This window comes from Theropithecus gelada, chromosome 2 (assembly GCF_003255815.1).
Source record: "Theropithecus gelada isolate Dixy chromosome 2, Tgel_1.0, whole genome shotgun sequence".
NCBI classification, from domain to species: Eukaryota; Metazoa; Chordata; class Mammalia; order Primates; family Cercopithecidae; genus Theropithecus; species Theropithecus gelada.
Window position 1 is genome coordinate 6,997,656 of NC_037669.1, and position 144,179 is coordinate 7,141,834.

Here is a 144,179-nt window from a genome sequence, read left to right on the forward strand (position 1 = left end):
CAAAGGACACAAACTCATCCTTTTTTATGGCTGCATAGTATTCCACGGTGTGTATGTGCCACATTTTCTTAATCCAGTCTGTCACTGATGGACATTTGGGTTGATTCCAAGTCTTTGCTATTGTGAATAGTGCCGCAATGAACATACGTGTGCATGTGTCTTTATAGCAGCATGATTTATAATCCTTTGGGTATATACCCAGTAATGGGATGGCTGGGTCATATGGTACTTCTAGTTCTAGATCTTTGAGGAATCGCCATACTGTCTTCCTTAACGGTTGAACTAGTTTACAATCCCACCAACAGTGTAAAAGTGTTCCTATTTCTCCACATCCTCTCCAGCACCTGTTGTTTCCTGACTTTTTAATGATCGCCATTCTAACTGGTGTGAGATGGTATCTCATTGTGGTTTTGATTTGCATTTCTCTGATGGCCAGTGATGACGAGCATTTTTTCATGTGTCTGTTGGCTGTATGCATGTCTTCTTTTGAGAAATGTCTGTTCATATCCCTTGCCCACTTTTTGATGGCATTATTTGTTTTTTTCTTGTAAATTTGTTTGAGTTCTTTGCAGGTTCTGGATATTAGCCCTTTGTCAGATGAGTAGATTGCAAATATTTTCTCCCATTCTGTAGGTTGCTTGTTCACTCTGATGGTAGTTTCTTTTCCTGTGCAGAAGCTCTTTAGTTTAATTAGATCCCATTTGTCAATTTTGGCTTTTGTTGCTGTTGCTTTTGGTGTTTTAGACACGAAGTCCTTGACCATGCTTATGTCCTGAATGTATTACCTAGGTTTTCCTCTAGGGTTCTTATGATATTAGGTCTAACATTTAAGTCTCTAATCCATCTTGAATTAATTTTCGTATAAGGAGTAAGGAAAGGATCCAGTTTCAGCTTTCTATTTATGGCTAGCCAATTTTCCCAGCACCATTTATTAAATGGTGAATCTTTATTAAATAGGGAATCTTTATTAAATAGGGAATCTTTTTCCCATTTCTTGTTTTTGTCAGGTTTGTCAAAGATCAGATGGCTGTAGATGTGTGGTATTATTTCTGAGGACTCTGTTCTGTTCCATTGGTCTATATCTCTATTTTGGTACCAGTACTATGCTGTTTTGGTTACTGTAGCCTTGTAGTATAGTTTGAAGTCAGGTAGTGTGGTGCCTCCAGCTTTGTTCTTTTGACTTAGGATTGTCTTGGCGATGCGGACTCTTTTTTGATTCCATATGAACTCTAAAGCAGTTTTTTCCAACTCTGTGAAGAAAGTCATTGGTAGCATGATGGGTATGGCATTGAATCTATAAATTACTTTGGGCAGTATGGCCATTTTCACGATATTGATTCTTCCTATCCATGAGCATGGTATGTTCTTCCATTTGTTTGTGTCCTCTTTTATTTCACTGAGCGGTGGTTTGTAGTTCTCCTTGAAGAGGTCCTTTATATCCCTTGTAAGTTGGATTCCTAGGTATTTTATTCTCTTTGAAGCAATTGTGAATGGAAGTTCTTTCATGATTTGGCTCTCTGTTTTTTTGTTACTGGTATATAAGAAGCCTTGTGATTTTTGCACATTGATTTTGTATCCTGAGACTTTGCTGAAGTTGCTTATCAGCTTAAGGAGATTTTGGGCTGAGATGATGGGATTTTCTAAATATGCAATCATGTCATCTGCAAACAGGGATAATTTGACTTCTTCTTTTCCTAACTGAATACCCTTGATTTCTTTCTCTTGCTTGATTGCCCTAGCCAGAACTTCCAACACTATGTTGAATAGGAGTGGTGAGAGAGGGCATCCCTGTCTTGTGCATTGTAATAATCTTAAACAGCTTAAGTCCAGTTTTCCTAGGGGAAGTTTCTTAAAGTATTTACCTAAAATAATTTGGATACAATTATATATTATATTTTAATAAAATTTTAATCGTTAGTTGCTATTAGCATATAAAAGTGCGTATAATTGTTTTACATGAATCTTATGTCCTGCATAGTATTTGCATATAATTTATGCAAATTTTTCCATGTACTTTAAATTATCTATGGATTACTTAAAATATCTAACACAATGTAAATGCTATGTAAATAGCTGTTATACTGTATTATTTTTATTGATGTATTATTTTTTATTGTTTCTTCTGAAAACTTTTGATCCTCAACTTGGTGAATCTACAGATACAGATTCTGGGAATACAGATCACCAACTGTATGATATTTTGGTTGTTTTGTTACTCTGTTGTGTATCTGTTCATTTTGTTTTGTTTTGCTTATTTTGGGCTTAAGTTACACATCTCTTTTAGTGCCTTAAGTTAGAAGCTGATGTTTTTCATTTCAGATCTTTATTTTTTTCTAAAACAGATGTTTAATGATATACTTTTTCTCATAATTACTGATTCAGCAGCATCACACAAATTTTAATATGCTGATTTTTAAAAAATTTCCATTTGGTTTAAAATTTGATTTAAATTACTAGATACTTAATAATTTATCATTTTGACCATAAGATATATAGAATTTAATTAATTTAATATTTAATTACTAAATATTTGAGGATTAAAACAATAATAGATTTCTATTTTAATTTCATTTTGATCAGAGAGCATAAATTGACTTTATAATTATATTACATAAACTTGTTTTATGGCCCAAATATTGGTTATCCTGATAAATATTGTATATGGATTTGAAAATAATATCTATCCTTGTGCTATTGGTTAGATAGTTGGTTGATAACATTGTTTAAATCTATATCCTTACTGATTTTTTGTCTACTTATTCTATCAATCTTTGAAAGAGAGGTATTGAAATCTTCCATAATAATTTTAGATTTGTCAATTTGGTTTTGTACTTCTATCAGGTTTTGTTTTATGCATTTTGTAGCTCTATTTTTAACTACATGATTGTTTATCATTGTTGTGGTTTCTTGATTAATTGAACCCTCTATCATTATGAAATGGCCTTCTTTATTGATGGGAATATTCATCGCTCTGAAACCTATATTTCAGGTGTTCTTTCTTTTACAAAATAGTGTTTTCTTGGCATATTTTTAAAATTCTCTTACTTTTAAACAAATGTATTATCTTATTTTAAGTGGTTTTTACAGGTGGTATATAGTTGGTTTTTGCTTCTCTATACTATCTGATCATCTGTGCCTTGTAATTTCCATATTTATACCATTTATATTTAGTATTATCAAGGATATGTTTAATTTTAAATCTATCATTTCAGCGTTTGTTTTGTATTTGTCCAACACGTACTTTGTTTCCTTTTTCTCCTTCTCTTGTACTTTTTTTTCCATTTGGTATTTTTATGGTTTCATTTTTAATTATTAGTACTTTATTAGCTGTTAGGTATAATTCTACATTTTAATAATTGCCTTAGTATTTCTAAAAGTGACTTTTGATCAGAGGTAATTTTGTACCACCACGGATATATGGCTGTCTGGAGACATGGTTGTCACATATGATAGGACATGCTAATAGTGTTAAGTTGGTAGAATTCAGGGATTCTTCTAAGTGTCATGCAATACACAAAGCTAGCTCCTCACAATGAAGAATCATTCAGTCCAGTAATGCTAAGGCTGAGAAACTCTAGTTTATTGTATGTGTCTTTAATTTATCATAGTTTTCCTTAGAGTATTATCTTACAACTTTAAGAACACTTAAATAGCGTAATTCCATTTCTCCACTCCATGTCTCTATGGTATTGTTCTCATATATTTTAGTCCTATATGTGTTATTAACTCTAACTAAACTTTTATTATTTTGCTTTAATGGGTTATATTTAAAGATATATAAATAATAACAAAAGATTATACATTTTTCATTACAGTTGCCATTTATGGTGCTCTTCATTGCTCGTTTATGTCTACATACCTATCCAATATACTATACGTTTCACACTGAAGCACTTCTTTAGCATTTCTTGTAGTGTGGTTTTGTTATTAATATATTTTTTTAGATTTTTATGCCTTATAAAGTCCTCACTTACCCTTCACTTTGAAAGATAGTTTCTCTGGGTAGGCAATCTTAGATTCATAGTTATTTTCATTTACTTTCTGGACCTTAAATACACTTCCCCCCTTTGTTGCCACATTGTTTCTGATGAAATATATCTGCTGTAATCCTTATCTTCGTTTCTTTTTGTGTTCTGAGTCTTTTTTTCTCAGAATACTTTTAGGATTTTCCCTTCCTCACTGCTTTTAAGCAATTTGGTTATGTGATAGTTGGATGTCGTTTTCTGCAGATTTTTTGTGCTTTGAAGTTGTTTAGCTTCTTAAAACTTGGTATTGTTTTTAATCAAATCTAGAGATATTCACTCACTTTTTCTTCTGATCTCACTCTTTGAAGGCTCAAATTTCATGTGTCTAAGTCACTCGATGCCATCTCACAGCTTATTTAGGTTCATTCTATTGCTATTTCTTTAAGTTCATTTCAGAAAATATTTTCTTCTGTAATGTCCTATTTCGTGTTAATGCCATCCATAGATTGCCATCTTAGAAACTGTAGTTTTCATTTTAAGAAGTTCAATTTATCCTTGATTTTTTTTTCATGTCTTGACTTGATTTTTGAACATATAGATACAGATTATATAACTTTGTTATTGATTGTGAATGCTAACATATTTGTCAGTTCTGGGCTAATTTTGAATGATTATTCTCTGAACTGTGGGCTTATATTTTTATTTTTATTTTTTGTCTTTTTGGTAATATTTCACTGCATGGTAGCCATTTTAAATTTTACCTTTTTGGGTGCTGGATATTTTGCATTTTTACATATATTATTGAGCTTTAATCTGGGATGTAGTTAAATTAATTGAACTTATTAATTATTTTGCTTCTTGCTTTTAATATTTGTTATGCAGGAACAGAGTAAAGCTTAGTCTGAGGTTTATTATTTCCTACTACTGAGGTAAGATCATTCTGAGTACTTTTCCGATGTCCTACGACATACTGCATACTTATGAAGCCTTCCTTTGTCAGTATGAGAAAATGTTCCCTTTAATCCTTGGAAGTAGTTCCTTCCATGTTTTCAGATAGCTTCTTCATATGCAGTGTGTTTATCAACATTCTGCTGAATACTTTAGGGGAACATTCTGAAGATCTTTGGAGTTCTTTTCCTGTGTGGCTTTTTAGTGTTTGATACTATTAATATATCCAGCAACTGCATCTACCTTAGTTTGCTACGCTCTTAATTTTCTCTCTTCATGTTATTTAATCCCTGAACTCTGCCTAGGTTCCTTCTTCTGATGCCATTCCTGAAACTCTCCAAAGACAGAAATCAGTATTAGGTTTCACTTCATTTTTTTCTTATATCTAAGCATTCAATGTATTTTGTTGCTTGATGTGCAATGTCCTGAGAATCACTGTATTACATATTTTGTCTGTTTTTTAATTATTTGTTTGTTTTAGGCAGAGATAGAAATCTGACCCCTGTTACTTCATCTTCACTGAAAGCAGAAGCCTCTTTAATAGTATTTTTAATTTTTTGATTATTATAGCAAATAATGAGGAAAAAAGAAGAAAACATTTGCCAAAGCCATATATCTTCTTATAAATTGGTAGATGGAGCATCATATTCCTAAGATAAAAAACATTTTGACTGCCATTAAAATTAAGAAAGACAAAGACATCACTTGAACTAATTCAAAGAAAAGCCAACAGTGTTATAAGATTAAATTTCTCAACTTTAAAGATAGTATACTGTGTCAAAGGGTGAAATCCCAAACAGTGCAAAGCACTGGCTTTAGCCACCTAAGCAGCATGGTATCCTGAAGACTGTCTTGTCATGCTGGAAGGTCAGGTTCAACAGGCTCACTGGAGAGGCTTCTCCCCACAGAGAGAGGAGGAAAGAGTAGCACAAGTTTTCTGCATACTGAGAAGATGACTTTGTTCTCCGTGTGAGAGCAGGGTGGTCACAGCTCTCAGGCTGAACTTTCTGTAAGCCTATCTATAATGCTTATGCAGGGAGCAGAAAGGAGAGTTTGTCTGGAACCTTTTCTCTTTTTTAGGACCTGATAGCATGTATCTAGTGCTGACAAAAAAAAAAAAAATAGAAAAGAAAAGAAAAGGCAAGGGGGTAGTACCGAAAAAAAAAAACCATCTAGCATTGTAGGTAATTTTCACATAAGGAAAAGAAAACCATGACACAATTCTAAGCAGTCATGAAATGGGAGGGGAAAAGAAAAATGAAATAGAATGAAAGCACAACAGAGTTGTCCAAAAAAGCCATATTTTAAAGAGTTTATGATGCTGAAGCCAATTTCTCTGGGTTATTGCCTCTAAACTGTTAAAGGCTAGGTCTGTGACTTTTTTGGTCAATTTTATAGTTCAGACATTGTAACTATAATATATTACCAAGTGATGTTAGTATACCAATCAATGTTTATACAGTTCATGTTTTTGTTGAATGTCATTTATTGGCTTTCATTTAAAAGGATTCCCGGGTATTATCAATTTTTGAAAGAGGTTTTGATAATTAACTTTCCCTCTATTCTAAAGATTACATGTAAATATATAATATGTCTATACACACAAAATATATATACACATAGAAATCTAGTTGAAAAATCTTAACAACTTTCACTTTCTCAAATTCCACTTAACTATTCTGCTTAAAATTGGTGGCATGTTTTATTGTTTAAAAACTTCCTACAAGGCCGGGCGCGGTGGCTCACGCCTGTAATCCCAGCACTCTCGGAGGCCGAGACAGGCGGATCACGAAGTCAGGAGATCGAGACCATCTTGGCTAACACAGTGAAACCCCGTCTCTACTAAAAATACAAAAAATTAGCCAGGCGTGGTGGCGGCGCCTGTAGTCCCAGCTACTTGGGAGGCTGAGGCAGGAGAATGGTATGAACCCAGGAGGTGGAGCTTTCACTGAGCCGAGACCATGCCACTGCACTCCAGCCTGGGCGGCAGAGCGAGACTCTGTCTAGGAAAAAAAAAAAAAAACCAACTTCTACAATAACCTGGCTAACTTTCTTCCTTTTCCTAAACTTGTTTTATGTATTTTAACATCTCACCAATTGTTCAAATTTAAATTCTCTGCTGATAAAAATCACATGTACTTTCAGTGTTACATGGTGACATTTATGTTTTAGCCATCTTAGAACCATATGGAAATAGCTGTTTTGGGATCATGTTCTTCAGTTCTTTAATACAACTAACCAAGGCATCTTGAATTTTTTATACTAGTCTTTCATTGTCTCCCTCTTATTGATTAGGATATACTTGTATCCTAGATGACTGATAATTATACTCACAGATTTTCCATTTGAAATATATTTACTTTCTCATATAAAGTAATTTTTTGATAACATGTTTCAACCAGTGACTTTCATCTAGTCACTGAAGTTATATATCCATACATCATGAGACATGATCCACAATTTATATAATGTGATAGTTAATACTGAGTGACAACTGTATTGGATTAAAGATGCAAAGATGAACTACATCGTATTGAAAGATGCAAAGTGTTGTTTTTGGGTGTGTCTTTGAGGGTATTGCCAGAGGAGATTAACATTTGAGTCAGTGGACTGGGAGAGACAGGCCCACCCTTAATCTGGGTGGGCACGATCTAATTGGCTGCCAGCAGGGCCGGAATAAAGCAGGTAGAAGAACCTGGAAAGAGCAGAGTTGCTGAGTCTTGGGGCCTTTATCTTTCTTCTTTGCTGGATGTTTCCTGCCCTTGAACATCAGACTCCAAGTTCTTCAGCTTCGAACTCTTGGACTTACACAAGTGATTTGACGGGGCTTTCAAGCCCTCAGCCACAGACTAAAGGCTGCAGTGTCAGCTTCTCTACTTTTAATGTTTTGGGACTTGAACTGGTTTCGTTGCTTCTCAGCTTGCAGATGGCCTATTGAGGGACTTCACCTTGTGATCGTGTAAGTCAATTTTTCTAATAAACTCCTCTTGATATATACATATATCCTATTAGTTCTGTCCCTTTGAGAACCCTGACTAACATAGATTCTGGTACTGGGAATGGTTCTAGAGGAACATAATTTTAAGAGTCTTACCTCCTGTAGCAAAGGGGTGAAATTATGGAAAATCAGACACAAGCTCTTACCATGCGAGTGGCTGATCTGCAATGAAAGGTGCATGCTCAGTCTCACCAGGTGTCTACTGTTGAAGTGAGGACACAGAATGAAAAAGAATGGGACACTGCAATTAGGAATGGGGATGTTTAGGAAGACCTTCACGGAGTTGGGGACACTGAGCTTGTAAACTCTGATGAGCCTTTTTGCCAGAGAAAACATCCTGCTCACCCACAACATCCCCTCCCCCACCCACACTACAATCAGCCTTTCCATCTTTGTCTGAGGAGGTTAACCATGCGCTGCCTGAGGCAACAGTGATGGCCTCCCCTGAGGCAGTTGCCAGTCAAGACAACGCTGCTTTTCCTCAAGGCCCACCCTCTACACCCCTGTTTTCTTCTAGACCTATAACTAGACTCAAGTCTTGGCAGGACCCTAGAGGGGAGATTCATATTGTGGCCCACAAAGATACACTACACTTCAGAAGAATTGCTTGAGTTTTAAATAAGCAGAAATCTGAACAACAGGCATGGGAATGGATATCAAGTTTGTGAGATAATAGTGGAAGGAACGTAATATTGGATCAGTCTGAATTTATTGATACGGGCTCACTAAGCAGGGACTCTGCATTGAGTGCTGCAGCTCAGGAAGTTAAAAAGGTTCTAGTAGTTTGGTTAGCTGAAATGTGAAAAGGTCTAGTAGTTTGGTTAGCTGAAATGTGGATCAAAAGATGGCCCACTGTGAGTGAGCTGAAAATATCTTATCTCCCTTGGTTTAATGTAGAGGACGGGATGCAAAGACATAGGGAGATTTGAATACTAGAGTGGATTAGTCACTTTAGACCTACTCATCCCAGCTGGGAGGATCGAAAAACATACCCTTTACCAATACTTTGTGAAACAGATTTGGGAGGAGAGCACCTGCATGCTTGAAGAGCTCTGTGATTGCTCTTCTCTGTATTCCAGATCTTACCGTGGGAACTGCAGTTACTCAATGAGAAAATTTAAATGCAATGGGAATAATTGGATCTCAAGGTGTCAGGGACCAAGTGGTGACACTCAAACATCAAAGGCAAGGTGGGCATCGTTACCTTAATGGACAGCAGAGGCAAAGCAGCAATCAGAATCGTCTGACTCACGTAGAGCTCTGGCATTGGCTACTTTATCACGATATTCCTAGAAGTGAAATTGATAGGAAGCTCACTGCATTCCTACTTAGTTTGTATAAGCAGAAAACTTCCAGGTCGAGTGAACCAAATTCTACTTTGATTTATAAAAATAAAAAAAAAAAAACCAGTCCCATCAATCAATTTCCATACTTGAACCAGTTTATAGACCCAGAACCCCTTGACTGATGGGGAGGCCAGGTCCCCTTGAGGAAGGACCCCACTACGTTACCGACAGTTTATACTGTTAATCTTTCTCCCATCCTTCCCCAGGGAGACCTCCGGTCTTTTACCAGGGCACCTGTGCACTGGGGAAAAGGAAAATGATCAGACATTTTGGGGAATACTGGACACTGGCTCTGAGCTGACATTGATTCCAGGGGACCAGAATGTCACTGTAGTCCTCCCATTAAAGTAGGGGCTTATGGAGGTCAGGTAATTAATTAATTGAGTTTCAGCTTAAGCCCGACTTGCAGTGGGTCCAGTGGGTCCCGGACTCATCCTGTGGTCATTTCTCCAGTCCCAGAATGTAAAATTGGCATAGACATACTTAGCAGCTGGCAGAACCCCACACTGGCTCCTTGACTGGTAGGGTGAGAGTTGTTACGGCAGAAAAGGTCAAATGGAAGCCATTAGAGCTGTCTCTACCTTAAAAAAAACAGTAAATCAAAAACAGTATTGCATCCCTGAAGGAACTGTGGAGATTACTACCACCATCAAGGACTTGAAAGACGCAGAGGTGGTGATTCCCACCACATCCCCATTCAACTCTCCTATTTGGCCTAGTCTTACCATGTTCCCCATCATCCTGAAACGGCTGGATTGATAGAACGGTGGAATGGCCTTATGAAGTCATCATTACAATGCCAATCTAGCTGACAATACTTTGCAAGGCTGGGGCCAACTTCTCCTGAAGGCTGTGTATGCTCTGGATCAGTGTCCAATATATGGTACTGTGTCCCCCATAGCCAGGATTGATGGGTCCAGGAATCAAGGGGTGGAAGTGGAACCACTCACCATTACCTCTAGTGACCCTGTATTAGTCAAGGTTCTCTAGTGAGACAGAACTAACGAAACAGACATATACAAAAAAGGGAGTTTCTTGAGAATTAACTCACATGATCACAAGGTACCACAATAGGCTGTCTGCAGGCTTAGGAGAAAGGAGAGCCAGTCTGAGTTACAAAACTGGAGAACTTGGAATCCAATGTTCAAGGGCAGGAATCATCCAGCACTGGAGAAAGATATAGGCTGGGAGGCTAGGCCAGTGTCTCTTTTCACATTCTCCTGCCTGCTTTATATTCTAACTTCACTGGCAGCCGATTAGATTGTGTCCATCCAGGTTAAGGGTGGGTCTGCCTTTCCTAGCCCACTGACCCAAATGTTAATTTCCTTTGGCAGTACCCTCACAGACACACCCAGGATCAATATTTTGTCTCCTTCAATCCAATCAAGTTGACACTCAGTATTAACTATCACAGACCCACTAGCAAAATTCTTGCCTCCTGTTCCTGTGACATTGTGTTCTGCTGCCCTAGACATCTTCTTTCCACTTCTTCCTGTGTGCTGCCACCACAGGACACAACAATACTTCCATTAAACTGGAAGTTAAAATTGCCACCTGTTCACTTTGGCCTCCTCCTATCTCTAAGTCAACAGGTGAGGAAGGGAGTTACAGTGTTGGCTGGGGGGATTGACCTGGACTATCAAGGTGAAATCAGTCTACTGCTCCACAATGGAGGTGAGGAAGAGTATGTGTGGAAAACAGGAGACGTCTTAGGGCATCTCATAGTATACCATGCTCTGTGGCTAAGCTCAATGGGAAACTACAACAGCCCAATTCAGGCAGGACTACAAATGGTCCAACTCCTTCAGGAATGAAGGTCGGGGTCACTCCACCAGGTAAAAAACCATGACCTTCTGTGGTGCTTGCCCAAGACAAAAGGAATACAGAATGGGTAGTAGAAGAAAGTAGTCATCAATACCAGCTACAACCATGTGACCGGTTGCAGAAATGGGGACTGTAATTGTCAGGAGTATTTTCTCCTCATTGTGTTAAGAACACTTTTGTGCATGTGTACATTTGTACACATATCTTCATTTCATTTTCTTTCTTTTTCCTTTATCATGTGACATAAGATTTACTGACTTCGTATCAGCATTTAATTGTTGTTAACTTCATGTAATCACATTTAGGTTAAAGATTAGTGTGCTTCTGGTTGTACGAAGGATAGTAGCTTTGTGTTCTGTGAAATTAAGACCTTCTTATTTGCTTTATTTGAAAATTATATATGATTTCAGGAGATGTTTATGGATTCAAGTTGACAACGAGTGTACTTGTGATGATTAATATTGAGTGTCACATTGATTGGATTGAAGGACGCACAGCATTGTTCCAGGGTGTGTCTCTGAGGATGTTGCCAAAGGAGATTAACATTTGAGTCAGTGGACTGGGAGAGGCAGACCCACCCTCCATCTGAGTGGACACAACTAATCAGCTGCCAGTGCAGCTAGGATAAAAGCAGGCAGAAAAATAGTGGAAAGAACAGACTTGCTGAGGCTTCCGGCCTTCATCTTTCTCTTGTACTGGATGCCTCCTGCCTTCAAACATCAGACTCCAAGTTCTTCAGCTTTTGGACTCTCGGACTTACACCAGTGATTTACCAGGGGCTCTAGGGCCTTCAGCCACAGACTGAAGGCTGCACTGTCGGCTTCCCTACTTTTAAGGTTTTGGGGCTCAGACCGGCTTCCTTGTTCCTAAGTTACTCGCAGACAGCCTACGTGGAACTTCACCTCGTGATCGTGTGAGTCAATACTCACAATAAACTCCCCTTTATGTGTACATATATCACTTCAGTGCTGTCCCTTTAGAGAACCCTGACAAATACATACAACAACCAGAAATCTTAGTCTAAATGTGTTTCACTATTGAACTTAAAATAAGAGTATGCTGCATTTAAGAAGATCACAAAAGAAGCTTTCAGAATTAATAATCTCATGTGTAAAGTGCTTTTCTGGTTGTGTCAGAAGTGATTTTAATTATGTGTATATACATAGTAGCTGTTAGGTCAATTAATAGAGATTTTATTTTACCTCTTTTCCGTCAAGTAATAGTAATAAAAAAACAAGGATTCATAGAATGAGACTAGGAAGAAAACAGTGTGATATAAAGGTGAGAGCCAGCACTGTCAAATCACCTGGGTTTATTTCCTTCTCTGAAAATTACCTGTGTGACTGCAGATAAGTTCTTTAACATTTCTGAATTTTGACATAATTGTGCTCAAAGTGCCTAGCACAAAATCATAAGGCAATGGAATTTTTATTATTCTTTTATGAAAATTTATAACATAATATAAACGTTTCTCTCTCTCTCTCTCCATTTGATATGCTGTCTTCCAGATCAAAATAGATTGGAAAGGTTTGGGTTTTCCTTGAGAAATGACATAAATAATTTAGGTTACCAACCCAAACTGAATTCCAGTGATGCCCAAAATGTCATGAAAGCCTAATCCAAAGGACTTAAGCATATAGCTGATTTCGACAGGGTTAGATCAATATTAAAATGAACTTCTTGGTCATTTGGTATGTTTAAGCAACTGCATAGGGAAGCCTTTCTTTCTGTCCTGTATTACTAGCCTAGTCCTTGTTAAATCAAATTCTTGATGAGTTTATTCTGATTACTCGACAGACGTAAAATAGTTGGTTAACAAATAGTAGTTTTAATTTCGACCTTGTGAACTTAAAATTTATCGATGACATAAAAAATGTGTTGCCGTAATAATAACTCATTATATGGTTCTTAGGTTAAACCATATGAAATTGCTGCTACTTGATCATTTGCAGTAATAATAAAAATAATTTCATGTTCATTTAATCAAATATAATAGATTATTGAAAAAAGAATTAAAAAATTTCAAAAGGGGTGTTGCTTTCAGAATCATGGAAAACAATCATTTTATTCTAGCTGCATTCGAAAAAATAATATTCTGACACATCAGACATAATATACAATATTTGGCTTTGTTACCTTGCTGCTCAAATTGGCATTATTTAAATATACTTTTTTTTTTTAAAGCACCTTTTCCTGGAAAGATCTTGACACTCAATGGCATAACATCTCCAAGTTTCAGGCTGTCAGACAGTCACTTTGGCACTGTCAAGCAAAAGGCTAATGAGTCTGAGATGGTCCTAAAATAAGGACTAAAACATTTGGAAGGCCTGGCAGATAGCATTAAATAAATGGGAAATAATCAGCTTTAGAACAGTTGATTAGGAAAGAGGGCAAATTTTACTTGCAAATTGGACATAGTTGGCAGGTTAACCTGAGCAGGTCTCAGTGCTATTGAAATCTCATAATGGCACTTTGTGAATCCTTGCTCTTAAGCTTTGACATTTTATAATTAAGTTACTTAGCGTATTGTTTCTTTTGTGGGTGATGGGCTGTTTAATAGAGAAAAATCTTTAAAAACTGCTGAAATGCATTTAGTCTATTAATTTAAATAAGTATCATTTGCCTAAAAGGAAATCAGCAAATTATCTTTTGATTTACTCTTTTCCGGCCAGCACCACTTTTATCAAGTTGCCTTTTATCTTTTTCTAAATTCAGCAGTTTGGGAAATGATTCCCATTGGACATCCTATTTAATTCCTCCAAAATATGAGCGCTTGAATGGATTTGTAGTGGGTTGCACTAAACTATTTTTGTTATGATGTTTTATTTTGAAATTTAACTGACAGACAAAATGCTGAATATACTTGTGAAAAAATACATGTATCCAAATTACTAGAAGAAAAGCTCTTATCTTTATGTCTTATATAAAACCAATGCATTAAAACTAGAGGAAAATTATTTAATACATATTTTCATTTATGTAATATTAGTTATCCAATTTATTGCCTATCAGAAAAATTATATAATGATTAAGAAAAAAGATATAATAATTAAGAAAAATTAAAAATGAAAATTTTCTTATAATATTGTATATAATTAAATGGAGATATGACATTATTTTAGGATTTTCTTTGATATGTTATGAGTAAGGTAACTCAGAAATAACTTGTGTCAGTTCTACACCTGTAATTATGTGGAATTATGTTAATTAGACTAACTAAAATGTGTTAAACATTAATGATTAATGATAAGAAAGAAAATTATAAAAAGTCTAATAAAATTCTAAACTGATCTTGATTGAATATTTTTACACCAAATGAAAGGAGTCATGCCAATAAATGGAACAATTACATGCTAATAAAAATGGCAATAATGTTACATATAACGATCAAAATTTAGATTTTACTAAAAATTTCAAGCCATTGATATCTCCACATCAGAGATTATAAAGTAATACTATATAACACATTGTCCTTTAATTAACCAATGCAGTTTTCAAGGTATTTATATTTATTGTCTTATTTATTCCTCATAGGAACCCTATGGCAACGTTGACCATGCTGGAAACCAAATCTAAGAGATGGAACATCAAAATTCTGTGTTTTGCAATAATGGAATAGGTTATTCTTCTTAATTATTAAGGAAAACTCTATTAGCACACTTGATACTGTTGTGGTTTGAATACATCCACCAAAAAAACAGGTGTTGGAAACTTAATCTCTTATTCCACAATGTTGAGAGGCGGAGCCTAATGAGGTGATCAGGCCATGAGGATGGAATGAACAGGATTAATGCTGTTATAATAGGAGTGGATTTCTTATAAAATGACAAGTTTGACTCTCTCTTGCTCTTTTGCTCTTTCTCACCCTCCCCTTCCATCTTCTGGCATGGTTCATGAAGAACCTCGACAGATGCTGTTCCCTTGTTCTTGCACTATTTTCCCCCAGTCTCAGGTATTCTGTTATAATAGCACAAAATGGACAAACACAAATATCAATATCATATTTATAAACTAATGATGTCAACAAGGAAGTATTCTATATTTGATTATAGAGTAAGATGTAAGCCAGATAATTATTGACTCTCTCCCCTCTAAAAGGTCAAATTCTTTTCTCTACGAAAATCTGGTCATTCTAGGCTGCAGTTTCTTCTCTCTGAGACTCTCCATTGCTTTGAAGAGCCATTCACTTTGCCAGCCCTCCTCTCAGTCACTTCACTTGCTTAAATGCCACAAGTTGATTATTTTATAAATGTGCCTAAGATGGGATGGGAAAATTAGACTTTCCACTAGCTACCAGATTGTTTGAAAATTGAAATGCAGTCTTACAAATCTTAAAAACTTAGGAAAATTTTTGGAGTAAAAAAATAATGCTTAGCTTTCTTGCCCAGATGAAAATATTTGCTTTTACAAAAAAGTTATTTTGTGTATCTCAACCTTTATTATCATTTATTTGTGCCAGTTGATAATTTATTGTATGATTTTTATGTTCTCCAAACAAGAGAACTAAATGATTGAAAATGTTTGTTCATATAAAACAACTACTTGAAATCGTAAGGACATATAATCTCTGCAATCTTGAGTCAAGAAGGAAAAATCTCAAACACATCAAATTCATATATTCTGTTGTTTATCAGCTACTCTTATTGTAAGTTCCTTTGTCATCTCTCATATAAAAATTTTTGAAGCAGTAAATACAAAATTGCTTTCCTTCTGACTTTAAGTACTTTGGTAACACTTTTCAGGTTGGTCATCTTTATTACTGATAGGCCAACAACATTTAATAACTTTATGCTAAAGACAATATAAAATGAGAAAACTTTTATGCTAAAGACAATATAAAATAAGAAAAATTATTGAACAAACTTATTCATAGTTTTATTAATAAGCATATTTTTATATGTCATGCAACAATGAAAATGGTACAGAATTGTTTTAAAAATAATGACTAAATTAAGATTATTTTTGCTAGAATATTATTTAAATATGTAATAGAAAAATATTGTATTTCTACAAAAATTATTATATTAAATTGATATGTAAGTGTATAAGTTCATTTATTTCCCGATGAGAAGATAGACCAAATAAGTACACAAAATATAAAAATATATGAGATAATAATGGATATTAAGAGATTTGCCAAATTAAATACAAATCATCCAATCAACAACGTTGATTTAGCCTCAATTTTATGTAAGTTATTGAGGTCAGGGCTATATTAGGAAAAACAAAATTAGAAAAGCCTTGATTATTTTTTCTTACAAAGATAGCAAACCAGTTTTGTTCTACCTATGTGACTCAAAAATACTTGGAAAGAATTACACACAATGCTCTCTGAGTGATACTACTACAGTGGCAAAAAGTAGTGTAATTTCAGAGGGTGCATAGACTCAATTTCCAATCAGAACATACTGGAAGAATACGGTATTTTATTAAAATGTACAACTTTTAGATTTTTTTGTATTTGAAGTTGATTTTTTCAAAGAAGGGTCTGCCAAACCAGATCATTTAAATTTGCATATAGTTTCATATGAGTAAAATTCTAAGACACTAATGAGATTATTGCTGAAGAATGTACTTCTCATAATCTGATACATAGATCTGAAGGTTACAATAGTTGTATAAATGTACACTGTATCTTGGATATTTTAACCTGGTTTAAAAGTTATTTCTAGGCATCTACATGGTTTCTACCATCTATCATCTTTTCAAAATCAATTATATGACATGATGCATTAAAATAAGATCTCTGAAATAAACGTAGAATAAAATCAAACAGCAATTTTTGCTAGAACTCAGTGTTTCTAAGTGGAAACAAGTCAAAGCCTGTTGAAGCACATGGCACCCAAGTATGTGATATCTAAAATACAAACATAAGCTGAATATGAACAAAGAGGAACACAGGGAATACTCTACGTAATGCTATGAAATACTCAATGGCTTCTGGAAAGTGAGACTTATTTAGTCTGCAAACATTTTCACTGGAGTAATTTAGAAAAAAATGGACAATGTACTCTGGGAGACTGCCTACATATATAACCATAAGCGATAGAACAGCCACTCATAACCGAGATGGTTAAGAAGGCAGAGGCACATTTTTATCATATTAATGTGCACAAGTTAAATAAATGGCCATTTTTACCATGTGTGAATATTAAAAGCATTTATATTCTATTGGTTATTCTCATTATAAGATTGGATAACATGTAAAATAGGCATTGATTCATGCTACTGTGAAAAATAGTCTTGGGAAAAACCATTTTCCAGAATGACTTTCATTTTCCAAATATGAAATATAAAGATATCTAATTTCTCAGAAATACTAAATAGTAATATAATTGTAACTGATAAGATAGTTCAATATTTTAATATTATAAAATCATTTCATTGGAATATCAAAAAAGTTAAAAAATATCAGCTCTTTTACATCAGATAGAAAATTTAAAAAGCAACAAACTTCTGCCTCCAAATATGCTTTTTACAACATCTTTCAAGGTCTAATTATGACAATTGTGCATAATATGAGGTAAACTTCACTCTGCTCCACATTTCCATATCAAATGGCTTTAATATCTATAAGACATTACATAGGTCAATGCCACATAAACATTTTAATATAAAGGCAGCTTTCATTTCAGAGGACCCTCTAACGTACTTCAGGAAAAATAAAACAAAAATCATATAGTGAATTGCCAAATTTCTCTTTACATCACCATCAACACAATGCATACCTTTAGAAGATATGAAATAAAACCATTAAAAAATCAGTAGAATCTGACATCCATTAATGTCATCCACAATGTTATCTAGTTGAACACAAGACCTTAGATGTTGCATTTCTATTACCACAAATTTGAACAATAGGTTTTGTACATAATTGGTTAGCCAAAAGCGTTAGGTGATATAACTCTGCAAATGGCAGAAGATCTTGTAATTTTAATCAACTTGAGTACTTTCTTAGAATCTTCTTTGGTTTGTCACACATGTTGAAACACAGAGAAGTAAAGTGCCTTGCAAAAGTTCCAACCATATGTACTGCTTATGTTTTCCCACGTGCTTCATCTTTGAGTCACAAGCAAATCAATTTACGTAAAGGCTGTAGGGTAAACAGCAATTTGTCCAAGATGCTAGAGATATATATGTTTGTTATTCTTTTCTAACTTTTTAACTCTTTCATTCATTACATATTTATTGCATACTTTTTTTTTGAGGGCTAATGTCTTAATTAGGATAACAGAGAGAATATAACTTATATGTGCTCTCTGTGAATAAAGTGGCAATTACAGTGCAATATAAATTGTATGGTAATAGAAGTGTTCTGAAAGCTCTAAGGAATTCTATCTGATCCACACTAAACGGTGAAATGAAGGAAAATGTTTTATGACATGGATCTGTGTGTGTTTTCCCCAAGATGTTTATTTTTTATAGTTCACATCTCCAATCGTAACACGTGGTAGCTCTGTTTGTTAGGAGATAGATACAATGGGATGGGAACTACTCCTTCCTCTTACCATTAAGTCACTGACTTCTCTGCTTCTGCACCCACTTAGTTTGCATCTCCTACTATCATAGTAGTAGTTCTCTGTCTTTCACTGAAAGTATACCCACCACCTAATCTCCGGATTTCACCCTAACTCAGTTACTCAAGTATTTCCCTTCTTCAAATATCATCCAAACATCTCCAATCATATACTGCACCTTCTATTACTAACAAAAAATTACCATTAACATGGACATGTGTTAATCCTACTCAGCCTGGAAACAAAACAATAAAAAATATTTTATTGATCCTACTATCCCCTATATTCCACTCAAACCCAATTTTCCTGCTCTCTGTTCAAGAATCAGGGTACTATTCCACAAAACAGTTCATATACTGCATTTTTCTCTAACTCCTCCTCCTTCCCTCCTAAATCTACTTTAGTTGGGGTTCTCACTTAAATACCCGCAGCATCTTTGTGAAATCCAACAGTCAGTTTTTTGTTTTCACCTCGCTGGACCCTCCTTCAGCATTTGGCTGTTGACCAGTTTCCTTAGGTTTCTGTGGAATCTCACCCTTGCGTTTATCTCTTTTCTCTGGCTTTTCTTGCTACTTTCTCCATCCTTTCCTTGTATTTTCGTAACGCTAAATAGCATATGTATGCAGACGTCTGCTACATTTTCATTTCCAGCCCTCTTTTCCCTCCTGTGCATTTCTCAACATCTTCATTCGGTCATCTAATGAGTTGCTCAAACTGATCATCAGCATAGAATTATTGGAATCTTCCTTTTCTTAGATACTGAGAATAAGAATGTTAAGAATCTGAAGTTTGCCAGATAAAATTCAGGGAACGCAGGAACATTTGAATTTCACATAACAAATATATATTAGCATATGTGTATCCCATATTTCTAGTATAGATATGTTCCATTGAAAACTTTTATTTCACACTAGAAAAAAATCGTATTTGATGCCCTCTCTTCGTATTTGCTAAATCTGCCCTCCATAGCTGAAGGGATATTTGTCTCTACATCAACCCTAATATCTCTCTTAACTTGGTCTGGAATCTCATATCTTCTCATGAGCTGCACTGTGAAATAAATGAAGTACAAACCATCTAAATCTCTGCTTAAAGCCCTGGCCTTCTCTCGGGATTATAACAAATGCAAACAACTGATATTCAAATTGCCAGTGCCCCACCTGATCTGATTTCTGACTGCCTCTCCCATGTCAGCTCTTATCACTCTTTTCCCTGTTCATGAAACTCTAGCCAACATTTCTTGTTTCTGTGCTTTAAACACACAACCCATATCTTTCTCTTAGGACTTTTGAACTTGCAATTCTTTCTGCTAGAAAGATTTGCATTTTTCATCTGACTTTTTAAGTTTCAGTGCTATGCAGAGAGTTTTGTTACCATGCTGAAAATTAGCTCTCATGCTACGGCTCCTAAACTCTATCCTATGGACTTGTTTTTATATTAATAGTTATTTAAAATGGCCACATTTCCTTCTTTTCTTACATATTCTTTTATTCTCTATATTATTGTATTAGAATATTAGCTCGATGTGGCCAGTGCTTTATTTACTTCATTTACCTCTGTATTTCCAGAGTCTGGATGGTCACTGGTAAATATAGGGCATGTGATCAGCATTGGTTAAAGAAATAGATGGTTTCTAAAAGGAAATCATTAAGTTAGATTTATTTAGTGTCAGATATAAATATATTTAGACATCGATAACAGAATCTTAAACAAGGAATACTAGGGTTATAATTAAAATGTCTTTTGTTAGAATTTATCAAATAATAATTTTGTTTACATTATATAGATTATTCAATTGATAATGTATGTGTTCTCTCTAGACACAGTGATATACAAACAATAACTTTTAAGAAAACAGAAGTAACTATTCTTGCATAGTAAATCTATTTAATTGGCCATAAATCTTAGAAATACTGCATGTGTTCTCTTGAATATTAACAAGAAAAGAGTTGTTTTCTCTTTTCACACTCTATTGTATTGTAACAGAAAAGTACGTATTAAAATTGTATTATAATTTAAAACAGTAAAGAATATGTAAAAATAAAGAAAATAAACTGCATTTCACATTAATGAACCAGCTTAAAATGTTTATAAAGCTTTAAAGTTTTATTTTAATCAAGTAGTATTTTAACTGATAACCACACTGATATAATTAATTTAATACTTTTTTATAAAATTAAAAAGATTTGATAGTTCCATGTGAAAGATTTTTCAGGATTTGAATAGTAGTATACAAATTTTAACTGACAGCTCTAGTCCAAAGACTTGAAATATTGGGTGGAAAGGCTGAATGTTCTTTCATAATCATCCCTTTCTCTGTCTTTCACATCACCCTATAACAAGAGGCCATATTTAAAACTTTGAAAGAAAAAAAAAGTACAAAATTGTCTCCTCACATTGTTTTATTCCTTAATTAGAAAGTTGACTGACAGTATCAATCTTTTGTCAAACTTTTATACATACACATATTCCCTGACTAGTGGATTATAAAATTTTTCTGGCTTTCTTCAAGTTTTGAGTTGGTCCAAGGCAAATTCTATTTCAGTTTGAGCAAATGAACCAGTGTAAAGGTTGAAACTGGTAGGAAAACATTACTTCAGTAAAAATTTACATAGGAGTCATTTGTGGAAGACCTATAATTGGGAAATCTTTATACATATGTTTAGCAGGTTTGTTAGGTCATTTTTATTTTTGCATAGTATACTTTAAGAAAAGTTATCAGCATTGTTGAAAAATAACATTTCATCATGGGAAAAAGTTTTCAGTATAAAAATCTATGATTTTATGGGTAGCCTGTTGCCAGAACAACCAGTTAGATAGGAACACAATATTTGCAACATATTCCTTTAAAAGCTTAATGCTTCCAAAGTTCTGTATGTAGAGATTTGAGACCAATAGCAGAAAATATGAATACATATGTGAAGCCTCACTATGTATGAAATCTAGATGCAAAATTTCTGAAAGCAATCTAAAAAATCAACTTTCTTCAAATGTCTCTAAAACCTTAGGCTTTGATTGAAGATACTTTATGATTTAATATCTTGTTGGTACCTATGATTCAATTCTTTTTGCCAAAAACTAAGTTATGAATACTTTTACTGTGTATAGAACATAAATATTGCTGAGAAAACCTTATAATTTAAAATTCCCAGGGAGTATTTGTAAAAATATATTTAATTAGAAAGATTTTAAAATGGTATGATTTGGTGAAAATGCATAGAACCACATATACAGTAGTTGAATAATAATTGAAAAAGTGAAACCTTACATTTTTATTACCTCTAGAATAGTGAAATAGCTTGTTTGAATTAAGATCTTTTTCACAAAGTTTAATTTGTTTTATAATATAAATACTACGGTTTTAATGTCCCCCTCCAAAATTCATGCTGTAATTTAATTGCCATTGTGACAGTGTTAAGAGATGGAACTTTTAAAAGGTGAATAGGTCAAGAGGGAGCTACTTCATAAATGGATTAATGCTGTTATTGTGGAGTGTCTTAGTTATCACAGAAAAGGTCTCCTGATAAAGGGATAAATTTTGCTCACATTTCTTCTCTGTTTCAAGTGCTCTTATCTTCCCTGTCCCTCTTGCCATGTGAAACTGTCAGCCATTCTGATGACTGAGCAAAAAGGCCCTCACCAGATGCTGAGCAGATGGTGGTGCCATGCACTTGCACTTCCCAGACTCTAGAACTATATGCTACATAGATTTATTTTCTTTGCAAATTACCAAGTATGTGGTATTCTGTTATAGAAACAAAGAAACTCAGACATTAAGAATGGCACAATTTAAAATATTTTGCTTACAAAAATATATATTTTGGGCCGGGCACAGTGGCTCAAGCCTGTAATCCCAGCACTTTGGGAGGCCGAGACGAGGGGATCACGAGGTCAAGAGATCGAGACCTTCCTGGCTAACACAGTGAAACCCCATCTCTACTAAAAAAATACAAAAAACTAGCCGGGCGAGGTGGCGGGTGCCTGTAGTCCCAGCTACTCGGGAGGCTGAGGCAGGAGAATGGTGTAAACCTGGGAGGCGGAGCTTGCAGTGAGCTGAGATCCAGTCACTGCGCTCCAGCCTCGGCGACAGAGTGAGACTCTGTCTCAAAAAAAAAAAAAAATATATATATATATATATATATATATATAGAGAGAGAGAGAGAGAGAGAGAAATTATTGAATAGATTTGATTGTCTAAATAGGCTCTTAGAATGAAGAGATTTTAAAAGTATAAAGAATATTTGTATTCTCTTGTATGCCTATTTTACTTATCTTGATATGCAAAAATACAATTTAACACACTTAAAATTACCAACAGGTATGGGATAATAATCTAACTCTCATTATTTAAACCACAAAACAAAAAACAAATATTTTATTTTAAGTGAACTGACTGTCCTTCAAGTATACTGTCACATAATTATTGAGATATAAATGTTTACTTTATATTATTTTTTATTATTTAACATTTATCACAGTACATGTGTAAAATTAAATATAGGTAAAATTTTTAATATTCTGTGTTTACAATTAGGGAATGTTTCAGTACATTATAATACACCTGTAACATTTAACAATATGTACCTATTAAGATAATTTTTCTTTTAGGAGAGAGAGACTTTGAGCAGTTCACCTGGTTTTGTGCACTTTGCATGGGATGAGCAACAGCTACTACTGTCCCTCTAGAGAACCCTGATTAATACAGAGTCTCGCTCTGTCACCCAGGCTGGAGTGCAGTGGTATGATCTCAGCTCACTGCAACCTCTTCATTCCTGGGTTCAAGTGATTCTCCTTCCTCAGCCTCCTGAAGTAGCTGGGATTACAAGTGTGCACCACCACACCTGGCTAATTTTTATATTTTTAGTAGAGATGCGGTTTCACTATATTGGTCAGGATGGTCTCTAACTCCTGGCCTCAAATGATCTGCCCATCTTGCCATCCCAAAGTGCTGGGAATATAGGCATAAGCCACCAGGCCCAGCCCCCATTAAGATAATATTAAAATAATAAATCATATAATACCTTATCAAATAAAAAGAATAGGCTAAATTGCAACTACAATAATATATGTGTACAAATGTATCATTTATAAAATTATATTTAATATTATTAAACATGATAGAAAAATAGACCTATCTGTACAAACACACACACACATACCCACACATAAACACAAGTGCATGTGTATATATGTACATATAATGTTTAGAAAAAATATTTTAAAATTATATCAGGAGAAAAGAATTGGCTCACTCAGACACTCTTTCAAGGCCTGAGGACAGTCTACCCTACCTGCTGCCCCAAGTACCAGTATACACTTCCCAGAGGTCCAGGGACTAGCCCATTCAACCTGCCACCACTGGCACTCACTTGCATATGCCACCCAGGAACATGGAAATAAGCCCACATTCACCAATTGAAAAATGCAATTGAAACATTCAACAATCGACTAAATCAAGCAGAATAAATAATTTCTGAGGTTGACAACAAATCTTTTGAAATGACCAAGTCAGACAAAAATTAATAAATGAAGAAAGCCTACATAACACATTAGACACCATAAAGTGACCAAATATTCTATTCTAGGAAGTTCCAGAAAGAAACGGGATGAGCAAATACATAGAAAACGGATTTGCCAAAATAATACCTGAAAAACTGCCAAGTCTTCCAAGACACATAGACATCCAGATAAAGAAAGAAGAAAGAGTCGCAAATAGATTCAGTCCAAATAGGTCTTCTCCAAAGCGGTTTAGAGTCAAGCTGTCAAAAATCAGAGAAGATTCTAGAAAACAAGAGAAGTGCATCAAGTCACTTATAAGAGAATCCTCATTAGAACAACAACAAATTTCTTGGCAGAAACATTCTAGGCCAGAAGAGAAGGGGATGACATATTCCAAGTACTAAAAGAAAAATATCTGTGCCAAGCATACTATATCCAGCAAAGCTATTTTTAAAAATAAAGAAGAAACAAAGTATTTCCCAGATAAGAAAAATCTAGTGGAAATCATCACCACTACATTGGCTCCATGAGAAATGATGAAGGAAGTCTTACTTCTGGAAGCAAAAGGACAATATCTACCATCAAGAAAACACACAAAGGTGTAAAACAAGTAGAACAGATACACAAATGAGAAAAAGAATGGTGTCAAATGTTATCACTATAGAAACCACCAAATTGAAAGGTAAACTTTAAAGAGAAAGAAAGCAACAAATGACATATAAAACAATCAGACATCAATTAACGAAATGACAGAAGTCCTCCCCTCTCAATAACTTTTAATGTAAATGGTTTAATTTCCCTAATTAAAACATATAGATTGGCTGAACTTATAAAGAAACAAGATCTCACTACATGTTCCCTACAAGAAATTTACTTCACTCATAAACGCACAGATAGACTGAAAGTGAAGAGATGAAAAAAGATATTCCACACACAAAAAACCAAAAGCATAGAGGGGTTGCTACACCTGTATCAAGCAGACTCTAAGTCAAAACAAAAAAAGAGAAAGAATGTCATTACATATTGGTAAAAGGATCAATAAATCAAGAGGATATAAAAATTGTAAGTAAATATGCACCCAACACTCCATAAATATATGAAGCACATATTACTAGTTCTAAAAAGAAAGACCACAATACAATAGTTGGGAGACTTTAACAGCTCCCTTTCAGCAATACATGTATCATCTAGGCAGAAAACCAACAAAGAAACAACAGAGTTATCACACTACCTGACTTCAAATATGCTACAAAGCCAGAGTAACTGAAGCAGTATAATGTTAATATTAAAATGGACACACAGGCTAATAAAACAGAATAAAGAACCAAGAAATAAATGCCAGAATATACACTGGGGAAAGTAGTCTCTTCAAAAAATGTTGTTGGGAAAACAGGATTTCCATATGCATAAGAATGAAACTAGAACCCTACCTCTCACCATACACAAAAATAGACTCAAAATAGATCAATGACTTAAACATAAGTTCCCAAATTCTGAAACTACTAGAAGAAAACAGACGAAACAGTTAGGGATATTGATCTAAGCAAATATTTTATGGCTAAGTGTTCAAAATCACAGGCGACCAAAAGAAAAATAGACAAATGAAGTATATTAAACCAAAAATCTTCTACACAGTAAAGGAAATAATCAACAGACTGAAAAAAAAGAAAAAAAAAAAAAACCTTGCAAAATGGGAGCAAATGTTCACAAACAAATTACCCAACAAACAACTAATATTCAGAATATGAAATTAATGCAAACGGCTCAACAGCAAGAAATTAGTAACAATCTCATTAAAAACTAGGGAAAGGATTTTAATAGATATCTTTCAAATGCAGATATACAAGTGGCCAACATACATATTAAATTAGCTCACCAATACTAATCATCAGGGAAATGTTAATCAAAACCACAATGAGATATTCTCTTACCTCAGTGTGAATGGTTATAATTAAAAAGACAAAAAGTTACATATTCTGGCAAGAATGTAGTGAAAAGTGAACTCTGGTGGGAGTGTAATTAGTATAGCCATTACGAAAACATTTTGGGGGTTTCTTAAAAAGTAAAAGTAAAACTACTAGAGGATCCTGCAATCCCATTACTGGGTGTTTATCCAAAGGAAAAGAAATTAGTATATCAAAATAACACCTGTACTCTCATGTTTATTGTATCACTATTTGTAATAGGAAGATATAGAGTCAACCTGTGAGTCTATTAATGGATAAATGGGTAAAGAAAATGCAGAATATATACTCAATGGATCACAATTCAGCCATAAAATAGTGAAATTCTGGCATTTGCAGCAACATGGATAAAACTGGAGGTCATTATGTTAAGTGAAATACACCAGGCACAAAAAGACAAATATCACATATTCTCACTCATATATGGGAGCTAAATGAGTTTGATATCGTGGAGGTAGAGAGTAGAATGATGGTGACCAGAGTGATGGCGTAGGGATATGAAGAGGAATTAGTTAATTTGTATAAATATAGTCACATAAAAGGAATAATTTCTAGTGTTCAATAGCAGAGTAGGGTGACTTAGTTAAGGAGAATTTGCCGCATATTTCAAAATAGCTAAAAGAGAAGGTGTGAAATGTTCCCAACACAAAAAAATTATGAATGTTTGAAGTAATTATATATTCAAATTACCCAGATTTGATCATTACAGATTGTATGTATGTATTAAAATATTATGTGTATCATGATATTTTACAACTATCACATAACAATTCAAAAGCAACTATTACATAACAATTCAAAAATCATACCAAAATGTTTTTTAAGAAGAAAAAAATAGTATCCAGTAATGCCATACTTTATTCTTTAAAATATTTTCACCATGTGTATCAAATTATTTGAGAATAAAGGAGTTATCTATGAAAAATTATTGCATTTTTTCCCTAAAACGTGTTGCAGCGTTCTCTGTGTTTAAACACTAGATAGTATCTCTGCCTAAGCTTGACATAGAAGTAAAAAATAAAAACGCCAAATGAAATAAATCCTTCCGAAGTAAAAAGTAACTCATGGAATTCAAAAATAAATCTTTTGAACAATTTTGAACAGGGAAGGAGTTTTTTGAACAGGGAAGGAGTCTACTAGTAGAAAATGTCTCCAGGAATTGCCATCTGAATAAAGGAAGTCTATTATTTCCAGCTTTAGTCACCTTAGCTCAAGATCCAAATTCCCAGGATCAAGGGACACTAATTGTTCTTGCCTGTGTCTTGTACCCATCACTTTACCAGAGTGGGATAAGTACCTTGACTGGTAGTCTAGACAGACTGGTAAGGCATAGGGCATAGAGCAGTGCCTCAAGGAAAACTGTGGTGCAGTTAGCAAAAACATAGTAAAGGTATGATAATAGGGCTGTCAAAATGACACAGGTTTTCTACATGTAGAACTAGCATACCCACTCTAAGAAATGAGCTCTCTGATTTCTCAGTTTTACTTTCTAGCTTATCTGCAAACATGGGTTTCTTTGCTCAATAAGTTACACTGCAATCTTAATTCTGGAAGGTGAAATGCTCACATTTCAGGCACAGAGTAGCAATTCAATCTCCTAATGAACTCATTCAGAATATAAACAGACACAAAACTTCAATGGTGATCAATGCTATGTAAAATGGAGGAAGTTTAATATTATGTACATCATGTGACTTTATATTCAGAAAATTTATGATAAGCAAACGATACATGAATATTTTAAATACAATAAATTTAATAATAATTAAACACAAAGTAAAATAATTTTTACATACACTCAATTACCAGTGAGAATATATTATGTTAAACATTGTTTTCAAAATAGCGATAGATACATAATTCAGTGAAAGGAAAAAAACAAAATGTATGTAATATATTTTAACTCAAATTGTATTGGCAGTGTGCAGCTAAATACAATTCACATATATTTAATACTTAAATATTTTAAAATAAAATTACGATAAAACTAAGATTATAATTGAAGGGAGTGAAACTTCTAGAGATAAATATAACAGAAATGTATTAGTCTATTCTCACTCCGCTAATAAAGCCATACCCAAGACTTGGTAATTTTTAAAGAAAACAGATTTAATTGACTCAAAGTTCAGCATGACTGGGGAGGTCTCAGAAAATTTACCATCCTGGCAGAAGGGGAAGCAAACACGTCCTTCACATGGTGGCAGCAAGGAGAAGTGCAGAGTGAAGGGGAGGGGAACATAAGCCCCTTATGAAACAATCATCTCTTGGGAACTAACTTACTGTCGCAGAACAGGATGGGGGAAGCTGCTCCCATGATTCAGTTATCTCCACCTGCCTTCCATGACATGTGGGGATTATGGAAACTACAATTCAAACTGAGATTTGGGTAACCACATAAGAAAATATTAGAAAAAAATTACAGTTTTGATTCCACAAAGTGGACGAATTTCTGTATATCAAATAATACTAAAAATATTTTTAACATGTAAAAAACAATGCTATGAATTTTTTTGTTGTTTTTTTGTTTTTTTGTTTTTTTGTTTTTTTGAGACGGAGTCTCGCTCTATGGCCCAGGCTGGAGTGAGCGGCGCCATCTTGGCTCCCTGCAAGCTCCGCCCCCTGGGTTCCCGCCATTCTCCTGCCTCAGCCTCCCGAGGAGCTGGGACCACAGGCGCCGCCACCACGCCCGGCTAGTTTTTTGTATTTTTTAGTAGAGACGGGGTTTCACCATGTTAGTCAGGATGGTCTCCATCTCCTGACCTCGTGATCCGCCCCTCTCGGCCTCTCAAAGTGTTGGGATTACAGGCGTGAGCCACTGAGCCCGGCCGGAAACATTTTTAAACAGGCATTTTGAAGATATGCAATATCATGGAAAAAAAATTAATACATTTAATTTGAGATTTTAAAAAATCCTATACATATGGACAAATAGGTAGAGGAAAATGTGGAAAATTCATAATTTTCTTACTACTTTTATGCATTATTCTCATATTTTATAATGAATAAATATTTTGTAATAAAACCGAACAACATCAAATCACATAAAAAATCAGTCAACTCCTTTATAAAGCAATATTTTCTTTCTCTGTGAAGCAATTGATATGCTTTGAAAAATATTTCTCACATTATTCAGAGAAAAGCTTCTTGAGAAGGAACTGTTGTTGAAAGATTAGAAATGTCAGTACTGAAATCAAGGGTGAACAAATAGTAAACCAATGCTGACGAAAGGAAATGAGACTCTTTCTATTACACATGTCTACAGAAATGGTCACCAATGACATGGATTTGTCCTATGTATTTGTTACAGTAAAACTGCAAATTCCAAGGAACTGGAAATGTATAGGTGTTCTGAGGTGAATTTATATTTTCCTAGTCAGCTTTTCTGAAAAGTTATGATTCATCCGCCATCTCGGTGTATTATGAAGTGGTGGAGTTTTGGATTGGTATTTCTCATGCAAATAAAGTGACTGCTCCAGTATTTTGTAAGTAAAACTCGCAGCCGAGTGCATCATGAAGCATTTAGAGCCATGCACAGGGAATCAGTTGTCCAATGAGCACATCTGGTGACCGGCTACAAATATAACAGAAGAATGATCTGAAACGGTCAGAAAAACTCTTCCAACAGGTGTTGGCTCATAATTTTGTCTCCCAGGTAATAGGGAAATAAATGATTCAATTAAAGGCTAAGATGCAAATGCCTTTACCGCCAGAGAGCTAGAAAAACTGTACTATTACCAGGTTTTCCTTGCCTTCTGTTAGTGTTTTTATATGGGTCCCCTGAAGACTGATTTCAATAACTCAACATACATTTAAAAGATAAGTTCCAAGTGATTATGCTTGTTTGTGTGATTCTTTGTTCTCAGGAATTCTTAAGAGTAGATTAGCTGATGAATTGTTATTGGAGCAGTAATTTTTAACTTTATGTTAAGAATATCAGTAATAAAACAACTATTTAAAGAGTACACATTTTCTTGCTATTGAAAGATTCAATTGAAGTAATAAACGATTTTTTCTTAGATTTCACTGCAAAGCACCCCTGAAAATTGAAAATATAAAGATACAATTAAAAACTTAGCCTGAGCAGTGGCTGGTATGGATCTTCAAAAAGTGTAGCTCCTGGGCATGTATTCATTTGTTTCTTTACTCAGCAGTTGTTAATTAAGTACTTACTATATGGTAGCAATGTCTGCCCTAGACACTCAAGACTGACTGTAAAGCAAAACATTGGATTCTAACTTTCATGCATGGGTAAACAGACTCCATTATGTCACTTTTTAATTCCTACCTCTTATATTTATTAATGTTTTTTCACATATTTTTTTCTTTTGATTTATCTCTACCAAATCCACATTGTGATATGAAGTATTTATTTGAGACTTTGAATAACTTTTGATTCTAGAGTATACGGTCTAGATTTACAAGTGTCAGATAAACATCCTGCAAGAATCAACACCTCTATGAAAACTTTCCTAAGTGGAGAACTATTCTCACACACGTAACAAATACAAGTAGCCTCCATCTGTGTGGTAGAAAACCCATTTATCCACTCCAGTTATCATACCGATGTGAGTTACCTGGAAGATATTTAGAAGTAAGTGGAAGAACTTGCAAATGGAGACATGTTAGCTTTTGAGGACCATTTGCATAAGCTTAGTCATGGAAAGAACGAGCTTAAAGAGGTTGAATTGTAAGACGTAGCATCTGATAGGCATTTATATTATTTATTCCACTTATGTTCAGAACTACTAGGCTGTCCAGGAGTAGAGTAGGGTTGCTTTTGGTTTGACATGTACTCAGTGATCATAGCTACATAGTTTATTTCTAACATAGAATGATGAATTCCATGAGCATATTGCTCTGTGTTAGTTCTCAAAAATAATAGTTACCCATACTAAATATATATATGTTTTAATATAGAGAAAATACATATTTTCAAGTACCATTTTACAAAAACTTTATCAGATTTTTATGTCTAAACTTGTAGGAAAAAAATTAGCTGATAAATTTTAATTGTTTAACAAATGCAGACATTTTAATTGAAGCTCTTTTTCTCATTTAACTGATGGATGAAGGAGAGTTTGACAGTCATTTTAGATGTGGTCTTTCTTAAGTAAATTATACTACAGGTTTTCTTCCTGATTCTTGTTTGTAAATTGTCTTGTTTGATTATTTTACTTACATTACTCATAAATTATAATCTCTCCATGCATTTCAGGAAAAGACAAATAGAGCATATGCCAATCCACTTCTTTCCATGATACAGGAAGATGATAGACATTTTTTCTGTGTACCTTGAATAACCAGAAATAATAATAAGAAAGGGAGAAGGGATGGCTATTCACCATTATTTGAATTACTGTCACTGCATGTAAAAAAATGTTATTTTCAGTAAGCCTTCTAAGGCCATGAAAATAAAAGAGGTGGGAAGACAATATTGATATGACAAATTGCCCTTTATTCAAAGATGCTTTTTAATATGAATATGGCTTTATAATCTGTCAAATAAAGATGGCACACAGAGATAAAAATAAAACGTCAGAACAAAAATGTTCTTTTCTTTCCTGTGAATAAATTTACACGTCAGTCAAGTATCTGTCACTGCATCTGCTGAATGAATGGCATGTCTTAAGTAAGTAAAAGCAAAAGGAGAGTAGCTAACAAGAACAACTAAAAGGAGAGGTGGTGAAATTGACAGCCTTGATGAGGGAGGATTCCTCTTTACCCACACAATGTACTCAGTTAGAATAATGCCTCCAAGCAAGTAAAGAAATAGTCACAAACTACCAATTACGATGGAGGGAAATGTAAACAGGAACGTAAATTTGGATGTTTGGGTGGTTCTGATGAAGGATTCAAGAATATGTGGTAGGCGCATGTTCTCACTCATAGGCGGGAATTGAACAATGAGATCACTTGGACACAGGAAGGGGAACATCACACACGGGGCCTATTGTAAGGTAGGGGGAGGGGGGAGGGATAGCATTAGGAGATATACCTGATGTAAATGATGAGTTAATGGGTGCAGTACACCAACATGGCACATGTATACATATGTAACAAACCTGCACGTTGTGCACATGTACCCTAGAACATAAAGTATAATAATAATAATAATAAAAGAATATGTGGTAGGATTACCTTTCTACCTATGGGCTAGGGATTCATTAACATTTCATTAATATTCATTAATATTACTATTTTTATGATACTACTTTTCTTTGAGTAGGATGAGAGAGTGCCTTAATTTTATTTGCTCAAGAAAGATTTTGTGAAACTATTTTAGAGAAGGTTAACATGATTCTCATGTAAAAAGAAGGGCTATTTGGGAGTAACCATAGATGCAATGGGTTCTCTTTTAAGAGTATATTGAGAGTTCTATAATTTGCAAATTCCCAGAATTTCTGTAGTAACATAATAATTTCACTGTAATTTAAGAGGTTGCACATTTTTATTACTGTGTTTAAGTTTAAAGTAGTTGTTTTTCTCTACATGTAGTTCAAGGTGACAATTTTTTTCTTTTAAAAGAAATGTTTAATTTGAAATTTACCGGTGAAATACAGGTTTACAACATTATATATTTAATTGTTAAATTTTAAAATGATTCCTTATAGCAATTCAGAATACATTATTATATCACAAAGCTTTATTCTAGTAATATTTGTATTTGAAATATTACTATTTTTAGTTAACTCATTAGTGCTTAGCATGTATCAAGATCTGTCTAGAATGTTGCAGAACTGTCTTATTTAACTTAACCTAAAACACTAGTTACGAAAACATGAAGTTAATGTTATTTCCTTTATTGAAATGTTTTATAAAAATTAATGCCTGCTTCATATTTTAATTTTAATATTTTGTCTTAATTTTTAATTTTCATAAAAATCAATCGATGGTTGGAGAGATGTTTTAATTCATTGCATCCTTGGCAGTCAGCACAGTAATTTGCAGACTACAGTGGGTAGTCAGAAAAATGCTTTGAATAAATAATGTTATCTACCTCTTTACTTTCCCGTTAAAGCACCTGAAATGGATAATGTGCTTTTGGCCACAGTTAACACAAATATGAATCATAAGTAAAACAATGAGACAATTTCATTTTCTCACATAACAAAAAGTTTGCAATTTCAGAATCGGTTAACTGAGCAGTTTTCCAATGTTATCAAATCCCTCAATTTTCATTTTTTTCCAAAATTTTGTCTTCTGCTATCCTCAATGTGTAGGTTTCGTATTCCAGCTTGTTCTCTTGTGATCACAAAAATTTTGACAGCCTAAGTAGGGTCAAATCAAACCTCATATCTTCTATATCTTTTCCAGGACTTAGAAGATGTCCCTTTATAATTCTTTTACCAGAAATGTACCACATCCTCATTTTAATGTGGTATTCATAATTTACCTATTTTGGCTTAATCAAAATTTATTCCTGGAGGTCAGGAGTTTTCTTGAAGTCCATAGACACTTGGCATATAAAATGAATTTTTTGCTAGCATGGAAGAAAATAGAATAGAAAGCTGCTTGGAAGGTAACCAACATTGTATGATAAAAAGTATTACCAAATAAGCATTGGCAAAAGCATGTTACATTCTGTTATTTTTTTTCTTCTGAAGTTAACTCTACTAAGAGATGAGGTTTTGCTTCAGTGTTAATCTAGAGAAAATACTTCTATAATAATTTTATGCCTCATTTTTCAATAAAACATGTAATCAAAACCAAAATGAATTTTACTGTAAATTAAATGCAATGAAATAAAAACATTTAATTATCTAAACTGTTATAAATACACATTTTGAATTTCCTAATCTTAGTTGAGATGACAAAAGTGATTTCTTGAGAGCTTAACATATTTTTCATATTGGTAATCATCTGCCAATGTACATGTTCTTTATATTTTGCTTTGAAATCTAAATTAGAGCCCGACTGTATGTTTTTTCATTTCATTACTTTGAGTTGCTGTTCTATTACTTTTGAAATAATGTTTATATATTTTTTATAATGGACAATGAAGGTACCTTAAAATTGTGCACCATTTCTCTTTTTCTAAAGTGTCAAAATGAAAATTAAAGAAAGGAAAGATATTAAATATTACTATCTCTCATGAATGAAAGATATCTACTATGAATTTTTTGACACTGTATTAACATTAAGAATGGAAAGAGCTGTATATTTTGGTATATTTCAACAGGTTAGATGCAACAGAAGTAACAACCTTTTTTTTTTTTAAGTAACAACCAGCAGACCTTTTTCAACACATGTACATTTTTCAGCTTAAAGTGTCAGAGCAAAGATGCAACAACAAATGTGAATTTCAACAAGTAATACGAATCAACCAGATACTAATACTAACAGGTCTCTTTGCTTCATTTAGTTTGTAATGTAAATTCACGCTACTTTCTCATGATTACTGTTGGTAAGTAAGCATATCTCACAATATTTATGATTGGTAACCTATGACACTGAGTACTGAGTACTTGCTGTTTCCATGCCCTAGATATAACTGATTTTTAATCTACAAAATACCATTACAGGTAGAAAATTTGCATCCTCTTACGTCAGAATTGAAAACAAAACTCAGAAAATAAATAGCACAACAAAATTTGAAAGTGGATCTACCTGAAGCCTGAGTTTTTCTCCCTTCTTTCTTTTCTCCCTGCCTTTCCTTCCTTCTTTCTCTCTTTTTTGGTACTTCATCACACTGTTATTCCCAGAAATATGTTTGCCCTGCCTTATTTTACATGCCTTTTGGGTAAAACCAGGGATGATTGTAGCTTGGGTGATAAAAGAGGAATATCAAATCTTATACGCAAACTGTCAATGTTCAAAGATGTTTGCGTTTAACTTGTCAGTTGGGAAACCTCGCACTGCCTTAACCAAGTGATCTGTGGTAACATCCCTGGGAAAGAAACAATCAGCCTCATGTGCCTACTGAGATGATGCACTGAGAAGGACATAATATTATTTCTTACTACTTCTGCCAACATTGTATACCCTGAATCCAACAATGATGAATCATCAGACAAACTCAAATTGACTGACATTCTACAAACTGTGCACTTTGAAAATGTCAATGTTATAAAACATAATTAAAAACTAAGAGACAATTCCAGATTAAAACACTAAAGAGATGTGATGATTGAATAAAATACATAATTCTGCATTTTTTTGTTCCAAAGGACATTATTGGGATAATTGGTAAAATCTGAATAATGTGTGCATATTAGATAATAATACTATATTGAGATTAATTTCCTAAAATTATAGTTTATAATGTGATAATGTAAAAGAACACGTGGGCTATTAGGTAATACATGCTGAATTCTTTAATATGAAGGAATGTCATATCTTCAACTTATTATGAAACATAGTAAAATGTAAACATTTGGGGAAGAAATTAAGAAAATATTTTGTACTAGTCTTACAGCTTTTCTATAAATCTAATTTTACGTCAAATATAAGAGTTATAAAAAAAATGTATGGTGGTCACTTTTTTTCATCCTTTAAAAGATAGATACTTCTTTCTGACCTCAAAATTTTCAATATCAAATATAAAGGGAAATGCAGTTACCAACCAAAAGCTTTCGAGTTAATTTATAATATGCATTATTATTTTATATCCTACAAATTTTTTCTCTCCTACCTATTTTGTACACATGCTTCTGACATCTGTAGGCATATTTTAACCTCACTGGAAAAGCTCAAGAGGCTGAAGAGATGACTGTCCTATCCAAAGCAACATGGCAACTGATTTTACACAGAACTGCATTGCTTTGTTCCAAGTAATCAAATTCCATTGCTCTGAAAGGAAACCAAGGGTATAATGAAATGCCACGGACTTATTTTGGAAAATGTGAGCCCAAGTGTAACCTAAACATATGCACATCCATAAATTGTCCTTGCACAGATGTATTTTTTAAATTGCATTTTAAACCTAGAAAGGCTGACAGACATTAAAACCATTACAAGACAAAACATTTATTGTAAATGTTTGAAAAAAGAAAATAAAATTATGTCATGCATGATTTAAGAAGGCACCATCCACTCTACTGAGGCAAGTAATTCATGTGAAAAATTAGATTTTAAGCTAACATATCTTTCTTACATATTCAGTATCTCCATGTAGTTATACATATGCCTACTGAGTCATACTTCCATGAAAATAAAATACACTTACCAAAGGAATAGACCGTTACATAAATTAAGGAGGAGGAGACCAAGCTTAACGAATTCTTGCCTTACAGGGGGTGTTTCAAGACTCACATTGTACTTGGTAGCCTTTGATCTCCTATGAAATTTATATTCATGGCAGTCTAACACAGAGAAAAGTGAATAAAGTGAAAACATAAAGGACAATGGCCCAGGGGAAGCATAAAGATACAGTTGTATTTTAATATCATTTTTCTACATAACAACAGTAATAATGTCTTGGATTTCAATTTCTTTTTCCATTCAAGTGCCTCAAATAACTTACTAAAGTCAAAGATGCCTGCCAGCCATGCAAGTTAGTCAAGTATTATTACCTATTTTGTAGGAAGGTAAATAAATATACAGTAAAATATAAATATAATTCCAAAGCAAAATAAGTTGCACATATTTTATTCACATCAAGTTAAGTCCAAAGGGAAGATGTCTAGAGAAACGATACAGTGAGAATCTGCTGGAGGAGGAAAAAAGTCTCTTAGGTTGGATAAACGATGCAACAGATATGCTTTGTTATTAAGTAACAGAGAAGAAAATATCACATACCATAGACAACTGTTTCTAGAATATTTAAATAATTGAAGCAGCCTGGTGATACTACTGAAGCTATTACAGAGTTGACTATAGAGAAATTGTGTTTGCTTTGTTTCTTTAAACAAGAAATAGAGAGATGGTAGCTGAGATGGTGAAGAAAAGAAATATGTTGACACGACTTCGTGCTACATGTCAAAAAAATTGTACTTAAAATCCAAGTAAAATGCCAAAAATAGACATAAATATTCATTAAAAAATTGAATGCTGGAACAAGAGTGAAATGTTCAGAATAAATATAATATTACAGACCAGGACTTTGAATCGGTAGGTTAACAACTGAAAGAAAATGACAATAATTAAAATGAGACTTACAGCTAAAAATTAATCTGATTAAATTCAAGAAATTCTGCATTGTGATTTGTATTCCATGTAAAGTTCACTTGCACAGACATCTTCTCAACTCACTGAAAACTTCAGTCATGCCCACAAAAAATACTGTAGTTAGAAAATACCAAAACAATAACAATCACAAGTTTGTAAAGAAGAACATAGAAGTATATGATTTATGAAATTTCATATGTAAAATATTTAAAGAGTGATTTGGTATTATAAACTAGTAGGAGGAATGAAGATGTTGTGCCAGGTCTTGATTTTTTTAAAAAAAATTTATTAGGAAGGTTATGTTCCACTATTAGCACTTGGATTTCAAAAACAAAATTTTCATAAAATCAAAAATACTATTTAGTACATATCAGTAATGAGTAAATTTTTTAAAAATGACTACAACAAGTCTTCTATTTAGAGTATAAATTATCCATAATATGTTTTTCTTGATATCATTTATGAACATGATTTCCTGAAGATATGTAATGATTAAGAAGAAAAGCTTCCATTTGTACTTATTGCTTATTTTATCAGAAACCCTGCTTTCTCACAAGATATGGTAACTTTGACATTTGGCTACTTTTGTCATCTTGTGTTTTATGTTTTCCAAGTTTATGCTTCCTTTAAAAATAAATAAAACCAGACATACTATATGTATTATAAGATTTTTTATAATTGTAATATATTAATGTAACTAGAAAGGTAATACTTGCTTGGCACATTTACCTTAATAATCCAAAGAGGAAAAGTATTAATAATGCAAGATCATTTTAATCTAATCACACAATTAATTTTAGTCGTGATTACATCCCAGGATGCTGTTAAAAGAATTTGAAACTTCCTTCAAATCTGTTACAATTTGTCTCACCGTCCTGAAGTTTCTGTTTGCATTGCCATTGACTCTAATGTTAGAGAAGGCAACCCTTTTTATGTGTCATTTCTGTGACTGAAATACCAACCCTGGAATTCCTTCCTTTCTTTTATGTCAAGAAAAGTCACCCAGACCCCATCAAAGACAGTCCCCCATTTCTGCTTCAAACAATATTTGGAATAAGTATTTAATGAATGAACTAACAAGTAGATTCTTACATACCATGGCCAGTGGCCAGGTGATCTGTAATGTTCACTTAGATCTGGGTATTTTTCACCTAAACTTTGTCTCCTGGATGCTTTATTTATTGTGGTTCAGAGTTACAGAAAAAGCACCGACTTTAGAGTAAGACAAATACCCATAAGAGCTGTGATATTGTTGTAGAATTTGGGGTGTTATTTAACTCTGCACTCCCATATTTATCTTGTGGGTACTTAAAGATACTGTATATTCCATTTTACGTGTTTGGAAATATTTCGAGGTGGAACGTGACCTCCTCAGGGTCACACAGTGAGTGTGCAATGAAGCAGGAATTTATACTCAGAGCTGGTTTCAAAACCTGTGTTCTTTCTACATCTGTCTCAATATTGTTTCTCTGACTATTTTCTTTCTGTCTTCTGCTGATATAGACATGGTTCATCAACACCCTTATATTTATTTAACGTCTATTCACTATAATTTCTAATAGAAACTGTAACAACGTCTTAGGTTTTTATTTTTTTATTTTTATTTTTTCCCACAGTCTCTCTCTGCCACCCAGGCTGGAGTATAGTGACATGACCTCAGCTCACTGCAACCTCCACCTCCTGGGTTCAAGTAGTTCTCCTCCCTCAGCCTGCTGAGTGGCTGAGACTACAGGTGTGCACCACCACGCCTGACTGATATATATATATATATATATATATATATTTTTTTTTTTTTTAGTAGAGATGGGGTTTCACCATGTTGGACAGTCTGGTCTTGACCTCAAGTGACCCTCCCACCTCAGCTTCCCAAAGTGCTGGGATTACAGATGTGAGCCACCATGCCAGGCCTCCTAGATATTTCTTATCTCTCTCTCAATTATTTTTTAATGCACCGCATTTCCTGAACGCATTCATTTTTTCAGGCAGACTCTCTGGCATTTTACTATCCTACATTTTCTTAGATGGACAATAGTTAAGAAATAATGTGGCGAGATTCTTTCCAAATTATATTGCATTTAGTTCCTTACTTTTTTGGTGGTGATTGTTTATTGTTTTTGTTCGTTTTGTTCGTGAGGTTCCTGTACTTTGCATTTGTTCTCTCTTTAATGTTTTACTGTTCTTTCCATACTTCCCCACCCTGGTCTTCCAAGACAAGAAAGCAACTAGATTTACGTTAATGAGTCTATCCTCTAAGAATGCAACTGATAATAGCAAGTAAAACTTATCTATACATTTGAGTTCCTTAGCCATGTTTTTGGTCAACAGTCACAACTTTGTTATTGTTGTTTTCTACAGGAAGAAAAGACTAAATAACTCCTTCATTAATATTGATGGCAGTGGCGGCCTGTCTGGCGCAGGAAGTGGGAACAGGCGGCATCCCCGCCCCCTTCCAAGTTGGAGGGCTGGGAGCCTCACCCTCCCTAGTGCAGCTGCAGCCACCCAGCTGCTACTGCAGATATGGGCATCTCTGCACTCTTAGCGGCCCAGATAGCCCCCTGCCCCTGCAGGCTTCGAAGTGCCAGCACCCACTGTGATGTTGGAACAAAGTTGTCGCCAAGCCAGGGTGCTGTCATGACCTGGCTGGGTGTATACACGTATGGGGCAGTGCTAACACACCAGCCCCCTGCTGCCTCGGCCCCATCTTGACTTTGGGTGCCAATGAGCATGGGAGGCAGGTTGACGGGGAGCTAAGTTTGGCTCTGTGTAGGCCTGCAGGCATCCCTTGGCTTCAACAGCCTAGGGCCGTGGACATGGATGGCACGTTAATGGTGGCAGGAGGCATCCAGGTTCCTGGGAGGAAACGGGCAGGTCCCCAGTGAAACTCCACCTCTGGCCAGCGATGGCCTGAGGCCTGAGGGCCAGACCACCAGTTCTGTGGACCTGAGTGAGAAGTAATGATGCTTTTTCCTGGCCTGCTCATGGCCATTCATGAACCAATCAGCACGCACTTTCTCCCCCTGAAGCCTATAGAAACCCCTGGGCTCAGCCAGACTCCAGCATTCAATGGGAAGACCTGCCTGCGGAGAGGACTTATCTACTGTGGGTCTCCTTTCTTCTGAGAGTTGAGCCGACGTTGGGACGACCTGCCTGTGGAGGGGAGATACCCATTGTGGGCTCCTCTGAGCTGTTCCGTTGCTCAATAAAGCCCCTCTTTACCTACCTCACCCACTGCTTGTGCATGTACCTTATTCTTTCTGAACGTGAAAGGAGAACTCAGGCTCCACCGAATAGTGAGACTGAAAGAGCAGTAACAAAAACAGGGCTGAAAGACACCCCTTGCTCACTACACTGTGGGCAATGAGAAGGAGAGAAGAGAGAAAGAAAGAAGAGCTACGGCCCTTCTGGGAGCCCAAACCTAGAAGCTCCCGGAGCCAGGGCTATTGCACCCTCTTTGGGGCTGTGCGGTTCCTGGCATCCCCAAGCTTCTGGGTGCCACCACATTCCCTGGTGCCAGCTGTGGAAGCTGCTCGTGGAACACCTGATCCAGCCGTAGCTTCACAGGGAGCCAGCACCAATGCTAGCGGCTGGAGACGCCCACCCCACCACAGGCAGTGTGCGTGAATGTGCACAGTGGCCAGAACCCAGGCTCGTTCACTCACACACCCCTCACCACCCCTTGCCCGGCTCACCCTTGGCAGGTATGGAATCCAGGCAGGTAAGTGCAAGCCTAGCACAGCCTCCCAGGCCAGTGGGAAGAACCAGCCCAGCAGGCCGGAGCAAAACTTGGGCAAAGGCACCACCGGCCACAGAGGTTTCCGGCCAGAAAAGTGGCACCCCAAGTATCCTGTGACGATGGTATTCTTTTTATTGATACTACTACTGCTATCACTATTATTCCCTTAGGTGAAATGAATAGACCAAACAATGAATCTTCCCTTTCGTTGTGTTACCTCCTATTTACAACACACGTTATAAAGAATGCACTAGCTAAATTTTGCAAATCTTTATAAAATATTGCTCTGGGAACCAAATGCAGAATAAATTAGATTAAGGGAATTTTCAAATAAAAGTTTAAAACTACGTTCCATAATTTAAGCAAAAAGTTATAAACATGTACATTTGGTCATAGGATTGATAATGGAAGAGAAAAATTTTAGATATAGTTTAAAGAAAATATTCATCAAAAATGGTTCTCAGAAAATAAAATACTATAGAAGAAAATAACAGATTATTTTCATTTGAATTTGGTATTAAAAGAATGACAGCAACATTATTCAAAAGAGTAAAAACATATTCAGGGGTCAATGTTGTGAGAGTATCACTCATATATCCACAATAGTCTATTGAAACAGAATATTAATTTTCTTATAACCTTCACAACTATGGGTATTATTTATTGAAGATAATTATTTATAGGTCTTACATATGGAAATGTATTGTTTTGCATTGCATATTTGTTACTAGGGAACTTGAAGATTTTTTTGGCTATTATTCATGTGTATTTTATTTTTGCAAACTACATTATAACCTTTTCCCTAATTTTATATTTGTATTTTTCCAATTGACTAAAAATATTATGAATTTCATAACAATCTTTGTGTATAACAAATGTATTTAACACTTTGCTGCAGTTAGTTGGCCTCTCACTTTTATTAATGTGTATTGTAATGCAAATATTATGAACATGGGCAGTAAAGGATTAAAATAGTGCTTGTATATCATATTGCAGGTTGAAATTTAAATATTGTTCTTATGTGTTTTAGGGGGAGATTTATGCTCAGGTCTCTCATTATATTTACAACTACCTTCTGGACAGTTACACATCCTATGAACAATTGAAGCTTTAAAAGTTACATATAAGGTCATCCCTTACCCCATCATTATGATTAATGATGTCCTTTTTGTGATCATGAAACTGCCTTTTCACTCACAGTCATCCAGGCTTGAAATCTGAGAGTAATTATTTTACTTGCAATTCTTTCACCACTCAAATTCATTAGACTTCCAAGTCTTGCTTATTTCTACTTCACACTTTCTATATTGAATTCATATTTTGATTTTTATTTCAGCTGATTAAAACCTTTGTTCAAGTTTCTCAATAATTCTATCTTGAAAAATTGCATTTATTTCCAAATTGTTTGTCTTATGTATTTGCTTTCTCTTTATTCCCCTTAGTAAGAATAACAGCTAATATTTATCTAAGCATAATTTTAAGTTCTAATGTGTAGACTCTCATTTAATTCTTACAACTTCACCAGAGAGGTTTTGTATTTTATCATCCTTTGTCTGCATTTCAGTGTTGAACTACTTATAGAGAGATAAAAAGCTTTCCCAAGTTCAAAAAGCAAGGGAATATTTTGCTAGAATTGAAATCATTATCTCGTTTAATAGAATGTCGGCTCTTCCAGGCAGATAAAGTATCGTTTATCTTTGAATCTTCAGCATCTGGTACAGCCTCTTTTGGAGAGAAATCAATTGATAATTATTTATTGATTCAAATGACTAAATAATTTTTAAAATAAAAAATAGGATATATTGCTATAAAGTAAATATCACCAGCAAAAACTAAATCATGTTTTGTGTAGTTTGTTTCTAATATTGTTAGTTATTAATCTAAAATAGCAAGTGGTAAATCTTCAAATTCTTAGAGGCAAAAGTGCTATGCAGTTCAAGGTTTTTGTATTTTCTTTGAAATCAAAATGATTATTTAAATTAACAGTATTTGCTAATTAAAAAATGAAAGAATCTGACCTAAATTTACTTTACAATGTTCCCCTAAACCCATGGCTTTTTTATATTACCCTTAACCTACTGTGATTTAACTTTAAAACAACCATGCAGATTTAATTACACATCAGCTCCTAAGGGATGCACTCATATATCCGTTTTCATCTCTCATGGACAGATTATTTGCAGTTAACTTACAAGCCGCTGAAAATCAATTTTAATGGAAATACACAACCTTAACTACAAAAGAGCAAAACTGCAGGTATAATACCAAGTGGCAGGTTATTAAGTATAACTTCAGCTTTATGTTCTTTTGACACAAGACTGTGTCAGCCATAAATAAGTGAGTATTTGCCACACAAGTCACACTTACCAGAAGATGATTTGTGAAAAAAAAGTTTTAGTGGGTCCAGCATTGAGCCCATTAGGGACCCTGGAGGAAATTCTGAGGTGCTTAGCAAGAAGGCACTGAACCAAAAAAAAAAAAAAAAAAAATTGTGCTGAAATGAAGTTAAAGGTTTAGGTGAGAACAAGAGAAGCAAGGAAAGGCAGTTAAGTTTAAAACTCCATCATTAACCATACCAGCCAACTTAGAAAGGGTTTCAAGCATAATGGATAAGTTATGTAAAAAATCTGCAATAACACTAGGACAATATTTCCACACCTTGCCATAGTTATTCATTCTTATGCCTGTGTTTCAATAGTTCATACATTTATACAAGTATAGACATGTATTTTTAAAATATGCATTTGATTCTGCTTTTAATAAACTAAAATTCAAATAAATATGACCTAGTATTAGTCAGAACTTAATAATGACAGTTGCAAATAATATGATTTTCCCTCTCATGAATTAAATGGTTCAAATTCCTTAACTACGGTTCTTCAAAGTCCAGCTTCTAAACTCAAAAATTACAGAGTTGCCTCAAATGGGAAATTATACTAAGTTCTATAAATAAACATAATTATAACTGTGAGTCTTAGTAATTTTAAAAAATCTGTGCTGTGATAAATAAAATACTTTAATCATTAATTTCACTATTATTCTTTTAAAATCTGATGTGTCAATGGAGTCTTTACACGTTGCTCATTTTTATTAATAATTTACATGACTTGTGAAATATAGCTTTTGATTATTCAGACAAATCAAGTGTGTAACTTGAGAAATAAATAAAAATAAACTATCTCAAAATATTCACTAGGTGATACAGGGATTTTGAACTATATACTATCCTTATTGAATTCCTTTTTAGTTTTACATTTTATAGCAATTTTTTAAAACACGAAGCTGAATACTCAGCTTGTTTGTTTTAAAACAAGCTGCAATTTAGTGAATCACACACACAAATGATGAAACATTTCCTAGGGAATTTTACTTTGTATTGAGTGGTATCTAATAAATGCTTTAAGGTTAGCAATGTTACCTCATTACCTTGTTTATTAGGTTTAGAAATAAGTCTTTGGTTTACTAACAACAACAACAAAATAAACGAGTTATATTTTCCCCCAAGACCTTTGGAATGTCTTTTAAATTTATCTAAATTTAAAATTTATTTCAAAGACAGTATATGAAGTGTCATACACTGGAAATTTTTATGTCTCAATTCAACTAACTACCTGGAAGTTTACTCACTACAAGTTTTACAATGGTAGGACGTTTTTGGTTTCATTTACTGCCTATAACCTAGAACATTTCCTGGCACATAATAATAGCTTATTAATGTTTGTTAAATGAAAGCTACTTTCCAATATTCACTCCCATTTTTTAACAATAAACCGTGATTGAAAATTCAGTCTTCTCCACACTACCCAGAGGAAAGCTTGAACTATTTAATCTTACTGACACATTTCTAACTAGAACGTCTAGTTGCTTGAGGCTCAAGTTGAAATCCCCTGCCTTTCTAGTATAATGTGAGTTTAATCTTTACTGCCAATTTTGTTCTAGCATGAGCAAGAATTATTTTTGCAGCATTTATCATCAGGGAAGCTGCTTTACAAAAAGCAATATACTGTGTTTGACTGTAAAATGAAAACCAATATTTATTAACTACTTTAGAACATATTTTTGTACTTAAAGTAATGTAAGTATAGACACGTATTTTTTTCAGTAACTTTTTGTAGTATAGAAAGGTATGTTTTCAGCCAAAAGTAAGTCATTAATGGGAATATACGAAGTTGATTTTTATGAAACAAAAATAATCTTCATAGCAATATTTTTTTCAACATTTTCAAATTTACTCTTGGCAATGTAAAGTGCAAAAAGGGCCACTACTAAGCAAACTAGTGATGCATTTTTTTGGTGTTGATAAGAGTGTATTGTTGTTGTCTCACTTCTAAACTCTTCTATCCATCTTATTTAAGTTCCCTCTTGTTCAGTAAATACTGCTCTTTTGCTCTCTCCAGCTTTCTGGTTTGTACTAAGGTGTAAATCTTTGCGATGAATTAAGGTGCTTTGGCTTCCAGTTTAATTCTTTTGTAAGGAAAAATGAGCCTTAAACAAAAATAATAAAACCTTAAAACTCATATGTCTATATGGAATAGCAAACAATAATGTTAAATGAATGGCTTCTCAAAATTATAAAATGATAATACTAAATCAATTGCTTATATAACATCTACATATATAACCTAATTTGGACTTGGTTTTCAGTGAATATTTCTTCAATGATTCATTATATATTATAATAGGAACAAATGACACAGGAAAAAAAGCAAGACAAAGTGGACTAACTTTTAAAATCCAAGTGAGAAAAAGAAAATAAAACGAAAACATGGTTTAATCATTTAAACTTAAAAGTCACAAAATAGTTTCAGGTATTAATTGTTACACTAAAAGTGGAATTTATTTACTCAGGCTCTCCTTTCACGGAAGGGAACGCCTTAACGGAACGATTCTCAACTAGTGAGTGTGTCGAGAGAAGAGGACTGTCTCCAAGTGTGTTGGAGAAAAGGGTAGGGATCTACCAGCATCTGAGATGTTGTGACTATGGGACATGCACTGCTTTAAAGAAGCAAACTCAATACTGTATTTGTATGTTTATATAAAAATATTAAATACACTATGGAAAGCATTTCTACACATTAATTTTCTGGTCAGATATATGAGCCAGCATAAAAAAAACCTCATTTTGCTGTCTTTTTCTTGGGCCACTCTTATTCATCAACCACGTCAGTTTCGGTCTTCCAAGAAGTACACACCAAGATGAAATCTGATGTGCAAAAAATTTCCTGAGAAAATATCTCAAAAGAATAAAAGGTGAGGGAGAAGCTACAGGCAGAATGGGAAAACAGAATCTCAGAATGCAGCTCAGTTAATAACATGTGGTCAGGTCAGTGTGGAGACTGGTAGACGAGTCCCACACGCTGCAGGAGGGGATCAGCATGAGGACCTCTGTAGTGCTTAGTCACTTGATCAGAGAAGCCTGCTGGAAGCATGATCTTGTCATGAATGCGTTTTTGGATCTATAGAGGGGGCAGCCAGGGATGTCACCCAACCTCATCCCCCGTAACATGTTCTATTGAAGGAGGTGAGCAGCAGATTTTTATGTCACGATACAGAAACGGAGAAGAGATGCACAGAAATTTTGGGTTGATGGAAAAGTTCCAGGTCTTTATTTTCTGATAGTTACAAACAGTTATATATTTGTCAAAATTCATCAAAAAGTAGATGTATTTTTGTATGCAAACTTTATTTAAATAATGTTAATTTTTTAAAGTGGGCATTCACATGTTGATTTCTTTAATGTTTAATATTTTACTGTGAATATTTCTTAACCTCATCATATTACTAATATGTTCTCTCATTTTTTAAACACCATCCTTTCGGTTTTAATATTATTCTTTCTGAAGTATATGTTTTAATGGTCTCTTTAGTAAAGGTCTATGAGAAGTAAATTTATAATTTTGGCCTAAAAAATTTGTTCAATCCCTCTTATTCTTGAATGGCTGTTAAAATGGGAATTGAATTCTAGATTGACAGTAATTTAGAAAGTATTATTTTGAAGGCATTGTTCCACTGTCTTCTGGCATCTATTGTTACAAATGAGAAATCTGTCAGTCTGTCAGACTTTTTAGAGCAGACTTTACATTAGTTTTTCTTTGTCTTTGAAGTTCTGTAATTTCACTCTGATGAGTCTCAGTGTGAAATTGTTTTTGTATTTCCTACTCAAAACTGGATGTGATCTTTCTTCAACTCTGGAAAATGTTCAGACTTTATTTCTATGAATGTTTTCTCCTCTCCATTCTCTGTGTCATATTTCTGAGACTCCTAACAGTCAGTGTTCTTAATTGCAAGCAAAACAAATAAACTGCTTGATTTAAGGAGAAAATAAACCACGAGGGAGGCTGGAGAATGAAAATCAGAAAGTGAGCAGAATTAAAGCAATCAGCAAAAGCATACCACAAACAACGCTGGAGAGAATACTGCCGTGACTGCAGACCATTAGACCTGGTGGATTTCATGGGCAGCACTCCTAGTGCTGGACACTGGACCCTGGTTTTACAGCCACTTCCACTGGGCTCCAGGAGACTAGATGTTGTCCTCACATGCAAATTTTCTGCACTGTTCCTTCTTTACACATTAGTTCCCCATTATTGTCCAAAGTGGGTGTGTTTGGTTGGCCTTGACTAAGGGGTATATTCCTGCCATTACTGCCAAGTCAGGTTAAGAAAATAGGTAACTGTCCTTTTCAGTGTCTATCATGGAATACAGGATCTGCCTTCCATCAGTTCTCAAAATGTGAAATATTATTTTTTTTTTTTTTGAGACCAAGTCTTGCTTTGTCACCCAGGCTGGAGTACAGTGGTGCAATCTTGGCTCACTGCAACTTCTGCCTCCCGGGTTCAAAGATTGAGCGTTTCTTGTGCCTCAGCCTCCAGAGTAACTGGGATTATAGGTACCCACCACCACGCCCAGCTATTTATTTTTATTTTTATTTTTCATAGAGACAGGATTTCACTGTGTTGGCCAGGCTGGTCTAAAACTCCCAACCTCAAGTGATTCACCCACCTTGGACTCCCAAGGTGCTATGCTGGGATCACAGGCATGAGCCACTGCACCTGGCCAAAATGTGGAATAGTTCAGAAATATTAAGAAAATAAATGTAATAGTTTCAGCACTATTAGACTATTTAGAATATAATATAAACTTAATAGTTTATATTCAGAATATAATATAAACTTAATAGTTTATATTCAGAATATAATATAAACTTAATAGTTTCAAAACTTCAGCTTTCTGAGTGATAAGAGTCACCATGATTCAACATCTTGAATATCTGTCTTCCAAAAAAAAGTTCAAATCTAATATACCTTTTCTTCAAATAAATGAAAATGCACTCTCTCTTTTCCAATGCTAATCTTTATCAGCTATGCCTAATGCAAATTTCCATTCCCCTTTATGATCTCACCTCAATATATGGTAATCTATGAGCTACTGTGCCAACTTATCCATAACATAAAATGTAAAAGTGGAGACAAGGGTATTTTAGCATAAATACTAAATGTGTTAAAATACAGTTATATTGCTAACACATCATAGATAAAAGATATGGATAACTATCATTGTTGTTCTTACTACTCCTATTTTCCAGACAACATTGGATATAATGACTTCAATTTACTTTATCTCATTTTTCAATGATTTTAACTACTGCTTTATGTTACTCTTTCCTACTTTATTTCAATGTCAATTCTTAGTAATTTTAATATACACATAGATTATCAGTACAAGGTCTTAGCTTCTCAGTTATTTGGCACTGCTTAATGATTTTGTTCTACAATCTCTCCACCAGCTGTTAGTCTCACAATCTCATGACCACACTCTAGACCTTCTCATTACCAATATCTGCATACCTTCCACAAACTCAGTAATGTCTGTCCTACTCCTTAAACACCACCTATTATTGTTCCAGGTCACTTCCTCTTGTACGTAGTCATCTCTACCATTCACCTAGAAAGGTAGCTACCAACAGGGTTCCAGATAACAATTTCTTTGTCAACTTCAGTTTTAGAGTGTTGCAGGAAGTCAGGGACCCCGAACAGAGAGACCGGTTCGAGCTGAGGCAGAAGAACATAAATTGTGAAGATTTCATTGACATTTATCAGTTCCCAAAATTAATACTTTTATAATTTCTTATGCCAGTCTTTACTGCAATCTCTGAACATAAATTGTGAAGATTTCATGGACATTTATCACTTCCGCAATCAATACTCTTATAATTTCTTATTCCTGTCTTTAATCTCTTAATCCTGTTATCTTCATAAGCTGAGAATGTATGTCACCTCAGGACCACTATTGTACAAACTGATTGTAAAATATGTGTGTTTGAACAATATGAAATCAGTGCACCCTGAATAAAAACAGAATAAGAGTGATTTTCAGGGAACAAGGAAAGACAACCATAAGGTCTGACTGCCTGTGGGGTAGGGCAGAATAGAGCCATATTTTTCTTCATGCAGAAAGCCTCTAGAGGGATGTGTGAGTAGGAGAAATATCACTGAATTCTTTTCCCAGCAAGGAATACTAATAATTGATACCCTGGGGAAAGAATGCATTCCTTGGGGGAGGTCTATGAATGACCACTCTGGGAGTGTCTGTCTTATGCTGTTGAGATAAGGACTGAAATACACCCTGGTCTCCTACAGTACCCTCAGGCTTTCTAGGATTGGGAAATTCCAGCCTGGTAAATTCTAGTCAGACTGGTTCTCTGCTCTTGAATCCTGTTTCCTGTTAAGATGTTTAACAAGACAATGCGTGCACAGCGGGACATAGACCCTCATCAGTAATTCTAATCTCGCCTTGCCTTGTGATCTTTATTGCCCTTTGAAGCATGTGATCTTTGTGACCTACTCCCTGTTCATATACCCCCTCCCCTTCTAAAATCCCTAATCAAAACTTGCTGGTTTTGTGGCTTGGGGTTGCCATCACGGTCCTACTAATATGTGATGACAACCCCCGGAGGCCCTGCTGTAAAGTTTCCCTCTTTGTACTCTTTCTCTTTATTTCTCAGACCAACTGACACTTAGGGAAAATAGAAATGAACCTACGCTGAAATACTAGGGGCTGGTTCCCCTGATATTAGAGTAAGTACAAATAGTAAGGACTCCAGCCAATTCATGATGTAGGAACACATAGCTTCCTTGTTGTCTTGATGTCTTCTAGGCAAATCCCTACTCTGAGGCCATTGTACTGATCACATGCAGTGTTCATAAGACATACATATTTGCTGTTTAAAAAAATGGCTATGTTGGGATTTATTTATTACAGTGCATAATTTAGACTATGCTGATGGAAAAATAAATTGTCTTCTAGAAGTGCAATGTTGTTATAACAAGATCTTAACATGTCTGGCTGTAGCATAGAAGCCTGGGGGCAAATAGTGAAGATGCAACTGGCAACCATCTCCAGGATGGTTCCCCATGTTAGGCAGTGGGAATATATTTGACTTAATAAAATGCAGCTCTAGATACAGGTGTTGGAAAGCAGAATGCTAATAGTGTGTATTGGTTACTGGCACTGACAGGAGACTGAGGACTTAAGAAGATAAATAATTTGTTCATCAATAAGTATAAAGGGGATGAGAATGATAGGAGGTGACAATTTTCCCTTCCCGCCCTTCCACCCAGCACACAACTAGAAAAAGGTAAAATGGAAAAGTCCTGTTTGTGAAGGTCAAATTAAGGTGTGGACTTCATGATTATATTTTTCCAAATGTATTTAGGTTATAAAAATGAAGGCTGAGTATTTTAAAAGTATACTTTAAAATCAGGTTTGACATAAGTATACAATCCAAGAAACCATCGCCACAAATAAGATTAGCAATATTGTCTCTCATTACCCTCAAATGTTTTCTTGTGATTTTTGTAATCCATCCCTCCTCTACCCTTCCCCTCCACCGCCAGTCAACCACTGACCTGCTTTCTGTCAATTTTAAAGCCAATGAATGGATTTAAGTATCTCAGAGCAAAGATCAAGTTAAGAATGTGGAGCCTACTTGAATTTATATTCTTTCAAATATACAAAATGCCTCAGGGAGAAGAGAATAGATATGTGGCTTTCCAACTAAAGCATAGAAGGTTCAAGGAAGCTGGAAATAAATAGAGGGAAAGACACATGGGTTAGCAATCAAAAAATATAGAGTTGTGAGATTTATATCTCAAAAATAACTGTATATAGTGTTTCTGGCACAACAAATGTCTTGGAATTAAAGGAGTACAATATCTGTTGACTTTTGGAAAAAATAAATAAAAACTGTACTTTTAAAAGAACCAGAAGCCTGGATTGTTTGAAACTAAAAATATCCACTCATGCCCCTTACTTTCCTTGTCTAGAAAGAAAGCTGTCATCTGCTCAGCTGCCAAGGAGTAATTTCCAGCCGCAGAATTAGAGATTGTTGAAGGATCATTTCACACTCCTAGCATTAAGAACCCTCCTAACATCTGTCCTGAAAATTTTTAGAAACAACTGTTGTGTACCTTAGTGGTTTATTGACAAATGTTCGACCAGCTCCCTGGCAAAAATAATCCTGATTTGTAGTGTTTACCCATTTCTCTGGTGTAAATATTTCCACCCTGGCCAATTTCAGACTATTACTGTGATGTTAACTTACACAAGATATTTTTTTAAATTAACAATTGGGCTTTGTGAACCAGTATAATCTGACTTGAGCACGTCACCACCTATGTCCTTTATCCCCCTCTTTACAAATGGGACTGAATATTATGGCTCTGTTGTCATTGTTCCACTGCGGTATTTGGAATAGGTAACTTTCCCTTTCCATTCATATCTGGAATGCATAAGGTGTCCTTTTAGTTCATATTTGAACTGACATAACTTGTCCTTTCAATTCATAGTCATCAGATCAAACAGAGATGCATCTAGAAGCAACAACAAAACTACTACACACCACACAGAGGTCCTGGACTTGGGGACAGATGTTACAACTAGCTTTAGGTTTTAGGATTTTTCCCTTGTGAAGGGGTAAAGTGGAGGAAGACAGTGCATCTAATATTTGAAGAACAGAGGGACACACTGTGATAGTCACTACCATAGCTTACTGAATATGTTTGACACCCCAAATTTCAGGCACATAGGAGTACAAGTCCTTGATATTTCCTTCTTTTACCTCCTTGACTTATTTTCCTAGTTTTGTTCCTCTTGTCTTGTCATCTTCACTCCCCCGACACTGGCCTTCTAATTGTCTTGATACTTGCTATGCATATTCCCACTTTAACGCCATTGCATTGGCTAAGTGCAAAGTTTCCCCTGCTTGAACCAATATTTTCCTAGTTACCCATTGAACTACTATCCATTTCCTTCAAATCTTCATTCAAATATGATGTCAATGAGGCATAGAAACTGTACTATTTCCCTAACCCTGACATTCTGGATTCTTTTTCAATTTTCCTTTTTTTCTCCATCACATCCATCAACCTACAACATACTATTTAACATAGTTTCCTGTGGTAGTTACTGCTTATATTTGCCTTGCTCCCGATGAAAATGTAAGTTCAAGAAGGCAATATTTTTCATTTGTTGTTTTATTCTTTCATTTTCCACTAATGTATCCCAATTATTCTTTACAACTAGTAACATTTAATGAATAGATAAGTGAATCACATGGTGATTTTTAAAAAGAGTCAAGTGTAATGGTCCCATTTTAGGGACTTCAAGATGAGGCAAACTGCATTTAACACTGAGGGTCATCAGAGAAGTCTTAGTGAGGTGAAGTTTCTTTTGATAAGCTGACAAATAGCCTTCATTTTTGTCACCATGGACATTTTGTGTCCATAAACTCCACAGATATCACTGAGGTTTTAGGGGATATTAGATAACTGATATCCTCAGAGCAAGTCATTCTGTCCTCATGAATATTAAGAATCTCCTTCACACCGCAGGATTTTTATTTCAAAAAGAATAAAGCTATTCTTCTTTTGTTTTGTCATTCAAATTGCAAAATTGCTGCAGGTATGTCTCCAGACATGTTAGGTTGAAAATTTATCATAGATACCAGTGTTATCATTATAGATTTCTTTTTCAATACTTGCTTTCCTTTCCATTTGAATCATCCTGAGACTGTGAAATGACTCAGATCTGGAATTTGGTTAAAGGCATTTGAAAACCTGTGTGGCTCAAACCTGGTCTTTTAATAAGAAGACTCAAGAATTTTCTTCGGTTATAAAATGAAAGTAGGCACTTAATGGGATACCAGTATATTTTGGTACTAGGGACACTTGCCAATTTCCTCATTCCAAACATTCTCATGCAGTAAATAATTTGATTATTAATTTGATCTTACTGTCCAACAGCTTAACTCCGTTAGTTAAATGGGCTGTCATGTCTTTGCCATTTAGGATTGTACCATATCTATTGAAGCATCACCCATCTGTACCATCACAACTATCGACGACTTTAGCCTATATGAAACTGCCCTAAAACCACTTTTAATTTCTCAATACTTTGGTGAAAAGACAATCTCTCAGTCTCTAAGGAGAAATACATAGTAATAGAATAACTGTATCACATATTATAATCCACTTTAACAGTCTCTGAATTTATGTTAACCACATCATTCTAAAGATTTTCCAATAACTCAACGTTGTTTCACTTCCTCACAGTAAACCAACCAAAAAAACAAAGAACTAGATGCTCAATGTATCATATTAAATCTAGACTCCCTGGAAATGCATTTACATTAAGGTTCTCTGATCTGAGCACTATTGACGTTTAGTGCTGAAAAATTCTTTGCTTTAAGAGATTACCTTGTGCATTATAGGATATTTATCGAAATCGGTGGTATCTACCCATTAGAATCCAATTTTACCCTCTACCAATTTTGACAATTAAAAATGTCTGTAGATATTGGCAAATCTCCTTTGGAGAACAACATTTCCCCTTATTCAGAACCATTGATTAAATCAATACATTCAGCCAAAGTCAAATTACTTTTGCCTTTGTGGTCAAGCAATTTCAGAATGTGTATCTACTTAAATTCTCTAGATATTTTCTAATACAGAGTAGTCATATCTGACAACTTTTGTGGTCTACGTCTCCACTGACTTCACTGGCCTCCTGAAGCATGCTAGATTGTGATCCTGGCTGTAGGCCTGAATGCTGAGAGCCAGTGGAATCGGATTTTAAGTTCAGCTTTTTCTTGAAATGTAACTTTAAGTGAGGCCACCCAGCATTATGAATCAAGGCACAGGCTGTCTCATAGTTTTCATTAGCAAGAGAAGTACAGTATTTATTCACTTTTAAAAAAACTTCTTCAATGGCTTTTTAATATCGATGAATATATTTTTTAATTTCTGTAATTTTGTTCTGATACAAGTATACTTAAAAAGTAGAGATAATTTTTCATAGTCAGGCCGGGCGCGGTGGCTCAAGCCTGTAATCCCAGCACTTTGGGAGGTCGAGACGGGTGGATCACGAGGTCAGGAGATCGATATCATCCTGGCTAACACGGTGAAACCCCGTCTCTACTAAAAAATACAAAAAACTAGCCGGGCGAGGTGGCGGCGCCTGTGGTCCCAGCTACTAGGGAGGCTGAGGCCGGAGAATGGCGGGAACCCGGGAGGCGGAGCTTGCAGTGAGCAGAGATCCGGCCACTGCACTCCAGCCCAGGCGACAGAGCGAGACTCCGTCTCAAAAAAAAAAAAAAAAAAAAATTTCATAGTCTATGCTTGGCTTGTGAGTAGTATTATATCTGTGAATATTTTGAACATACTTATTTCAATAACTTTAAAATTTACATTATTGCCAACTCTTGTGATGAGATACATTTTTATTTCTGGAATAATTGACTTTATTTGCTTTTATTTATTATTTATTTATTTTACTTTGAGTTCAAGTTTATTGTGATGTATTTTCTATTTTTTTAAGTGGTCCATGTTTACATTTGCACTTCTAAGAATAAGAATTTTAAAAGTTTATGACATTTTGTTATGTAAATTTACCTGAAATTCCTGCATCCTTTAGGAAATGTGATTTAGAACCCATTCCCAGGCATGTTGCAGACTTAGGGCTTTGATTTCTCAGAGTGTCTTTTCTTCCTTATGAGCCTGAATGATTAGCAGGCTTACAGAATAGAACAAGGAGTTCTGAATCTTGGCCAGCCTTTTAAAGCTCCTTGCTTATGGGATCATACAGATCTAGATTCCACAGCAAAATATAAAGTCCTTGTTTTCCATCCCTATGCAGACATTAACATCCCAACTCCCGTTGTTCAGGTCTTTCTCTAGTTCTGACTTACCTGTGATCTCTCTTGCTTGAAGTCTTCTCACAAATCTTAACTATGATTTCCATTTTTTTTTTTCTTTCTGGTTTTGGAATAGTTTCCTCCTTGGTTTGAGCTAAACTTGTTCTGAAAATTGTTTTAGATATATATTTTCTTATCCTTGGAATGGCAAAATGAGATGTAAGAGTTCCTACCACAAACCTGAATCTGTCATATTAAATAGAAGTCAGCACAAGATACACTTCAATTAGAATATATATCATATTATGTTTATTTTCTGAGATACCAAAAGTCAAGATTTGGCTCACCTCTCAGAGATAAATTAATGTACATGTAAATAATAATTCAGAATATCAGTCTCCCAATTCTACTACTTCAATAACCTTGCATATTTTCTCTTTGGAACTTTTTTTTTTACTCAAAGGGATTAAACAGTACAATATAGATAAATAGATGGTAGTCTATATATATTCTTTAAAAGTATATTTCTTTATTCATTAACTATGGAGTACATACCATGTAGCAAGCACTATTTCAGTTAACATGGGTATTCATTGAAAATATAGAACTACTTCTCACTTTCAATGGGTTTTTATTCTAATTTGGAACTCAGAAAGTACACAGATAGATACACACACACACACACAGTATAGTATAATAAATACAATGTAATCATAGAGACACTGATAGATACATGTTATACAAAAAATAAAAAAAGTTTACTGAATCAAATGGCAGTACTATTTTTAGTTATTTGAGAATCTCCATAGAGGTCTTACTAATTTATAGTACCACTAGCAGTGTATAAGTGTTCTTTTCTGTGTGTAGTAACCAACCTAGGTGTCTGTCAACAAATGATTAGATAAAGAAAATGTAATATATATATGTGTGTATATATATGATGTATATATGTATATCCCATATATAATATATAAAGTATATGTAACATATATTATGTAACATATAGCATATGTAATATACAAAATATATGTAACATATATTTCATACACACACACACACACCTTGGAATACTACTCAGTTATAAAAATATTAAATCATTTTCTTTACAGTCACATGGATGAAACTGGAGGCCATTATCCTAAATGAAATAACTCACAAGTAGAAAGCCAAAAACTGCATGTTTTCACTTATAAGTGGGAGCTAAACAATTGGTACACGTGAACATACATAATGGAATAATCAATATTAAAGACTCCAAAAGAGGAGGATGAGATGGTCAGAGGGGGATGAGGGCTGACAAATTATCTACTGGGTACAATGTTTACTATTTAGGTGATAGTTTCACTAAAATCATAGATATCACCTCTACACAATATATCCATATAACAAAACTGCACTTATACTTCCTAAATGTATTAAAATAAAAATAGAGGTTAATTGGGAAAAGACTGAAGTCAGGAGGATTATTACAAATAGAATGATCAAAAACACCTCTCAAGATAGAAAATTTGGACAGCATCTAAAAGAAAATTGTGAAAATACATAATTGGAAAGTCTGTGAGAAGAATGTTCCAAGCAGGAAGAACAGAAATTCATATGCCCTGACATGGGAACAAACTTGTCATGTAGGAAGAAAATTGAGGTCACTAGTGTGAATGCATGGAATAAAAGGGAGAGAGTGTTAGAATTGGGCATTGGAATTCATCAGTAACCAAGGGCATTAAAAGATGTTCACATGCTAATCCCTGGAACTTTTGAATATGTTATGTTACACAGCAAATGGGAATTAAAATTTCAGATAGAAATAAATTTATCAGCTTATTTTGAGATAGGGGAATATATAGCAGATTATCTGGGTGGGACCAGTATAATCACAGATTTCCTTATAAGTAAAAGAGGGAGTCAGAAAAGTCAATGACAGAGGACTACAGTAGGAAAGACTCAATAGTCATTGCTGACTTTAGAGACAGAAGAGAACCATAAACCAGAGATTATATAGGCAGCGTCTTGAGAACTGCACAAAGAAAAGAAATGGATTTCCCCTAGAACCTCAGGAAGGAATGCAGACCTGAAGGCATCTTCATTTTAGCCCAGTGAAATCCATGTTGCATTTCTAATCTCCAGGACTGTAAGATAATACATTTGTGTTGATTTAAGCAATTAAGTTTCTGTTTCTTTTTTACTCCAGTGATAGCAAACAAATACAGTCCATCTCATCTAGGTCTTTTAGGAGGCCTTCAGTAGCACTTTGGATGTTGTTCTAACTTTATAGGAACCCACCACAACATAGTTAGCAGGAAAATAATACAGTATGCTTTATTGATTTACAACAATATTCTAGCTAACCCATAGAATTTGCAATTCCAGAAGGGATTGTCAATTTAAGCAACAAGATTTGTTAGGAAGATATTGTAATAGTTCAGATGAAAGGATATTAGGGCCTTACGTATATCTTAAATATAAAACAACTGTAGGACTGGTAAGAGCTGTAGTTCATAGGTGGTGATATAGATGTGTCCAAAAGTGATAACTGACGGCTGAGGAAAAAAACAAAAGGGAATTAGTGAATACATGCCATCTAAAGTCGGGGGACTGGAAGTGAATACTTTGGTAGACTATAGATGAAGAAGAAAAGCGGTAGAGGGACTAAGCCATGGAAATATTCATAATCAGAGGCTGGGATAAAGAAGATCTGGAAAATTAGACCCATAAGAAATGACTTAAGAAGTAAACTGAAGTCTAGTAAAGTGTATATGTCGTGAAATAAAATTTTAAAAACTATTTCTAAAAAGTAGGAATGATTCATTGTGTCCAATGCCACTGAAAAACAAGATGATAATTTGAGGCCAGGCGCAGTGGCTCATGACTGAAATCCCAGAACTTTGGAGGCCGAGGCGGGCAGATCACGAGGTCAGGAGATCGAGACTATCCTGGCTAACACAGTGAAACCCCATCTCTACTAAAACAAAAAATTAGCCGAGCGTAGTGGCGGTGCCTGTGGCCCCAGCTACTTCGGAGGCTGAGGCAGGAGAATGACGTGAACCTGGGAGGCAGAGCTTGGAGTGAGCCGAGATGGCGCCACTGCACTCCAGCCTTCGTGACAGAGCGACACTCCATCTCCAAAACAAACACGAAAACAAAAACAAATAAAAGATGATAATTTGAGAATCAAGAATTAACCTTTGTCACATAGGATTACTTTGTAACATTAAAATATATAGATTTAATAAAATTATGAGGAAAATGCCTTCTTAATCTGAATTTAAGAGAGAAAACGAGGTGAAGAAATAAATTATGTCAGCTGTTTTTAATATTTAATACTTGCGTATGTATTGAAAATGTTCACTCCCTGAAAATTCCAGGAACAAAAATAGGAGGAAGTGCAAGAAAACATGAAAATAATAGTGGCAACTTACAATTATTGAATAATTATAATATTTTAAGTTACTGAACTTAATTTGTCCAAGAAACATAATTTTAATATAATAATCCTGGGACATCCTATAATAGGTTAAATTGATAGGGATAGATAATATGTGTGAATTTATCTACCTGTCTATCAGCTTAAATAATTAATTTCAGAGTCACAATGTTACTAAGCAAAAGAGAAACTTAACATTTTAAAAATTGCTTTAACTATTTGTACCTAACATCTTTTTTTTTCATTTGAAAACAGGAACTTTAAAGAAACTGTAAATTGATCAGGCATTGGGACTTACACCTGTAATCCCAGTGCTTTGGGAGGCTGAGATAGGAGGATTGCTTGAGGCTAGGGGTTTGAGAGCAGCCAGGGCAACATAATGAGACCCCATCTGTACAAAAAAATAAAATAAAATTAACCAAGTGTGGTGTCATATGCCTGTAATCCTACTTACTCAGGAGGCTGAAGAAGGAGGATCACTTGAGCCTAGGAGTTCCAGGTGACAGTGAGCTGTGATCACTCCAGCCTGGGTGACAGACCAAGATTTTGTTTCAGAAAAGAAAAAAAAAAAAAAAGGAAATGATACTTGCTATTAATTGAAAATGTTTTAAACAGTTGCTGAAAAACAAATTATGGCAAGATGTCCTTAGTTAAACATGTGGTATCAGAAATCAAATTTCCAGAGGGATGTCTGCAAAACTGTAAACTAGAAAGCCCCAGGCTCTCATTCGTCATAGAAACATTTTAAAAAAATAAAACCACAACAACTCCCAAAAAACTAAACTTGATGCTGGCTAAAGAAACTTTAAGAGAACTCTTAAAAACACTTAAAGGGTTGCAGAAAGCAAGAAAACATCCATCCGAAGAAAGTCACATTCAAAACAGTCAGAAATTAAATGGCATTTTTATTTTCCCTTGCTCTGCTATCTTCCCAGCCTGGTACAATCTTGCTCTGAAGGAGGCAGTATCCTAGTTCTTAATACCCTCATTTTAATGGAAAGGAGCAGAAAATACCTTATTTGCAATGTACCAATCTGCCTGGAGGCAGCCAGAAGGACTGGTCTCTGTTTCAACCGACTCAGAGTTCAGGTGAGAGAGTAGAATATAGTGTTCTAACCTGGATCTCAGGCAGCACTTGAATCCAAATGCTGCTTGAAAAAACTGCAGGGAGACAAAGACTCACAGACTAGGACAAGAAATTAGAGGAGAAGACACAATAGACCGTGTAAGGCCCCACAAAATCTATAAAACAATCTCTTCAGAAAATTAGGGAATTTGAAAGCATCTGTGTATACAGGATAGTCAAAAAAGCCATACTCAGGCCCAGAGAAAAGATGAATACTCAGAAAAGACATAAAAATATGTAAAGGTTTTACCTGAGGCTGATCACAAAGACTAAAGCATACCCAACTAATAAGCAAAGGATGTCTCAACACAGTTTGCTAAAACTGGAAGAGATTGCCGATTTATTTTAATGCCCAATATTTCAAAACAAAAAAAAAGTACAAGGCACAAAAGAAACAGGGAAACATGGCCCCTTCAAAGAAAAAAATAATTCCAGATTGCATTCCTGAGGATAGATAGACATTGGGTTTGCCAGACCAAGACTTTTAACAAAATTGTCTTAAATATGCTCAGATATCTAAAGAAAAACTTGGACAAAGAACTAATTAAATCAGGAAAATGGTAGATAAAAAATGTGAATTTCAATAAGGAGATGTAAAATTATTAAAAAGAAGAACCAAACAAAAATTCTGAAGCTAAAAATTACAATAAGTGTATTGAAAAATTTACTAGAGCATCTCAACAGCAGATTTGAACATGCAAAAAAAATCCATGAACTTGAAGATAATAGACTTGAAATTATTGATTGTGAAGAGCAGAGAGCAAAAAAGAACAAAGAAAATTGAACAGAGCCTAAGGGACATATATCATAACATCAAGCAGACCAATGTACACATTATAGAAGTCTTAGAAAGAGAAGAGAGAGGTGGAGAGTCTTCAAAGAAATGATAGCTGATTTTTTTTCTAATTTAAAGAAAGACATAAATATGCATATATAAGAAACTCAACAAGCTACAATAGGATAAATCCAAAGAGACTAACACCAAGACAAATTATAATTAAACTTTTGAAAGACAAAGATGAGAGGAGAATTCAGAAAAAGCAAGAGAAGAGAAGTGCAACTCACTGCATCCAAGGGATTCTCAATAAGAATAGCAGCCAACTTCTATTTTGTTTTCTAGGGCGCTAAAGTAATATACAATCTCACCACAGTGTATGCACATACCCCTTTCTCTGCACATTGCCAACATCTGTTATTTTTTGCCTTTTTGATAGAAACCATTCTGACTCATGTGAGATGGTATTTCATGGTGTTTTTGATTTGCATTTCTCTGATGCTTAGTGATGCTGAAATTTTTTCATACATTCATTGCCTAATCATATGTTTCTTTTCAGAAGTGTCTGTTCATGTCTTTTGCCCACTTTTTACTAGAATTGCTTGTTTTACCCTTGTTGATTCGATTAAGTTCCTTATAGATTCTGGATTTTATTGCTTTGTTGAAGGCATAGTTTGCAAATATTTTCTCACATTCTGTAGGTTGCTGTATATTCTGTTGATAGTCAGTTCATATGCAGAAGCTTTTTAGTCTCAGCTGAATCTTTGAAGGCCATAAGCAGTTGGATAATACACAACCATATGTCACATCAAAATTAGACACATTCTGAGAATTATGTCATTAGGTGATTTTCATCAATGTGTGAACATCATAGAGTATACTTACACAAACCTCGATGGCATAGCCTAACACATCTAGTCTCTATCGAATAGTTTCTTGCTCCTAGGCTACAAACCTATACAGCATGTTGCTGAACTGAATAATGTAGGCAGTTGTAACACAATGGTATTTGTGTATCTAAACATATATAAACATAGAAAAGGTTCAGTAAAAATGCAATATAATAATAAAAAGATGGTACATATGTATAGGGTACTTGCCATGAATGGAACTTGCAGGACTGGAAATTGCTCTAGGTGAGTCAGGGAGTGAGTAGTGAGTAAATATGAAGGCCTAGGATATTACTGTACACTACTCTAGACTTTATAAACACTACAATAGGGCTAAACTCAATTTATTAAAAATTCCTTTTTAATAATAAATTAATCTTAGTATACTTTAAATTTTTACTTTGTCATCATTAATTTTTAAATTGTTTCACTCCTGTAGTAACAGTTAAAACACAAACACATTATACAACTGTGCCAAAACGTATTTTATATCTTTATGCTATAAAGTTTTCTATTTTAATTTCATTTTACTTTTAAGCTTTTTGGCTAAAAAGTAAGACACAAACACACACATTAGCCTAGGCCTACAGAGGGTTAGGATCATCAATATCACTGTCTTCCACCTTCAAATCTTGTCCCAATGGAAGGTCTTCAGGAGAAATAATGCGCATGGAGCTGTCATCTCCTATAATAAGAATGCCTTCTTCTGGGATACCTCCTGAAGGACTTGCCTGAGGCTGTTTCAAAGTTAACCTTTAAAAAAAATAAGTAGGAGGAATAATCTCTAAAATAATGATAAAAGTATAGTTCAGTACATACATAAACCAGTATCATAGGCATTTATTATCATTATTAATTTATCTGTATGGCACGTAAATGTTTAATACTTTCATACAACTGGCAATGTAGCGGGTTTGTTTACAACAGCATCACCAGAAACACGTGAGCAATGCATTGTGCTATGATGTTACAATGGTTACAGTTTCACTAGATGATAGGAAACTTTTTGCTCCATTAAAATGGAAAGTAACCACTGTCCTATGTGTGGTTTGTCACTGATAAAATTGTCATTATGCAGCGTATGACTGTATTTGAAGGGCCAGGGATGAGGGGAACAGTCACCTGCGAATTCTATAAGGATTTTTACATACATATAAAAGAAATATGTACAATTGGAGTTAAAAAAGGCTTCAAAGATTTTTATTTGAGTTTTATTGAATTTATAACCATTGTTATGGGATCTTTGGGGTGTCTCTTTTCTGGCTGGAAACCTCTGTGGTCAGTGGGGTCTTTGCCAGAGTTTTACTCAGGCCTGCGGGGGCCAATTAGCCTGGCAGGACATTCTTAGCTCATGCTACTGGCCTGGATCCCATACCTGGCAAGGGAGACTACATGGAGTGGTGAGGGGTGCGTGAGCAAGGGTGGAGTCTGGCCACTGTGCAGTCAGGCATGCTGGCTGCTTCAGTGGGGCAGGCAGCTCCAGGTACCAGCATGGGTGCTGGCTCTCTGCGAAGCTGTGGCCAGACCAGGCACACTGCAAGTAGCTTCCACAGCTGCCACTGGAGAACATGATGGTTCCTGGAAGCTGGGAGATGCCAGGAACCACACGGCCCCAAATAGGAAATCACAGCCCAGACCTCCCAGGCCTGGGCTTCCCGAAGGGGCTGTTGCTCTTATTTGCCTCTCTTCACCCACAGCGTGTTGAGCAAGGGGCATGTCTCAGACCTGTTCATGTTATAACTCTTTCAACCTCATTCAGTAGGTCCCGAGTTCTTGTCCTGCACCCAGGGAGAATGAAGTACATAGACAAGTGGAGGGTGAGCAAGACGAAGAGGAGCTTTATTGAGCAACAATATCTCAGAGGAGGCCCTGGAGTGGGTAGCTCCTCTTTGAAGCTTGTTCGGACATCTGCTCAGCTCTGGCTCAGCCTGGGACTTTTACGGGCTTCAGAAGGGAGAAAATGCATGCTGACTAGTCCACGAGCAGCCATGGACAGGCCTGGCAAAGGCACCACAAGTTCCCACTCTGGTCTGTGAGAGCGGGACTGGAAGTCCAGCGCCCAGCCTTCCGGCATACCTACACTGAAAGTTGGGCCTCGCCAGGCACCCACCCCCATTCTGCTCAGGAACCTGTATGCTTCCTGCTGCCACTGATGGCATCAACGCTTGGCCCCAACTTTGTTCCGAGATTGCGTGGGTGCCAACAGCAGGGAGTAGCTAGACAGCAGGAGCAGGCACTTCTGAGCCTACAAGGGCGGAGGGCTTCCTGGCGCCTCAAAGTGTAGGGATGCCACAGTTTGAGGGGCTCCAGCTGCTCCTGGGGTTGGTCGGGGGGAAGCTGAGCTCCTGTTTGCCCTGTGGAATGGGAGGCCTGGGTCGGAGGTACCATTTAGGTGGCTGCAGCTGTTACCGGGTGGGAAGGGCTCCTCACTGCTCCTGAGCTCTATGGAGTGTGCAGCCCAGGACATGACTCCCTGCTGCAGTCGGTATGACGGTAGTGGCAGGCCATTTGGAGCAGCCACTGCCATCATAATGATAACAATATTACTTTGATATGCTATTTCTTAATTGTTTAGTTGTTCTTCACTTTCAACCATATTTTATAGTTTCAATATATTTATATATCTAACATCTTTTTAATTAATTATTAAGTATATTAGTTTTCCAGAGCTGCCAAAACAAATTATCACATACTCGGTGGGTTAAAGTAACAGAAATTCTTTTCCTTCTTCTCTCTAGAGGCCAGAGCCCAAAATCAAGACGTCAGCAGGCCTAGACTCATTCTGGAAGCTCTAGGAGAGATACCTTCCTTTTTCTTGCAGTTTCAGTAGGCTTTCATCATTCTTTAGTTCATGGCACTATCACTCCAAACTCTACCTCCATTTTTACATGGCCTTCTTATCTGTGTTTCTAAGGACATTTGTCATTAGGTTTAGGGAATATTTAAATAATCCAGTATATTCCCAACTTAAGATCCTTAATTTATTTACAACTGTAAACACTTTTTTTTTTTTTTAAAGAAAGCATTCACAGGGTCTGGGGATTAGGGTATGGACATATCTTTCGGAGGCTAAAATCTGTTTCATTAGATATTTTATATTGTTTAATAATATTGTGGATTTTTTATTTTTAATTCTATCAAAATATAATTATAAAAAGAAAGAAAATGAATACAATGGAATTTTATATATTGACCTTTTATCTTAAGACTTGATAAATTTACTTGTTAGTTATACTTGTTTTGCATTCCCCAGGATAATCTATGTAGATAATTTTAACTGTTGTGAATAAAAATAGCTTTTCTTCTTGCTTTTTAACTTTTATTTATTTATTTATGTTTTGCCTTATTACACTGGTTCTGTACTTCAGTAAAATTTTGAATAGAAGTGGTAAAAGTGGACAGAATCTTATTTTGTTTAGTCTTCATGGGAAAGTGTTCAGTATTTCCCAACAGGTATGTAATTAGTTACAATTTATTTTGGATGTCCTTATTTAGTTGAGAGACTACCATTCTGTTAGAAGAAAAGCAATGAAAATGAGATACCAATTTGTAACACTAAATTATGAAATGTTTTTAAAAATGTTCATGAATGTTTTCCTTGTGTGCTTATAATAAATATGCAAATATATGCAGTTTTATGTAAAATTACATAAAATAATTTGACAAATATATTTATATACTTTAACACTATAATTTAAATGCAGTAGATGTAATGATAGAGACAAAATATTTTCATGGACTGGTTAAAGTCAGATTAAAACATTTGAGGAGTATTTAAAAGGAGAGAGAATGGAGGGAGCAGATAAAAAGCACCCCTTTGAGATTTCTAAAAATAAATAACAATACAGTTTCTCAAGCTGGTAATTAAGACCATTAAGTGTTGTCAATGTCTGGAATACTCTGTCTCCTCCAATTTTATACCTGGTGAAATTCTAACTTCAATTCAAATGTCACTTTCCAAGTCTAAATAAATAATTATCTTTTGAATGTTAGTTGCAATCCTGTTGTTTCACATTCTATTTTTGCTAGAGTTAGTTTTACCACTTTTATGGGTCGGTAGGGAAAGTGCCCAAAGTTATGTATTTGTTCTGCAGCTTAACCCCTGAGTTTCAAATCCTAGCCCCACAATTACTAAATAGTTATGTAATCTTGGCATCTTGCCCAAGTTCTTGGAGCTCTCTGGACCTTATTATCCTCATCTGCAAAATGAGCTTTGAAAAAATACCAGTGTAATTATGGATATGAGAATTATTGAGTTAATGCTTATGAACTCTTGGACAAGGACTGCTAAGTAAGTACTCTTATTATTGTTGTTTAAATGTATTTCTGCCTCCTACATTGAATTGTGACATCCTTGAGGACAACATTGGCTTTTAATTTTTCATAAGATTAGAATAGTTTAAATTGAAATTGATAACTATATATTTGTTTGGGGAGTCATGCCTCCAAATTCAAATATAATCAAGACTCAGACATTCTTAATGTAGAAATAGTTGTATCTTTTTGATAAATTAATGGCCGTTGTTATTGGTAGTTTTAGATATTTCTTCGGAAATTTGTCATTTTCAGATAAATTCATTATTTATGAATGATCAGATGGACTTAATTCAAGTTTAGGGTATAATCTGAAACTATTCAGAGCCATTACAGTAATTAACTCTGACTTGACATAAGCATAATTCTAGAAATTTTAAGCTATAAATCCTTTGGGCTCATATATGCCTTTTCAAAATATGAAGTCACATTTCTAATCTCTGTATGATTACAGGTATCTTTAGCAGAACTTCTCAGAGGAGCTGCACTTTTTCTATTGCATTATCCACCTTTGAAAGTGGTTTAATGCTTCAGCAGGTTTTGAAGGATTCTAAATGATTCCCCAAATTTGGCAAGACCTGCTTGCCCATCTACAGATTGATTTCTATGTGAAAGTGTGCATTGCTCATATGTGGGACATAGCGTGCACCCAAATATTCAACTTAGAACTCTCAGAATCTTTGAAATTAGAAAAAAAGCTCTGGGAATGAATTAATTAGAGTATTAGGAGATTGAGACTATTTACTGTTAATTAGTTCAAACTATGTCTGATGTGGCTAGCATACATGGTGTACTAAGTTAGTTAACTTGTAACGTCTGAGTCGAACGTGACTGGGAAGTTTTGTACTGATTCCTAGGCCTCACCCTCAGAAATGATAACTTATTTGTTCTCGGGTAGGGTTCCAGCCTGAGTTATATTTAAAGCCCCACAAATGATTCTAATGTTTACTCTAGGTTAACCCTTCTGGTGTACATGTAGTGATGCCAAGTCTAATTCCTTTTTTCCTCAAAGACCTTATGTTAGGCAGAATTTGTAAAATGGCCACCAAAATATCCCACTTTGATCCCCAGAAACAGAATATTGTGCTATATCACTTTGGTGATTGTGTTATTTTATACAACATAGTTGATCTTAAGGCAAGGAGCATATCTGGTAGTTTTGGCATCATTGCACAAGCTCTTAAAAGCATAGAACTATATCCACATGGTGGTAGAAAGAAATGTCAAACAGATTCAATGCACAAAGATGATTTAATGTGTTATTGTTGGCTTTGAGGATGGACTTGGCTCCATGAAAAGTAACTAGAATATACCCTCTAGAAGCTGAAGTCAGCCTCTTATTAAGAACTGTTAAGGAACTGATGTCCTCAATTATACAATCTCAATGAACTAGATTCCACCAACACTTTCAATGAATTTGGAAGCAGATTTTTCTTCAGACACTCCGGATAAGAACATAGTTTGGATGACACTCCAACTTTGATCCTCAAAGATCCTAAGCAGAGAACACAGTCAAGCTTGCCTGGACTTTTTACCTAACAAACTGTAAGCTAATGGGTATTCTTTTAGGCCACTAAATTAGCAGTATTTTTAATCCAACAATAGAGAACTAAAATATTCTTCAAAGAAACTCTTTAAACCATATATCTAGACCTTTTATTCCTGTTTTTGTAAACCACTGCCCAAAACCTAAGTTTTTGTGTTAAATATTCTCTACTATGCTATATGACAATATGACCTCTGCTAATTAACTATCTCCCAAATTCTTCTTTTCTGCCTACAGAAACTACACTCCATAGTCAGTGAGTTTATTACTCCTTGTGAAATAATTTCCTGCTGCTTCTTTCATGGCTGAAACCTATTTCTTCCCCAAGGATGTAACTTTCTCTTTAGCCTTCCAAGTGATGCTCTTCATTTCTGCTGCTAGCACAATTCTCCCACCTTCCAGGAAAGCTGATAAAACAACCACCATAATAAAAGCTACAGAAAGCTCTATTATCCCTATTATTCTTTAAATACCCTATTCCCACCAATCTTTTGCTTACTCCTAATAATTGGCATCTGTGGAATTCCTAGTAACTGCTTCTCTTTCACATAATAACGCGAGTTATTTTGTGTTATTTTGAATAGCATATCCATACACTGTGTGGATAAATTTCATTCTGATAACGTTGTCTTGCAGTTTCTAAACCTCCTGATTTACAGTGACCTATTTTTTTAATGCCTCCTCAGCATACAGGAACTTTTGATCCCCTCTGTCATTCTAATCTCTAAAATCACCAATTCAAACATAAGGAAAATCATAAAATGAATTTCTTTCTCATCAGAACATCTAGTTCATAGATCCTCCTTTCTGTCAGTCCTTTCTTCACTTCTTTTCTTATTTAGCATAAAGTTCTTAGCACACTCATCCATTAACAATCTGAATTCCCTTGAATTTTCATTGTCATTGAATGGCAAAAGTACTAGTGAATAATTTTTGGGTGCTTTTATAGATATAGTCATAAAAAAGGTGATATGTGATAAATTTAGGATCAATAACCTTAAATATGACCTCAACAGAGTTTGACATTTTATTCCTACTGGGATAATACTATGTTCAAATGTGTTTTCTTCTTACAACTACAATTCTGTGTTCAAATTCAATACCTCAATTTGCAAAACCAAGCACTTAAACTTTTCCACTTTTATAAATATTTGACCTTATCCCACGGAGTCCCCTTCAGTAGAGGGTTTAAGATGAGACTTTTGCCAAACGTGTGCGTCTACCTATGTCTACAACTTCTCTTCTGGTACAGTGTAAAAGGTGACTCTTCCACTATTTTAGGGGATTCTCCAAACTATAATTTGAGTTACAATTCTTACTGCCACCTTAAGAATGTAAATTTTGGGCCAGGCATGGTGGCTCATGCCTGCAATCCCAGCACTTTGGGAGGCCGAGGCAGGTGGATCAACTGAGGTCAGGAGTTCGAGACCAGCCTCGCCAACATGGTGAAACCTCATCTCTACTAAAAATACAAAAATTAGCCGGGAGCAGTGGTGAGTGCCTGTAATCCCAGCTACTTGGGAGACTGAAGCAGGAGAATCATTATAACCTTGGAGGCGGAGGTTGCAGTGAGCCGAGATCGCGCCACTGCTGTCCAGCCTGGGGGACAATAGTGAAATTGTCTAAAAACAAAAAACAAAAAAAAAAGGAACACAAATTTTGGTTGTTCTGCCTATGTAGTAGTAACCACCCTTTTATTTCTTTACTTTCTCTAATAAACTTGCTTTCATTTTACTCTGTAATAAGTAAATAAATGAATAAATAAATTGAAAAGATTTTACATTTCAACTACTTGCTCTTGTTCATTCAATACCTCCACTTCACCCAGAGTATCTGTTACTTTAAAGAAACATACTAAACACACAATATTGATCACACAACATTTTCCTGTTTTCTGACCTAGTTATCTTTCTTTCATAGCTGATTTTTTTTTCTTCAACTTCTTTGTCAGATTCTAATCTGATTCCAGCATAATTTATGCCTCAAGTCTCATTAAGGTTACCAGTGACTTCTATGTCTTTACATTTACTGGATATTTTAAAAATATTACCTTGATGGACTTTTCAGGAATACTGAAAATCATTCATACATTGGATTTCCTGACAAAATTGCTGGTTTTCTTCCTGTTACTCTATATTTCCTTTGCTATCATATCTTTATTTACTCAGCCATTAATGTTGGGATTCGTTGAGACTTTGGGACCTTCCTCTTCTCAATATTTATAAATTTTAGGTGGATTTATTTACTAACAAGACATACCTAAGTGGTTCCCAAATTAATGTCTCTAGTCCTGGTATCTTTTCTGAATCATAAACATGTATCAATAATCCTTTTGCACCTCTGTCACTTAAAGTGGTCCTCCTCTATCCTTCTAGGGTTTCTTATCCTAGTGAAAGGTACCGTTTCTCAAATAGCTCCACAGGGACCACAGACTTAAGAGCCAAAATTTTACCTTTTTTTTTTTTTTCTCAGCCTCTTATCCAATATATTACTTAGACTATTGATTTTCCCTCTAATAAATTCCATTTACCCACCTCCTTAATTTCCCAACTTTGCCTGCCCTAATTTTATCTGCCAGCATCTGCTTCTACTTGAGCCCTTTTTTTTTTTTTTTGGATTTAATGAATGTCACATTTCTTAATCTAAAAATTGAGTTTGGTCGTATACTAATTTGTTCCTTATTTCAAATATATTATTTTTTTCCTTTGGATATTTATTGTTTTTTACATATCAGTGGTCTATTTTGTTGTGAGATTTTATTAAAATGTTAGATTAACTTTTGGTACATAGTTATAAAATAAGAATTAATTAACATGATTAATTTTAAGGGTTTATTAAAAACAAATCTAGAACTTAGTGTTTTTTAAGCATTTAAATTCAGCTTATAAATATTGTTATATTTGTAAATGTAATAGCATAAGAAAATTACTTACGGTTTTTCGTCTGTTTGTTCAAAATAATAGGTAAAATTCCCTGAACCGGGTCTCACAATGTTGCCCAGGCTGGATTCCTGACCTAACGTGTTCCTCCTGCCCCTGGCTTCCAAAGTGCTGGGATTACAGGCTTGAGCCACCGTACCTGACCTCATTTTTGTTTTTGACAATGTAAAACAAAGCCTTTGTATTACTTGAGGAGCTCTTAAATATAATAAGATAAATTTATAAATCGAGTCAATTTGAAGTTTCCAAAAATAATTTACTACTTTTTATAGAGCAAACCACATTATCCTAACTTTTCTAAATTCAAATCTTAAAGCAAAAATTACTTAATTTCACATTTTACATTAAGATGTGAAACAATATCTAGGATCTTATAATTTAATAAGTTACTAATATGCTGTATGACAAATTTAAAGAGATTATTCTCAAATTTAATATGAAATGGCTAACACCATGGGCTTGATTTATTTTATTATCTTACTATTTAATAAAGCTCCCTGAATTAAAAGTATATTTAAAAAAAGAGCTCAATCATTTTAAGGGAGTAGAGATTGTCCTATATAAACAAGGGTTTGTCAGTCAGCCTACTGGGAAGACAGCTAAGAAGTATGTTTTGTCCTGCAAGATACATATTTACACAATTTTTCTAACTTTCTAGGTTAACATGGGTATTTCAAACAAATATCTTCAAACAAAACTGCTTTCAAAACCTACTTTCTGAGTTCAATTTGCATCAACTGTTTATCCCAACAGATTTATTTCAAACCTCACTCACTCTCAAATCATAACTTCTTTCTTCATTTAACTCTTAATTAGCAGCACATATTTTAAAATCTAAAATCTGAATATTTTTTAAATGTATATAAATCATCCAATTTCAATAGTAATCAATATTCTGTTAATGTTTTACCTGTTTTCCACTACCGCTCCCCAGTTTTTTTGTCTTGAGTTATTGTTATTTTTCAATTCATTTAAAACAAAATATTTCTGAATTGAATTTCGATTATTTTCTCATTTACCCTTTCTAGCCAGGGCTCTTATCTTAAAAATACTTAATTGATATACAAATACATGCTGAACTTCTCTTACATATTATTTTCATCTTGGGATGAAATCAGCAATGTCATGTTAATGATGCACTGCATTGTTCCAACCCAAAGTGCTAAATTTAAGCCAGGCTTGAACCTGTAACTCCAGCTACTTGGGAGGCTGAGGTGGTAGAATAGCTTGAGGCAGGAGTTGTAGACTAACCTGGACAAAATGCTGAGAGACCACTGTCCAAATATATATATATATATATATATATATATATATAAATTCTTTTTTAAAGTGCTAAATTTAACTTAATTCTGACTTCAAACTCTAAACTTAAGTTAAATAAAAATTGTGTGCCTACTATATTTTTATTTGTTTAAAACAAAAAACATGAGTACTAAGCACAAAAATTCAATGTAATTATAACAGGATAAATCACAAAATTCAAAAGAAACATGCTTCGTTGCATTTACTTACTTTTGACATGTGATTAAAAATTTTTCGTTTTGATTATCATTATCACAACTTTTTACAGATTTCATTTGTATTGAGTAACTATTAGTTTCTTGTCGATGCTCAAATACAGTCTAGTCAGTGGAAATGTAAGATTCTGCAGTCCTCTATATTTATAAGCATTCTTTCTCTCTGGCAACGAAAAGTCTCAAGTTATGCTTTCCTTGCCCTAGATATAAAATAAAACTTATTGTTTTCAACAGACTCTGGTTCTGCTCATTGAAAAACAGTAACTGAAAACCAAAAATCTAGGAACTAAAGAACACTTGTCAAAATTATGAGCTAGAAAAAATATGTTTTTTAATAGTCATGAGTTTATATTATATTTCCTAACATTGAATAATGTACAGTATAACTTTAATAACTATAAAAATTAATATAATTAATTTAACTCATATAGATTTGTAACTAATATTTTGTGATTCAATAAAACACACAATTATCTCTTTAAAATTTGTAATTTATAAAAAAGTTAGCATATATGCTTATTTGTTATGTCTATCAACACTAAAAATGAATCTAAATAGGCTATTTTTCTCTTTTAGAAAGCTGACTAATTTAGGAGCTTAGCTCAGTCTCCTATTTTGCAGTTACTAAGTCTCCTTAAGTCCTCAGCTTTGTTTTATATTGTTGTTTATTTGGATTACAGCTGGCCAATTATTTTTGTGGTTATATAAGTCTTGAAAGCCATGGAAACATTGGCAATGCCCAGCATAGTGAAAACTATTTCTGTCTTTGTATGGTAGTGATTGAAAAGGAAGCAAAATCTAACCCTAGGCTGATTCATGAGAAGCAGCTTCCAACCAAACTGAAACATAAGTTTTACTTTTCTTAAATTTTATATAAATGGAATAAAAGTATTTAGTCTTTTGCCTAGCATCTCTATGAACAAAATTATTTTGAGCTGTTTCCATCTTGTAGCACGTATTCATAGTTCATTGCTTTTTTTATGAGTAGCAATACAGTCTATGGAATCACTGCATTTAGATTAGCCATTAAATTGATGAAGGAAATCTGAATTATTTTCCAGATTATTTTTGTTTACAAATAAAGATACTATAAGCATTCATACTAAAATCTTTGTGTGGAAATATTTTCTCATTTCCATTGGGTGAAAGAGAGGAACGGACTGGATCATATGATATGTGAATATTTAACTTTTAAGACACTAATAAGCAATTTTCCAAAGTGGTTACACTATGTTACATTTCTACCAACTGGGTATGAGAATTCCATTTTCTGACATCCTGCCTGATGATAGGTGGAGTAAATATTTTTTTAATTATTATTTAATTTTAGACATATTGCTGTGTCTGTAGTATTATTAATATAAATTAGTTTTATATTTTCCTAATAACTAATGATGTTGAGCTTTTCTTCCATCTACTCACCTTCTTTGGAGAAATTACTTTTCAGATTTTTAAAACAAATTCTTATTGTTTTCCTATTATTAACTTTGAAGTATAATTTATATATCTTGGATAGAAGTTCTTCAACAGATACATGCTTTACTAATATTTTCTCCCAACATATAGATTATCTTTTTATAAACCTCACAGTGTGTTTCGATGAACAGAAGATTTTAATTTGATAAAACCCAATTTTATAGATTGTTATTTTATGAATAATGCTTGTGGGACCATAATATTAAAAAACCTGTTTATATCAAATGGTCTTCTGTGTTTTCTCCTGTAAGTTTCAAACTTTTAGTTTTCTATTTAGACCTCTGACATTTAGAGTTAGTCTGTGTATACACTGTGAGGCATGAATCCAAATGTAATTTTGCACATGGATATCCAGCATGTTTATTGAAGACTGACACTTCACCATGTAATTGTCTTTGTACCTATTGTGAAAATCAGTTTTCCATATGTGTTCTATTTCTGTACTCTTGTCTGTTTTATTGTTTTATTTGCTTATCTTCATACTGATATATTGAATATTTTAGCTTTACAGTCAATTCTGAATTTAGACAGCACTACAAATTTGTTCTATTCGAAAGTTGCTTTAGTTATTCTAAGTTCTTTAACTTTTCTTATTAATTTTATAATAATTTTGTTAATTCCTTAGAATCCTTAGAAAGTATTCCTACTGTGATTTTAAACAATAGTGCGTTGAATCTAATGGCAAATTTGAAAGATTCATATTGAGAGTATTTAGTGTTTTGACACATGATTATGTATTTCTCTTCGTTTATATAGGTTCTTCTTTAATTTCTCTCAGCAGTATTTTATAGTTTATGGTGTACAGATTTTTCATTTTTCAAAAAAAATTTATTTTGCATTTTGATGCTATTGTAAATGGTATTTAAAAATATTTTCCAATTACTTGTTGCCAGTATGAAGAAATAAACTAATTTTGCATATTAATCTTATTTGTTAAATGTACTGCCTTTAGTTGCTTATTTAAAATTTCGATGGATTATTTCCCTTAATTATGCCATCTACAGATAAGAGCAGTTTTACTTTCTGTTTTATCTGGAAGGATTTTATTTCCTTATCTTCCCTTATTGCTCTGTCAAGAACATCTAGCATAATGCTAAATATAACAGAGGAACTTAAACATGCTAGTCATGTTCCTGAACTTAGAGGGAAAGCATTCAGTTTTCCACAATTAAATATCACGTTAGCTCTAGGTTTTAATAGATTAAAGAACTGACTTCTACCTCAGTGTGCTGAGAGGTTTTGTGAGGACCGGAAGTTAGATTCAGTCATCATTGTTTTTCTGTGTCTATTGATACGGTTATGTGGTGCTTCTAAAATTGTTAGCATGGTTAGAGAGGGTTTCCATAGAAACAGAAACAATAGGGTATAAGAGAGATATGTGAGAGGGGATTTATTAGGAGAATTAGCTCACAAAACTACGAGGGCTGAGAAGTCCCACCATATGGTGCCTGCAAGCTGGAAAACCAGGAAAGCTGGTGACATAGCTCAGTCCAACTCTGCAGGCCTGAGAAGTGGGAGAGCTGGTGGCGTGATTCTCATTCCAAGGCTGAAGAGCTGAGAGCAGGGAAGCCACGGGTGCAAGTGCTAGTTCAAAGGTCAGAGAGCCTGGAATTCTGGTAATCAAGGGCACTGGAATATGGGTGTCCTGGGTCCAGAAGTGAGAGAGAGGGTGTGAATTTGCCTTCCCTCTACCTCTTTGTTCTATTTGGGTCCTTAACCAGACAGTGCCCACCTAGGTTGACTGAGAATGAATTTTTCTTATGCAGTCCACTGAGTAAGACTTACTTAATTATTTAAACGACAATCTATTCCAGAAAGAGCCCCTCACAGCCATATCCCTAAAATAATGATCTAAATCAACTTTTTTGTTGTTTTTGAATTTATTGTTTTCATTCATTATCTTCTTGCTTTAACTTTTTTTCCAATAAGGAATGGTCCATCATTTTTATCTTTCTTCCTTTGCAGATACCTTTTTTTTTTTTTTTTTCCCCTGTTGGTGCTTTTAAGGTTGCATCCTTATCACTGGTTTTGAACAATTTGATTCTAATATGTCTTGTTGCAATTTTCTTCTTGAGTACTGTGCTTTAAGTTTGAGTTTCTGTCATGTTTGGGTTTATATTTTTACCTGATTTGGAAAACAAAATGATAGTTATGATTTCTTCAATATTTTTTTTTCTTCCACCTCTCTTTCCATAGCTCACTATACTTTGATCATTGTTTTTTGATTTTCTTTTGTTTCTGTGTTTTGATTTAAAACATTTGTATTGCTCTATGTATGAATTTAGTAGTCTTTTCTGGATGTTCAGACATTTTAGGTAGCACTACCTCAGTTCTATTTCTAGGCCTACTTGTTCCCTATTACAGAGGCAAGCCCCTTTGTGTACTCGAACCCATGCCTGACGAATCATGATGCTTTCCAGTCTGACTGGTGGAAAAGCGGATTACCTCAAGCCCGTGTGAGTGACACTGTTATCTCAACACGTCTGGATGAATCTTTTTTTGGTAGTTTCTTCACACACTTATTAGTACTCAGATGAATCTGTGAATGTGACTATATGCCAGTCTTCGGTGTTCTGTTTCTATGCAGCTCTTTCTTCTCTGCTACTCTGTTATTTCAATCCTGTCTTGTTTTCCATGTACTTTATCACTGTCTCCTCAACTCAAGGAGTCTGCTAGATTGTATTAAATATGTTAAATATATGGATTCTTCCTAACTGCATTGAAGTCTGGAGTCTCTCTCTAAGCAGGAATCTGGTGTCATAGTGCTTATATGATTTTTATTTCCTCCATCTCTCAAGATTATTCTCCTTCATTACCTGATACCCTTTGTCTTTCGAAATGTTGTTTTATATATTTTGTCCTTCTGTTTTGGCAACTTCAGGCCAGAGTATAAATACTTCCATGTTTCTTTATCTTGGTTTAAAGTGACAGCATTGTTTCATATATTTCTTTATTTCTTTTAGCTGTAAATTGTATTAATTCATAATACTAATCTTTAATAAATGTACATTAAAATGTCAAAATTCAAGCATTCATGAACAAGCCTGAAAAAGTTAATGAAAATCTCAAATTATTTAAAATAATAACTAATATTTATATAAAAAGAAATGTCAAAGAGCACATAATGATATAGTGAGCACACTATATCAAGAATACCAGTGGTGAAATAATTCTCAGTTTGAATAAGTACTTTGAATAAATGCACTGAAGTGACTCTTGATGGGAGTTTTTTCTGACCATGAATTTCTTTTGTATAAGGCAAAATTATGAAGTGATTAAGTGTCTTTTAAGGCAGTTTTGAAGAACCAGAATGAGTCCCATAAGGTAGGGAAAGAAATTGTTTAGTGATGCGTAAATAAAACAATGCCATTATATTTATTTTATACTGCGCTCACTTGTTAACCAAAATTCTCACAGTTTACATACCTTATATTTTGAAATATATTTTAATTGTAGGAAGCTTTTAAGTAGTACAACAGTGACATTTCGCCCCAGATTAATGACTCTTAGAGTGAGAGTGAATATAATTTTGTCCAACTTTTTACCCAATGTACCAATATTTACTACTTTATCTCTGATATGTGGCCAATGAACTTTTGCTTAAATATTTGCAATGGCTAGAAGCTTATTATTGCACAAGGCAGATCATTCCATTTTGCAAAACTCCTTTTAATAAGTACAAATATGTCCACTTATGTCCACTTCTAACTTAGGCTCACAGTATCACTTCTAACATTTGCAGTACACTGAAGTCTAACCTTTTCCACCTAAACAAATATTCTAATGTTTAAAAATAATTACTCCTGAGGTCAATGGTAAAAATGTATTTGAGGGGTAGTTAAGAAAAAATTAATGTAGTATGTTATATTTAAATATTCTTTTAAAAATTTTGTGAATATTAAACATATTTTTTTAAAAATGTCTCTTTTTTAAAGATGCATAGTAAACTACTTAGTGATGAATGTCATGATATCTGATATTTGCTTTAAAATGATTTGTAAGGATTACTTATATGGCAATTAAATAATATGGCAATTGTATAAGATGGCATTTAAAACTTGCTTTTGTCAAAGGCTTTTACTTCTACTGTTGAACAGAAGTGTCTCTTTTTTTAAAGAATAACTTTTTAAATCTCTAAACACGTTGACTAACTAGAAAAATAAGTTATATTTCAATACTTCATAAGTGGCAAAAGACACACTCAGGTTCTAATTTAGTTAACATAGCAGTTTCTTGTCAGAGAATATCACATCAAACATTTAATTTAATTGTGCGCTACGTTAGCGTGAACTCAAAATGTTCCACTTTGCCTACATTCACCAGTTGAAAGATATGAACAAATGGCATATTATATGAATTTCTAATACATTTTCTATTCATACCATTTCCATGCATTAGAAAATATTCTTAACATGAAGAGTTGTTGAATTTTATCAAGTACCTTTTCTGTGTCTGTTGGGATCATCATGTGGTTTTTGTCTTTAGTTCTGTTTATATAATGAATCACATTTCTTATTCGTGTATGTTGAACCAACTTTGCATCTGAGGATGAAGCCAACTTGATGGTGGTGTATAAGCTCTTTGATTTGCTGCCAGATTCAGTTTGCCAGTATTTTATTGAGGATTTTTTGTATCAATGTTCATCAAGGATATTGGCCTGAAATTTTCTTTTTTGTTGTTGTTATATCTCTGCCAGGTTTTGGTATCAGGCTGATGCTGGCCTCACAGAATAAGTTAGAGAGGAGTCCCTCCTTTTCAATTTATTAGAGCAGTTCATTAGAATTGGTGCCAGCTCTTAGTATCTCTGGTAGAATTCAGCTATGAATTTGTCTGGTCCTCTCAATAAACTAGGTATTGAAGGAACATACATAGAAATAATAAGAGCCATATATGATAAACCCACAGCCACTAACATTCTGAATGGGCAAAAGCTGGAAGTATTCCGCTAGAAAACTGGCATAAGACAAGGATGCCATCACTCACCACTAATATTTAAGATAGTATTGGAAGTTCTGGACAGGGCAATCAGGCAAGAGAAAGACATATGGGAAAAGAGGAAGTCAAACTATTTTTGTTTGCAAATGACATGATCTTATGTCTAGAAAACCCCAGTCTATCAGCTCCAAAGTTTCTTAAGCTATTAAGCAACTTTGGCCAAGTCTCAGGATATGAAAGAAATGTCTAAAAATTGCTAGCATTCCTGTGCACTAACAATGGGCAAGCAGAAAGCCAAATCATGAATGAACTCCCATTTATTATTACTACAAAGAGAATAAAATACCTAGAAATACAGATAGCAAGGCAAGTGAAGGAACTCTTCAAGGAGACCTACAAACTACTACCTAAAGAAATCACAGAGGACACAAACAAATGGAGAAACATTCTATGCTCATAAATAGGAAGAACCAACGTTGTGAAAATGATCATACTGCTCAAAGTAATTTATAGACTCAATGCTATTCCCATTAAACTAGGATTGATATTATTCACAAAAGTAGGAAAAAAAATTAAAAATCATATGAAAGCAAAAATGAGTCTGAAGAGCCGTGATAGTTCTATGCAAAAAAAAAAAAAAAAAAAAAAAACAAAGCTGGAGGCATCATGTTACCTGACTTCAAATTATACTACAAGGCTGCAGGAACCAAAACAGCATGGTACTGATATAAGAACAGACACATAGCCTAATGGAACAGAATAGAAAATTCAAAAATAAGACAGCACACCTACAACCATCCGATCATCGACAAACCTGAAAACAACAAGCAATGGAGAAAGGACTCCCTATTTAATAAATGGTGCTGGGAGTGCTGGCTAGCCATATGCAGAAAATTGAAACTGGACCCCTTCCTTATACGATACACAAAAATTAACTCAAGATGGATTAAAGACTTAAATGTACAACCCCAAACTATACAAACTCTAGAAGAAAATTTAGGCAATGCCACCCAGGACATAGGCACAAGCAACGACTTCATGAAGAAAACACCAAAATCAATTGCAACAAAAGCAAAAATTGACAAATGAGATTTCATTAAACTCAAGAGCTTCTGCACAGCAAAAGAAGCTATCATCAGAGTAAACTGACAGCCTACATAATGAGAGAAGATTTTTGCAATCTACCCATCTGACAAAGGTCTAATATCTAGAGTCTACAAGGAACTTAAATTTACGAGGAAAGAAACTAACAACCCTATTAAAAAGTGGGCAAAGGACATGAACAGACACTTCTCAAAAGAAGACTTACATGTGACCAACAAACATATGAAGAAAAAGCTCAAGATCACTAATTATTAGAGAAATGCAAATCAAAACCACGATGAGTTACTATCTAATGCCAGTCAGAATGGCTATTATTAAAAAGTCAAAAAACAACAGATGCTAGTGAGGTTGCAGAGAAAAAGGAATGCTTTTACATTATCGGTGGTGGAAATGTAAATTAGTTCAACCATTACGGAAGACGCTGCAGTGATTCCTCAAAATCTAGAGGCAGAAATAACATTTGACCCAGCAATCCCATTACTGGGTATATACCCAAAGAAATATAAATCATTCTATTATATAGATACATGCATGCGTATGATCACTGAAGCACTATTCACAATAGCAAAGCCTTGGGGCCAACCTAAATGCCCATCAGTGACAGACTGGATAAAGAAAATGTGGTACATATATACCATGGAATACTGTGCAGCCATACAAAGGAGTGAGATCATGTCCTTTGCAGGAACATGGGTGGAATTGGAAGTCATTATCCTCACAGAGTAGCACAGAAACAAAACAAAACAAACAAAAAAAACCAAATGCCAGATGTTCTTACTTGTAAGTGGCAGATGATTGATGAGAACACATAGATACATGGTGGGGAACAACACACACTGGGGTCTGACAGCAGGGATAGGGGAGGAAGAGCAGCAAGAATAGCTAATGGATACTGGGCTTTATACATAGGTGATGGAATGAAGTGTGCAGCAAACCATTAAGGCACACATTTACCTATGCAACAAACCTGCATAAACTGCACATGTACTGCTGAACTTAAAATGAAAGTTGAATAAAAAAATTAAAATTAAAAAAATTAAAAAATAAACAAGAAATTATTCTTGTTCTGTAGTCTTTACTTTGCCCTAAAGGGAGTTTTTCTGTGTCAAACTTTATTCTTAAATTCAGTTTAAGTGCAAAATATTTAGAAGTCCACTTTTAGCTAAAAAAAATCGATGTAGAAGATGTGTACAATAAAATAATGCATATTTTAAATAGTAGAACCCTCTTCTACTTACTATCACCTATTATCTACTCTTCTCTTCTTTTGCTGAGTAAGATGAGCCTTTACTGAATTATGTCTTATCTTCAATGTTTTGCTTTCCAATTGTTATTCCTCATTTATTTAGGTAAAGTACATTGTCTAATTGTTATACTTTAAAATTTGTGATAGCATTTGGATATCATAAGGGGTATGTAGTATATCATAGTGGGATATGTCATAGTGGGATAGTAGTCATCATAATTTTACAATTAAAGTGAATAAATATTTTTCTACTTGTCAGCTTTTCATTTATCTTCAGGGGTTTTCCAAAAAAAATTAAAATTGTGAAATGATGTACATGTATAATTGTTAAATCTAGACATTAAATATCAAGGGAGCTTATTGTTTTTCTTTTCTCTTTACTGTTATATTTTGTCAAAATATTTAAAAAAATAGTTGTCACTGTTTTTCTAATCTTCCAAATGTAAGGCTGGTAATTTTTGCCTATTTATTAGCACATACATTAACTTTGTTTTACTGCTGTTGTTATTGCTATTATGAAGAAAATTGTTTTTCTTAATGACTCCTAACAGGTTATTGCTAACACGAGGAAACCATAAAAATTTTAGACGTTCTTCAAATCCTGTGATAAATCAGTTATAAAAATAATATAACCAAGTATAGAAATTAGCAAACAATACTTCTAGAAGAAATTTAAAAAGCTAACAATTTTTTTTAATGCTCAAAGAAGTGTTACGTGTTAAATTGCATGCACCCATCAATGTTCCTCTGGTATAGTAAAATAGATACTAACTTTTACCTTTGTAAATTGCATTCATGGGCAATTTAGTTGGCACAGCTTTTATGAGAAGCAATTTTGTAACACAGATCAAGTATTTTAAAAAGTTTATATCCCTTGACACAGTAATTATCCCATTGATAGGAATCACTCCTACAGGAGAAAAATGGAAAATGAAAAAATGTTTTATTTCTACCATTATTTATAATGATATTGTTTACATTACATTTTATTAAATCAATTATAATGAGGAATTCTAATTCATTCATAAAATTCATCTTTACTAGTAATATTTAATAAGCTAATTATTGCAGGACAAGTCCCCAGATGGCTTTGGTGACCCAGCTCTTTCTCCCTTTTTCACTTGTAGTTCTCAAGAATAACTGCAGAATGTGCTAGTAATGCAACATTCTGTGGTAAGGAGGGACCGACCAAAACAGCCTGGGTTCTGTTTTCATCTTTTTCTAGAACAATCTGTCATGAAATGCTTTAGCCCAGAGTGTCAGGAGTTCATAGGTATAAAACCCAGGGTGGAGCGCACTTTTGGGATTCTTCAGCTGCAGTGTGGCATGGGACACACACAGAAGAGACTCTGCACCACCCTGGGCAGCTTTCCTGAGCCTTGGCAGGCGGCTCCATGGTGAATCCTAAGCTTATGTTGTTCCCTGCTGCCTATTTGTGAGTAATAAACTTGCTTCATTTAACATGGTGTGTGAGTGTTCTGTCTTACTGGACTCGTGTAAGTGGATTGATACTTGTTTATAACATTACCCTGGTTTCAAGTCCTACCTTTGATACCAGTACACAGTGAACCTACTTCACAATTTTATGTTCAAGATTTGCCTGCGGTGATGTCATGTGAACGCACAGTGACACATGCAAGTTTATATACCAAAATAGCACTCTTCAAGAGAATAATGACGATGATGAGTGTGCTATTTAGTTGTCTTCTTATTGAAGATATCTCACCACCAATATCATACCAGCATTGGCCTTTCAACGGTGTAAATAGTAAAAATATTCAATTATTTTAATGTGTTTTGCCATATGTCAGGTGGACTTGATGCATACAAATAAATCTTACTGCATGCCCGTATTACAGATCAATTTTATTCAGATCTGTTCGTTAATTAGGTACTGATGCAAATCTTTCTTTCTAGGAATATACCAATTTTGAATTTTATAAAATAAGGCATTGATATTTAGATATTGCTAGGGTTGAGATATTATTTGATTTTTATAGTCAAACCAGTGTCTTATTAATTTCCTGCTTTATATGGATTTAAAATTCTATAACAATATTCAGTATCTGGAGATGACTATTTTCCTATTGTAAAATTTAATCTGTCTGAACAGGTTTTGTGTTTCTCCTCTCTCTGATTTCCTATTCTTTCCTTAAGAAGGTTACCAACCATGTATTAAAGAACATATTTCCAATGGAATTAAAATCTCTGCCATAGAAAGTGACCTTTCTTCACTCAGTCATTCAGCAGAGTAGCCCTCCTCAGTATTCCTTAGGAGCTATCTAATAGATTTTTCCATTTTAGTATAATAATGATTTTAAGAACTTGTCATTTTTAGGGTTAAGGTATTCTTAAATATTGAGAACATTTCTAGCTTTAACAAACACATGTAAATGTCTTGAGCAACTTAGATTGTTATACATGTTTTTGTCATATTAATGACTGAAATGAAGTTTGGAAAACAGCACAAAACTACTAGTGATATAGAACCAAGATAGAAAAAGTTTGTGTGGTCTAATTTTTTATCTTTCTAAGAAATAGAACTTCATTCATTTTTCTATTTCCTAGGACACTAAGTAACTCAACCTTGTATGAAAACAACCATGTGCTCTTTTATGGCACAATGTCTATTTCAATTTGGTAAAACTTATTTTCACCCTTGCAATGACAGGTCAAAGTAAAACAACTGCCCTTTCCAGGAAACTCTTTACCTGAAAATGATTCCCTTAAATATCTTTAGCATAAAACAATGTGTATTTTAATTATACAAGGAAAAAATAACTATTAATTAGTAAATATTATATGCTAGGCACATAACTCAAACGTTTAAAAAAAACTGTTATGGAAAACACTATTTTAGTTACAGTTTCACCTGGGACCCTAAGACAGAGAGGGAAACTATTATCATATTAACATATAAAAGTGAGGTAAGAGATTTGTCAAACTAAAAATATAAAATTATATGGAGTCTCACTGTACCCTAAAACTTTCTCCTCTAAAGTCACATTTCTTAATCTTTTGGACTTTAATTTTGATAAAAGGAAAGGGTGACCAAATTCACATACAGGCACCTCTTAGCAAATTCTTAGTGTGGTGGGAAACCTTTTCCCTTATCTTGAGCCTAGGGAAATGGCTTCAACACAGCTACTCAGTGAGTTTGATGTGTATTTTTTGAAGGTTGAGGAACTTAGGCGCTGATGTCTGACATGTCTAAGAAATCTAAAAGGTAGACATGTGGCTGTTATACCTTATTTGAGAGAAAGTATTTAGGGTGGCATGTTCTCCCAGAGCTTGTTTGAATAAGGACATATTATTGTTTTCATGTACCAAAATTGGGTCATATGTTTGAAAGAGAACTGGCCTGGCATTGTCTTACATTCTTTTTATAAGGTTGTCTTATACTGCTGCCAAAAATATGTACCCAGTAGGGATGTTGTCTGATTTGTAAGTGTGAACACCTAGGTAACCTGCCAGAGGAAATCCATCCTACTGATTTGAAAGGACAGCTTGTGGAAGACCACTAGTGAGGGCAGGAAAAGGCTTATGAATGTACCTTACAAGAAAAAGAATCCTCTTGAACCAACTACTGAGTGGCAGAAGTGTTAATGTTGTCTCACAAAATTGCTAATGCAATACAAACTTTCTTGCCCCTTAAGTTACAATGTGTTCTCCACTTCTCTACTAAAGGCACTAAAAATCAGCCCAGCATTTAGGAGAGGTACGAGGTAAAAAAATAGAAAAAAACTCCCATGCGCTCTTTCCCTATAACAGGCAATTTATTTGGAATAAGCTAGGTAGGAGGAGGAGAGAAATTTTACTTGGAATGAAGATTGATTTTTAACTTATTTACTGGATAAATATATTAAATACTGAACTAATGCACGTTTTAATACTGGAATAACCAAATAAATTTTAATTACCCAAGAGTTATTAGAAGTCATGTCACACGTTCTATTTTTCATCCAAAGGAGCAATTGGAATGACAATTGAATAAACAGCAGGGAAAATGTCATTTTCTGTATATATTCAATAAGCCTCGCTTTTTACATAACATTTATGTTTTCTACATCTATTAACCAGGCATTGTCCCTAAATAGGTAAGTATAAATATCCCCCTTTTAATAAATTAATAAATTGAGACTCAAAGTAATTAAATAGTTAAACCATGGATACACAATTGGCAAAGACCAAAGCAAAGATTCTGATCCATGAGTGACTGATTTTAAATTCATTAAGTTATTTCCACTGTCTAATGCAAATATACACAGTTTTGGATTTTTTGTGATAGATTTGCATATGTGCTTTGCATTAGAAATTTCTTCTTTATTACGAAGAAGAATGAAATTGAAAGGAAAGGCAATAAATAAACACTAAAATATCCTGAAATGTGACATAGTAAGTATTATGAAACATAGGTAGATAAAAAGTAGGCATGTCCATTTGTCTATATCTATCTATCTATCTATCTATCTATCTATCTATCTATCATCTATGTTTTGATATATCTTCTATTAACTCCCTTATGGCAGAAGTGGCTTAGATGAATAAACATAGAGTATTCTATTAAAAATATTACTCTACAAATTAAAAAAAGTTACTAAACCTTTTTTATTATCAGACGAAGTTTATTTAAAATATGAGATTTCTTATAAAATTAGGTTATTATCGGGGTATCTAATATTTTGGCTTCCCTGGGCCATGTTGGATGAAGAATTGTCTTGGGCCATACATAAAATACACTAACACTAACACTAACACTAAGTTACTAAAAAAAAACTCAAAAAAATCTCATAATGTTTTAAGACAGTTTACGAATTTGTGTAAACCGCTGGCCGCAGGTTGGACAAGCTTGTTGTAAGGTAAAATAAATTCTTAAAAGCGATTCTGCTTTAGATGAAAATATTTAGTCCAGTTCCTCAGGAAAAAGAATATTTTTCTCTTTTGTGGGGGGAGCAACAATCCTTCAATACAGTCATTTGTTTTTCAGTTTACTCATCCTTGGCAACATTCAGTGTTATTTGTATTGTCTTAGTTATATCAAAATTGTGTGCAGCCTTCTGAGGTTTCAAATTCAAAATGGGGAGGTTTTTTTTTTTAATAGAGAATTTTTACTACAATTTGACTTGTAAGACAGATCACCTGAGACGACAGGAATGTTTAACATTAAAACTTATTAACTGCTAGTGGTATACTTTTCAGATTCATTAAGGGGTTAAGATTTGTGTCCTTCTGGCTGTTTCAAATTAGAGATACCTGCATTAAGTTAAAAGTCCACATTCCTGCATAAATGAGAGAGGCAAGTTCTGTGTTGCAACTGCTATATCAAGGAGCTGCCACTCCAATGTCAGTTCTGGAAGCACCGATTTAGTTGCCTGTTATGAACTTTACAGGTGATATCTGGTAGGAAAAACAATTTTTAAAATTTTTTCTTCACTTGGGTCGCAGTTAAATAAATGAGTGTTTCTTGTATAAATACATTTTTTCATCTATGTGTTTCTTTTAGGCTGAGCGCGGTGGCTCATGCCTGTAATCCCAGAACTTTGGGAGGCTGAGGCAGGTGGATCACCTGAGGTCAGGAATTCACGACCAGCCTGGCCAACACGGTGAAACCCCGTCTCTACTAAAAATACATAAATTAGCTGGGGGTGGTGGCAGGTGCCTATAATCTCAGCTACTTGGGAGGCTGAGGCAGGAGAATCGCTTGAATCCAGGAGGTAGAGGTTGCACTGAGCCGAGATCATGCCATTTCACTCCAGCCTGAGTGAAAAGAGCGAAACTCTGTCTCAACAACCAAAAACAAACAAACAATATATATATTTCTTTTATACTTTTTTAAAACATGGATGTTATGTTTCACAATAAAAATATATGTATATTGTAAATGGAAGTGAACCACAAGTATATTAGGAAAAAAATTAAAGAAGTACCTAACCAAGCAAACTGAGATGTGGTGGAGTATGGTGAACAAAGAAAAAGATTTAAATCAATAAAAGCAATTAAATAATGTTAATTCAGCCTAAAAGTACCATGCCCTTTCAATCTTTTAAACAGAGTAGAGTGAACTTATTGAAGGTTTATTATACAAGTCATGTATTTATTACCATCAGAAATGTCATATATAAAGTATCAAAATGTGTAATTAATAAGATTGATCTGTACAATGTCATTTTACATGTAAAATTTTACTATTTGCTGGTACAATGAACTACTTATGTCTGTAAGGTGCGCCAACATTTTGTCATTAAAATATGTTTGTGTTTTGGAAATATACCTAAATACAAATTAAATGTATTGAATAATAAATACAATCCAAAAGTCATGGTTAATTTGTGTGCCCATTTCTTATAAAAATCTCTATTTTTAAAGACTATTACTTATTGTAATTTTAGATACACAATTTAAAATTATGTAAATAATGGTACAATATTGGCAGATAGTTGAGCTTAAAAAGCTCTTACTCATTTATCTAATTTAGATTTTTAGAGCTTTACTTTCAATTAAAAAATTTGTGAATGAATTCACATGTCACATATTCTATTATTAAGGATCACCATATTCTGTGTGATTTTTTGAACACAGAAAACTATAATATTAAATTACTTTTTTGTAATATTTGTAAACAAATATATCTGCATATGTAAGAAATGCATTGCTGGTTATATTGGAAAAATAATTAGTTGAAAATATTCATGGCTAATGATAGTATAAAACAGAATAACCAGCCTGATTGTACAGAAATTACTTGGTCAATAATTATGTACACCAATCAGAAGTAAAGAAGGGTTAAAACTAATAGAGGATGAATGTCTTAATATTACATAGATAATAAAGACAACAATAACAGTGTTGTGAATCATAATATCAAATGCTTATTCCGGGCAGCAATAATGCCAATTTTATTTCAACTATTTCTGAAAAAGTTTCAGAAATAGAAGTAGCTGTTGCAACAAAGCATGAGACATACAGCTGTCAGGTGGTTTACTTCAGGTGATAGTTATTGTCAAGTTATCACTGTCCAAATTACTGTCAGCCAAAATGAGCTCTTAACTATGATGATGAGTCAGTCTCCCGTGGAAAGAGATGCATAGTTTAATTCACAAAAATTTATATAAAATGTAAAAGCTAATAAGTTAACATGTAACAAAAAATACTATTTGAAACCCGATAATATGACTAGGACTTTCTGTATCTATAAACTAATGAGAAGTTAAATCAAAATAAGAAATGTGAACAAGAAATTTGGGTTATGGGAATCGATTTCACATTTTTTGAGCTCCTGCCTCAGAGTAGTAGATAAAGAATACCGTTTTCAAATACATTTTTTTGTATCTTTTCCTATATTTTTTATTTTCCTTCATATTTGTTTAGTGTGAGCAGCATGATTGATATTTTCCTGCATATACACATGGTGAGATGATTACTACAGTCACGCAAATTAACATATTCATCTTCTCCCAAAGTGACCTTTTTTGTGTGTATGGTAGTAGGATCTGAAATCTACTCTTATAGCAAATTTCCAATGTAAAATACAATATTATTAACTATAGTCATCATGCTGCACATTAGAGCTTTAGACTTATTCATCCTAACTACAACTTTGTACTCTTATAGCAATATCTCTCCATTTCCTCTCTCACTGTCCCTGGTAAGGACTGATCTAGTCTCTATGTATTAATTATTTTTAGATTCTACATGCAAGTGAGATTACGCAGCATTTTTCTTTTGTGTATGGCTTATTTCAATGATCACAATGTCCTCCAGGTTCATCCATGTTACCTCAAATGGCAAGATCTCCTTTTTTAATGATGAATAATTCCTTTTCCACTCATCTGTTGATGGACACTTAGGTTGTTTCCATATATTGGCTATTGTGATGATAATGTAATGAACGTAGGAGTGAAAGTTACCTCCATGAGGCATTGATTTTAATTTTTTCCAATGAAACAAAAAAACCCTGGGTATATTTCCAGAAGAGATGATGCTGGAGCAATAACAATCTATCCAAAAAAGAAGTCAAGAAAATTATTTCATTTATGATTGCATTCAAAAGAATTAAACACTTAGAAAGAAATTTAATCAGGGAGATGAAAAATCTGAACACAGAAGAGCTAATAAACACTAATGAAAATAATTGAAAATTATACAGATAAATGGAAAGACACTTTGTTTATGGACTTGAAGAATTCAAATTGTTAAAATGTCCGCACTACCCAAAGCAATATATAGTTTCAGCACAACCCTATCAAAGTTCCAGTAGCAGTTTTCATACAAAGAGAAAAATTCAAAAATCTCTTAGATATATATTTAACTAGGGAGATAAAATCTGTACATTGAAAGCTAACAGACATTAATGAAAATAATTGAAAATGATAGAAATAAATATAAAAATACTCTGTTTATGGATTGAAAAAGAGTTACGACTTAATATAAGAGGTGAAATCCTAAAGCACCCAGAGGGAAGCATAGGGGAGAAGCTTCTTGACTTTGGCCTTGGTAATCATATTCCTTTGCACATCACACCAAAAATTAACATAACAAAATAAAAAATAAACAAGTAGCACTACTTTAAAAAACTTACACATAGTAATGAAAATAATTGGCTGGGTGTGGTAATTCATGCCTGTAATTCCAGCACTTTGGAAAGAGGATGACACAGGGAGGAATTGTCCAGGAGTTGGAGACAAGCAAGAGCAATATAGTAAGACCTCTGCTCTACAGAAATTTTTAAAATTAGCTGAGTGTTGCGGCTCATGCCTGTAGTCCCAGCTACTCAGGAAGCTGAGGTGGGAAGATCACTTGAGCCCATGAGCCAGAGATTATAGTGAGCCAAGATTGTACCTCTAAACTCCAGTCTGGATGAGAACAAGACAGAAAAGAAGAAAGAAAGACGGGGGGAGAGAGAGAGAGAGAGAGAGAAGGAAAAAGGAAGGAAGGAAGGAAGGAAGAAAGGAAGGAAGGAAGGAAAGAAGGGAGACAGAGAGGAAAAGGAAGAAAAAGAGAAGGAAAAGAAATAAAGAAGATAAAAAAAGGAAGGAAAGAAGAAAGAAAAGAGAAGAGAAAGAAGAAAGAAAGAAGAAAAGAAAATAGAAAGAAAAGACAAGACAAAACAATACAAGACAACTTACAGATTGGGAGAAAATATTTGCTAACTGTATATCTGATAAGAGGCTAATATCCAAATAGGTAAATAACTCAAACAACTCAATAAACAAATGAATTGAAAAATAGGAAAAGGATCTGAATAGATATTTTTTCAAAGAAGACACAAAAATGGCCAATAGGATTAAGGTCTCCCACTATTATTGTGTGGGAGTCTAAGTCTCTGTAGGTATCTAGGAACTCGCTTTATAAATCTGGGTGCTCCTGTGTTGGGTTCATATATAGTTAGGATAGTTAGCTCTTCTTGCTGCATTGATCCCTTTACCGTTACGAAACGCCCTTCTTTGTCTCTTGATCTTTGTTGGTTTAAAGTCTGTTTTATCAGCGATTAGGATTGCAACCCCTGCTTTTTTTTCTTTCTTTTTTTTTTTCTTTCCATTTGCTTGATAGATATTCCTCCATCCCCACTGTCAATAATAGACAAATCAACAAGACAGAAAATTAACAAGGATATTCAGGACTTGAACTCAGCTCTGGACCAAGCAAATCTAATAGACATCCACAGAACTCTCCACCCCAAAGCAACAGAATGTACATTCTTCTCAGCACCACATTACAATTATTCTAAAATTGACCACATAATTGGAAGTAAAACACTCCTCAGCAAATACAAAATAACAGAAATCATAACAAACAGTCTCTCAGACCAATGCAATTAAATTAGAACTCAAGATTAAGAAGCTCACTCAAAACCACACAAATACATGAAAACTGAACAACCTGCTCCTGGGTGACTACTGGGTAAATAACAAAATGAAGGCAGAAATAAAGATGCTTTTTGAAACCAATGAGAATGAAGACACAACGTACCAGAAACTCTGAGACACATTTAGAGCCTTGTGTAGAGGGAAGTTTGTAGAACTAACTGCCCACAAGACAAAGCAGGAAAGATCTAAAACTGACATGCTAACATCAGAATTAAAAGAACTAGAGAAGCAAAGCCAACATATTCAAAAGCTAGCAGAAAACAAGAAACAACTAAGATCAGAGCGGAAGTGAAGGAGAATGAGACATGAAAAATCCTTCAAAAAATCAATTAGTCCAGGAGCTGGTTTTTTGGAAAGATCAACAAAATAGATAGACTGCTAGCCAGACTAATAAAGAAGAAAAGAGAGAAGAATCAAATAGACACAATAAAAAAAAAAAAATGATATAGGGGATATCACCACCGATCCCACAGAAATACAATCTACCATCAGAAATTACCATAAACACCTCTAGACAAATAAACTAGAAAACCTAGGAGAAACTGATAAATTCCCAGACACATACAACCTCCCAAGTCTAAACCAAGAAGAAGTCAAATCTCTGAATAGACCAATATCAGGTTCTGAAATTGAGGCAGTAATTAATAGCCTACCAACCAAAAAAAGTCCAGGACCAGACAGATTCACAGCTGAATTCTACCAGAAGTACAAAGAGAAGCTGGTACCATTCCTTCTGAAACTAGTCCAAACAATAGAAAAAGATGGAATCCTCCCTAACTCATTTTATGAGACCGGCATCATCCTGATACCAAAACTTGGTAGAGACACAACAAAAAAAGAAAACTTCAGGCCAATATCCCTGATGAACATGAATGTGAAAATCCTAAATAAAATACTGGTAAACTGAATTCAGCAGCAAATCAAAAAGCTTATCCACCATGATCAAGTTGGCTTCATACCTGGAATGCAAGGCTGGTTCAACATACACAAATCAATAAACATAATCCACCGCATAAACAGAACCAATGACAAAAACCATGAGGATTATCTCAATAGATGCAATAAAGGCCTTTGACAAAATTCAACACAACTTCATGCTAAAAACTCTCATTAGACTAGATATTGTTGGAACATATCTCAAAAGCATAAGAACTATTTATGACAAACTCACAGCCAATATCATACTGAATGGGCAAAAACTGGAAGCATTACTTTTGAAAACTGGCACAAGACAAGGATGCCCTCTCTCACCACTCCTATTCAACATACTATTGGAAGTTTTGGCCAGGGCAATCAGACAAGAGAAAGAAATAAGGGGTATTCAAATAGAAAGAGAGGAAGTAAAATTGTCTTTGTTTGCAAATGACATGATTGTTTATTTAGAACACCCCATCATCTCAGTCCAAAATCCCCTTAAGCTGATAAGCAACTTCAGCAAAATCTCAGGATACAAAATCAATGTGCAAAAATCACAAGCATTCGTATACACCAATAGCAGATAAACAGACAGTCAAATCATGAGTGAACTCCCATTCACAATTACTCCTAACAGAATAAAATACCTTGGAATATAACGTATAAGGGATGTGAAGGACCTCTTCAAGGAGTACTAGACACCACTGCTCAAGGAAATAAGAGAGGACACAAACAAATGGAAAAACATTCCATGCTCATGGATAAGAAGAATCAATATTGTAAATATGGCCATACTGCACAAAGTAATTTATGGATTCAATGATATCCCTATCAAACTACCACTGACTTTCTTCACAGAATTAGAAAAAAAATACTTTAAACTTCATATGCAACCAAAAAAGAGCCCACATAGCCAAGACAATCCTAAGCAAAAAGAACAAAGCTGAAAGCACCACCCTACATGATTTCAAACTACACTACAAGGCTACAGTAACCAAAACAGCATGGTACTGGTACCAAAACAGATATATAGACCAATGAAACAGAACAGAAGTCTCAGAACTAACACTACACATCTACAACCATCTTTTCTTTGACAAACCTGACACAAGCAAGCAATGGGGAATAGATTTCCTATTTAATAAATTGTGTTGAGAAAACTGGCTGGCCATATGCAGAAAACTGAAACTGGACTCCTTCCTTACACCTTACACAAAAATCAATTCAAGATGGATTAAAGACTTAAATGTGAGACCTAAAACCATAAAATTCTAGAGGAAAACCTGGGCAATACCATTTAGGACATAGGCATTGGTAAAGACTTTATGTCTAAAACATCAAAAGCAATGGCAACAGAAACCAGGATTGACAAATGAGATCTAATTAAACTAAAAAGCTTCTGCACAGCAAAAGAAACCATCATCACGGTGAACAGGAAAAGTACAGAATGGGAGAAAAATTTTGCAATCTATCCATCTGACAAAGCACTAATATGCAGAATCTACAAAGAACTTAAACAAATTTACCAGAAAAAAACAAACAACCTCATCAAAAAGTGGGCAAAGGATATGAACAGACATTTCTCAAAAGAAGACATTTATGCAGCCAACAAACATGAAAAAATGCTCATCAGTGATGCTCATTAGAGAAATGCAAATCAAAACCACAATGAGATACCATCTCACACCAGTTAGAATGGTGATCATTAAAAAGTCATGAAACAACAGATACTGGAGAAGATATGGAGAAATAGGATCACTTTTACACTGTTGGTGGGAGTGTAAATTAATTCAACCATTTTGGAAGACAGTGTGGAGATTCCTCAAGGATCTAGAACTAGAAATACCATTTGACCCAGCAATCCCATTACTGGGTATATACCCAAATGATTATAAATCATTCTACTACAAAGACACATGCACATGTATGTTTACTGTGGCACTATTCACAATAGCAAAGACTTGGAAATGATCCAGATGTCCATCAATGATAGACTGCATAAAGAAAATGTGGCACATATAAACCCTGGAATACTATGCCGCCACAAAAAAGGATGAGTTCATGTCCTTTGCAGGGAAATGGATGAAACTGGAAACAATCATTCTCAGCAACCTATCACAACAACATAAAAACAAACACTGCGTGTTCTCACTCATAAGTAGGAGGTGAAGAAGGGGAACACATGGACACAGGGAGGGGAACATCACACACCGGGTCCTGTTGGGGGATGGGAGGCTAGGGGAGGGATAGCATTAGGAGAAATACCTAATGTAGGTGATGGGTTGATGGGTGCAGCAAACCACCTTAGCACGTGTATACCTATGTAACAAAACTGCACGTTCTGCACATGTATCCCAGAACTTAACGTATAATAATAAAAATAAAAATAAATAATTAAATACAATGTGAAATATTTCCCCCCTTTAAAAAATGACCAATAGGTACATGTAAAATACTCGACATAACTAATCATCAGGGAAATGGAAGGAAAAACACAATGAGATATCGTTTAACACATGTTAGATTGGCTATTATCAAAAAAGTACAAGAAATTACAGATGCTGGCAAGCATATGGAGGTTTCTCAAAATATTAAAAATAAAATATAGTGTATTAATAGAAAATTTGAAGTGTAGCAAGATCAACAGATCAGGTGATGATTGCCACTAAAAAATGGTTTATTATTACTTTAAATAATAAAACTAAACAATTTGTCATATTCACTAATTAATTGATGTTCATTGACTATGGACATGTCAGCATTATTTATTTAGTTGAACATAATATTCTCTATAAATTTCCATTTATTTATGCAGAATTAATTTCATTTCTAAATACAAGATAATTAGGAGATAAACTCTCAACAATTTAGTTGTAAAGATAATTACAAAACCTTTTTAGGTTTAAATAGTAGCACTGTTTTATAAATAAATGAATTATGACTACAAGAATTTACTGGTATATTATAACTGGGATTTATTTCTTGAAGTCAAAGCATTAAAGAAAATTCAATCGGACTATCATCAGGCCAATAATTAAATCCCGTAACAATTTAGGTTAATTGATTTCAAGGTAAGTTAGAAGTAGGCAATACTTTAAAAGTAGTATTGTTTCGTTATTATTTTCAAAGAACAACAACAAACTAAAACAAACTAACTGCTAACAGCTTCTTGTCAGAATGATATTCTGCCAGATATCTAACTTTAGTGAACACTAAATATGTATGGAAAATTAACACATTATTTTATGCAAAAGTAAAACATTAATCTATACATCACACTATGAACTAGACAATTACGTCCTTTTCCCAGTTTAAACATTTATCCTGCTGTATCACATACATATATTTATATACGTGTGTGTGTGTGTATGTATACACATTTAAATTTTAAGTGCTTTTTTTTTTTTTTTTTTTTTTTGAGACGTAGTCTCACCCTGTCACCCAGGCTGGAGTGCAATGGCGCAATCTCGGCTCACTGCAACCTCGCCTCCCAGGTTCAAGCTATTCTCTGCCTCCGACTCCTGGGTAGCTGGTATTACAAGCGCTCACCACCGTTACCGGATAATTTTTTGTATCGTTAGTAGAGACGGGGTTTCACTATGTTAGCCAAGCTGCTCTTGATCTCTTGACCTCGGGATCCACCCGCCTCAGCCTCTCAAAGTGCTGGGATTACAGGAGTGAGCCACTGCACCCGGCCAAATTTTAAGCACTTCTTATTTTTAACTGTGCATATTAAATCTGTATTTGTATTATCACATATCTTTAATTTATGGAATCAAAATCAATTAGAGATTAATCCCAAGTCTATGATTTTTAATTCAATGTAATTTTTAATGAAATCTCCCTTCTCATCACATTATACAAATTTATCCAGAGATTGATAGGTGGATGAAAAGAAATCTAAATAATTATTCAACAAGATTAAATAATTTCTAACTCGTAATTAGTGTTATCATGATATGTGGGAAATATATTTTACTAAAATGTTCAGCTTCCATTTAAGCCAGTAAATATTTGATTTCTTTATTTTTAGTGATTTAGAAGTATATCTATTTCTCTATATAAGTTTATGTCTACTCATACATGCTATCACAGAGTGATTATCTGCTAGCTATGAAAATATTTAATTCTCAATGCGAGGCGGTAAATATGCTTTTAAAGTAAAAAAAATTCATAAGTGGGATGTATTAGATCAATCTAATATTTTATATATTTAATATTTTGTTATAAAATTATTCTATATAAAGTATACTTCTTTTTCTTGTTATTTCTTGTTTTCTCCTTCCTTCCTTCCTTCCTTCCATCCATCCTTTCTTTCTTTCTTTCTTTCTTTCCTCTTTCTTTTTCTTTCTTTCCCTGTTATGTTTTAAGGTTAATGTACAATGTTACTTTTTATCTCCACTGACAAAAGAAAATAGATGGCATCAGATCTGAAAGTCTGCCCTGTAGCCCTAATTCCATTCTTTGGATGCCTTTTAATTTTTTCCTATGTTCCATTTAGAATTGGTTGAACTTCTGAGTGTTTTGTATGTAGAAATGTGTAAGATATTCCATTGGTCTATATATCTGTTTTGGTACCAGTACCATGTTGTTTTGGTTACTTTAGCCTTGTAGCGTAGTTTGAAGTCAGGTAGCATGATGCCTCCAGCTTTGTTCTTTTTGCTTAGGATTGTCTATGTGGGCTCCCACCTATGTAAAAAACTCGCATGCTGTGCACATGTACCCTAGAAATTAAAGTATAATAAAAAAAAAAAGAGAAATGTGTAAGATATAATTCAGCTTGCCTACTGGAAGCAGATGTATTTCTAACACCTGTCACGTCCTCTAGGGGGAATGGTATTTATATGGTTCTCTCTGTGTCTGCAATCTGACACCCTCTCTCAGGGAAGTGATCAGACAGCATCCCAGGAGATGGATGTGGCCAGTCCCTCACAAGAAGATGTTTCTACCAAGTGTTAGCATATCTGCAGAATTTATCCTCACTGATAAGTGCCTAATCATCTTACCGTTTAGCTTTTAATAAGTAATTTCAAAAAACTAGTAAATCAGTCCAGGATTAATCAGTCTTAAACAGAGAAGTTTAATATAAAAAATTACTAAGTCACAATAGCAGAATAACTACAAAAATGAAAGAAGACTCTCAAGGATATCCTATGTCTAAAGAAAGAGCAGTCAAAGAGGAACAAAGTTGGAAGAGATTTCAGATCTTATTGAAGAAGGCGTGGTTGCACCCCTCTGCATGGTGGAACTTTGGGGAACTGCTTTATAGTTGTTCGGCCAATAGAAATAACCTTCTGGGGCACAGGTGAGTTGAGGCTGGTAGTTGGTATGCAGAGGGAATGAAAATGCCACTGTGAGTTCCAGGTCTAGATCACAGGAATCTAATACACTTCTGTGTAAAGCTTGGGATGGGCTGGGTCAGGCCAATCTGGAGAATGAAACTCTAGAGGAGATCCTTCTAATTCATCAGTGTCTGCAGGGCCCTGCAGTGGAAATACTTGGAGCTAAGGAGAGTCTAACGGGCAAGGACCTGGACTCTCCTGGACTCTCCTTGTTTCTCTGTATCTTTTTCTCTCCCTCTCTTTCTTCTTTTTCCACCCCTCTTTCTCTTTCCCTCTCCCAATCACAATCTCTTCTCCTTCACATCTTCTGCCTCCTCCTCTTCTTCTCTTCCTCTCCTTCTTCTTCCCCTTCTTCTCTGTCTTCCTTTTCTTCCCCTCTCCTCATCCTTCTCTTCTTCTTTCTCCTCCTCCTTATTCTTCCTTTCTTCTTTGTTTGAACCCGTTTTCCTCTTCTTCTTCTTCTTCCCCTTCTCCTTACTCTTTCCCTTATCCTCCTCCTTCCTCTCTTCCTCCTTCTTCTCCTCCTTCTTGTTTTTTCCTTCTTTTCCTTTCAATCATTTTCCTCTTCTTCCCCTTCACCTTCCCCTTTTCCCTTCACTTCTCCCCCTCCTTCTCCTCCTTGTCATTCTCCTTCTTCTTCTTTTATCTTCCTTCTCCTTCTCCTTCCTTCCCCTTATCCCTCCTGCTCTTCCTCACCCTCCTCCTACTCCTCCTCTTACACTTATTATTTGCTTTTCCTCCCTCATTCAAACAGTTAACAGCTCTTTTCAGGATTATGGAGAAGTTTACAGGATATGTTTATGTAATTTTGAGCCCACACATAAGATTTAAACAGGCATCAGGGATTTCACTGGTCTGAGGCTGAGATATAAAGCAGCAAACTTCAGAGGGAAGGGCTGTGTAAAACAGGGGCATCCAATCCCATAAACACGAAGAAGTCCAAAGACACCATGGAAATAGGAAGTTACCAGACTTCATGGAGAGATTAGACAATGAGGTTGTTAGTAGAAATCTTGGCACACAGGACATCAGAGTTTTTTTTAACCCAGTTTTCATGATATTAGTTCAACCTGTAGCCTTATGATGTGGTCTGGAGACAGTGAAAGTGGGCTCATCAACGACGACGAAGATAAACATTTTCAAAACCCTGGGAGAAAAGGAACATTGAGTCATAAACATTTTGATCTAGATGAAATTATGTTATTTTTAAGCCTGAATTTGTGGATTGAGTTTGACGTATGCTGATCTTTATAGGTGTCCCTACTCTGTGATACCAGAGGTAAGCATGCTTAAGACTTGGGAAAACACATGTATTTATTCATTCATGCCATAAGCTCCTTTTCTTGGAACACTATAAAAACCAGTGATAAAAATCCAAGGAATATAAGGCTCTTAAACTAATTCCAATATAGGTGGGAAAATACTCCCAGAAAACAGGTATTTTATATTTAATATTACTACATGTATATATGTAGGTTTGCGTGTGTGCATATATATACACAAATATACATATATTTTATATATATATATATGTTATATGTCACAGACACACACACATGCAACACAAGGCCATTGGGTCAAAGACACAGATGGTATATTTCTCACAACAAAATCAGCAGGCAGAGCAGCATCTTCTGTCTGCTCTGAACTTTGAATCTCCATAAGGTAATTATATGAGGCCACATAATTTTTGTATATGCAATGGGAGGCACTATAGGCGAAGAATCTTGAATTTTAGGAGAATATAAGTGTTTAGAAGATGTTTGGTACATATACCCATCTTTGGAAGGAAGGAAGGAAGGAAGGAAGGAAGGAAGGAAGGAAGGAAGGAAGGAAGGAAGGAAGGAAAGAAAATTACCTCTATGGGAGAGACAGGAGTCATCTCCAAGTTTATTAACCTAGAATATAAGGCAACTGTCTCTCAAGAAGGGAAGACATGATTTTATCTTTAGTGTCATGGGAAATCTCTGGGTATGTATATTTCTAGTTCTTTCTGGAGAAATACGGTATTTGTAGCTTCCAGAGCTGTTTGCTTTTGAAAAATGTTCTTTGCTTAGAAAGCCTGAACAATCCAGTAACGTAAGAAACTCATAAAAATTTGTCTCCCAACAGGAAGTCAACAGGTAAGTCTCGTTAGAAGCTCAATAATGGAGATAGATGAAAAGCTGGAGTTCTTAAACCACATATATATGGATGGTTGTTGGGGAGGTGCAAAAGTTTAGAGGTTTTCTTGAGAAGGTTTGGAGGCATGGTTATTCGAGTTACTGAAAGCAACTAGGTGTTGTATGGTAAGACGTAAGTTAGAGGCATTGATTTGCACCAAATATTATAGGACATTGTATCCTTCAAAAAATTTTGGACTTACTGTAAAAACAAAACAAAACAAAACAAACAAACAAAAAAAAACCGTAGGGCAGGGCAATAATTAAATGGTTTAAGGAAAAAGATATCTTTAATAGTTGAGTTATTAAAAGAGAATATTAGGTGGCTCAAGCCTGTAATCCCAGCACTTTGGGAGGCCGAGATGGGCAGATCACGAGGTCAGGAGATCGAGACCATCCTGGCTAACATGGTGAAACCCCGTCTCTACTAAAAATCAAAAAATTAGCCGGGTGTGGTGGCCGCGCCTGTAGTCCCAGCACTTTGGGAGGCTGAGGCAGGAGAATGGCGGGAACCCGGGGGGCGGAGCTTGCAGTGAGCTGAGATGGGCCACTGCACTCCAGCCTGGGCCACAGAGCGAGACTCCGCCTCAAAAAAAAAAAAAAAAAAAAAAAGAATTGAATATTAAAAGACCAGTTAAATCCAGTTAAAACATAATTGGAATATTCTAGATAAAGATAGAGATCACTTGGACTAGTCTGGTAACAGTGGAGATGGAATTACTTTGCTCTAACACAGGCACAGAAATCATGTATACTCTAGTCTAATGTTAATTTTCCCATATATACATTAACATTTCTGGAAACTACTATGATTTGTTTTTATTTTGATGGTGAAAGTTATATGGGATACCAAACACCACACCTCATCCATTGGACATTTGGAAATGCTGGAGGAACAGAAGCAGAGGACATAAAGAGCTGGTGAGAAGAGCCACATGGGACACAAATAACAACCCACTGTAATTGAGTGGGCTCTCTCTGGACCCAGGAAACCTGTTGTATCCAACATGTCTGATCGGCTGGCTAGGAGATGCTCTCAGGTGTTTAGAAATTGAAGATTTAGTTAGTAGGTGGTGTGATGGTTAAGTTTATGTGTCAATTTGTCAGACTAGGAGATGCCCAGATAGTTTGTAAGACATTATTTCTGGAAGAGATTAGCATTTGTGGCCTGAGTTACAAAGAGCACACTGACCAATGTGGGCAGGATTCATCCAATTCACTGAGGGCCTGAACAAAGCAGAAAGGCAGGGGAAGGGTAAATTTGCTCTCTCTGCTTCAGTTGGACCTTCTATCTTATCCTGACCTTGGATTTTAGTACTCCCCTCTGACTTCCCTGGTTCTCAGCCCTTTGAGTTTGGAATAGAACTGAAACATTGATTTTCATGGGTCTCCAGTTTATAGATGACAAATTGTGGGTCTTCTCAACTTACATAACCTCGTGAGCCAATCCCTCTGAATAAATCTCTTTCTAAATATTTTATTGGTTCTGTTTCTCTGGAGAACCCTGAATAATATACTTGAGAAAGTTATGGTTCCATTATGTTTGATTTGAATTAGGGAGTCAACAAACCTTTGGAGAGTGCAGGAGCAATCAGGGCCTCCAGGAAGAAGAGGGTGAAAGTGTGATGCAGTATTGAGGTTGATATCCCTGCTAAAGTGCTAGGATTTGCACAGAGCATTTTGCCTTGGTAGAATAGCAGTGCACACTGGAAACCAAAGTGGCGGGGGAAACTAGCCACGGGACAAAGCTACCATGTCATCGATCAGCCAGAAACACTGCAAAATTAAATATCATTGTAAAATTCATTATAGTCTCGAAGGAGGATTTAATGTTCAGAGATATTATTTAGAGTTTGGTTTGGCTTTAAAAATTAATATTCAATTTATTAAAGTTACAAATCCCCAAACTAGTTCTTCTTTAAGCGTTTAAGCTCAGCATATGAATTATATTTCTAAGTTCAGTAAACTCTTATTAGCTATTTTAATAGGCTTTGGAATAATGTTTGGTCCTATTTAAAAACTTAGTTAATTAAACACCTTCAACATTTTAAACTGCTTTCATAAATTTAATATATTCAATTTCTTTTTTAAGTATTCCAATTATTTAATTAACAAATAAAACTCTCTTGAATACTTAAATAGCACATATAAATTTAACATGGTAAGCTAAACCTTAAATTCTCTTAAATGTTACAATACTGAATATAAAATTAGTAAATCTATATTAATTTCTCAATTACACTTATTAAAATTGGAATTATGGGATTAATCAGTTGTACTGCTAAAATGTCAGAAATGTAAAAATGAGCTACAAGTGCTTAAGTAGAAAGTACATGTGAGTTTTAAACTTAAAAATACAACACTATAGGTTTTTTTAAAAATATGTGTCTATACTAACTTTTAAATTTCCCAGGAGTTAATGAAGCTATCATTAAAAAATTTCATCCTAAAAATTATCCTAAAGCAAAATTTTGGGGCTCCATGAGATTGTTTATTGCTCAGGGATCTAATCAGGACTATAATTTATAATTATGGGCTTCAACACATTTTTTCTCATGCCCCTAGCTCTCCCGCTGAGCCAATTAATGTCATCACATCATAGATTAAAAACTTAAAGAAGTCGTTGGTTACATCCCCACATTAGAGTCATCATTGCCCAATTTTCAAATCAAATTAGATTCTAGATATTCAACCCAATTATCCATAATACTTAATTGGATTTAAATAATTCCATTTATAAATTGTGAATATATGATGATTTACTCACTATTTTGTCTTTTTACCTACCTATTAAACTCTTTTGAATGTTAGGATGGCATCTAGTCGAAGTCTATATGTTTCCCGAACCTTGGTCTAGCTTTACAATCATAACCCCTAAGGTTATTTTCCTGAGAAAAAAACCTACTCAGAACTTATGCTATAGACTGGATAATCTATTATTTGCGCAACGCCTTGAGCTCCAAAGCTTTACTTCCGCTGGGGGTGAGCAGCCTACTGCATTGCCAGACTTCATCAGCACCACCCTGGAGCCAGAAAACTGAAGTTGCGGGTTGAAAATATCCAATGCCTGTTTCTCTCTTGGCCAGGGGGAGAATTGACAATATCCATCACTCAGGGATGTATTACTAAATATGTAAATTTCCTAGGTCTTAAGTTTTAGTGAGTAATGAATCAAAAGAACAAATAGTTTTGAGATAAATATTTCTGATCACAAGTGTGTAGTGGTCAAGGTTTCAGGTCTGGAGCCAGGTTGCCTGGGATCAGATCCTAACTCTGATACTTGCTAGTTTCTATAACCTGGGAGATATTGATTAACTTGTTATGTTTTCATTGTCACATGTTGAAAAAGGAATAATAACAATAGAACCCACTGAAAAGGATGTCATAAGGACTAATTTAGATGACTACATGTTACAATCATCTGGATCTATTTAACACAGTCTCCCAGACCCATTTCACAACTAAATTGGAATGTTTGAAGGCGGGCCTTAAGTAACGCTTATAAGGATATGACAATTGGCCAGGAGAGGTGCCTCATGCCTATAATACCAGCACTTTGGGAGGCCGAGGTGGGTCCTGCACTTGAGGTCAGCAGTTCAAGGCCAGCCTGGCCAAAATTGCAAAATCCTGTCTGTACTAAAAATAAAAAAATAAAAATAAATTAATTAATAAAAAAAATAGCCAGGTGTGGTGGCACATGCCTGTAATCCAGCTGCTCTGGAGGCTGCACGAGAATTGTTTGAACTCGGGAAGCGGAGGTTACTGTGAGCCAAGATCGCACCGCTGCACTGCAGCCTGGGGCAACAGAGAAATACTGTCGAAAAACAAACAAACATACAGAAAAGAAGATAAGAATAGTGATATGTTTATAATATTGTCTTTTATTTTTATTAGCTCAATATTAAAATTTTCTTTGAACTTCTGCATTATCATCGTAATACATGCATACAGAAAGTAACTACAAAAAATCAGGCACTGTCACACAGGCTTTGAGTGAAAACCTAATGCTCTACAAGAGATTTGCCTACAAACTTATTTTTCCACTTTTCTGCCCACTCCTTCGGTTATTTTGTCTACTTTGTGTGTTGCCTTGGCAACTAAATCTGAAGGGATACTCATTCATAAGCTGCTTCCCATGGATCATAATTTAAATCATTCAGAATCTCTAGTGTGAAGATCCAAACTTTCCTCGAGTATGTGGATAATGACTTGTGAAATCAGAATGACGGTTATAACTGTTCTATGCATGAGCTACCACCTGGGCATGAGGAAGGTGTCCTAGAATATTCAGAGTAGTTTTGTCTTCTGGGATATAGGTGGGTTCTCTGTTTATTTCTTGATCTTCTATATCCAGTGCCATTACCCCCATTTTCTTAGAAGTATTCCTTCCTCTTTTAGTGATGCTCTCTCTTCTCCTTATACAGGTTATGAACTGGCCTATCTTCTGAAGCCTCTAAATTACAATTTTTTATAGGGAACTCTCCCTCCCAGTGATGATTGTGTCCAAAACCTGTCCACGAACATGCTGCCAATGCCTTCCAGCTCATTTTCCTTTCTCAATAGGAGAGAGACAGTCTTCTCTCTGATGGTTTGGCAATCAGATAATGACATTTTACCCCACTACAGTTCTGTTTCCTCCCTACCTCCAATACATTTTTCAGTGGATAAGTTCCACTAACTTGTACACATCTTAAGACATTCCACTTTCTATCTTCACTCTGTAACTGTTGGTACATTTTACACACACACGACATGTTCTGTGTATGTGGTACATTGCCTTTAGGTGTGTTCCACCCATACCTAGTCTTGCCTGGCTGTTTGTTTTTTGTCAATAGAAAAAAAATAGTAAACTGGATGAAATAAAAAGACTTGTAAGTGCTTTAGAGAATTTTGTATTCCTCCTGCAGCCTTGCAATTAGAGCTACGTTAAAAAGTCCAGGTTGTTCTCCAGAAGGATAGAAGCATGTAAACCAGTCAACCCAGTCATCCCAGTTAACTAGCAGACATAGAGTGAGGCCATTGACCCTCGTTTGACAGCAGACCCCTGAATGAGATCAGCAGATTGATCTAGCTTAGTCCGGTACAAATCGTAAATTCATAGAATTACGATAAAGTGAAGGAGCGGAATGTTTAAGCCACTACCTTTCAGTTGGCTTGTTATACAGCCATGGATGAAAGATTTAAAGTAATTTGTTCAAGCTGAGTGTGGTGGCTCACTCAAGTACTTCTGGAAAATGTATACTTTGGAGATGTGGGTCACTAGTTAAGGAAATAAATAACTAATACATTAATAAAAACAATTTGATGTACTTTTGAAGTCTTATTCAACTGTAGATATACCAGCTCTGTTCATTTGGTACAAATACAGCCTGCAGTGGTGGTTATACGACAAGATCTGATTCAGATTGACAACTCAAAGAATCTCTGACAGTTCAACGTTTATTTTAGAAATATCAAAAGCAATTAGGTCAAGAGTTTAACATTTCATTAAAGCATAGTCTATTTGAGCCTTTTGCACACATAAGAAAGGGACCGGGAATCAATAGACATGTATTTTATTAAGCTCTGGAAATTGCTGCTGATTTTGTTTGAGAAAAAATCGTGTGTTCATCCTTTTTTTTTTTTCTGCTGCCATAACAGAATACCACAGGCTGAGTAATTATAAAGAACAGAGGTCCATTTGGCCCATGATTTTCTAAGTTGCAAAGTTCAAGAGCAGAATGCTGACATCAGTGCGTATCGCCCCACAGTGGATGAGCAAGTAAGCATGTGAGACAGAGAAGGTAGTGGGCTGAACGCATCCTTTTTATCAGGCACACATTCCTGTATAACTAATGGACTCCCAGGATAAGGGCATTAATATATTCATAAAGGTGGGACCTCAGGACGTAATCATTTCTTACAGATACATCTTCTTCATAGTGTTACAATTGTAATTAAATTTTAAAATGAGTTTTGAAGGGTACATTTAAACCATAGGAATCAGAACATCAGATAAATTGGAAAATAAGTAAATAGTTATGAGAACACATTTTAGAATACAGAGTTATCCACTTCCTTCACCTCTATTCTTTTCTATAAATAACTGATTAGAGGGTATAAGACAAAACTGAATATGGGAAGACGTGTTTTTGTAAGATAAAATGATTATCATTATTAATGATATCTCATCAACTTCCTACTCTGAAATACCTACAAATTTATGTTTCTGTCTACAGAAATATAGGGACTCAAAAACTGTCTTCCTACCAACCATCTTCAACAAGAAGCTAGATGAAAGAGGTTCAAAGTATCGTGACACAGTGTGCCATGACAGAAACATGCAGAACTCTAGCAAGATGACGCTGCCAACTGAAACACTAGGGAAGAAGGTTAGATTTCCAAAGTCACTATAAACTAATGTCCACCTAAAGAAAAAAGCAAATATTATCTACCACCCATCTCATCTTCAAGTTTGTCTATGTTCAGCCACTAGTTAGAAGTGGAATTTATGGTAAATGCCTATAATGGTACTCCTTCAAGATGGTGAAGGGCACACAAACAGAGTTATAATTGGGTAGTATTTAATCCCATCCTGCATGGTGACTGACTAGGCCTGGATAAAAATTAGCAGGTCTTGCTCTCCCATGGCATGTAAGCTTTCCAGAAAACTACGAAATATTTGATCCAACCTGAGAATGAATGTACCTATCAGGAGACAGTGCTCATGGTACTGGAAGAGTGTAAAGTTTAAGAAGCTTCTGTCATCAGACAGTAGGAACTAGGCACTCCTGTTTACCCAAATATTAAGTATATTTTTTCCTCTTAGTTAAAATACCCTTAAAATATGTAGGAAAAATATAAGACAAAAACAAAACAAAATGAGAGCTTTGTTTTGTTGCAACAGTGTTAAAGAAAATAGAATACCTATAATATGTACCTGAATTTGTAGTGTCCCTCTTGAATACAATCATTGGTGTTCTGCCTCTGGGACAAAGTATAAAATGATATGTTTTCATGAAGTAGTTAAATAATTTTCATCCCCTGGTGACAAAATATATTTTGTAAAGAAGTTTTTGGTCTGAAATGTGTCTCCTTCTTCTTGTTTCAACAATGAATAATGCTATTTAGGTTTGAGAAAAGATATGCTTGTTTTTCTGTTAGACATTCAAACATTTCTGTCCTTAAATTGTTCATTAGTAAAATAAATGTATGTACAGATGTGAAAAAATGCATTTATAATTAACTTGTCTTATAAAATCCCAACTATCATGCATTTAAAATATCAAACCTTTTAAAATAACGCATAATCAAAATTAAAACAAAAGTGTTACTTGCTCTTTAGAAAACCTCATACCTTGTATAGTAATTGCTTTGAATTTAGTGGAATGCCCTTCATAATAATAATCCTAATAACATAGCATTAATAATTTAATATACATTATTGACTACCTACTGTGTGCTTGAGGATAATATACATGATGTTGTTCCTATACATAAATAACTATAACAAAGTTAATTTATAAATTAGGCACAGTAAGAAATTAAAAATAACTTATAATAGAACGGTTACAACATTACAGTATAATAAAAGTTACATGAACATGGTTTCTCTTTTCTTTTTTTGTTTTGGCATGTAGATTTTCCTTTTTTTTTTTTTATTATACTTTAAGTTCTAGGGTACATGTGCATAACGTGCAGGTTTGTTACATATGTATACATGTGCCATGTTGTTGTGCTGCACCCATTAACTTGTCATTTACATTAGGTGTATCTCCTAATGCTATCCCTCCCCCCCACCCCCTCCCCACAATAGGACCCGGTGTGTGATGCTCCCCTTCCTGTGTCCAAGTGATCTCATTGTTCAGTTCCCACCTATGAGTGAGAACATGCGGTGTTTGGTTTTCTGTTCTTGAGATAGTTTGCTAAGAATGATGGTTTCCAGCTGCATCCATGTCCCTACAAAGGACACGAACTCATCCTTTTTTATGGCTGCATAGTATTCCATGGTGTATATGTGCCACATTTTCTTAATCCAGTCTGTCACTGATGGACATCTGGGTTGATTCCAAGTCTTTGCTATTGTGAATAGTGCCACAATAAACATATGTGGGCATGTGTCTTTATAGCAGCATGACTTATAATCCTTTGGGTATATCCCCAGTGATGGGATGGCTGGGTCATATGGTACATCTAGTTCTAGATCCTTGAGGAATCGCCATACTGTTTTCCATAATGGTTGAACTAGTTTACAGTCCTACCAACGGTGTAAAAGTGTTTCTATTTCTCCACATCCTCTCCAGCACCTGTTGTTTCCTGATTTTTTAATGATTGCCATTCTAACTGGTGTGGATTCTCTTCTTAAATTTTCTTAAATTATTGTACTCATCTATTTTTGAGCAACAGTTGACATAGTGAAATCTTGAATAAGGAAGAACTACTGCATTAATAGTGTAATTTACATGGCTATTTACTAATTCACATATTGTAATTGTTAAGTGTTCCTCTGATTCAGATAGGGCATGTGGTTAAAATATAATATTATAACCAGATCGTAATGAGTTTGTGTTTAAAAGTGGATTTAATTCTAGGCCACTGTTTTTTTTAAATTACAGTCATTCTATATCTGTGGGTTTACAAATACATTACAGTCTGTCTTTAGTTCTGTATAAAGGTATTTAAAATACACAAGTGGCCAGGTGCAGTGGTTCACGCCTGTAATCCCAGCACTTTGGGAGGCAGAGGCGGGCGGATCACAAGGTCAGGAGATTGAAACACGGTGAAAACCCCATCTCTACTAAAAACACAAAAAATGAGCCGGGTGTGTAGCAGGCACCTGTAGTCCCAGCTACTGGGGAGGCTGAGACAGGAGAATTACTTGAATCCAGGAGACGGAGGTTGCAGTGAACCGAGATCACGCCACTGCACTCCAGCCTAGGGTGACAGAGTGAGACTCTGTCTCAAAAAAAAAAAAAAAATACACAAGTATAGTCTGTGTATATGGGGGTTAATATGGGGGTGATCACAACATGGAAGCCAAACACAAACAGAAAATTGTGGTGTTCATGTTCATAGGCATGCTGGTTCTCAGTGGTACTTTAGTGGCAAGTTACCAAGCAAACAACCAAGGCTGATTTGACAACATGTATAATGATTTATAAGAACTGAAGCACAAATTATGTCATTGTGCCCTTTAAGTTTAAAGAAATAAGATACGTCTTAATTCATTGGCAGTGCCCCAGGCTTTTCCCTTTAACAATATTTAGGTATCAGAAATTGGCCAGACTATTTCCTATATAAGTGTACCCTGTACCCTCTTATGCTGTTAAACTAGACTTCTCTTTGATTTTGTTCACTGCCAAAGAGAGATTTTTCCCCTAAGTGTTCTAATATTTTTCTATAATTAAACAAATACACAACATTCTGAGTATTTTTCTGCCAGTAATTTTGGAAATATAAACAACAAAAAAATGAAAAAGTGTTCCCTTCTAGTTACTCCATCAATTCCCTTTTCTTCTTAAAAAAAAAAAATTGTGTGTGTGGAATAAAGAGAAGTAAAAGATTTAACATAATTTAAAGGGCACCTTATCAGATAAATATTTTTCAGGGAAGCTGGCATAAATCAAAGCCTGTATTATTTTGAGTTATTTAAGAAGCAGGCACTAAAGCAAGATCAGCTGGGCAATCTATATTATATAGTATAATATCATGTATTATATATATTAGTGTCAAAAGGAGGGATCCAGGGAAGGCCGTGAGGGCTGTGAGACTGTGGTGCTGGTTTAACCTTCTATGAAGGAGAGAGCAAAATAAGGACGGATGAAAGTGTGTGATGTGTGGAGTGTGGTGCAGAAATAAAATAATTCAGGAAGAAAAGTATAGCGTCCTCTAGTCTAAGTTCTCCAATAGAGAAGTCCTGTGTTTCCTGGAAATGGCTTAGCTTTAGCTTTTTTTTTAAATGCTCAGTTATTGGATAAGAGTTGCTCATGCAAAATATGGCCTCAATGGGGACACATTGATGGGTAGCACAGGGCAGTAGTGGGGGCCATCACTCAACTGTGCATTCTGCAGTTCAAAATCGGACAGACCCATTCGTGTGAACTCCACACAGTCTTTTGAGGAAAGAGTAGTCTTAGGGTCTATAAAAAGAAGGTGAAAACAATTGGGGTGCTTCAGCAAAGATCATTAATGGGCTTGGGAAAGGGATAGCAGTGAAGAGAAGGTAGTGTTAGAGACAAAAGTAACCAATATGTTTTATTTCCTTTCTTTTTCTTATTTATATGCTTACTTCAAAATAACGACTGTCTGCATAGACTGACCTGGAAATGTTAGCAATGTTAGGCATAGGATAACATTTCAGACTTTAGCTTGCAAAAAGACAGGGAGAAGGGTAAAAATTCTTACACAGTAACTGTAGGGAAATATGATGACCTCCCAGTCGAGATGAGTGTCTTTCAGAGAAGGGGTGTACTCACTGTACTAGGCTTCATGTAATGTATACATTATTTTTATTAATTTAATTAACTAATTTAGTTTTTGAGACAGAGTCCCTGGGCTCAGGTGATCCACCTCAGCCTCCCGAGTAGCTGGGACTACAGGTGTGCACCACCATACTCAGCTAACTTTTGTACATTTTGTAGAGACAGGTTTCACCATGCTTCCCAGGCTAGTCTCAAACTCCTGGGTTCAAGCAATCCACCTGTCTCAGCCTCCCAGAATGCTGGGATTACAGCTGTGAGCCACTGCACCCAGCCCCTTTTTATATTTTAATAATAAACCCTCGTAAAACACACTAAATCATCCAGTTCTTTATTTTCAGAATACTATCTGTAAGAAAAGTTCTTCCAGTATTTAGTGAATTAATGCATATGAGAACTAAAAATAATTTTTTTTTGGTCATAAAAATGGATCTCTGGCAGCTGGACGTGGGGCTCATGCCTGTAATCCCACACTTTGGGAGGCCTGAGGTTAGGCCACACAGAAACAGAAAGATCAGGGCCAGACACAGTGGTTCACACCTGTAATCCCAGGACTTTGGGAGACTGAGGCTGGCGGATCACTTGATGTCAGGAGTTATAGACCAGCCTGGCCAACATGGTGAAACCCAGTCTCTACAAAAAATTACCCAAATTAGCCATGCATAGTAGCATGTGCCTGTAGTCCCAGCTCCTCAGGAAGCTGAGGCAGGAGAATAGCTTGAGCGCGGGAGACAGAGGTTGCAGTTTGTTGAGATTGCGCCGCTGCACTCCAGCCTGGGCAACAGAGGAGACTCTGGAAAAAAAAAAAAAGTTCCAAAAACAAAACAAAAGCCATCAGAAGAACATCCAGTAATCTTGATTGTTTGGCCTTTTCCACATGCAAAGAAAACGCAAAACAAATTGCAAAGCACTCAAGAGAACAGAGTTAGGTGAGGGTTAATTCTTTAAAAATCTGCAACTAGAAAGGGTGAAAATTGCAAGTATGTGTCTTCCTGGCCTGAGCTTCATCTCAGCCTCCAAGGCTATTACAAAATAAGCAGAAGAAATCTTTATCCTTATCAATGAAGATGCCAGACAAGAGAGAATAATGCTGAAAAAGTAACTGAAAAATTAAAGGATGGACTGTGGCAGCTGGACAATGGCAGAAAATTTATAGCTATGTCAAAATTATCCATCACAAATAAAGGCAAAATAATGCTATTTTTACATAAACAAAAATGTGGACAATTTATTGCCCAAAAACCTGCCTACACCACACAAAACTCCATTTTTCTCTGGGTGAAGGGAAATGACACAGGATAGCAATATCAACGGATAGAAAATTATAAAAACATTAGAAAGTTACAAGCTCATTGGTCAACATGTGTAATTGTATAATTGAAAATAGAAATAAAAATAATTCTATTTACTAGAATATAAAAATAGAAACATAGTAATAAAGTTAAAAATGGAGTACGTCTTGTATATTGAAAGCTACAAAATGATACTAAGTGAAACTAAATATATCTAATAGAAAAATATAGCATGTTAATAAAATGAAGGAGTCAATGTTATCATAATGTTCATTATTCAAAATGGATCTGTAGAAGTCCTATAATTTCAATAAAAATGTCAGCATTTATGTGTAAGTACAATCAACCTAAACTCACATAAAAAAATGTTTCCAGGAAAACAAAGCTGGTGAAAAACATATAATGCAATTTCAAATTTTACTCTACATTTTAAGTACTTGACATAGGGCATAATTAGCAATATTATATACATACAGATCAACTGTAGGTCACAGAAACACACATACGCATATATATTCCACGCCTTTTTCAACACATGTTCCAGACAATTCCATGAGGAAACACTGATATTTATAATAGCAGCACTGGAACAATTGTACAGTGCTATGGTAAATGATTAATATCAACCTTATCTCATACCATATAAGAAAATTAAGTCAGAATGGATTATGTCAGCAATGCAAAAGCCAAGTATATAAAGTTCCTAGAAGAAAATAGAGGAAAACGTTTGCAACCATGGGAGAGGTCAATATTTCTTAACATATAAAAAGCTCAAAACAATCCCAATGCAAAAGATTGCATTGGGAGTTATACCTGATGTAAATGATGAGTTGATGGGTGCAGCACACCAACATGGCACAAGTATACATATGTAACAAACCTGCACGTTATGCACATGTACCCTACAACTTAAAGCATAATAATAATAAATAAATTTTAAAAAAAAGATACATAACAAATACATATGATTAAAAAAAGCTCAAAACAAAAAAGAAAAAGAAAAATATTCATCAAATTTAAAAAATCATGTTGATTTTTGCAAAACATTATTAATAATATGAAGAGGTAAGTCAGAAAAGTAAGAAATATATTTACTTAATATTTGTGAATATATGTCTATTACACATAAAATGTATGTCCGCACACTTAAACAACTAAAACATCCATCACCAGGAGAATGAATAAGGACATTTTGTTATGTTCAACAATAGACTATTTCTCAAAAATAAAACACACACACACACACACACACACACACTACAGAATAATGGAACAGGGTAAATTTAAGAAAATATTATTTTATTAACTTGTATTAAACTACTTATAAGGTAAATCAATGCAACAGTTATTCTTAGTATATCCAAAAGTTTCAGATATTCTATGCCTTGTGTTGATTTCCCAAATGACATTTTGAGATGCTTTCTGAATTTAACAGAATGAAGTCATATCCAACTTCATCTTTGCAAATCTATGGGTAATTAAGTCCTGGGAAACAATTAAAATATTATAAATGAGGAATTCTTTAGGAAAAAATTTTTTATTTTAGTGGCATTAATTATAAGAAAGAACATCTAAAATAATCATTTTCAAAAGTTATCATTTGAAAATTCTCACTTTTCATTTTCGTTTATTTTACAATAGCATTTAGGAATGCATTGTAGACTATTGACAATACTAAACAACACAGCATCGGAAAAATATAAAAGTATGCAATTTTGAAAATTATGAGTGACTGTTATTTAAAAAAATATTATTTCACTGGGATATTTTTTAACTAAATCACATTTTCTTTAGAATTATTTCCAACATATCTCCTTTTATGCCACACTATTAATTTTATTTATAGGTATCACAGTATTCCACATAACAATTAACATTTGAATCAAAGTTATAAAAATATGTAAGTTTTAGTCAACACAGAAACTTAAAAAATCAAAAACAATGTTCTTATTCACCAGGGTTATCCAGTAGAACTTTCTTCAATAATGGAAGTGTTCTACATCTATTCTGTCCAATATGAAAGCTACTAGCTACAAGTGATTATAAAGCACTTGAAATGTGCCTAGTGGGTTAAGTCTTAAATTTTTTAATTTTTAAATTAATTTAAGTAATCACAAGGCTACTCTTTTTGACAGCACAATTATAGATGACAATACAATTGCATTAAAATTATATGTGTGCGTGTGTATATATATCATAGATAGATAGATAGATAGATAGATAGACAGATAGATAGACAGATAGATAGCTATAGTGGTTTTTATGTGAATGGAAAAATTGTACTTCTCTGGTATAAATGTCCAGGAGTGCAACTGATGGGTCACATAATAGTTGTAATAAATTGCCAAATGGTTTGCTGGAGTTGCTGTACCATTTTATATATTCATCAGCAATGTATAAAGGATGTTTTCTCGCATTCTTGCCAGAGTTCCGTGTCATCGCTATTTTTTATTTTAGCCATTTTATGTGTGAAGTATTATCTAATTTTGATTTACATTTGTGATGAATGATATTGAAATATTTTCATGTGCCTTTTGCTTTATATGTTTTTTCTTTGGTACAAAGTCCCTTTGCATTTTTAGCCCATTATCTAGTTGGATTGTTTGCTTTTCTTACTGCTACGTTTGAGATGTCTTGGTCTATTTAATACACTCCTCCACTGTCAGATATGTGGTTTGAAAATATTTTGCTACAGATATATGTTGTATTTTTATGCTTTTAAGAGTAATGAAGATAGAAAAACCTTTTTTTTTTAATCCTGAAAAGATCCAAATTATAAAATTTGTCTTTTATGACCATATTTTCAGTGTCAAGTCTAGGAATTCACCTATTAGCCCTTGATATGGAAGAATTTCTCCTATATTTTTTTCTCAAAGTTTTGGTTTTACATTTTACATTAAAGTCATGATATAGTTTTGCAAAAGGTTTAAGACTTGAATTTGTGTTTGTTATTTCGTAGATATTCAACTTCCTCAGCACCATTTATTTAAAAGATCACCTTTCCTCTCTTAAATTAATGTTGTAACTTGTAAAAAGTTAGTGGTGATGCGAAGTGGTATCAGCAAAAAGGTAAAACATAAAGACCTAGATCTCATGCATCACATACACACATGAGATCACAAGGGGCAGGAGAGAGAACGAGAGCTGAGCGAAGGGAGAAGCGCTTTTTAAACCATCACATCTCCTGAGAACTCATTATCATGAGAACAGCATGGGAAAAACCACCCTCATGATTCTATTATTTCCACCTGGTCCTGCACTCTGTAAGTGGAAATTATTACAATTCAGGATGAGATTTGGGGTGGGGGCACAGCCAAACCATATCAGATCCATTATATTCATACTTTAAAAAGTCAAGGACAAGGAGATAATCTTAAAACCAGCCAGTGGAAAGTGATTCATGAGGTACAAGGGAACTTCCTTAAGACCATAGGCAAATGTCCCATTTCTGGACCTTGCAGTCCAGAAGAGAGGAATAATAAATGAAAGGTGCTAAAAGGAAAACAAAACAAAACTGCCAACTAAGAATACTAAATACCACAACATTGTTCTTCAAAATTAAGAGAGAAAGATCTCAGGTAAACAAAATCTGAGGAAATTCATTTTCATTACACCTGTCTTACAATTTCTAAAGAGAGCCTTTCAAGTTGAATCCAATGGTCACTAGAGAGCAACATAAAAACATATGAAAATATAAAGCTCTTCTGTGTAGACAGATATATTTACAAATACAGATCCTATAATACTGTGATGCAGTACGTAAGTTGCTTTTAATTCAGGTATAGAATATAAAATATAAAAATAACTATGAAACTATTTTAGGGAATACATCTCAAAAGAGGTAATTTGTTAATCAATAACACATATGTGTGTTGGAGAAATAAGGGACTACAGTTTTGCGTGCCACGGAAGTTAAGTTGTCATAAGTTAAAAATAGATTGTTAGAATTATATTTTATGTAATTACCAAGTCAACCATGAAATTATCTACAGAGGATACAAAAAAGAATGAGAGAGAAATCAAAGTATGTCACTACCATAAATAAATAAATAAATAACCAGCAAGGCAAAAAAAAGAGGGTAAAATAACTTCAAGACATACAGAAAACAATTAACAACATGGTAATGGATTATTTTTTGTCAGTAATTATTTTAGATGTAAATAGATTAAATTTCTCAATTGATAGACACTGAGGGAGTTTAATGGATTACAAAAATGCAACTCTAAGCTGTCTCTAAGGATCTCATTTTAGCTATAAAGACACAATTAGACTAAAAAGATAGAGAAACTAGTGTTACATGAAGATGGCAAGCAAAAGAGAGCAGGGCTGGATATACTTATTTCAGACAAAATATACATCAAATCAAAAACTGTCATAAAAGATAAAAAAGAACATTCACCTGGAAAACATAATAATTGTAAATACATGTGCACTTAATAGTGAAGACTTCTAAATATTTGGAGCAAACATTGACAGAAGCTAAGGGAGAAATAGTAACGTCATATTAGGAGAGGCTTTAATACTTCACTTTCAGTAATGGACAGATCAACCAGATGGATCAATAAGGAGAAACAGAATAAGAACAACACTATAAACCAATTGGACTTAACAAACATAAAAACAGTCAACCTAACAACAGCTAAATAGTCATTCTTCCTAAGCATACATTGAATATTATTCAGAATAGATCACATGTTGAATTGCAAAACAAGTCTTAATTGAAGAAAATTGAAATTATTCCAATCATCTCTTATGACCACAATGAAATGAAATTAAAAAGCAGTAGCAACAGGAAAACTGGAAAATTCACAAATATGTGAAAATGAAACAACACGCACTTAATGTGTCAAAGAAAAATTCACAAGAAAAATCAGAAAATATCTTAAGATAATAAGAAAACTACAATATTCCAAGACTTGTGGGATGCAGCAAGGGGATTCTAAAAGAGAAGTTTATGGTGGTAAATGTTTACCTTAAAAAAGAGGAAATAGATCAAGTCAATAACTGAACTTAACTCCTCAAGGAATTAGAAGAACAAAATAAACATGCACATAATGCCTTTAACACGTTTTAGTCTCTAAAATCCTTTCTTTGGAATTAATGATACTTAAATAAATGTCATGTAGTAATTATGTTAAGTGATTTCTGCAGAAGGAAATGTATTTTCAATATTTCATTTTTTATTATGATAATCAAATTATTATCAAATATTTCTTATTTATTTTTACCACATCAATAAATATTTCTTGAGATTTTTACTACAGATTTAATAAGCAGACATGTGTTTATTTAACCTTCTATGTTGTCATTTTTGTAACATTATTCTCCAGAGAAATAATTGATAAATATTACACTTAGCCTGCATTTATGAATTTTAGTCACATGAAGTGCTTCCCAGGAAATGTTTTATTGTTTACTTATATTCATTTGTGTTTCACTTCATCTGCTTTGCAGATATCTGAACAGCCTAATTAACCATCTTCACCCTTGACATTCGAACAGAACACTGCCCACTGTTCATATTACTTTTTGTTATCAAAATACCAGGGACCTGAATGTTTAATACCAGCTGTCATGCATTGTGAATAAGTCTACCAGGTGCAACTAATTTTTTTTAGCTAAAAATAACATCTTTCAAAAGTTTGTATTGTAATACAAAATGACAGCAACTTACATATTAGACTAATCACTAATTTATTTAAAAACATTGAGGTCGGATGCGGTGGCTCACACCTGTAATCCCAGCACATTGGGAGGCCTAGGCAGGTGGATCCCTTGAGGTCAGGAGTTTGAGACCAGCCTGACCCACATGGTGAAACCCCATCTCTACTAAAAATACTAAATTAGCCAGCTATGGTGGTGCGCACCTGTAATCCCAGTCACTCAGGAGGCGGAGGCAGTAGAATCACTTGAATCCTGGAGGTGGAGGTTGCAGTGAGCCGAGATCATGCCATTGCACTCCAGCCTGGGCAACAAGAGTAAAACTCCGTCTCAAAATAAATAAATGAATAAATATTCAGAAAAGACTTTGAAAAATGATGTTAATTTTTATTAGAACAGAATCAATAATAGTGTAGCAGATTATAGCAGTGTTATGTTCAAATTTATGTGTCTTGCATGATCGACCTCAAAAATACCATGATCTTAAGTTACAGACTGTCTATATGCCACCCAAAGATGTCATATTTAAAACTACAAATTATGGCATTGTTTCACAGGTGGAATACATTCAATAGAAGGGTTTTTTAAGGTAGGCTCTATCCAGTCATATGCATAATATTATATATTAATTCTACAAAATGTCAACAATGAAAATATTCTGATATGTAGTTTAGTTTTGCCAGTGATAAGTCAGAGGTTATTCTGGCCATGTTTCTTGGTTCACATTTATTGATTAACATTACAGAAAAGCCTGAGGAACAAGGCATTCTCTCTCTCTCTCTCTCTCTCTCTCTCTCTCTCTCCCCCCCTCCCCCTCTTCTCTCCATCTGTCCTTATCTTTGTCAATGCTCTCCCTTATTTATATTTGTATCTATGTTTCCCTGGAATTAAAAATGTTTAGCAATTAAAATAATATTATATTTTTCCAAATAGACTATTTTGAACAATTTGTTGTACAGAATAGCATCAGTTTTAGATAATTATATTGACTTCTTGCAAAGGAATTTGCTGAAATGTCAGGGCGATACGGATGAGAATATAAGGCAGATGTGTATTCATTTAATATAATTATTTAAATGTTTTAATTTAGCTAATAATAGCTATGCTATATAAATAAAATTTTCAAATTACATATTATAGATTCATTTTACAATGGTAATATTGTACAAACTGTCTACTAAGGATTGCTACTTTAAGCATCATGATAGATAACCAGTAGGGAAGTAATTATCAATTTTGAGAAAAACTTTTTTTCTCTACCTTAACTCTTACTTAGGAGACTAATTTAAAGTACTGTCTCATTACTTTTGGCGATACTATAGAGATAATATCTATGTTTGCAGTTCATTTATGTCTCCAGTCATTAAAAAATAAAGATGTAATACCAAAGTACATCTAGACACAATTAAATATCTAAATGTTATTTTCTAAAATTCAATATGTGAAAACATTCTTTGATAGGCATCTCCATTTATTCTCTGAAGATACTGCCTATGGCAAAATCATATTTTGAGCAACAAAAAAATCACCTTATTTGAAATATATGTTTTATTTTGTTCCAATTACATATAAAAATATTATAGGAGCATTCACTCAAGTTATATTGTTTATTTTAGCTCCTTATCAGTATATTTTTAGTATTATATTTTGTCAACTAATATGATTAAAAATATATCACTTTTCATTATAATCACATAGTATCACACAGGTCATTGATCTAAATATAGACTATATGAAAGCCCTTGTCTATTCTCAAACCTTTTATGAAAAATTTTGACCAGTGTTACTAAAGTTATACAAAACGCTTAAAAGTCATGATTTCATTTTTAAAAATATTGATTATTATATAAGATGTAATGACCAATGAAATGATCATAAAATCACATGTTAAAGAAGAAAAATACTTCAAACACAGAATTATAATTATTCATACCCAGAAAACTTAAAGGGAATTGCACATACCACCCTATATAAATACTTACAAAACATATAAACTATTTTAAGATTAGTATTTAAAATATGCTTTTCGGTTACCAATCACCTTACATTACCACCGCTTCACTGTTGTGTTGTAATTTTATTGGACAAAAATTGCCAGCATCTTTATATTAAAAACAGTGGAGACTGGGAAATGTAAAATGACCATCACATCTCAAAGCCAAAATTTAAATAAGAGGAAGAGTGTTTATTCAACATAAATCTTCTATTTTCAATCTCCTCTTCCTCCCCATTTGCATCCAATTGTACTATATAAATGTAAGCAACTGGAATTTAGATCTCAACAGAATTCGGAATATTTCTTTTTTAAAAACCATCTAATAATATGGAAATAAATAGAATCAATTCCAATTATTTTACTTTATGACATTTTGCTAAAAACTTACTCTGTCTGTTGCTGATTTTTGTGTATTTCATTTTATGACATTTTGCTAATAACTTACTCTGTATTTAAAAGTACACACAGCACTATCAAATACTCTGTGTACTCTTAAAATTCTAAATGTACTATGACTAATTTTAGTAATGTCTTGGGAAATGAGCTATTTTCTTACAGTGATGAGAGTTTAAATAATCTGTCTTTATTTCATGTAATAAATTTAGGTGTAAAAATATAGAAAGATAAATATTGAGATTTTTTTACTGATATTTAATATAAACATATTTTCAGATAAATAATTGGATATTTGTTTAAATAAACTGTCAAGAATTTTCCCCAAGTTTTTTAAAATTATTTTTTTTTCTGTACTATTTCAATTTGCCAGTGCTCCCTACAGAGGGAATAACTTTCTCAGTTATTCGTGATACCCTGTGTTCATAGAAACAAGCCCCTTGCTGTTCAAGTCCAATCTTTGAACAGTGGGGAAAAATAAGTTAACTGTAATTGATTTGTGGTCATCAGCTAGAGCTTTTCGACCAGAGAAATCAACTGAAATTGCTAGTAGCTTTGAGGATTGCCATATCCATTTTTCTAGTAATCCTACCAACCCCCAAGTTGTTGGCCTATTACCTCTCAATAATTCACTCTTCATATATGAATAGTCTAATCTCATTGTTAGCCCAGAATTCCATGCTGAGTGATTGATAAGCAAATTAATAAAAAAAGTCTCTTCCTTTTTTTCTGTATTCTGTGACGCACACTGTTCACCAGGCTTCAAGGATTTCTTAATTTCATCACTATTGGCATTTCTTAAGTAGCCAGAGTAAGACTCAAACTAAGCGTCTTTTATGGAGATGACTAATCTGGTGGCATTTAGAAGGCATATTTGAACAAAATTCTAATTTATAGGTAATATAGTTAGTTCAGCATTTTGCTACTTATATTTTGCATTTATATACAAGCTAATGGTAATTTTATTGGCATCTGTTATATTTAATATCTTTTATCATGAAGCAATCAAGGCTGTAGTAAATTAAAATATTTGCCAAAAGTTTCAGTGCTAATAGGTGACAGATACTGGGAAAGAGTGCATATATTTTAATAGTGGGTCCTTTATTCTTTTTAGTATTTCATGCTGCTTCTTAGAATGAGTTAGATATGCTTAGCATATTTTAAGCTCAGTTTAGAATAACATAAGAATTAAAATATTCCTAAAAAGAATCATTTGTTTTGACTTAAATAAAACTCAATAAGAGGGGTTTTGATTCACAACTGACTAAAGGAATCATTTGTTTTTGACTTAAATAAAACTCAGTAAGAGGGTTTTCGATTAACAATTGACCAAAACAAAAAATCTAATTCTTGTTTTAAGGCCTAAAATGACAAAAAAGTTGTAAAAACTTCATAAATCAAAATGCTTGAAATTAAGTATCAAACCAGAAAACAAACACTAATTAAACTCTTAAGCTTCCAGTAGATTATTGTAGAGGAGTAAAGAGATAACTGTCCAAAGTCTTGGAAGCCTAAATTTCACATCATTGTAGAATTTTCAAACCAATACTAATTGTTCAATAAGTCTCTCTTACTGACTATAAGAGATATTGAATAATACTTCTTAGTAACATTCCTCATATATTTTATTATTTCCTTTGTAGTGATTTCACTCACATTTTAAATATGCATTCCCATGGTTACTTTTCTTAAATTATTTCTAAAGTTAGGTGAAATATAAATATATTATTGAGCCTGAGTTTGTTAAAATATGTCAATGTCTGGCCTACATATGAGGACCTCTTGAACCTAAATCACTGGCTGAAACACAGACAATGCTTAATAATATGTTTTTGGAAGAAGAAAAAATGAATGAAGTAATGAAAGAAGCAAATAATTAAAGTACAAAAAAGAAACAGAAGTAGTTTAAGAGAGTCTATGGTGGTCTTCTCTTGCTTTATAATAAATTACCACTAAGTTACAGCTTAAAACAACAAATTTATTATTTCACAATTCCTGAGTAAGGATTCTGGAGACTTCTTAGTTCAGTCATTTACTCAAGGTTCTCACAAGGCTACAATCAAGATGTTGGCCAGACTACATTATAATCTGGGGGCTCAAATTTGGAAGACTTTGCTTGCAAGTCCCTTCAGGTTGTTAGCAGAATTAAACTTCTTGCTGGTTCATGATTAGAAACATTTTTTTTGATTTTACAAATTGCCCATAGCTCCTTGTCACCGGTGTGCCTATATTATAAAACTTACAAACTGTTATCTCTAGATAAAAATGCAGTCTGGCTGACACCTTGATTGCAACTTTGTGAGAGTTAAACAAATTACCGTCTAAGTCACACTGAGACTCCTGGCCCACAGATTTTGTGAGCAAGTCAGCAATAGAAAGCATGAGAGGAGGTGAGCTCTCAGAGATGGAGCAGGGCCATGTTAAGTGTGGTCTTATAGACCATGATTAATTTGAATCTGAATTCAGGTGTCATCCTTAGTCCATAGTAAAAGAGGCCCCTTCTTTGTCCTTTATTCTTCAGAATCATCTCTCCTGCCAAGGAAGTAGTGAAGCTGATGAGAAGTGAGCACCTTTGTGTTTACTTTGAAGGTACAGTGAATAAAACTTGTTGATGGGTTGGATAAGGAGGGTTAGAAAAAGCTAGGTATCAAAATCACTGCTAGTTTTACACCTTGAATAGTTTGTTGAATAGTAATGAGTTTCATCTAATCTGCTATCTTAAAGCTATGGCTATGAGAAAATATGTGAGGCACCCAGGATATAAAGACATCACGCTTTGTCTTCTAACTTTTCCCAAACCTACTAATTTAATATCTACACATAGCCTTCTCTAAACAGCAATTTATATCACCCATCCTCATACTTTGGCTGATTATTTTTAAATTTGTTTCTTTCTTTGTGTCAATGTATTTGAGATATGCATAGTTTCCTTTTATCAACTGCTCAAAGCCATGAAGAAATGTTACAGGACCAGCACATCTGTATGCCTACTGCACAGTAACAGACCAATACACTGAGATAGAAGGGTTTGTATCAGAGGAAGAGTTTTAGATTGCAAGGTGGCCCAGTGTCAAGATGGCTCAAATCTTTCTCCTCAAGGAGTTCCTGACTGGGGTTTTCAAGGACACCACGGAGTGTGAGGGGCTAGCAAATTGGAGTTATTGATTGGTTGGTGTCAGAGGGATGTCATTACCAGTATGTGGAAAATGCATTGTTTGGTGAGCCAGCTCCTCATGGGGTCCTTCAGACCAGCTGATATCAGTAGTTTCATGGCTAAAGAATATCTTATATAAAAAACAACATTTCACAGTGTGAAGTTATCTATAGAGGAGTTTAGGGGAATAATAACCTTTAGACAGAGTTTACATGAGTCTTGGGTAGGAGGCAGCAAAAAACTATGAGAAAGCAGTTCAGAGAGCAAACTGCCCTAATGATTAATGCTGAGTATGATGTAAGCTTAGTTTGTTTTTACTCCCCTCTTCCCTCTGGTCTTCCGTGATTAATTCTGTAATGTTTATAGGGATGGTTTCAGAAGCATTTATTTTTCAGGGATTGCTTTTCCCACCCATTTGAATTAAATTAGGTTTAAAAATATGCAAGCAGATTTATACTGGAACTTTGTGTATTTGATACTGTTTCAAGAAACGCAATTCTCACAACAGCAACAACAAGTATGTCAAATAAATACGACTGTGCAGGGACAGAAAAGTGGTTTTTTACAGTAGATTCACATTCATACATAACTGACTATTATGTCAATTTGACATATTTCTTAATTCACTATAGTTTAAGTAGAAAGTGAAAGAGTACAAAGGTCTAGAAAATTTGAATGGGTTTTCACCCATCACTACTGAATTCTGTTCTATAGAATAGTGTAACTTATATAAAATAGCAATCTATGTATTCTTATTTTTCAAATGTAATATTACGAGCTCATTTTTTTAGTCTCTAAATTTTAAATTTCTCAATTTAAAATTCCATTAACTTTTAGTTCCATTTGAATTCTTTATAGGATGTATGTAATACCAAATATAGAGATAAATATCATAATAATGAATGGTTGAGATTTATGCAACTATTATAAGGATGTTTCAGAATTTCTGGATGACAACTGCTATAATAAAAATGTGTGCAATAACATCATCTCAACTTTTATGTAAACGTTTTGACATGTTAGTAGTTTTCTAGATTAGGATTTGGTAGATAGTATACAATTCAGCATGTTAGAAGAGGCTTTAGAATTATCTGAACAAATTGTTAATATTCAATTTTGGATATGAAATCAGTTTTACTTTTAAATATGTAGAGAAAAGACAGATTCATGTGCATCCAGTGAGATAATCCAGAATAAGTATAAATAAGTAGGGATTATTATAATACAAACATTAATGGAAGTCCAGCTTGGAGTATTGCATAGCTGAACAAGTGCTGGTATTAAGAGAACAGTAAGGAATGCTGAGCACTTAAGCATTTGACATTAAAGAATGTAGTTCACTAAAAGGACTAAGCAGAAACATCAATTTGAGAAGCAAGAAGGTGTGTCAGAAAAATCAGATGGGTTATTTTCCCTTAATGGAGAGAAAGTGGCCAACAGCGTCAAAATTCAACAATGAAATCAAGTAATTTATAAATTGAAAAAAATATCTCTGATTTTGTTAGATGAATAATCAACATGTGAGTAACTAAATTTCTTGTTGCAAATAGCTTCAGTGGGCAAATCCAAACCAAAGTGATTGGAACGGGGAACAATATTTTAGACATTTAATGTCTGGCCTAGTAAAGAGGCACAGTAATGCTAGCTTTCCACCTTTGTGGGCAAACTACTTAATTCCCTAGTGCCCAAAAGTGACTGAATAAATGGCTAAAGGTTTTGCTTATCTGCAAAATGGTCCTGATAATGTGATCTGAAAGTACGTTTATTTGTATTGTAAAGTAGGTAATTTAATGCTGAGATATTGATAAAATGTCTCACGTGACTATGTAGAATAACTTACATTAGATGAATCAGTTTAACATTTATTATTCAAAATTGCTTTTTATAAAAATACCTTTAAGGTATTATCGTTTTCTGTAAAATGTATTATTTATAGATAATATGGTGTGATAACATATCTTCCACTTCACTAATAAAATGTTTTTTGAATTCTTTAATTCTCATGAATTAAATCCATAATAAATCATGAATAAATGTTGTGTGAGCAAATGAATATCTTTTAATAAGAAGAAGCTTGATTGGAGGCCCTTCTTTCCTTCTTCTTTCTTTTTTATATAAATCCTTTCTTTTTCTCAAAAAAATCTCTCTTAATCTACTTTTTTTTGAAAATAGGTATCAAAAGAGTAAAAGTTTACATAGTCCTAGAAAAGGTATGCCTTTTTTTTTCTTTCTTTTTCTTTCTTTTTTTTTTTTTAGAAATGCCGCCAACTAGCCGGGCGCGGTGGCTCAAGCCTGTAATCCCAGAACTTTGGGAGGCCGAGGCGGGAGGATCACGAGGTCAGGAGGTCGAGACCATCCTGGCTAACACGGTGAAACCCCGTCTCTACTAAAAAAATACAAAAAACTAGCCGGGCGAGGTGGCGGCGCCTGTGGTCCCAGCTACTCGGGAGGCTGAGGCAGGAGAATGGCGGGAACCCGGGGGGCGGAGCTTGCAGTGAGCCGAGATCGCGCCGCTCACTCCAGCCTGGGCCACAGAGCGAGACTCCGTCTCAAAAAAAAAAAAAAAAAAAAAAAGAAATGCCGCCAACTGAATTACTCTCAGGAGGTTTTATTTCTCCAACTCAAGGCTCAAGGAATGTAAATTTAGGTTACTTGTAATAAAAACAAAAAAATAACTGTCATCTAGAGATTTTTTCCAATCCTGAGGTGGTATTGGATGTGAATATGACTAATGTAATGTGCTAAAGATTAGGCCAATGTAAACCAGCATACACTGAAATCTACCAATTCCAAAGCACTATCCGAATTTTCTCACATTGTCATCTTAATATAAAATAATATTTAAATAAACATTTAAATATTACTACTTTAGTTTTACAAAAATGCTTTCAAATAATTATATGAATATTGAATTTTATAGATGGTGTTTTTTAAGTATGCTAAACTGATTAATTTACCTACTGTTAAATAAAGAATCTAATAGCCATAGCTAATCCTCAATGTCTTAGTTTTCAAAGAAAGGTCAGAAGTAATTTAATTTGACTCTACTCCTTTGTATACTTAAAATTCTAACTATAAATAACAACTAAAGATAGATTATCAATAAATAGATGAATAAATATATCATAGATACAGAAAGAGGTAGGCCATAACATTTTGCTAAAACACTCTTAAGCTTGCCACAGTTAAGTGGATGCCCAGAACTGTATTATAGACATATGCAGTAAAAAATATACTCAAATCTAGTAGTTGTGGAACTTAAGATAAAAAATATTTTCACAATGTAACATTTTTAAAGAATAAGCCCATATCCTACAGTTCTCAAAAGAAGACATTCATACAGCCAACAGGCACATGAAAAAATGCTCATCATCACTGGCCATCAGAGAAATGCAAATCAAAACCACAATGAGATACCATCTCACACCAGTTAGAATGGCAATCATTAAAAAGTCAGGAAATCACAGGTGCTGGAGAGGATGTGGAGAAATAGGAATACTTTTACACTGTTGGTGGGATTGTAAACTAGTTCAACCATTATGGAAAACAGTATGGCGATTCCTCAAGGATCTAGAACTAGAAGTACCATATAACCCAGCCATCCCATTACTGGCTATATACCCAAAGGATTATAAATCATGCTGCTATAAAGACACATGCACACGTATGTTTATTGTGGCAAGCAGCACTATTCACAATAGCAAAGACTTGGAATCAACCCAAATGTCCATCAGTGACAGACTGGATTAAGAAAATGTGGCACATATACACCATGGAATACTATGCAGCCATAAAAAAGGATGAGTTTGTGTCCTTTGTAGGGACATGGATGCAGCTGGAAACCATCATTCTCAGCAAACTATCGCAAGAACAGAAAACCAAACACCGCATGTTCTCACTCATAGGTGGGAACTGAACAATGAGATCACTTGGACTCGGGAAGGGGAACATCACACACCGGGGCCTATCATGGGGAGAGAGGATGGGGAAGGGATTGCACTGGGAGTTATACCTGATGTAAATGATGAGTTGACGGGTGCTGACGAGTTGATGGGTGCAGCACACCAACATGGCACAAGTATACATATGTAACAAACCTGCACGTTATGCACATGTACCCTAGAACTTAAAGTATATTAAAAAAAAAAAAAGAATAAGTCCTACATTTATTATTAGAAAGCATGCGCAGGTTCACAAATAATACTGTGATCTTGGATACCACAAAGCAATTTGGTAACATTGTTGTCCATATTTTAGGATTCATTAATACATATCTATAATAGCTTCTGTAGCTATAAAAATTCTAGCTAAAAATCAAATTCCATCTCTACTGTTTCATTAAAATTAAGCAATATGAGGATGTGTTAATGTGCTAGTAGATTCTAGTCATCTTATAGTTATTAGCTATAAACATGTAAAGCTTGTCTTATGATAGTGATTTTGTAAGAAATGTATTTTAATCATTTTAGATATCTGTTCTTTTTCTGTAAGTTTTATACAATAATGTATAAATACATAGGTTAATTTCCAGAAATTTTTCCTCCATTGAAATATTCCACACATTTTCAGCTTCCCTAAAGGAACTGTTAAATCTTAACTGAATAGACATTTACACAAATTGGTTAGAAATACATTGTTTTCTATAGATATAATGTTAATTTTCATGATGGAGAGTCAAATAAACAAACCAAAAATAGAACAACAGATACAGTGGACATTATTAATAAGGATCTTGCTTTCAGCAAAACAACTTCAAATACTACAGACTGAATCTTGGGACTGCAGGCAGAAGGGCAACCATATTTAGAGAATCATTGATTTGAAACATGACACTCTTTAAACTTTGAAATATGGTTTGAAGGTGACCATTGTCTCGAGATTAAGGTATCCTCACCTTTAGAAGCAGAGGTTTAACTTTATAGAAGACAATATATAAGGAAATGTAGCAGGTGGAAGGTTGTACTATCTTCTTAATATAGTTGATTTTCTTACTGTCAGAAAAAACAGGATATATCAAAACTAAGTAATAAAGGGATTGGATCATAGAAGTTATAAAAATATATTTTTTAGCTAGCTATCAAATTTTAGCTTAGGAAATCCATATATAAAGACTAATAGATAATCTTTTAAAATCTATTTTAGATTGTCTTGTCAAGTATTTTGTTGTTATGTTCCATTTCTTAATGGTAAAATGTATCCCTTTCAATACTTTTCTTCCCCAAAACTACCTACTCTTACATTATTATTCAAAATATTATGGGTTTCATTTGTGTTATTATGGTAATAATTTGCTTTAAAACCCCTTAATTCATACAGTGTAATATTTTGTGTATGCATACATTACTTGAAATTATATCCAGGTGCTGTCAGCTTTCTCATGAAGCGGTGTTTGAGCATCGGAGGATGTCACCTCGAGTTGATGAGAAAGGCCACGGTGTAGAGGCAAGTACTACAAGCATTTCAGCTTTCTTTAATTTTGATTAAATGAGGAGATTTGTTAATCAGCTTAGTAAATGTAATGTGTGAGTATTGGTATAATTAAAATTAATGGAGTATTATTATCAACATTAGAAATGAGTAATCATTGCTGAAATGAAGAGTTTTCATAATTTGCAGATCAGTTGGCCAGAATGTTTTTGAGGTGATACAAATTTTTACAAATGTGAGATAAGAATCTAGCCAAGTCGGTACCCTTTATATTTCGGAATGGCGTCCAAGTTTTACATTCTAATTATGATTTAATTTTTGTGACTTTTGGCTACCACCGTGGCTCAGCAAGCTTTACTTCCTAAACGGTCTTGTGTTCAGTATGGCCTTTCATTTGAAATACTCCTTGTTGCTTAGTGATATCCATGGGATCAATAGTCCCTTGAGTCTGCTCTATCAGTGTTTTTTCTAGGGAAATCCTTTCATATCAGATGTATTTAGAGAACTTAAAAGGTGAGACATTGGGGGCTTCATGAAACGCACTAACTATATTGTATGAGCTGTTGTGTACCTTCCTTGGAAATAAGTCTTTTAAAAATACATGCATGATTTGCAGAAGTTGTTCTGAATTTTTTTTTTTTTTGTACTAAACATGATACCACGTTGTAGGGGCAGTTGCTAACCTTCTCCAGCTTTACACATAACCATGCTGTTGAGTACATCAAATGGAAACGGATGAGAAAAAATACCAGGCAACTGTGGCTAGTTTATTCTTCCAAACCACAATTCACTTGGTTATTTAAATACGCCTCCAACCTGGAGAATACCAATGAGGAAAATGTAAACTTCGTTTCTATAATAATTCAGTTTTAGAGTAATTTTACTAAAACTTTTGATAAACTTTATTTTATATGAAGAATAATTATGTTCGTTGTGCAATTTCAAGAGAGAAGTCAGGAAATTTCCACTTTTCTATATAGAAGATAATGTACCATTTAAAAATATTAATATCATTGTGGATTTAAATTGTTTTCATTCTGACATTACTTAAATATAAAAAAACTATAATCATTATATCCTGTTTAGGCTTATAACTCTTATGTAATAAAGAGATCATAAAATTGATGGAAATTTTTGACCACAAATAATTAAATGCTAATGAATTTTATCATTAAAATTTCATATGGCTATTAAGCTGAATCACCTAAGTCTACATCATTATTTAATAATAATATATGCATTTACACTTTTATTTTTAATTAGTTTTATGTATTTATCATGAGAAACCATCTCTTGGGTCTCTATTTTTTTAGGATACTATTACTTTCCCAATTTAAAACATGTATTATAAATCTTGATCTATTTTGCAAGTAATATGCCAAATTATAAAAAAATTATGTATATATTTGCATTTAAGTATAATGCACATATTTCAATTTTCTTCATTATATATTTAAAAGAGCATAATGACATAAATGTCGTGAGGTATCATGCCACTTTTGAAATGGATATAAAGACAGATTCATTTATAATTTAAAAACATAACCTAATTAATGCCTTCTGTATATTAACATCATTATTTCTTCTTGAAAAACATTCGACATCATTATTTCTTCTTGAAAGAACCAAATTGCGAAGTACCATTGCCTCATGAGCCTTACAGTTCAATGGGTGAGGGAAACAATGGACATTAAAGACCTTGCTGCCTAGTATAGTTATACACACTGATAGCTGACATTAGTAAATAATTCATGTGTTTGTAGTGCGAATATAGGACTGGCTACTACGTGGACTCAGCATAACTTGCACAATTGTATTTTTTCTTTCATTCAACAATATGATTTTTATCAACATTCCAAAAAATTATCTGACTTTAAAATACATAATTTATGGCCTGGCACAGTGGCTCACACCTGCGATCCCAGCAACTTGGGAGGCTGAGGCGGGCAGATCATTTGAGGTCAGGAGTTTGAGACCAGCCTGACCAACATGATGAAACCCCTTCTCTACTAAAAATACAAAAATTAGCTGGGCGTGGTCTCAGGTGCCTGTAATCCCAGATACTGAAGAGGCTGAGGCAGGAGAATAAATTGAACCTGAGAGCTGAAGATTGCAGTGAACGGAGATCATACCATTGCACTCCAGCCTGGGCGATAGAGCAAGACTCCATCTCAAAAATAAATAAATAAATAAATAAAAATAAAGTGATTTATTCTCTAAATCCACTTGTTATTTTGTCCTAATTCTTCCCAACATATAATTTTCCTGAGGTCAAATCAAATTGTCAATTAAAAACAAATTAAGAAAATTGTGTCTTCTACGGAAACATCTCTTAAGTGAAAGTAATCACTGCACGAGAGGAGCCTTTCTTTATAAGTCACAGAAGCATTCACCAGAAGCCTAGCGGCAGATGACCTATGGTTGTCCTTCCGACAAAGGATATGTCTTCCTAAAAACTGTTGCACATGCTTACCAGCTTGTTGAATGTTAATGGATGTCAATTTAGAACAGTGACTGCATGAATAAAATTGTAAGTCCAAAAACATTTCTGGGCATCTACATTTTATGGAAGCATTTGATTTTAAGATAGTTTTCTACATAATTGAGCAAATAAGTGTTTATTTTAGAATACACTTACAAAGAAAAAAAATTCCTTGAAACTTGAGAATATCTCATTGGACCCCAGTTTGAAATAACTATTTCTAGAAGTAAAATACCTTAAATATAATTTTATTGTGACTTGTTTGCAAAACATGAAGAGACATGTTAATTGTAGAATCTTTACTATGAAAAAATCATTTTATGTCTTCATTTTACTTTTGGCATACTAAGAAAATGTATTTCTTTGTCATTTTTGTGCGAGTGATATTATTAAAGAAAAAGAAAAAATATATTAAAGAAAATGTCTATTACATGATGTGTTACTTTTTATAAAGCAGAAAATCAGCTACATTGCAAATTAACATCTTTCTGATTTTTAAATCTGATTTTGATCTCACTCTCAGATGTATCAAGGGAAATTTTGCTGAGTACAACCAGTTAAACCAATAGCGAAGGGTTCCTTTTAGGCTCGCTGCTTGTCAACAATCAGGAATATTGTTGCATGTCTACTGCATGAATAACTCTTTGGCTTTTTTTACTTACACACCAGATGCGGGTTTATTTTCATATTACTTTCTATTTAACTTGATTCTTTCAACTTTATAGACCAAATAAGTAACACTATACTCATAACTTCTAAAATGTAAAAAAAAAAACCAAACAAAAAAAACACAACTGATTTTTATATGCTGTTAATTTGGGATATGAGAGATAGAAAATGAAGTTTTGTGCATTTGTGTACGTGGAATAAGATGATGTTTAAAATATGGTAAATGTATTAGTAGGAGTTTTTAAGAGAAACAGAACTAATAGGATATACACATGTGTTTGTGTTTGGGTGTCGAAGGAGTGTTGTGGGGGAGAGAGAGAGGGAGAGGGGGAGAGAGAGAGAGAGAGAAACAGAGAGAGAGAGAGAGACTTATGTTAAGCAATTTGTTAGCTCATGTGATTGTGAGGACTAGAAAGTCTGAAATCTTCCCAATAGGTGGCAGGCTGGAAACTCTGGCAAGAGTTGATGTTGTAGTCTTGAGTTGAAGGCCGAAAAGTCCATGCAGAATTTCTTTGTTGAAGTGTAGAGACAAAATTCCTTCCCTCTCGAGGGATCTGTCTTTTCTGTTAAGGCCTCAATTGTTTGGATGAAGCTCACTCATATTATGTAGGTAGTCTTCTTTACTCAAATTTTGATTTAAATATGAATCACATCTAAAAATTATCTCCACAGCAAAACCTAGATGGCTGTTTGACCAGAAACTGGGGACCAGGGTCTAACAAAGTTGACACATAAAATTAACCAACACAGTGTACCCTTTGTGAACTTGGTACCCATACATATCTCCTTAAACCATTTCATCTCAAAGTAAAGACAATTAAGGACAAGGTTACCCTTAGCCTAATATGATATAATTATCCTGTGTACAGCTTAAAACACACTATTCCTTTTTCCAAAAGAAGATGCAAAGTTCTTGGGTAAAACATCCATCATAAGGAAGAAATGCTAAGAACAATCATAGTCCTTGTTTCTGCAGCTGGTCATGTGGTCATAGCTGGTATTTGTTACTACCTTTTTTATCTTCTTCCCAGTACACATTCTATATTCTCTTTGCCCTCAGCAAGTACCTTAGCTGCTCCTGGTTCTTTATCTGGTAGAGGGATCAAAAACACACTAATCCCTTCCCTAGAGCCTTCAGCTCAAGACTGCAACATTAACTTGTGACAGAATTTCCAGGCTGTCACCTGCCGGGAAGGCTTCAGATTTGTGTAGATTATGTTTGTTAATTTTATATGTCAACTTTGTTAGACTATGGACCCCAATATATGGTCAAACAGCAATCTAGTGTGAAGATGAATGTATACAGAAGGAAAAATCTTTGATTTCTTCCTTCTCTCCTCCTAATCATAGAATTGTGAGGTTTACACTTCTTCTGATATCTTACCACTTAAATACTATGATGCAAAATTAATCATACTTACATACTAACATAATGCCAATATCTCTCATATTACATGACAAAAAAATAAGAGGTGAATGAAACCAGATACATTTTCTTAATATATGTCTATATATACACAAACATATTCGTAACAAAATTGGGAGAACATACTCATGATTATTACAGTCCTTGTTTCTGTGACTGGTCGTGTGGTCACAGCTAGTATGTGTTACTACCTTCTTCTACCACCCATTTTGTATTCCTGTTGCCTTCAGCAAGCACCTTGGCTGGTCACGACTTTTTACCTGATGGGGTGACCCAAACCTTCACTCTTGAAGAGTCTGTACTATTAGTTGTCCTATCTTGGACTGTTATAGTTTTCCATTAATTTTAATCATGGGACTTCATAGTACTCAGAGATGCTATGAGGGATCTCCTGTGTTCAGACATACTCTTCCTTATCTTCATTGTGAACCAGCAATTCACTTCCCCTTGGCACTACAACTAGCCCAGTACCTCCCTTTGTTAATGAGGAGCCCAAAGTGGCTAGTAGCAATCTTAACTTCTAATTCAATGTCATCATTGTTGCATCTTTTGATGAAAGTATTTCTTCTTTTAGAACTATGTTTCTAGGCTAGTCCTCTGCTGGCCGAGAGAACTTAGTTCTAAAAGGAGAAATACTTTGTAGGAAGAGAAAGCAGAAATTTTGCTATAGGATCACTAGAGGTGATAGCAAGTGTTACCACTCCCATTTCCAGTACTTGACTCTTGGACCATGAGTTCTTGCTATGGGAGAAAACAGCACCACACCTTGAATACTTATTTAGAGTATAGATAAATGGTAGATGACTGTTTTATCCCTGAAAGGTATTGCCACCTACCTTGGGTTGTAACTTAGTCTTCAAAAGACCATTTGAGGCCGGGTGCAGCGGCTCCACCTGTAATTCCAGCACTTTGGGAGGATGAGGGGGGCGGATCACCTGAGGTCAGGAGTTTGAGACCAGCCTGGCCAACATGATGAAACCCTGTCTCTACTAAAAATACAAAAATTGGCCGGGTGTGGTGGCAGGCACTTGTAATCCCAGCTACTCAGCAGGCTGAGGCAAGAGAATTGCTTGCACCCAGGAGGCGGAGGTTGCAGTGAGCTGAGATTGTACCATTGCACTCCAGCCTAGGCAACAAGAGGAAAACTCTATCTCAAAAAAAAAAAAAAAAAAAAAAAAAAAAAAAAAAAATCCATTGGACACATACATCTTCCCAGGACCTTTTTTGTTTTGTTTGTTTTGTTTTCGTTGATTTTCTAATTATTTCCCTTACAAATTCCTGGTCTTTTGGTAAACTGCTGGCCACAGCCCTTGTACTGCTATGTAATCGCATATGTGGCTATTTCTCCTTCCAAGCAAAATAAACCACCAGGTACGTTTACCAGTTTTTAGGGTTGTGCGGAAAAACACCCCAATTCTACAACTTGCCCTTTCTTGTAGTACCTACATTTTGCATAGAACCTTCTGTGAACTAGGCCTGACTTTATCTTCCTCTGTCAACTGATGGTAGGGAACTTCCCTTAACGTTGCAGGGAAAGGCTAGGAGAAAAACATCAGTGTGGCAGGAGTGGGAGCCATACACATTTGGACCACTTCGTGTAACTTGCTTGTGCTTTCAGGGCCTGCTCAAACCTGATCTCACATTTACCTTTTGCACTCAATGATAGGGTGCTGCTGTGCACACCCAAGTTAATGGCTTGTTGGCTTGGACAACACACAGTTCATAATGGGCAGTTCAGCTCACATGATAACTTGATGGTCCACGGTTGAGGATTCAGTCTCTATTAAATCATAGTAGAAAGGAAAAAGCTGTTTCTCAAAAGAGAAGGAGTTTTCTGCACAGGAAAGCAGGGATATGCTTCAATATTCTAAGGGTATACCTTGTGGTTCACTTACAGCAGCCTGCTAGAAACTCCAAACAGCATCTCCATCTACCATTAAAATATTAAGAATCCATTGATCTGCTGGATCATATTGCCAAAGTGGCAGAGCAGTATTTATGAAAGCCAAGATCTATTGCAGAGGCTTCTTTTGTGCTGGGTCTCACTCAGTACTCATAGATTTTTGGGTGACTCAGGAAGTAGGCCAGAGTAACATATAAAAATGAGGAATATGTTTTTTGCTTTTTGTTTTATTTCTGAGACAGAGTATCACACCGTCGCCCGGGTTGGAGTACAATGGCACGATCTTGGCTCATTGCAACCTCCGCCTTCCGGGTTCAAGCAATTCTCCTGCCTCAGCTTCCCAAGTAGCTGGGATTACAGGTGCTCGCCACCACATCCGACTAACTTTTTGTATTTTTAGTAGTGACAGAGTTTCACTATGTTACCCAGGCTAGTCTCGAACTCTTGACCTTTTGATCTGCCCAACTCGGCCTCTCAAAGGGCTGGGATTATAGGAGTGAGCCACCATGCCAGGCCAGGAATATGTTTTGAATCTTGACAAAAAGTCATCCCTGTTATAAAATGACAGACAGCTTAGTGGAACTATGTTCTGTTGGTTGAAAATTAATATATGTAAGGGATGAACCTGGATGTTTAGCTGAAGTGTATTTTAATAAAGCGATTGAAAGCAAAGCCTGGTTTCTTCTTGTTTATTGTAGCTGAATTCCTGAAAAGGGATGCAGTGAAGAAATAATTTTTAAGCAAAAAGAAACAAGAACTTGAAGAGTTAGCCATTCTCAGCCTATTATCTTGCAAAAAGTAAAGTTATACTTTAGAGATAATACCAAAGGTATGGCTGGACAACATTTTGCTAAAGGGATTTGTTATGTGACCATGGATAATCAACCATCTAAGTAGACATGCTAACCTTTTGGGACTGAAAAGAATGGACAGAGAGGGGATGACATGAAGGAGGGCTGTCAGACTTCTGAAAATCTATAGGCAGGAAATAGGCATACACGGCTATTTTGTCACAAGTATATGTTATCCTTCAAGAAAAGAAAAGGTTGATGCCAAAGACGGTTCAGAGGCTGGGGTGGGAGGGGTTGCTAATGCATCTAAAGGCCTGGAGAATACGGACTCAAAGGATAGGACCGTATCTCCCTAAATTCCAGGGGGCCAGGCTACTTCCCATGGCTGAATAGCCCTAGTGGGTCCAGAAGATGAGGCTACCAGCTGGTTGGGCATGGAGAACAGAGCATCAGGCCCACGAGGGTTGTTCTAAAGTCTTAACATCTGAAAGAATTTGTCCTGCTAGGTTTTAGATTTGCTTGATGCCCATGACCACTTTCTTCCTTTCAATTTCTCCCTTTTGGAACTGGAACATCATCCAATGCCTGTCTCATGATTGTATTTTTAAGTAGATAATGTGTCTGGATTCACAGATTTTCAGCTGGAAAGAAATTAAGCCTCAGGATGAATCATGTCTTGAGTCTCACTCACACCTTATATAGGTGATATTTAAACGAGATTATTAGACTTAGAGTTGACATAGAATCAGCTATGGCTTTTCAGGATGTTGAGGTAGGGTGAATACATTTTACGTGTGAGAAGGATGTATGTATTTTAAGGGAAAAGGGAGTGGTGTTATGGGATGCATGGTGTTTCCCTATGTTTACTTTTGTGTTGCTAAAACAGAATAACGGAGACTGGGCAATTTATAATGGACAAAAATTTATTTATCACAGGTCTGGAGATTGGGAAGTCCAAGATCAAGACACTAGCATCTGATGAGGGCCTTCTTGCTGTGTCGTCTTGTGGTGGAAGGTGGAAAGGCAAAGAGAGGACAAGAAGAATAAAGGGGGGCAAATTCCCTTTTATATAATGAACCCACTACTGTGATAATGATATTAATCCATTTACTCTGCCCTCAGGGCCTAACCCTCTCTCATTAGTCCCCACCTGCCAGCACAGATGCATTGGGGATTAAGTTTCCAATCGATAATTTTGGGGGAACACACTCAAATCACAGCACCTCCAATACGTACATGCTAAAGTCCTAAACTCCGGTATCTCTAGATGTGATCTATTTGGAGATAGGGTCATTGCAAATGTAATTGGTTAAGTTAAAATAATGTTATCAGAGTGGGTCCTCATTCAATATGACTGATGTTATTGTAAGAAGGGAAATTGGAGCACACAGACAGACATGAATAAAAGAGAGATAAAGGGAAGATGTGGAGAAAGCTGTCTACAAGACAAGAAGAAAATCTTGGAACAGATCCTTGCCTCATAGTTTTTAGAAGAAACCAACATGGCTGACACCTTGATTTTGGATTTCTAACTTGTGAAATTTTGAGACGATAAACTTCTATTGTATAAATCATTCCCTTTGAGGTATCTTGTTATTGTAGTACTAGCAAATTCATCCAGTGTGTAACATCTTTACATTTCTCATATAAAATTTATGTAATTAAAAATTGGGAATGTTTAAATAGTTCATAATTCAATTCTTTAATTATTTTATTATTCAAGATATTTGATAATTAAGAAAAATTACAAAAATTATAACACAGCAACATATATTTTACCCCTACTTTCTAGTTTGAGTTCAAATATCAATGCATATTTCTAGACTATTTCCCCTACTTTCCCACTTACCATATTATTATACGTGACAAAATTATGTAAAATTAAATGAATATATTATAACAATTTTAAAAGCTCATATTGAGATTAATATATATAATCCTAAAAAATTCTGATAAATATATAAATACATATTGATATGTTCCATTATTACCTAATGACAAATTACTAGAAATTAGTACAGACATTATTCTTGGGATACATATTTTCATATTGCTTTCTCAATAATTTCACTGCTTATTCCTGATACTAACAATATGACCATGTCATTTTTTGACTATTTAGTCACCTTGAAAATGTCACCTTAAAAAAACCATGTTTGCTTAAATATTTAAAAATTGTTGTTATTATTGTTCTAATTAACATATGGTTAATTGCTAAAAATCCAGGGACATTATGATTTTAAAAAATATATTGGTCAAAATCACTTCATACGTCATGGCTAAGCTTACAACTGTACAATGAATTGTATTAAGAGAGATTTAATTTTCTGCAACACTATTTCACTGAAAAATACGTGCATCATCTTGGCAGTAATAAAGCAGAGTATATTACACTTTAGGTCACATGGGTATGTGCTGACTATGTTTGATGAGGATAAAGAACATTTTCACTGAGTGAAGAAATACATATTAAAGAATTAATTGCCTAGTGGCTAATCTAAAATTGGTGGATTTGAGGCTGTGTCTATCAGCTTGATAAAATTATGCTTGCAAAATCAAAACTTAGATCGTGGACCACCGGGGGAAAATTGGGAGAGGCGGTTATTTTAAATGAGATCATGATGTTTTAGCTTCCTCAGGGTTCTTAGCGATCTATGAGAGTATTTTATAATATTACATTAACATTTCTAAACATGGCCATTTGAAACATATTCCAAACATAAATTTAATTTCGGCCTTCTCTTCCCTCTGGTTCACTGCTTCTAATGGTTATCCTTCCATTCATTTTACCTTGACATAATCTATTCCTCTCAATGTTATATTCTGGTTTATGAAACTTAGGAAAATCTCTTCAAGTTTTTGTTTTCCAAGAATGTTTTAAGAAGACAGCAACTTCTGCAGAAAGCATGTAAAATACAGTTAAAAAAAAAAAGAAAAATACATATATGCATATATATATATATCTTTCCATCAACATCTGGGGGATAGGGCAGTGAGAGCCTCATCTCTAAGAACTATAACTCTTTTCTCAGCTCTCCTGAACAACAGCTACCATATGCCCCGTTCTCCCGTGGGTCTCCTCAGCACTAGTCTCTCATTTGCTGGTTTTATTAATCTAGCTACATATAAAATTACATGTTGCATACTGCCTCTGTTAGCATTAATTCTTTTTTTAACCCAAGTATCTAATACTTGGACAATGAAACTCACTGGACGATTGTTTTGGTCAGCTTTCTCCAGGGAGAACCAATAGGATATATATAGAGAGAGAGATGAAAAGTAAGTGTATTACGAGAATTGGTTCACTTGAATACAGACACTCAGAAGTCCCACAATAGGCCATTTTTAGCTGCTGAATAAGGAAATCTGGATGCCTGACTCAATCCAAGCCTCAGACACAAGGAACCTGATGGACCAATTCTCAGTCCAAGACTGATGCCTAAGAGGCAGGAGCAGGGGCTGCTTATGTGAGCACCAGAACACAAAGGTCAGAGAACCTGGAGTTGTGTGTATGAGGGCAGGAGAAAAGGGGTATTAGAGATCCAGCAAAGATAGTAAATTTGTTATTTCTTCAACCTTTTGTTCCATCCAGCCCTCACTGATTGAGTGATGCCTGGCCACATTGAGTGTGAATTTTCCCCACTCATTCCACTGAATCAAAAGCCAGTCTCCTCTGGAAACACCTTCACAGACATTCCTGGGGCAGCCCAATTATTTTAATCAAAACCAGAACCACCTGGCTTTGCCTTCAGCAGAAGAGAGGCATGCTCAGTGCCAACCGAAGCATTGAGAATAATTAATGCTTTATCAGCTATCCGAGTAGCCCTTAATCCAGTCAAGTTGACACCCAAGATCAATCATCGCGGCCATGAAGAGTAATCAATCCAATGTTTTTCTCAAATACATTAAATCTAAGCAGCTCACATAAGTGAACAAGAACATAAACACATGCCCCAAAATGCAGTTTATAATTAATTGAATCTAATATCTTTATAATTAAGAATCTTGAAACTGATGTGTTACTCAAAATTATTGACAAAGTTGGACTATGCATGGATCTAGCTGCATTTACCACGTGTTTTAGAGGAAATGCTCAGATGCAAAGTTTAGTACTTCTCAGGTAGAGTTCGGGACTCATGAAATTTATCATTGCAAGTAAATAACTCTGTTACCAGTAGCCTTTTGCTCACAATATTGCAAACTATTTGAGGGCAATTACGCAGTATTATATATCCTTATTATGCCATTGCCAAATGTAGCAACAGTTAAATGGTAAAAACTCAGCTTATGTTATTTTTATTAAATAAGACAATTTATGCATTTTAGGTTCTATAAATACATACAAATATTGATTTTGATCCTTTATATAATGTTATTTAAATGTCTGTAGATCATTATATTTATAATAAAAAGTTGGGGGAAGTTTTAAGTTATATATTTCAATAGTTTTAGATTGAGCTATTATATGCATTAAGACATTCTGTTAATTCATAAAACAGAATATAGAAGCAGGAAATATGTTAAATATTTTTGATGACAATGTCATTTTTATATAGTCGTAACATTTTATATGGTTCTAACATAGAACCTTTGATATGGGTCTCACTTTTGTCTTGTGAACGTTAGTAAAGGAAGTTTTTTTAAAAAAATCACTGTATCCACAAGTCTCAACAGAGTGTCAAATACATGTCATGTGCCTAATAAATCTTTGTTATACGTATTTTAAAATACACATAAGAATGGGTATAAACATGTTCAAAAACCAATAAAAATACACTTAATCCTCAGGAAATTAATACTATAGTGGAAGAATCTAAACATCAATATTTAAGCGAAAGTATAAGCCATAGTGAGAGAAGAAAAATGTTTAAATGTGTAATAAATAAGCAAAATTTACTGTGACTGTTAAATATATATGTTAAGTGAAAGAGGTAATCAATATTTTCTATCAAATGAAGTGAATGAGAAGGCATAGAGTTATTGAGATGGAAAAAACAGACTTTTATGATGTCAGCATGAACTAAAACCAAAATGTTAGGAAAACAAAATAAAATGAAGCAATGACTACATTTATATAAAGAAATTAGACAAAATATTCTACAAAAGAGTTAGGTAACAGCGCTAAGACCAAGTCCAATTAATTTCATCAGCATAAGGATAATGCAACATCAAGAAATACTTAACATAATTCTTTACAACAACATATCATGAACAAGATCAGATTAATGACTGTGGAAAAGATAGTTAATAAAGACAAATATCTGCTTGTAACTGACAAAGCATTAGCCAAACAGTAACAGATAGAACATACCTTACAAAATTAACCACACAGATCAAACTAAATTCTAATATACAGAAATTATTTCAATTTCCAAAGAGTGGTATGCACATGGAAACATTTCTCAATATTTTTTGAAGGTATTAATTAGTAAAATGACAGAACTATTCTTTAAAATCTATATTTTAGAAAAAAATGAACATGATAGCATAGAGGCAAAAGCCAAGAAGCTCAACCGTATCAAAAGTATAAAAAATTATATTTGAAGGCTGAATTTAGAGAATCCATATGGAAAAAAGAGATGTGGGTATATTTATAGGTACTTTTTCTCTATTAAATCGTTAAGTAGTTGAAATGGAAATAAAAATTACATGCACTGTATAGTATTGACAAAATGCTCAAATCGTACTCATGGATTTTTAAATCTGATTCTGCATGTATAGTGCTCCAGGTGTTTGGCAGAAACAAATGCAAATTCTTTCTTTAAGAAGACAGCTTCACACTTTCAAAGTAGGATTTAGGGAATTCCTACAAGCAGTAGGACATGACAATGAACAGAACACAAAATAACAAAATTCAGCACAAGGGAAAAAAGGAACCACAAGTGAGAAAACAAAAATGTAAACAACAACAATAAAACAGACGTCAGACTAATCCTTGAATATTTCAAATAATAAAACTATCTGACAGACTCTAAGCAGCTATGGTCACTAAGTCTAAAAATATTTCTCTAAAAACATTGTAAATACCTACAGATATCAGAATATTTGGAAAAGTGCCATAGTAGATATAAAAACAAAAAGAATCAAATAGAATGTATAGAATTGTAAAATACAATAAAGTAATGATGAATGCTTTTTATCAATAGTTTGGACATAGTTGAGAGAAAATTAACCAACTGATCTAAATATTATAAAAAATTATGCAGAATTCAATAAAGAGAAACCACAAGATGAAATATGTAAAAGAGAAGTTAAGAGGTGAGGAAGAAAGATGTATATGTTTTAGGCAATGTATTTTATGGGTACTGAAGATTAAGAGAGACAGAGAGAAAGAGACAGGGATATATGGAGACAGAGGTTGAGAATTTAGCATAGCCGATAATAGAAGCAATAGTGGCTAAAATTAGTCCCTCACTAAACACTAATGTATGAATAAATGTTAGCTAACATTGGTATTTTAAAACAATTGCACTAATTTTTGGCTGCTTAAAATTATAAATATGTAGGAGCATATATGTATTTGTGTGTATGCCAGAAATAAATAAATGGAATCAAATTGCCGTAAGATTTGTGTGAAAGAAGAATGAAAATATCAGCTTTAAACTTCGATTAAATATATGATGTTATATCTAAAATAATGTTTAAAAATGAATATTCACGATAACTTTAAACTAATTTCTCTATCAGTTTTCTGTGTTTGTTGAGCATCACCCTAAAATTTAGTGACTTAGAACAACAGTCATTATATATTGTTTTATAATATCTGCAGGTCAAGAATTAAAGTGTCTCATCTGGCCCTTTCTGGCTCAGGGTTGATCATGAGGTTGCAATGTAGTAATGTCTGAGATTGGAGTTATCTCAAAGTCTTCCGCCTTTACGTATTTTGTAATTGGGATGATAAGACATGAACAGTTCAGGCCTTGATGATCTTCAGGAATCTCTACCTTTATGTAGACACTCCGTGTGATCTAGCCAGCACTGGAAGTTTAGCATAGACAGAGGCTAAGAGTTTCCAAACATGTTTCCTGAGAGTTAGTCAGGCAGAATTTATATCATCTTCTATGTCTTTCAACACATACTGTTTCTTAAATTTGACATCCCACCATGGTTTAAGGAGAAGGAACCTAGACTTTATTTCTCAATGGAGAAGTATCCCAATTTTTGAGGTCTTCCGTTTTTTTTAATTTTTTGTATGCTGGGACCCTCCCTCTCCAAAAAAAAAAAACAACCAGAAATAGCATGACCTCTGCAACTTCTGAAAGGCCCTGATTAGTGTATGTGTGTGTGTGTGTGTGTGATTATCTGACGGAACGACTGTTCTCACATATGCACATACATGTATGAGAATACCCATCAGAACAGAGTTTGTAACAACACTGAAATAGAAACAATCCAACTATATAAGAATGGAAAATAAATTGTGGCATATTCTCTCACTAGAATGCAATACAACATAGAAAATAAATAAGTCACGTGTTCAACTACACGGATAAATTTCACTACATAATGTTGTGCAAAAGAAGCAAATGACCAAAGAGTAGCCAAATGATAATTTCATTCCTGTAAGATAAAAAGAGATGAAACTAAGCTACATTTCTAGTAAATGCAAGTATCTAGTTGTACAATATAAAGAAGAGCAAAGACCATATTTTCATAACAGCTGAGACTGCAGTTACCAATGAGGGTAGGAGAGAGTTAGGTTATCCCAGAGGGATCATGTGTGAAGCGACTCCCCTTTGCACTGGGAGATAACTGCATTCACATTGAGGCTCTTCCTAATTTGATTGTAGTGTCCTTGGTAACAGAGAATATATATTAAACATTTAATGTTAATTCTGTTTTTCCATAATGTTGCTATTGGCTCTGAATTGCCTAAATTTGAGAAAGTGAGATGTTGGTTTTGATGTTTAGAAAATTAGCTTTACTAAATAAAGTAGCTGGATACTCTGCCTCAGTTACTTTATTTTGCAATTGCCATCTCCTTCTTTCACGTCCTTTATCTCTACACTTCTCTATTCCTGGATAAGATGTGCTTTTTTATATTTTGGGGTGCTTTTCCTCTAGACTTGTGCCTCGGTCTGGGTCTCTAGAACAATTAGGATTTTTGGATTCTACTGATTTCTCTTCTTCTTGGATTTATTTCATGCTTGGGTCCTGAATAGATACCTAAGATTCAAACACTGGCCTAGGTATGTGCAATTCAAAAGCAATTATAAGAAGACAGAGTGGAGAACAGAGGAAGCATTTGTCTTCAAGTGGCCTTAAATACTTTCAAAGGAGAAATATCTCAAAATAAGGAAGGAAAATTAGAAAGAAAATTTACAAGCTAAATGAACAAGAGACCAATCGGTTTACGCAATATGCCCGGGAACTTCCACAGAGACTTTGAGATTTGAGATTAAATCATCCATGGAGCCAATGACTCTTTAAAAATTAGCCACTTATGTTATTCACTGAATGTGTTGATGACCTAAGAATTTTTCATGCTCTTACGCTAATGAAATTGCAGCACTATATTAGAATCTGCAAGGATACTAGCTTCATTTATATGTATACATTTATATTCAGACCTTGAGTCCAGAGGTAGAAAATAAATCAGGTAAAATAATAAACCAACTTAACATAAATTTAAGCTTATTTTCTAACAATAATTTTATGTTTTGCAGATTATTTAAGAATTAAATATACATAAACTTTAAACATTAGACTAATGCCATCCGTAGATTGCAGAAACACTACCCCAATCTCTTCAATAATTAAGAAGCTAAATTAGCCTAAACCAAGAACATTTACTTAAAAGGAAAAAAAAAGAAGTAGTATCTTTGTTAATAGTAGAGTAAATAGAATAACTAAACTGTGTTTGGCTGTTTAAGTAGAATCAATCGAACAAATTGGTAACATAGACTAGAGAATATAAATTTACATTAGGTAATTGATAAATATCTGTTGAATGTTGAATGACTAGTACTCACCTTTTGTCAGCTATAATTATTTTTATAAAACAGATTTAACAAATGTCTTTCTTTTTAATTAAAATTACTTTAACTCTAATCCTCAGTAGCCCATATGCTCACAGGAAAATAATATTTCAAGCATATTTTCTTTTGTTGCCATTTTTCTTTTTATGTTTTATGCATTTTCTTCCTCTTTCAAAATTATTTGTTCCTTTTGAGTAAGAATATCATTTTGTATATTTCCACAATTCCCAAAGTTTCTATATGATTTCTCTATAGATAACAGGTATTCTGTAAGTATATACTGCATAATAGAAGAATGAATAACTGAATAAATTAATGCTTGGGCTGTCAAAATACTATTACCATTTTTTTTCTCTAGAAAATGAAAGGTAGAATGTTAAAATTTGCATAATTCAATTCAATTCAATTCAGTTCAATTCAATTCAATTCAATTCAATGCAATTTCACATATATTTTCCAAGGTGCCACTATCTTGACACTCAATAAAACTGTTATAGTCACTCATTATGAACCTAATTCAATTTTTCTAAGTAGCATTTAAGAAAGTAAGACAGGTAAGCATACTATAGACAATATAATCATGCACCTTATATAGAAATGATTAGAACTATTTGTGGAAGCATTGGGATACTTACATATCTCCAAGAAAAGTATATTAAAAAATGCTGAATACATTATGTATAATATTTTAAAACATTATAACAGTATAATTTATACATTACACACCCAGTAGATTTATCCAAATTAACATTTAATATATTACCTCAAGCAGCCTTTTCTATATAATAATTTAAGCTATCAGGCCACTGGATATCTATAGAACATATTTTATTCATAATTTTCCACAGCAATAACTACTGGTGTATTTTCTCTAGCCCTACTCT